Raw genomic sequence first — 144,179 nt, forward strand, 5'->3', positions numbered from 1 at the left:
TTCATTGGCTTCCTGTTAAATCTAGAATAGAATATATATAATAGACATAGGGACCCCGATTTCAACATTCTGCTTCATTCCATCTCTATTCTCCCACTCTGCAGAATCTGTTAGTTCAATCTCTAACGTTCTGCTCTCTCTGCTTTTTCTCATAGTAGCTTCATCTGGTCTGTTCCTGTTTGGCTGTGACTCCATCCTGGAGAGAAATATCAGCTGTGCTGCTTCCATCAACTCCTTTGTTTCTAGATGTTGGAGCTTGCCCTGTTTTTTTAGTGTAGTCCTGTTTCTCTGACTCTGACTAACTGGATGTGCTCTCTTCATCCTCTGACATGGGAGCTCAGCAGATGGCCGCTCACACTGCGCCTGGTTCTGCTGGAGGTTCCTTCCTGTTCAAAGGGAGTTTTTCCTCTCCACTGTCGCTACAAGCATGCTTAGTGTGAGGGATTGCTGAGAGTCAATGAGTCGATGCAAAAGTTTTCCTTAGAGAGATAACTGAATAATTTTGACTGTAGATGACATGTGTTGTGAATTGGCGCTATAGAAATAAACAGAATTGAATTTCCCACTTGTGTGGACAAACGATACAACCTTCTTCTTTTTCTGCTTTTACTGGATATTTCAAACTAGATATCAGAGTAATCGTTCTTCAGTGGAAATCATACGAACCTGTATTTACCAGCCTTATTAAGGAAATGCTATCTGTTCTTCAGTAAGAAGAAACAGTAGCAAGGGTCATCATGAGGAATTTAATTTGACCTGGTCTTAATTTTTTATTTCCTGAGGAGGACAAATGTGAGTTCGAGGTACCTAAACTCCACTGAATAGCAAAAAAACTGTCTTAACTTGGAACTGGCAACTCGTTTTTTAATGTGTTGTTTGAAGATGTTTTGACAACTATCCAGGACTCTTTACCCACTTATTATTGTTTTTCAAAAGATGAATGTTCCAGTGGGTGATGTGACTCAGATCATCCAGTGTTTTGTTATTGGGTTCTTTTATCAGAACTCAGAGTTACCAGGCTGACAGTATCCCTCCTCTTACAGAGGAGAAATGAAAACATTGCAAATATGTTAGGAAATTCTGGTGAAGACTCAAAGTCCTCCAGGTCGTAGTCATTCTAACAAAATAAAAAAAACACAATCACATTTTGAATTGTGAAAACTCCCTGGAAGGGAAGCCAAATGTTTTCAAACTTAGAAAACAAAGTCCAGAGGTTGTTTTTTTTTTTATATAACTTTTTTAACTTTATTGGTATGTTAGGAAATCGCTTCAAGCATGTGGTTGTCCAAATTAGGCCAAAAAAAGAGAGGAGCAGGCAGAACAACACTGTGTTTAACAAAGAGAAGAAAACAGAGAGAAGCAAAAATATTGTAATTCCATATTTGCTCATATATATTAAACACAACATGCCCAAAAAATTCAACACTCAGACAAAAAACACTAGCCTGCTTATGTTTCTACTGGAGGTTTTGCCTTGTTAAAATTGAGTTTTTCCTCTCCACTGTTGCAGCAGTCATGCTTGGTGTGAGGGATTGCTGAAGAGTTAATAACACAATGCAAACAAATGTCTACCTTTGCCACATGCTCATCCAGGAGAAGCCAATCCTATCATTTCAAAGACTGAATGCAATCACTTGTGGACGTGTTATGAAAAGCATGTCAAGCATATTGGGTGTGTTCAGTTTCAGAGGCTGCGTCTGCCAAGGACCTGGTCTACCTGGACCGGGTCCCTCAAGCTACATGAAATAAAGAGAACATAAGAAGTTGGCTATGGCAGGTCCAGCCCTCTCCGACTTTCACTGCCCGCACAATCTGTCGCCTAGCAACCAATACAGTTGACTCCTAAAGCAGGCAAAGAATGGATACTGAATTTATTACTGCTGTTCTAGGTGCTGATGACATTTTGGAGGAGCTTCAGCAGCAGTACCGTTGTCTCAGGTATCAGATTTATAGTCTGAGGAGATATTGGAATATTAGCTTGAATATCAGCCGAACCCATTTCCACAGGGACAGACAGCAGTTGTGTTTCCAGCCTCAGTCACTAGTCATCGTTCCTCAGTCTGCCTGCAGACTTCCTCATCTGTTTTACAGTTTATAAGGTTGTCAGTTTATGTCTCATAAGTTTGTTTCTTACCACTATTTTCATGTACAATTAAAGATTCCTCATCCTGTTACGTTTTACAGCCACTTTACATTTTGCTTGTATGTATTTGCCAGCTTCTTAAACACAGCCTGTTTAGTTATACTTCAATGGTATTACTGTCACTGTGATATTATGCAACTGGAGTTCAAAACAAAACAGTAAGATCAATGTTTTCATGTTTAAATGCTCCCATGTTTGACATGAAGTGACTTCTCTCTTAAAATCCTATTGTTGTCTCAGCAGACATGATTTTAAATCCACCCTATTCTTCTGTTTTAGGGGATTGGGATCAGTGGATTTCCTAATAAACTACAGAAATAAGGCAGATGATACTCATCCCGAGGGTTAAGAATGTGGTAAATTCATTGCTTTAAAAGTCTTACACTCTGGTAAATTGAAGGTGGTGTTTGAAAAGAGAATTTGCGTTTTTATTGTCTTAGTTTCTATTAGTTTTATCCTGTTTTATGCTACAAACTGTAGTTCTTCCAACAAAAACAAAAAAAAGGTGTATGTTTTGGGGATGGGGGGGCAGGGAAGACCCTCAGGGTTCAGTGTGTCTGGTTGCACCACTTTTCTATCAGACTGAAAAACACAGCGAGCTAAGAGTGCGAAACCACATTAACCCTCGGATATGAACACAATCTGTTGAATCTCTGACGGCCTGGGAACACGTCCCCTGTTGTTGGGGACAGTAGACCATCCGCATGTCTAACAGATGGTCAGATGGAGGGCTGCATATGTTCCTCACTCATTTCTTTCAATGAGGAGAACTAAAACAGACACCCCTACTTTAGGTTTACCTCACCTGTGGCCTAATGAAGTGGCAGCTGTTTGTTGTTGTTTTTTTTAAGAGATAAAGACAGAAAATAAAAGCCTAAGAGATGGCTGTGCATTTAGGTTCAGGACACATATCTGGGCAGAACCTTTGAATAAAATTTTTTATTAAAATATGTTATATTTTTTAGCTGAACTGCATGCGGTTTTAGTTCAATACTTATCTACAACTATTAGTTTGCGTCTCAGTCTGGTTTACCACAAAGGAAAACTAATTATAACGTATGACTAAGTATCTTAGTTGCCCATCTGGTGTCCCTCTAGGCAGTATTTTGGGATTGATATTATTTAGTATTTCTATAAATTACATTCTGGAATCTGTTAAAAAAAACATTCAAATTTGCACTAAATCCACAAGAAGCCTCCAAACTGCTGACACCAACAATGACCAACGTGCAGAAGGGGGTGAGGAGTTGCTGTTTAAAGCTAAATGCAAAAGATCTTTTTTCATGGTGTTTACCAAAACTTGAAATAATTCAATTATCTTGGGCAGAGGTGTCAAGTAACAAAGTACAATCTGTACTTAATTGAAGTAATTATTTTTTAGACAACTTTTAGAGTCATGATCATGCCTCTAAGGGCTGGTCTAATTGCTCATTTCATTCATCTGCCTTACTGCCTGGTTTCCAATTTTTACTCATCTAATCCACCTGCTCCTGCTTCTTTATATACGGCTCAGTCCCAGCTATCGGGGCCAGATATTTGATTTGAGGTTGTTATTCAGGCTGCTGTTCTAGTGCCCGTTCTCAGGGGCCAGTGGAGAGAGCTTCTGAGTCTGGTTCGGCTTCAGGTTCCTTCCTTTTCAAAGGAAGAAACCTCCTCTCTGTTGCTGTCGCTACAAGCATGCTTAGTCTAAGGGATTGCCTTTGAGTCAATGAGTCGATGCAATCAACTGGTTGTCATTAGTTAGAAAAGTTTTGAATCAATTTGACTGGATGATCAACATATTCTCATTATGAGTGCGTATGAAATCGTACGAAAAGTTATGCACAGTATTTCGTACGTTTTGGACGTTTTTCCTCAAAAAACCAGATCAGTGCGCATGCGCTGGCAGACAGAAAAAAAAAGCAGATCCGCGGACGGACGCAAAACTGGGAAAAACAGTGCAATCATCACTTATTCATGTCTCTAACTACGTTGCTTGCTGTTTTATATCTTAGGGTTAGGGTCAGGGTTAGGGCTAATTGTAATTTATATTCTATGTTCTTGAATGGTGCGTAAGATGCGCATACGACGAAAAAAACCTACAAAACGTACAAAATTACGGTGCATAACTTTTCGTACGATTTCATTCGCACTCATAATGAGAATAGGTTGGGATGATCTGGTTGAATTGTGAAGTGCCTTGAAATGACATGTGTTGTGAATTGTCACATTAAATAAGCTGAATTGAATTGGACACTACTGCATATTGATCAGGTCTGTTGTTGTGTGTTGATTCATCCAAGTTTCTGAGACACTCAAATAATTTGAAGACGAACTTAGAAGTTAACTTAACATGTTATGTTAATGGATGGATGGATGGATGGATGGATGGATGGATGGATGGATGGATGGATGGATGGATGGATGGATGGATTCATTTCAATATAAATTCAATTCAATTCAGTTTATTTCTATAGCGCCAATTCACATCATGTCATCTCAGGTCACTTTCCAGTTCACCAGATCATCCAGTCAAATTGATTCAAAGTTTTCTATCTAAGGAAAACCAGCTGATTGCATCGACTCATTGACTCAAATATGATCCCTCACACTAAGCATGCTTGTAGCGACAGTGGAGAGGAAAAACTCCCTTTGAACAGGAAGAAACCTCCAGCAGAACCAGGCTCAGTGTGAGCGGCCATCTGCTGAGGCCGACTGGGGTTCAAGGAGACAGAAGCAGACATAGAAAAAGCAGCTGTAAAAGGCGGCCCCGTCCAGGAAACACGCAGCCAGGCAGACAAGCTCCGAGCCAGCTCCCATGTCAGAGGATGAAGAGAGCACATCCAGTTAGTCACAGTCAGAGAAACAGGACTACACTGGAAAGTGTTTTCCCTCTGGTATTATTAAAGTATTTCTGATTCGGATTCTGAAAACAGGCCGATCTCCAGCATCTATAAACAAAGGTGTTGATGGCAGCAGCACAGCTGATATTTCTCTCCAGGATGGAGTCACAGCCAAACAGGAACAGACCAGATGAAGCTACTATGAGAAAAAGCAAAGAGAGCAGAACGTTAGAGATGATAAATGATTGTATCTGATTAGCTGAATAGGTCATCTGATTCTTGCTGGATTTAGAAAAAATATTTAGACACAATTGCTGAGTGTGATGTTAAAATTACTAAAACATTCATACAACAAGTCCTGATTTATTCCTATGTTAAATGCCTGAGAAACAATATATTGTTTATTAGACCAAACAATTTCTAGAAATAGTCAAAGTTCAGCAAAGCCCTTTGCAGTAAATTGCCCAATAAAAGATAAACTCTAAGGTTTTCAGTCCATGCTGGTTGGCAATTTTTGCCTTCCCTCTATTGGTTTCTTATCTGTTGGAAACAGTCTGATAACTCTGCAGGCCTTAAGTGGGACATGACCTTTTCTCCAGCTGTCTCAGAAACACACATTTGCAAACATCCACACACTTGAACAAACCCACAGATCTTATTAGAGAATATTAGAAACTCAACTGGAGCAATGTGGTGAAGCACTGATGGCCTCCAGTCTGTTTATTTTCTCAATTGCTTTTTGTTTGTTAGGGGTATTTTTTTAAACTACATTAGGGGGGTTACAAGTAGGTTTTCACACAAAACTTAAATCAACTAAGATAAACTTAGATCACACAGATGTCTGTCATGGTAACTCCTGAATTCAGGCCCCGTCTAATCAGGGCAAAACCAATAGTGAAGGGGGTCAGAGTGTGGACTGAGGGGGGCATGGAGAAACTTCAGAACTGTTCTGAATGCTCTGACTGAAACATGTTCAAAGCTGGTGCTACATTTCACAAAAAAATATAGATGAGTATTCCATGACTGTGTGCACCTACATCAACGAATGCATTAAAGGCATCAGCATCACAAACAACATCACCACCCGGGCCAACCAACGACCCTGGATGAATGGGGAGGTTCGGAAAACGCTAAAAGCACCGAACTCAGCTTTCAAGTCTGGTGATAGAGAGACACTGATCACGTGTCTACTTGAACTGAGCCATCAGATCAGAGAAGCAGAACCACAGCCGGAAGATCCAGGATCTCTTCCACAATGTCAGCAACATCAGAAGGATGTGGCAAGGCGATCACAGGCTACAACACCCCCCATCCTCCCCACCTTCTCCAGAAGCCCCATAGAGAGCGTTCTGAGCAGCTGTCTCACTGTGTGGTGTGGAGGCAGCAGCCCCTCAGACTGGAAGAAGGTGAGAACAGCAGAGAGGATCATGGGGGCTCCTCTTCCCTCCATTAAAGACTGAGGCTTCCCAGCCTTTCATGCAGGTCCAGCAGGTTCTGCAACAGCTTCTTCCCCACCGCCATCAGACTGATGAACTGTTGAGAAAAAACTCTAAATCATCTCACAGACTCTGCATCACAATGATAACACTAAACCAAAACACTGCATATTTGCACCATATCTATTTGTCTTGAAATGCTCTGAACTAACATATCGGTGTGTTTTTGCACCATGTTTCTCTCCCATACTGTTTATATTTGACTAATGCTGCATTTTATGGAATGGAAATGTTCATTTCACTGCTAAGCTTTCTCATTTACTGTCCGGAAGCTGTGCAAAACTAAATTTTGTTTTGTTTACACTCTGTTAGTTTTTAAGCAGGTGTGTAGTGTAAGGGTGTGTGATATGAAGTCAGTATTCTACCAAAAGGGCAAACATGTAATAAATTCTCATATGAGCAGAGTTATTAAAAACACACGCAGGTAATCTATTTTCCACATACATTTTTAACACATTATGCCTGTAGATTCATTAGAGGTTCCCAATGCATAACATGGATGACTGCATGCTCCCTCCCTGCCTCCATTGCTTGCTTTTAATGTACCTGTAGCCTCCTATTTATGTGTGGACCTGTTTCTGCACAAACATGTCAACTTTTGTCACTTTGAGGGCGGAACCTCTATTGCCAACTCTTTAGCAAGGTAAGTTGCTAATGGCTAAAGTTGCTACAAGTTGCACTTTGGGTTGCCTAAGGGCCAAGATGAAAAAAAAGCTAAATCTTTCCTGCATATGTAATAATTTATCTAATTTCTAATTCATATTCATAAACATGAATCTACTGTTTCTCATGCTTGTACATTTCCCAGAGGTGTAAATCCCAAATCCCCATCCCTCCTACATCCCAACAACCAGCCCCCCCTTGATCTGTTGTGTCCCTGTGGATTACAAAGCACCTTCAGGGTGATGGGGAGGTTGGTACGTGTTTTGGTGAGTGTTGTTGGGGTACTTTGGGACAAATCGTCTTCTGCCCTAGTTTCCGAATGCCAAATAAGATGCTGATTGAGAGAACTTCTATATTCCACCTTTTTCACCACTTCATCACTAAATCCCTTTAACATTCTCACTCACACCCCCCCTTCTGAACTCCTTTCCATTTCCTCTGCACCCTTGATATATAATTGGTGTCTCTTTCAAGCCGAGTAAAACGGCAAGCTGTAACAGGGTTTGACAGATTTTAGTCATCACCGCCGCTGTGATCCCAGCTTTTTTTCCTTGAAGTCACAGATAAACACATGGCGGCATGATGGGAAAAAGAAGGGATGAGTTGCAGATGAAGGGAAAACAGCAAGAGGTTAGAGGAGTAGAAGGGCGAATGATTGCAGGAATCTGAAAAGTTACAGAAATTGTGGCAGGTTAATCCTAAGGATGCAGAATTTCCATTAACATTTTTTGATTCAGTTCTGTCATTTTGTAATTTACTTGTGCATGTTGTAATAATTTTTTTTGTTGTTATTCCAGAATATTCCAATAGGTATTTGGCAGGTGTTATTGGTTATTGTCATAAAAAATATTACCATGCAATTATCGAACACTAATATTTTTAAAGAATTCTTCAGTAGAAGAAAAATATCAGAAAGGCTGCTAGCTGCAGGTAAGGTGTCACTTCCTGCTTTGCAGTTGAGCACAAAACAAATATTTGTTCTTGCTGACTGTCTCTACCTGATCTACACACCTTTCTGTGATATTTGTCAGTTTTGCTTACACCTTAGTACAGTGGTTAAGTTTTTCTTGGTGCCCGCGTTTTGATTTAAAATCACAAAAAGTTTTTGCACCCTCTTCCTTTCATCTTTTCCACAGTATAAAAAAGATAGTTAACTGCAGTAAACCATATGATAAAAATATAAACTACAATCCCCTTTTTTTAAAAGTACCTTCAATTGGTTTAACTGTTTATTTCATTGTTTAACACCATCAAGAACTAAAAACAGATTTTTTTATCATAAAAATATGTCTTAATATAGGAAAAACCAACCAACGCTTTCATCACAACTTCTTTACAGGGGAGCAGAAGACCTCACCTATTAAGCCAGGCCCACAATACCCTCCAACGACCCCCCCTTTCAGAGACATAGACAGGTATGGGGCATTGCAGGCTAACAAAAGAAGCCAAACGACCCCCATTCCAAAGGGTTGGACCCGTTCGTTCATTTCAATTTGCTCGATTTCTAATCTAAAACAAGGCTTTGTTTGACTACTGTATAAAACCTGGAACTCAAATCTATTTCTGACATTTTGAATTGAAAAAGCTTCCTGGATGGAAGAGAAACGTCTTCAAACTTGGAAACAAAGTCCAGTGGATTGTTTTTTAAACTTTTTTGAAATGACTTAATATTGGTCATTTTTCAGTTCAGTACTACCATACGCCCTTGCAATTACACCGATTTACCCCTAGGGGGAGACACCCCCCACTTTTGGAACAGCTGCCCTAGTATGTTAAAATGTGTTTGTGTTGCCATACTGTTGGCTAATGCTGAAGTACAAATACAGTGAAATTGTTAATAAACCAGATAGAAATAACAACCTACTCTTTGTCTGACTGTGACTAACTGGATGAGCTTTCTTCATCTTCTGACATGGGAACTGGCTCGGAGCTCGTCTGCCTGGCTGTGGGTTTTCTATCTTTTGTATATCTGCTTTTTGCATATCTGCGGCTATGACCCTGAACCCCAATTGGCTTATGGATGCAGCTGAAACTTCAAGTTGCCAAGCAGATCCCGAAAAGACAACTATGACTGATTTGTTAAGAGTAGGGGGAAACATTGCCCCAGGTCCTTTTAATTTCTTCTCCAAACCAGGGTAATAATTTATATTTACAGACTCTCTTAGCCTCTTTAGAGAGGGAACAAAATATCTTATTTTGTCCTTGAAGGCCTTATAAGTGGTGTCAGAAGAGCAGTTGGTAGGAACACTTGTTGTATTCACAGAAGGACCAAAGGACCAGACCCTGCACAACTGGACAGAGCTCTAAGCTGTGACCTGAATCTGCAGTGTAGATTTGATGTGGTTTGAAGCTGCACAGACGATTAGATGTGGCCAGAAGCTGCACCGTTTTCAGGGAAGCAGAACAACAGGAACAGGAAGAGTAACAAATGACTGGGAAACAACTCACGCAGGCAGAGTGAGTAGATGAGAAGTTCTGGCAGTGGAGAGTAAGGCAGGTATACAGAGGCAGGGGAACAGGATGAATGTCTTGGAGGTAATTAGTTGGAGAAGCTGGATTTAATTATGGTGCTGAATTGAGTCTGGGATGTGACTTAGAGAAATGCAACATGGATTAGGAATCAATTTTTCCAAAATAAAAACAAAGCAGAAACCAAAACATGAACTTCTTGCTGCTCCAATGATGCTATGTTCCATGTCCATTACTTTTATTACAGTGTTAATATTAAAACAAGAAAAACTGTCTTTATTTGTCTGTGTAAATCTTCAGTAAATGTCAAAATTCACAACTATGCCATCACTAGCACAATATTCAATCTATAAACATATTCCCTCACCTGCCCTGAATAATATGGGATCTTAAGTGACATCCCATCTTTTATCATCGTAACAGCTTCAACTCTTCTGGGAAGGCTGTCTACAAGGTTTATTAATGTGTTTCTGGGAATTTATGATGATTGTTCCTGAAGTGCATTTGTGAGTTCATACGTTTAGGTTTGACACACAGCCCTGGCTCTAAGGAATCGCTCTAATTCATCCCAAGGTGTTCGGTTAGATTAAGGTCAGCGCTCTGTGTAGGCCTATCAAGTTCATCCACATCCATGTCTTCATAGAGCTCTTTTCTGGCAAACCCAGACTGACCAATCAGATATCCCGATAGAGAAGAACGATTCATCACTCCAGAGATCAAGGAATCCACTGGTCTAGGGTCTAGTGGCAGAGTGCTTTACACCGCTGCATCTGAAGCTTTGCATTGCACTTTGTGATGTATGGCTTGGATGCAGCTGCTCCCCATGGAAACCCATTCCATAGAGCTCTTTGCACATCAGGTTTGGAGTTGTGTTAGTGATTCTCTCTGCAGAAAGTTGGCAACCCCTTCCCTCATTCTCCTCAGCATCCTCTGAACCCGCTCCCTCAGTTTAAGTGAACTAGTTGTGAGCTGCTGTTGTTCCCAAACAGTTGTTCCCATTTTCTAATAACACAGCTGACAGTTGACTGTGGAATATTTAGGAGTGGAGAAACTTCACAACTGGATTTGTTGCAAAGCTGAAATCAGTGGTGGCTGAGCAATAGAGGGCGCTACCGCGCCTCCCCGCTCACCCAATGATCTTGATCAAGACATTAAAAAAACAATCATTAGATTATAAAATTTCAATATTTCAAAATATATCAATATATTTTTAGATGTGCAAGATTAATATCTAATCTTTAATTATGAGTAAAGCTATTTCCTTTGTCATCAGATTGGTGACGCATTTCCAGACGGGAAAGCAATCTTCCCCCATAGACTCTGGTTAAAAGTTGTCCAGCGCGGTAGCTCCTCTTCAATGCTAAAGATAGGAACATCCTGGGGAGCAGCTCTCCTGCACCCAGAGCTGAGAGCAGCTTTATCTGCTCACCACCTTCCTCCACAGCGCTGACGTTACAGTCGTCTGTTAGAAAGTGTAGCTGATTGACGGGTTTATAGAGTTATTTATTTAGCAAAATTTCCCTTTTATCTCTTCTTTCTTTCATCTTTTCTCCTTTTTTTCTGTTTTTCCTTTCCTGTTCTACTTACATTGCAGTGTCCATATAATCTGTAAAACTCCCTGCATCATTATGATAAAGCAATTTAAATGCATAAATCAGGTGGAACACTATGGTGATAGCCGTACTGCTCCACTGTTGGGCTCTTTTTGGCATTAAGGCAATTATTCTTATTGCCACAATGCCAGACAGCACACTGTAAAAAAAATAAAAATAAATAAAAAATTATTTAGCAAAAAGGCTAACTTAATCTGACTCCGCCAGATGGATTTGCTCCGCATATCCATCTGGAAACCTTCCATTGAAGTAATTTTGGGAAGGGGCGAAAATACTGGTTAGCTGATTGGCCTATGTTGGTGATAGACGGGCCAAATAAACCAATCAGATCAATGAAGCATATGACGTACTAACAGCCAGGCTAATCTTGCCAAAACCAGTGGGGAGAAGAGCAAAAACATATTTTCCTCTGAGAAAAGCCTCCAGAGCAGTGTTTTGCTCTTCTTTCAGTGAAGAAATACTCTGTAATTCCAATAAAACTTGCTCGATAGCCACGCTAACGCTAATTTCATCGGCTGAAGCCGCCATGTTCTTTAGACTGAACTGTCGCGCTTCTCGTTGCGTCACACCTCAAACCGCCTCAAAGCCAGCGCTGATTGGACGTTCGTTTGGTGAACGGCTCCACATTTTCTTTAACGGAGAGTCTCCAGACTGATTAGCGAGTGAAACCTTGAAAGCTCGCGAGATCAGGATGGTCTCACCAGGCTAAGGCTAACTCTAAGACTAATGCTTTATCCTGCTTTCCCTGCCTGCTTTTTCAAATGTCAGGATCTGACCCAGCATGGATTATGACAGCTAGGACTGATTTAAAGCACTTTGCTAAAACTGTAAGAATGTTGTTTTTATTGTTGCCATTCATGTAAACATACTGGTTTGATACCTTAGTATACATTTGATTGGTTTCTGGCATACGTCTACTTTGAAGTTTTAGCCGCCCCTGGATAAAACTCCACCAGCCCCCTCTGCAGCCTACCACAGTTCCAAACTCAGAAAGCTCCTCATAGCGCCCCATTCTTTCACAAATGATTGTTAAATCAGATTTTATACACCTCCGGCTATGGAAGTGATTGGAACACCTGATCCCAATAAACTGCTTGGGGGAGAAAATATTTTCAGTTCTTCACATCAGTACTTCTTGGTTTTTTTTCTCTAAATATTATGGATTATTGCTTATTATTGCTTAGAATAAATAGCCTATATGGACTGACCATTTCTTTGTATTGCTTTTGTGTGTGTGTATATATATATATATATATATATATATATATATATATATATATATATATATATATATATATATATATTAGTGCTGTCAATCGATTAAATTTTTTTATCGCGATTAATCGCATCAATGCCTGAGTTAACTCGCGATTAATCGCATTTTAATCGCACATTTTTTTTCTGATTGAAAATCATTTAAATACTCTCGATGACATACAAAAAATACATACAGGGTAGGTTTGTGCCAATGTTCTTTTTTTAAAATGAAAACAGGTCACAGACACTGATTTATGCCATAGAAACATATGGCAAGAAGATGGGGAGGCATGTAGCAAAAAATAACAAATATGTAGCCAAAAAAAAGGCCCTGAAAACAGGCTGATGTAAAAGACAGTCTTTACAGTTGATACAGTCTTTTGAACAAAGACAAGCATTTTACCCTACTGCTATAAAATGTAGTACAGTTAACATTAGATGCTAATTAACCAAGATAATAATGAACAATTTTCAATCAATACATCAAAATCAATAGACCGACATCACTAGATGGAGGTAGTCTATGCTCTAGAAAGTTACTTTTCAGCCTCTTAACAAAAATGAGAACACACACACACCCACACACAGACACACCCACCCACACACACACACACACACACACGATACCGACCTGTGGCGTACACAGACAGCAACAGTGCCGTAGCAGATTCCATTTCACCTCAGTAATCTGTTTTCTCAGCGTATTTCAGGTTGCTACTAGTTACCAGACACTCAACTTGTTTGTTGGTGGTGGGGCTTAAAGAAAAGGCACTAGCGTCACCCAGTATATGAGCGTCTTTTTCCCTTGAGGAGCTCCGCTCTCGAAGCCTATGAGAAATGCATACACTGGGGGAAAATAGCCCCGCATTCCCACAGGCTGCAGCGGGATGTACTTGGAAAATTGTACCATAAAACCACATAGCGTTAATCTCACGTTAAAAAAATTATCGCCGTTAAAATGGCCTCGCGTTAACGCGTTAATAACGCAATAATTTTAACAGCACTAATATATATATATATATATATATATATGTATATATATATATATATATATATATATATATATATATATATATATATTTACTGTAAATGACAAATAATAAACTAGAGGATTTGAATAAAGATTTAAATATAAAAAACGATTTTATGTTTAGACATACAGACGCAACAAACATTCAGTGATTCAATTTAAGTGGAACTACAGCTATAAAGTTGGACCTTGGGTCTGTTTATAGTTAGATAAGCGTAATCTGGGTCCATGTAATCAGTTTCTGTTGGTTTCTAGCAGCTGCTGCTTGCTAACCACAGTCTGTCAGCCATGATTTGCTTGAAGTTTCTGCCTTTGGGAAACTGAGACGGCTTTGGTTTGGCATCAGTGTTCCTGATGGGCGAGGGATGGAGGGGAAAAGGCACAGGGACCCCAGGAGAAAGATGAAAAACATCATCGGGTTGATACCAAAGCTCAGAGAGAAAGGTAATGGAGACCTTTGAACAGAGCTACTGTGGGCCCTTGAAAGGTTTTCAGTCTCCTCTGACTGCTCAGTGACACTGATACATGGACACAAACACAGCAGCAGAACAGCAAACAGGCTTTCATGCACACATAAAAGGGCAGAGGGCTGAGAGCTAACAGAACAACCTTAAATGGGAATCAGTGGATAAAAGATGAACTCAGCCTGTGGAGTAAAGTGATTCAGCTGAATCACTCATTTACATTAAAGTGCAGGCAAACAATGCAAAGATCAGGGAAGGCCAATGAGCACAGCTCTACTGAGCAGCGTGTTTATATATATATACATAGATTCTGTATAAACATTGACCTTTTTACAGGAGATAAAAACATTTACTGAATGCTCACACATTCCAGACAAATGGGGCAGGTTTGTCTGTAGACCAACAAACCACACGTTAAATAATGCACTGGAAAAGATCCAAATCTAGATAACTCATTCTTTCTTAAAATAAGTGCAGTTGTTGTTGGATTGAGGAGATAAAAGAGACAAAAGTTAGATTTAAAATAAGAAAACACAATTGTATTGTCTCATTTCAAGTGCATATTATCTCATTGGACCAGAGTCTCTGAAAAAGAAGCTGATTAGCCAGTCACTTCATTTGGATGGGATTAAACTAATTTCAGATAATAAAGTAAAAAATCTTGGTTTTTTTGATCAGGACCTGTCATTTAAATCCAAGATCAAAGAGGTTTCTAGAATTTCCTTCTTTCATCTGAGGAACATTGCAAAAATTAGAAATATCCTGTCCAGGGGTGATGCTGAGAAACTAGTCGATGCATTTGTTACTTCAAGGCTGGACTATTGTAATTCTTTACTATCAGGAAGTCCACAAACTGTAGTTAAAAGCCTTCAGCTGATCCAAAATGCTGCAGCCAGAGTTCTAATGAAAATTAAAAAGAGAGATCATATCTCGCCTATCCTGGCTTCTCTTCATTGGCTTCCTGTTAAATCAAGAATAGAATTTAAAATCCTCCTTCTCACATATAAAGCCATAAATGGCCAAGCTCCATCTTATATCAGAGATCTGATTGTTCCTTATGTTCCTAACAGAGCACTTCGCTCTCAATCTGCAGGTTTACTAGTGGTTCCTAGAATTTCTAAAGTAGAATGGGAGGCAGATCTTTTAGTTATCAGGCTCCTCTCCTGTGGAACCAACTACCAGTTTTAGTCCGTGAGGCAGACACCCTGTCTACTTTTAAGGCTAGGCTTAAAACTTTCCTTTTTGATAACGCTTATAGTTAGAGTGGCTCAGGTTATCCTGAGCTATCTCTATAGTTATGCTGCTATAGGCTTAGACTGCTGGAGGACATAGGGACCCCCATTTCATCATTCTGCTTCATTCCCTCTCTGTTCTCCTATGCAGAATCTGTTAGTTCAATCTCTAACCTTCTGCTCTCTCTGCTTTTCCTCAGAGTAGCTTTGCCTCGTCTGTTCCTGTTTGGCTGTGACGTCATCCTGGAAAGAAACATCAGCTGTGCTGCTTCCATCAACACCCTTGTTTATAGATGTTGGAGATCGGCCTGTTTTCCAGTGTGGTCCTGTTTCTCTGACCGTGACTGAGTGGATGTGCTCTCTTCGTCCTCTGGCATGGGAGCTGCCTTGGAGCTCGTCTGCCTGGCTGTGTGTTTCCTGGACGGGGCCGCCTTTTACAGCTGCTTTTTGTATCTCTGCTTCTGTCTCCTTGAACCCCAGTCGGCCTCAGCAGATGGCCGCTCACACTGAGCCTGGTTCTGCTGGAGGTTTCTTCCTGTTAAAAGGGAGTTTTTCCTCTCCACTGTCGCTACAAGCATGCTTAGTGTGAGGGATTGTATTTGAGTCAATGAGTCGATGCAATCAACTGGTTTTCCTTAGATAGAAAACTTTGTATCAATTTGACTGTATGATCTGGTTGAACTGTAAAGGGCCTTGAGATGACATGTGTTGTGAATTTGGCGCTATATAAACAAACTGAATTGAATTGAATTGAATTATCTTATTTTAAGACTAAAACCACCAATTTGATTTGCAAACTGTCGCATTTACCTACTCAAATTAAGGGTAAAAACACTTAATATAAGAAAAGTTTACTTCTTTCTAGATTGTTTCAAATGTCATGACATTTGACATTTGAATTGAGAAAGCTTCCTGGAGAGGTGGCGAAACGTCTTCAAATCTTGCAAACCAAGTCCAGTGGATTTTTTGAACTTTTACGGAATGACTATGACCTGGATGACTGAGAATCTTCATCTATGTCAATGTAATAACAAGACACTCCAACCTGCCCAAATATATCAAGAAAAATAACAAAAGTGCTTGAGAGTACTGTAAAAGAAACACATTTTTTTGGTCCAACATAACCTTTGAGGCATTAATGCTGATATTGGCACTTACATTTTGTAGTTTATAAACCTAAATATAATTGTTTTCTAGGCTTATTTGCTTTTGAACTTTACTTTTGAACTTTTTGTCCTACTTTGCCCTATAATGGTTTAAGACCAAAAGGGAAAAGTTTTCCATGAGTGTAAAGATCACTCAGACCTTTGCCTGTGAGACTTACAAGATAGTGTCCTTGAGGTGCTGCTTATGTAGGCAAAACCTACAACGCTGAATAAGGAAATAATATCAAAGTGTTTTCCCTCTGAAGAACAGAGAAGATCAGACATCTGACTGTTTTGATGAAATATAACTGGACTCAACCTTCTTTGTTTTGGGATCAAAGACATGTTGGGTGGATTAAGGAAAATACACAGCATGACATTCTTACCTCGTTTACTTCAAGTTCAGATAGTCTTCATAACAGATCAGCAGGAAATAAGAGCTTCTGTTAATTATTCATCACGTTTCAAAGCATGAGTCTTTTGCATGAATGTGGATATATTATGAGTTGAGGGACAAAAAATGAGGGGAGGTGGGCTATTGGAACAATTGACCCAAATGCAATCCCTCACACTAAGCATGCTTGCAGCGACAGTGCAGAGGAAAAACTCCCTTTTAACAGGAAAAAACATCCAGTAGAACCAGTTTCAGTGTGAGCGGCCATCTGCTGAGGCCGACTGGGGTTCAAGGAGACAGAAGCAGACATAGAAAAAGAAGCATAGATACAAAAGGCAACTGTCAACCAGCTCCACAGGCGGCCCCGTCCAGGAAACACACAGCCAGGTGGACGAGCTCCGAGCCAGCTCCCATGTCAGAGGATGAAGAGAGCACATCCAGTTAGTCACAGTCAGAGAAACAGGACTACACTGAAAAATAGGCCAAACTCCAACATCTAGAAACAAAGGTGTTGATGGCAGCAGCACAGCTGATATTTCTCTCCAGGATGGAGTCACAGCCAAACAGGAACAGACCAGATGAAGCTACTATGAGAAAAAGCAGAGAGAGCAGAACGTTAGAGATTGAACTAACAGATTCTGCAGAGTGGGAGAATAGAGATAGAATGAAGCAGAATGATGAAAAAAGGGTCCCTATGTCCTCCAGCAGTCTAAGCCTATAGCAGCATAACTATAGAGATAGCTCAGGATAACCTGAACCACTCTAACTATAAGCTTTATCAAAAAGGAAAGTTTTAAGCCTAGCCTTAAAAGTAGACAGGGTGTCTGCCTCACGGACTAAAACTGGTAGTTGGTTCCACAGGAGAGGAGCCTGATAACTAAAAGATCTGCCTCCCATTCTACTTTTAGAAATTCTAGGAACGATTAGTAAACCTGCAGATTGAGAGCGAAGTGCTCTGTTAGGAACATAAGGAACAATCAGATCTCTGATCTCAGATGGAGCTTGGCCATTTAAGGCTTTATATGTGAGAAGGAGGATTTTAAATTCTATTCTGGATTTAACAGGAAGCCAATGAAGAGAAGCCAGGATAGGAGAGATATGATCTCTCTTTTTCATTTTCATCAGAACTCTGGCTGAAGCATTTCACTTCTGTTTTGTCTGCATTCAGAAGGAGAAAGTTAAGAGTCATCCAGGTTTGTATGTCTTCAGACATGCCTGTAATCTATGTAAGGGGTTAGCTTCATCTGGATTTATAGACAGATATAGCTGGGTATCATCAGCATAACAGTGAAAATTAATCCCATGCTTTCTACCAATATATGAGGACGATTTAAACTTGACGTGAACACCACAAAGATTTAAACCAGTCTAGTGCCTTTCTTTAATTTCTACAAAATATTCAAGTCTTTCTAAAATAACACTATGATCAACTTGTTAGGAATCCAGTTTGTGTGGCCATTTTGTGTGTCTCTATTTTCCACCACCAGTGCCCTGTCTTCGCTGTCTATCCCTGCGCACCTGCGGGTCGTTGATCATTATCTGGATGAGTATTTGAGCAGTGGACTGTCACTACCTTGATGCTAGAGTGTTTACCAGTTTTGGGTACTCTAGCCAAGCTGAGTTTAATCTAGCTTTGTTTCTCTGAGTCTAACGTGTTTTTTGTCTTTGCTCCTCAGCAGGAAGCTTTCCTGTGTTACTGGATACCTGGCCCTTCTCTCCCCTGGAAGGATAAACTGAGTTACACTGAGCAAGGGAAAACCTCCATATGGTAAATGGTAAATGGCATGTACTTATATAGCGCCTTTATTCAAGTTAGGAGACTTGACCAAAGCGCTTTACACTACATTCATTCACCCATTCACGCACACACTCACACACTGATGGTGGCAAGCTACATTGTAGCCACAGCTGCCCTGGGGCTCACTGACAGAAGTTCCATTCAAGTACCCATCGGAAGTCTTAGTGACAGTGCGCTCCTTTACTCCTCTGGGTCCAATGCTTGTCCACCCTCCAAGGTGTGCACTCTTCTCTGGATTTACCACACAGTCTGGATTCAAGGATTCAAGAAGATCCCCCTTAAACGTGAGTTCCCCATCTAGCAAGATCTCAGCGCTTCCAAGATTCCCACGGTTCCTGAAGTGACCACTGAACTTCCATTCTCACTTCCAGTTCCAGGTCACCAGCTCACTGAGTTCCAGATCCAACTCCTGTTTACACTTTCAATAAACCTGGTAAACTTTTGCCTTGTTCTCTGAGAGGTTATCTCTGCATGTGGGTCAGATTCGTAAACCAATCATGACACAACTGGGTCAAATGCAGCACTAAGATCTAACAGGACAAGTACAGATACAAGTCCATTATCTGAGGCTGTGATAATATCATTAGTGAGTTTCACCAGAGCTGTTTCAGTGCTATGAATTAGTCGAATTAATGGCATAGCCTTAAAGCTAGTGTCGTGCAATTATCATACTCATACTCATCATCTGCCCCTTCATGCAGGAAAGGCTTGTGGGAGCAGCAGCTCCAGCAGAATCTCCCAGACCTCCCTCTCAGCTCCTTCAGCTCTGCTGGGGGAAGCCCGAGGCGCTCCCAGACCAGCAAAGAGACATAGTTCCTTCAGCATGTCCAGGGTCATCACCTGGGGCTCCTCCAGTGAGACATACCTAAAACACCTCCAAAGGGAGGCGTCCAAGGGGCATAGAAAAAGATGCCAGAGCCACCTAACTGACTCCTTTCAATGTGGAGAAGCAGCTCTACTCCGAGCCCCTCCTGAATGACCAAGCTCCTCACCCTATCTCTAAGGGAGACCCCAGAAACCCTGTGAAAGAAGCTCATTTCAGCTGCTTGTATCTGAGATCTCGTTCTTTCCATCATGATCCAGATTTCATGACCATAGGTGAGGGTAGGAATGTAGACCGGCCAGTAGAGTTTTGCCTTTTCACTCAGCTCTCTCTTAACCACCAGAGTCTGCATTATAGCACCAGCCCCCCCGATCATCCATTGATCTACCGCTCCATTCTCCTCTTATACAGTATGTGAACAAAATCCCAAAATACTTAAACTCCTCCAATTTAGGCAGGAAATCACCTCCAAATTGAAGGGGACAGGCAACCTTTTTCATTTTGAGAACAATGGCCTCGGACTTAGAGTAGCTGATTTTTGTTATGGCCACTTCACACTCGGCCAGAAACCATCCCAATGCATGCCCTAGATCTTTGGGGGAGGGGGTCAGCAGAAACAAAGCAGAGACAAGATACACCAGTCCCAAAACCAGACCCTCTCTGCACCAAGAAACCCTGTTCCTAGAAGGTTATCAACAGGACTGGTGACAGAGGGCAGCCCTGCCAGAGCCCAACATGCACTGGGAACAAGTCTGATTTAACACCGGTAATGTGGACCAGACTCCTGCTTCGCTTATGCAAAGACCCTAGTAATGTGCTCCCAACGGCGTACACCTGCTCTGGATTCTGCCGCTGAACTCTTCTGGTCTTTTGCGTCTCCCGGCTTTCTTTCGTCAATCTGCTCTCCTTCATTCCTGGAACTCTGTGGGCGGCTCCTGCCACAAGCTGTGGAGAAATCATCTGACTGATTCCCATTCCCTCCTCTGGACACGGACAGAACTAAGAACCAGGTTAGTGACTCACGTGCTCTTTATTGTTCCTCATCTGAGTCAAGTGGTCACTGACCTGAGTATCTGTCTCTAGAGAGAATCCAGCAAGCCGTTCCCAGCTGACAACGCTTATCAAATAACCTTTTGTTCAGAATTTGGTGATCAAAATGTAAGGAGTATATCGGAAAACACATGAACGTTAACTTTATATAAGTGTTTAAACCTTTAGTGAAATAAGGTTTTTTATAGCTTTAAGATAGAAAACAAATACAAATAAACAACAGCTCAAACATGCCATCATAATGTACCATGCAGATTTACCTGGTAACTTTTCTTAGACCACAATAAACACATAAACATCAACAGAAAGTGAAACAATTTAACTGGAAAACTCTCTTTGACTTCTGTGCCAGACCTTTACCTTTGCTGGCCTCCATTTATGAAAGGGCTGTTTTCTGCAGACTTCAGCAGCTTGGCATGGTATGGCACAACAAAGGGCCTCATCCTCTTCCAGGCTTCTGAAAGTCCCTTAAACTCAGGAGAAAGGATGAAAAAGTTTGTTTTGCAGCAGGTGGTTCAGATGTAAGGCGCCAGGTCAACTAAGCCTTTAGTCAGTCTGACGTTTCTGGTTCTTGAGCCTGGGGCAATGATGGCAGCCTCGTCCAGCGTGATCTAATGCAACAAAGAGAGAACCCATTCTGGAAGTTACTTTTTATTTACTGTGTACAATAAATAAACACTACAGTTGTTTAAGGGAGTTCTCTTGGTTTATGAGACAAATTGGATCAAGCCGAAAGTTGACAATTAATTAGCCAACATCTTTAGCAGATTCTGTATTTTTAATTAACAGGCATACCTTTCTTTATTAGTACAGCATTTAGCAATTACAGTTACCCTCACTTGCACAGCACGATGAGCGGTATATGCGCCCAACACACTTTATTCTGAACTTATTATGAAAGTTATCCATGAAATTGGTCTCTTGAAAGAAGGTAATATCTGATTGCAATTATTTTAGTTGCATAACTTTGCATCTCTTTACTGGGTAATAATATCCCTGCATGCCTCAACTTGTGAATGTCAGTCCCTTCCTAACATTTTGTGTGATCATTCAACAAAAGTCACATTTTGAAAATAAAGTGCCCTACAAAAAAAGGTTAGTTGTGCTTTAAGTCTCTTTGATTATAAAAGAAAAATATGCTCTGGATTAACAAGAACAGAGATGGTAATGAAAAAATAAACAGTTGTCTAGATTGTCTCTGGCTAACACAAATGCAGCTACAGGAAGGACAAAACCTGAACCTGAAGAACAAGACGATGACTTTCCTGTCTGAATAACTTAGCTTGTAAAGACTTTTATCATTTTATCAGTAGCTCCTATGTCTAGTCTGGCTTTTCCAGCCTAGTAAGGCTACGTTCACACAGCAGCCTGAAATGACCCAAATATGATTTTTCTGACCATATGTGGCATGTATCTTATATTTACATGGCAGTTTGAACAGATACGATTTTCTCCAGTGCGACACAGGCCACTTGGCTCTGTGGTTCTAAACCCAATATGAATGTGATCTTTTCAAATCCCACTAGTGTCTGAACGGCCAGGTCACATTCATCCAGCTGACATTAATACCCGACAAAGGTCACTATTCTGCATCTTGCTATGCAGAAGTGGGAGGAAAAACAACAACCATGGCGGACGATAAGGTGGATAGCAGCCTTTAAATTTAACTATCTTGAAAAGATTGAGTTTTTAAGGTCTGGAACGACGGCTAGATGAGCTCCAGCGCTACCATCCATGTTTACTTCCGTAAACACAGAGCATGCTTGCTTGTGGCATCATTGTGTCCTCTACTGTGAATGCGGGACACTGCTTTGTATGACTGCAGTTCACACAGGAGATCACATACAAGTCGCACATATTTTGAAATGTGAACCGCAATGAAAAAAATCTGATTTAAAAAGAAATTGGAATCGAGCTTAATGTTCAATTCCACTCAAGGCATGCAGTGTGAACGTAGCCTTAGAGACAATTAGGGCTGGTATCCTCATAAATTAAAGCTTACCAAATCAAATTATCTTTCAGTGGGAAAATATTTTTACCAACTTTTTTTGTTCCCTGTAGTGAGACTTACAGAAAGGACCCTGTCCGGCTTGTAAAATGTTTAAATATTTGTGGTCAAACGCCGGCCGAATGGCAGCCTACTCCCCTGCGACTCCGAGCCAAATCCTCTTCAAATGCCAGCCGTTGGCCTTCTCCTGGGCCTGCATTTTTTCTCTCTAACTCCACCTTTTAACTGAATTACAGGGTTTGACCAGGAGATGACGCTTCTCTTTAGATCTTAATGTCCACAAATCAGAACAGAAAGAATATTTTAGTACAAAGATTGATGTTTGAATATGATTTTTAGAGGAGCAGCCAAGGACCCATCAAGGAAAGTGGGTACATTTTGAATGGCTACTACTCTAGAGGTATCTTTTCCAAGCTGGGGACACCTTTAGCATTTTGGCATGAAGTCCCTTAATTTTACCCTTTCTCTCCGCTATAATTTGATTTTAACTGTGAAAGGATTTCTCAGAATTGTTCGGAGGCTGATTCTAAGCTTTCACATGTTGGGGTCAGTTTGGTAACCTCACACTTCATCGCAGCAAAATCTTTCTCCAGTGAGGCAATGGTATCCTAATGGGTAGACCTCTCCAACTCTGACTGTGCTTATACTCCCTTTAGCGTTAGCTTCAACTTTAGCAGTAGCTGAATGAAGATCACGGCTTTATTTCCCCCCCTCTGCTTGTTCTAAGTGGGTTCAATGCAGGTGTCCAGGCTTTGGATGACCTTGTCCTTTTTCTTAGCAACTGTACTTTTGAGCTTCCAGCACTTTCCTGTTATGCCCTGGTTCTGCGCTGCAGCTAGCGGTCGCATCTGCTGAGGCCCCTTTGTGCCATCTCTGTTCAGGCAATTTTGGTGCTTGGTTGGGGCCAAGTACTTTGATTTTCTTCTACTTGAATTAGTCTGCTGTTATGTTGAGATGACTGCTCCAAAGCAGTTTTACTGTTTTCTTTTCTTTTTTAACAGAGAAGGCCCTTCTATAGGACAAAAATAAAGAGGCTTTAGGCTTTGAAAAGCACTTTTTTAAGGATTTGACTGTGGAGCCATATGAATATGAATCAAACCTTCATTACTTTTCTTTCTCCTGCATAATAATATTAAAATAGCCCCCATAGACCCATTACAATAGGTTATAAAGACCTAATGTTATAAAAATGATAATATAGTGAAACGTGTTCTCTATTTCTAAGAATCATGAAGATGCTAAATAAATGCTGCAAAAAGTAGAATATTATACATCTAACTAAGCTAAGGAAAAAAGTAGTTTCATTATTTAGCTAAAGGCAATGATAGCTTCTATGCCCTTTTACATATTAGACTGTGACCTAGTCCTTGTAAATGTTAAATAAAAATCCCAGAGTGTGAAAAATACTCTTTTATCAGTGCCACTCAGTGCCTCTCTTGGGGTCTGAGCTGTTCCACTCCAGCTAAACTACATCTGTGTGGAGCCAAACTGTTAATCTATGGCAAAGTCAGTGTAGTCAGTCATCAAATTTATGCAAAGCCACACGAGAAGGCTCCATTAGCCAACTGTCCAGTGTCCGCCGATCAACGCCACACACACCAACACACTAACTCTGCATACCCTGGCAATCATTGCTAAACTCATCTAATGTGTTTGCTTCCTGCTGAGAAAAACATTTAAATCTTAAGTACAAATACTTCGTTACTGTACTTAAGTACACTTTTTAGGTATCTATACTTTTATTTTCTTCCTACTTCTGACTTGTACTCATTACATTTTCACACAAGTATCTGTACTTTCTATTCATTTGTAAAACAAACGTTACTCGTTACTTTTGGCTTCGGTTTTAATGTTTCTAAATCTTTATTTTCCGTCATGTGCTCCATCCGATGCAGATCATTGGCTCCATCCACATCTAGTGAAAACTAGTGTGATTAACATTAGGTCATAGAACGCAAACACTCATTGGTTAGCTGAACGGAATCATCAGAAGCAAGCAGGTGTTCTTCAAACTGCTAACATGAATTGTCTATGCCATGCTAAATTGTCTATTCCGGGATTCAGAAAAAGATGTTGAAATGTCTGAAAGGTCGGACACAGGCCAGAGCCCCTCCCAGGTGCAGCCAGAGATGCTCCCTCCATGTCCAGACTGCTAATGAACACACATGCATGAAAGAGGCAGAGCAGCATGTTTATAGAAAAGTTCAATGTAGCTGTTGTCTCTTTTTGGTTCAATTCCTTTTTTATTGAGACTAAAGGTTATAAATGGGTAAATGTGAAAGGTTAGAGGATTAAAGCTCAAACCAGACTGAATAGAAGTTAACCTAAAAGGATTAATATAAATATTTAAAAAACTACAAATAAAAGACTATCCATGTATCCCAAAGTTGGATAAAGGAGATGGACTGGACATCAATCATTAAATAAAAATAATGATGTTGTAGCTGAGTGTAAAAGAATGTTTAAACCCAAGTTCTACTGTGTTCTGATTCAGTATTTTTATTTTATTCTTTATAGAAGGTTTAAGGTTTACGTAACTCAGTGTACCTGCTGTTGATAAACTTCTTCTCTGTTTCAGTAAAATCCCCTGATTAAACCTTTTCTAACATTCCACACTAAAAAATAAATAATATAAAAAACTGATGTCATATCCAGCAAATATCAGTGTTGCTTGATACTGCAACATCCATGTGCTAAATCAGGTAATGGCATTATTGATCTGAAAGTGATCTTTGGGAAAGCCAAAAGCTACTTTACATCCTGAAGATTTGGGAAAAAATTGGACTTTAAACAACACTTTATTCACACAATTTAAACCATAGAATCAGAAGATGGAGGTTTCAGTTAAAAATCACTATTAATGTAGAAACAAGTGCCAGCTAAAAATCAATAAATGAGGAGCTTGTTATATTGTAATTGTCCTTTATCTGACACAGTACATAAAATTGTTAAAACCTCACAACTGAATAAAATCCTCCTTGTTCTGTGTGGCTCTGTGGAAGTGAAACTCCAGCCTTATTCTGGCTTTAACCTTCCACAGGTGAGCTCCCTCATGCTGTCTGTCTCTACTGGACAATAAACAGCCATCTTTGTTTCACTGATTAAACATTGAAAGGGGACATAGAACACAAAATGGATCTTCCATTGTCAAAGATGACTAACGATAGTTCTGTGGGTGAAATGGACGTACAGAGAAGTTCAAACCCCATCAACACCTCCTCTCTCTGCAAATCTCACTATTATAAACTTCCACCATAAAACAGGTGAAGCCAAACGAAGCCCTGAGTTGATGTAAACTCAGGGATGTTGCCTTATTTGGTTGTGGCAGGTACTTTTGTCAGGCCTGAAATTGACATCCAGACCGGCCCATTGGTTCACGGCCCAAGAACATGAATAGAGGTAGATGGAAGACAGCAGTTTAGCTGTTTAGCCAGTTGAGTTTAATTTTTACAAGAATTACAAAGCAGGCAGTTTCTCTATTGAAAATGAGCCAGAACCACAGGTGTAAATGCAGCGTTCCAGGCTGACAGGAGAAAGGGGAACATTTTTCACAGTGTTCCCAAGGATCTGAAGACGAAGAAGGAGGAGGGGCGCTGTGGGCCGGTAAGGCAGGCGGGAAGCACAGGGCCGCCAGTGTCCAGACCACCGTCAAGGGCTCGGATTCGATCGCTCCGTCCCCTGCTGGCTCTCTGCCCCTGTCCACTGCGGTTCCCCGGCCAGCCCCACAGCTGACGTTTTGGTTCGAGTGCCGGTGTGTTTCTATGTGCTGCACTGTACTCGACCAAAATCCCTGAGGAAAAAGAGGATGTCTGGTCACCCTACCGTATCAACAATCTGATGTTTCAGTGAGTGAGTGCTTGTTGCTATGATGCGTCTTTGCTCAGCAGCTTGGCTCGTTGTAAACCAACCAATCAGAGCACAGCTCATCTAAATATTCATGAGCATACCATAAAAGGAAGAAAACCTGTCATTTAATTCTAGGGCTTTTAACCAGGCTGCATTAGAGCTCATAGAACAGCAAATATGCCATTTTCAGCCCAACCAATGTTACACACCCTAATCAGAGACCTTAAGGACCAGATACCCTATAGAATAGGGATGCACGATATTGGGATTTTGGCAGATATCCTATATGCCGATATTTTAAAACTCTTGTAGCCGATAACCGATATCGATACCGATGTTAAAGCTGGACAAAAATAAGTAGTCATTGAAAATAGCAGTTTGGTTATCCATTTCTGACACTTTGAAAAATAATATACTCAAATATATTTTCATATGCTGATATCAAATAGATTTTTAAAAACGCGGTATCGATCTATTTTACTTTCAAAATCTCGTGAAATTTCATCGTTCTGTTACAAACTATTATTTTGCAAATTCTTGTGAGATTTTGTTAGTAAAATAGATCGATACCGCGTCAATATATCAACATATAAAAATATGGCAAAAATGCGTGAATTTTCGGAGGATTTCGTAGCATAACGATGACATATAACAATATTTCATTAGTAAAAGAGATTGATATGGTGTTTTTAAATGGCAATATATCAGCATATGAAGATATTGGGATATTTTAATGTATCAATATTTTTTCCCTCGTCTTTAGAAGTTTTTAAGTCTGTAAAAAAGAAGTTTTTGAGGAAGAAGAAGAAGTAGTATATATATATATTTTTTTTAGACTTTAGAAACTCAGAAGCTGATCAAATATCAGGTTAAATATGGGTGGGGTGGCCGATGTCCGATATTCAGTTTTAAGGCCGATACCGATAGGGGGCCGATTATATCGTGCATCCCTACTATAGAATTATTCTATCACCCCTTTAAAATTTGGGCCTTTGACTTCCTAGTCTGGCAAACTCCTCCTATAAAAACCGTCCCAAAAAGACTAAAAACTCTAATTAAAAGGCTAAAAGTTGTCTTTAGTCTTGTGCATTCCATAAAAACTTGGAAAATATTTTCAGATAGACCGCAGAAAGGACGCTCGTTTAAAACAGCCCAATTAATTACCGATAAAAACGTGTTTGTGGCGATGTAAAAACCTTCATTGGAGATCACAAGTTGGTTTTTATTGGGGGGCTTGTTTAAAGTCATCCATTGGGGTGCTTTAATCTGAAATTTTCCTGTCCAGATGCAAACCAGCTGGTTCTGGAAAAACAGGAGGAAACATAAAATTCACACAGAGAGGCACATTTGGAATAAAAAAACATTTAATCATATCTAGTGATTACTACAAAAACATTGTCGTTACAAACACGCCTTCGTAATGTGCACTGCTTAAGTGTTATTCTGTCAAACTGCAACTGTAATTTTGTGAGAAGCTCAACCCAAAGGCACTTTTTACCCTGTTTACCACAAAGGAATAACAAAATATTTCTATGAGCATGTTTATGGTGTAAATAAAACTAAAGTGTTCTTTTATTCCATGGTTAGTAGGGAAAACTGAACTTAAATTTTGTCATATTTTTTTCTCATTCCACCTTTATCAACTTAAATCTTAAACATCGAAGTTCTTTCTTCCGCCTTTAGACTTTTTCTGAACTTTGAAAAGAGCATCCAAACGTCCCTCCTGGGGGCTACCAGCCTCCTACATCACACACGCTGCGGAACGGCGGTACACATTCCCCCAGCTGTACTACCTTCTAACACCAGATGAAAGAGGAAAACATTCAAAACAGACTGCAGAGATCGTCCTCAGAACCTGAGGTGCTGCCAGATTTTCAAACTTAACTTCTAACTTTCTGAAGGTGTAATCTTTGAGATAATTTTGTCTCTTCTGCCCCCTGATTCAGTCCACTCATCTATAATATGTTGTGTTTTAGAAAATGATCAAACGGAAATGGGAAATCCTTCTGGTTAGTCAAGGATCATGAAACCTCAACATTTGATAAAAAGCCATAAACAGATCGTGCCCTATAATTACACCATAATGATTAGGTAATATAGCCAATAAATATCTTCCACCCAACTATAATAAATATGCTATCGCAATCTGTTCCTGTCACTTTTTCCTCTAATCTAAAACTTAGTAATTAATTTAATTTGTTACTATAAATAATACATAAATCTTTTTCAAGTGATGAACAAGAAGTATAACATTAATATAAAAAACATAATAAAAAAGGAGTATTTATAAACCCAGTATTTTTTTAAATAATAAACTAAGAAATAAACGCAGTCAATCAAACTAAATGTCAGAACTCAGAACATTGGATGAATAATTCAGGCACACAGACTGAAATGATTTATAAAAACATTTATTGAATGCTTGGAAAGTTGGAAATCTAGGACTAAATGTCCAGAACCTCTGTAGAGAGGAAAACACTGGTTAGTGACCACGTAAATCTGAGCGAGGATGATAACGAGCGTTTGAGTCACTAACCTGGTTATAAAGTTCAGTCCGAGCCTCAGGGAAGGAGTGGAATCCTGCCGGATGACTTTCCACAGCATGTGGCCGACGCCACCCAGAGAGTTCCAGGAGCAGAAGCCAAGAAGGCTGCTGAGCAGAAGCCAGCAGATGAGGGAGAGCCGGAGTTTCCAGAAGGCGAAGCCAAAGCCGGTGTTGATGAGAGAAACAGAAGTCCAGGCCAGAACATCTGAGATCCAAAGAAGGGAAGTAGGGAGGAAGCAGATCCAAGGTTGTAAGCAGGCAGAATCTAGCAGGAGTCCAAAGATGGGTCAGGCAAACAGATTAGAACAGGGACAGGCCGGCTCAGAGGACCAAAGGCAGAAACTAGTCAGGATCAGGTTATCAGAAACACACGGGGTAAACTAGTGAACCCTCGCCTACGGCTTGAATAATCTGGTACTAATGGCTGGGACCAATCAGTCGAAGTACAATCTGGAACAGGTGGATCCAATGAAAGATAATGAAAACTGGGCGGAGCTTAGCTAACCAACCACTTGCCCAGGAGATTTGATGTCCCTGTCATGATGGGTTCATTGGTGTGACCCAATTATGCAGAACACCACTGAGACGGAAGCAGGAGTAAAAGGTTTAACAGAGTTTATTTTCACAAGCACAGAGTTAGTGACTGGTTCTGGTTCTGGCCTGGGAAACTGGTTCACCGGAGTCTGCGTGAGAAACAGTTCAGTTAGCGTTGCGCATAGGAGTTTGATTCTTGATAGTTTCTGATTTGTACCTTGAGGGTTCTTGAAGAAAACCTTGAGAGGGAAACTGTTGGATCTGGAGAGGATTTGATCAGCAGAGTCCGTAAGCTGCTTCAGCGTCATACTTCTTAGGAATAAGCCGACCTTGGCTTTGAGTTTCCAGCTCTTGGTCCTGAGCTGCATGGAAGTTCAAAGAGAGGCTTCAGGTTTGACTCAGAGGGCAGGCTCGGCAGGTTAAGCTCTTCCTGAGCTTCACGAGGGAAAAACAGGTTTCCTGGAAGATAGAGACAAAGGTTAGAACCCAGACTGGATTCAGAAGTCGACAAAGGTTCACAGAGATACTAGGCTTAGGTGCTAACCAACTGGATCAACACTGCGGCGTTGAGGCAAGGTCTGAAGACAGCTTAAGTACTGTGGATCCTCTGATGATGGAATGGGCTGCAGCTGTGCAGGAGGCTCAACTCAGGAGGATCCACGGCGGACTCTGCTGGAGAAAGGTGGTACTTCTCCAGCTCCCAACAGTACCCCCCCCTCAACGACCGCCCCTTGGCGGCCCGGAAGAGGTCGATGGACAGGAACGCTCGTACTCCTCAATCAGGGATGGATCGAGGATGTAAGAGCCGGGAACCCACTGACGATCCTCCAGGCCGTAGCCCTCCCAGTCGACGAGGTACTGCCAGCCGCGACCTCGCCGACGGGAGTCCACGATTCGACGGACGGTGAAGGCAGGATGACCATTGACTTCCAGGGCGGGTGGTGGGGAGTCGGAAGGTGGGCACAGAGGACTTGAGACAACAGGCTTGACTTGGGAGACGTGGAAGGTAGGGTGAATACGGAGAGACTGAGGTAGTTGAAGACGGACAGCTGATGGGTTGATCACCTGGGAAATCTTATACGGACCAATGAATTTGGGGGAGAGTTTACGAGACATTCCCTTGAGGGGGATGTCTCGAGTTGATAGCCATACCTCTTGGCCCACGGAGTACTCGGGGGCGGGGCGTCTCTTGGAGTCGGCGAAGCGCTTGGTAGACTCAGAAGATCGATTGAGGGTAGTGATGGTTTCTCTCCATATGCGTTGGCAGCGTCTGATGTGCTGGTTGACTGACTGGACCGAAATCTCTCTCTCGTCTGCGGGAAAAAGTGGAGGTTGGTAACCGAGACTGACCTGAAATGGTGATAGGCCGGTGGAAGCAGATTTGAGGGAATTATGAGCATATTCTATCCAGGTGAGATATTGGCTCCAGTCGGTGGGATTGTTAGATGTAAGACAACGGAGGGTCGATTCCAGCTGTTGATTCATCCTCTCTGTTTGCCCGTTGGACTGTGGATGATAACCGGATGTTAAAGAGGACTTACAGTCGAGAGCAGAACAGAATGCCTTCCAAACTTGGGATATGAACTGGGGGCCACGGTCAGAGAGGATCTCCTGGGGAATGCCATGAAGACGGAAAACGTGTTTCACCAGAAGCTGAGCGGTTTGGAAAGCCGTGGGAAGTTTCCTGAGAGGGATGAGATGACAGGATTTCGAGAAACGATCAACGATGGTGAGTATAGTGGACATACCTCGGGAAACAGGGAGGCCGGTGACAAAGTCGATAGCTATATGGGACCAAGGACGCGAGGGAACCGGAAGAGGCTGTAGCAGGCCTGAAGGTGGCTGATGTGAGGCTTTATTTCTTGCACACGTGGGACAGGCCAACACATACTCCTTGACATCTCTGTGAAGGGTTGGCCACCAGAAGCGTCTCGAAATTAAGGCGACGGTTCTACTGACCCCCGGATGGGCGGAAAACTTGGCTGCATGCATCCATTGAATTAGGCGAGACCTGACAGAAGATGGCACATAAGTTCGGTGATCTGTGATCTCCCAGGTAACCACTCCAACTGTACAGGATGCGGGAAGGACAGGTTCAGGCGTCTCAGGTTGATCGACGGAGTATAGACGAGAGAGAGAATCGGGTTTGACATTCTTGGATCCGGGTCTGTAGGAGATAATGAGATTGAATCGTGAGAAGAAAATGGACCACCTGGATTGACGGGGATTGGCTTGTTTGGCTGACTGGATGTAAGCAAGGTTCTTGTGATCCGTCCAAACTAGAACCGGGTGCTCAGCTCCCTCCAGCCAGTGTCTCCATTCCTCTAGCGCCAACTTGATGGCCAACAGCTCACGGTCTCCAAATCGTAGTTCTGCTCTGCGGAAGAAAGTCTACGAGAGAAAAAGGCGCACGGATGGATCTTTTGATCAGTGTCGAGTCTCTGAGATAGGACAGCTCCTACACCTGAATCTGAAGCGTCCACTTCGAGGATGAATTGTTTGGATGGGTCAGGCTGAATTAACACGGGTGCTCTGGAAAACAAAGATTTCAGTTTCTCAAATGCAGTTTGTGCCTCAGGAGTCCATTGAAAAGTTCATTTGACTGAGGTTAGCGAGGTTAAGGGAAGAGCTGTCTGGCTATAGTTCCTGATAAATCGGCGATAAAAATTGGCGAAACCCAGGAATCTCTGTAGCTGCTTGCGGTTTTCAGGAACTGGCCATTCCAAAACAGCCTTTATTTTGTCCTCAGAAGGCTTAACCTGCCGGCCCTCGAGCACAAACCCCAAAAAGGTGACTGACGGCTGATGAAACTCACATTTTTCAGCTTTGACGAACAGTTTGTTCTCCAGTAATCTTTGCAACACAAGGCGGACATGTTTCTTATGTTCAGAAAGGTTCTTCGAATAAATGAGTATGTCGTCAATGTAGACAAACACGAACACATTTAAAAAGTCTCTGAGAACATCATTCACAAGGGCTTGAAAACAGGCAGGGGCGTTTGCTAAACCAAAGGGCATGACCAAGTATTCGAATTGACCCAAGGGGGTCTTGAAGGCTGTTTTCCACTCATCTCCATCTCGGATTCTAAGAAGATGATAAGCATTCCTCAAATCTAGTTTGGTGAAAACAGTTGCCCCTTGTACAGGTTCAAACGCTGAGGCGAGTAGAGGAAGAGGGTACTTATTTTTAATTGTTATTTGGTTCAAACTTCTGTAATCGATACATGGTCTTAAGGAACCGTCCTTCTTGCCAACGAAAAAAAAGAACCCAGCACCCAACGGCGAAGATGATGGGCGAATTATCCCAGCAGCTAAAGACTCGTTAATGTACTTTTCCATGGTTTCTCGTTCTGGTTTGGAAATATTGTATAATCTGCTGCTGGGTAAAGGTGCTCCAGGTAATAGCTCAATCGCACAGTCATATGGTCTGTGTGGTGGAAGGGACGTAGCACTGACCTTAAGACAGGGGCCAAATCGTGGTACTCAGAAGGGACAGAAGAAAGGTCAGGAGAGTCCATCTCCCCCCCACCTCTAGGAGGCCCCACCACGGGGGCAGCCGAACTGAGGCATGTTTCATGGCATAACGTAGACCATGACTCCACGTGACGATCAGTCCAGTTAATATGTGGATTATGTTTCTCCAACCATTCAAATCCAAGCACCAGGGGAGAGCATGCGGAAGGAAAAACAAAAAATGTTATGGTCTCACGGTGGTTACCTGAAAGTAGTAGCTCGAGAGGTTGAGTTTGATTGGTAACTTGGTGGAGTCTTTTCCCATCAATGGCAGAAACACAAAGAGGTTGGGTAAGGGGAATAGTTTCAATCTGAAGTTGTTGGACGAGGTTAGAATCAATTAAGTTTCGTTCACAGCCTGAATCGATGAATGCAGAGAAAGAGAGGCTTTGATTAGCACAAAACAAAGTGGCAGGAAGCATCAGTCGAGGAGATTTCTTAGAGTTATCATGGCCCGTCAGACTCCTCGGAACCTCTGACGGGCCCTGTCTTTTGATTTAGCTGGGCAAGAAGCGATGAAGTGACCACTCTCACCACAGTAGATGCATAGTTTACTCATAAAACGTCTTTGTCTTTCCTCTGGGGTGAGCCTGGTGTGTCCCACCTGCATGGGTTTGGCATCCATTTCTCCGGAATGAGAGGTCTGAACAGGCAGAGGGAGAGACTGGGCCTTAGATCTCGGTTTGGGCAACTGTTCTGTGGGAGAAGAAAAAACAGTCACATTATTTGACGCAGGGGCAGAGGAAAATGATCCCAGACTTCTTGACTTGGAGCTGTTTCTAGCTCGGATTCTATTGTCCAATCTTATCGTCAGACGGATTAATTCTTTGAGTGTGGCTGGTTCGTCGAGGGTTGCAAGTTCATCCTTAATATTTTCGTTCAAAGCCATGAAAAAAGCCCCCTTTAAAGCACTTTGATTCCAACCGGAAGCAGCAGCTTTTACCCGGAAGTTAATGGAAAATTCTGCCACAGAAGAACTTCCCTGTTTAAGGTCAAAAAGAGCACGAGAGTCAATCGTTTGATCTGTTTCTTGGTTGAACACCTGAGAAAATTCAGAGATAAAATCGGTGTATTGACATTTGAGGCTTTCGTCAGAGGCAAACCTTGCCTGAGCCCAATCCAGGGCTCTTCCAGTCAAAAGAGACAAAATAAAGGTTACTTTATCATGATCTGAGGGAAAACTGCCAGGAGAATTTAGAAAAATTAAACGGCATTGAAACAAAAATCCCTTGCAGTCCTTCATGTTACCAGAAAACTTATCGGGGAGTCTTGGGCGGAACTCTGGCGATGACGTCACTACCGGTGACCTCGGAGGCGGAAATGGACCCGGAAATGGTTGTTCAACTGGCGTGGTGTTAGCTCTGTTCAAACGGTTAGCATAGTTTTGGACAACATGGTTTTGTAACTCAATGTGGGTGTTTAACTCACTGAGAGCTTGAACATGTCCATGGATTTGGGCCTCCCGCTCCTCCAATAGGCGACGGAGGTGTTCTGCTGGGCCTTGAGTTTGGCCGCAGTGTTCTGTCAGGATGGGTTCACTGGTGTGACCCAATTATGCAGAATACCACTGAGACGGAAGCAGGAGTAAAAGGTTTAACAGAGTTTATTTTCACAAGCACAGAGTTAGTGACTGGTTCTGGTTCTGGCCTGGGAAACTGGTTCACCGGAGTCTGCGTCAGAAACAGTTCAGTTAGCGTTGCGCATAGGAGTTTGATTCTTGATAGTTTCTGATTTGTACCTTGAGGGTTCTTGAAGAAAACCTTGAGAGGGAAACTGTTGGATCTGGAGAGGATTTGATCAGCAGAGTCCGTAAGCTGCTTCAGCGTCTTACTTCTTAGGAATAAGCTGACCTTGGCTCTGAGTTTCCAGCTCTTGGTCCTGAGCTGCATGGAAGTTCAAAGAGAGGCTTCAGGTTTGGCTCAGAGGGCAGGCTCGGCAGGTTAAGCTCTTCCTGAGCTTCACGAGGGAAAAACAGGTTTCCTGGAAGATAGAGACAAAGGTTAGAACCCAGACTGGATTCAGAAGTCGACAAAGGTTCACAGAGATACTAGGCTTAGGTGCTAACCAACTGGATCAACACTGCGGCGTTGAGGCAAGGTCTGAAGACAGCTTAAGTACTGTGGATCCTCTGATGATGGAATGGGCTGCAGCTGTGCAGGAGGCTCAACTCAGGAGGATCCACGGCGGACTCTGCTGGAGAAAGGTGGTACTTCTCCAGCTCCCAACAGTCCCAAGGTAAATTTAATTCATAATCTCTGGAAAAAAGCAGTTCCCTTGTAAACCATGGGGTGGCAGCACTGATACTTTGATATTTTAAATTTGGTATATTAAAAAACGCTTTCTACAAAAATACAGAAATAGTTTTTTTCAACAATATCCTATAATTAAACTATGATTTAAATCATTTTAAGGATTATCTTTTATGTTTTAGGGTATAAGTTTGTATCTGTACTCATCTAAGAGTCCTGTCTGCAATTAAAGATAAATAACTTCTCAACCTATTCAATATATAATGTAGAACCAGTTAATTAAAAAAACACAGATGCATAATTATGTGTGTAGCTTAGTAATGGCCTCATAAAAATCTGCTTTGTCTTCAGTAAATTATTTGAAAAATGTAGATGCACTTTGTCCGTTCTGTCGATGTCCAGTGAAGCATGCCTGGCAGACAGACGGAAGGTGGGAATTGGAGAAAGCAGCAGCTGGTCGGTGTCTGTGCTGGAGGTAGGACGAAAAAACAGTCCTTCTACGGCTAAATTTAAAAGGACTTTTTTAAAGCCACTCACCAACCTTTTAAGAGCATTTCCTACTTCATCAATTGTCAACATTATTTTCTTTATCTTTTATTGTGATCAAACAAAAGCTTGTTTCCACTGTATTCTTCACTAAAACAGTGGTTACTTTATGATTCTTATCCAACTCCTAAATTTTGCACCTAATAATACAATGTTAATGTACATGAGAGTTCAGTATTTAGGGATTTATGTATTTGAAGCTTGAAGGCTCATTATGATCAGTGTCTCATTGACCCTAAACTGGTTTGAGCACATATCAGTTAATGGCCATCCTGGTCACTGGTCCCTGCCTCTGCCTGGACACCGAAATGAAAATTTTCTGTAATCGACTTACACTGAGTCAGTGTGCTTGTCCAGGCCGAATTTTCATGGGAATTTTATTATATTGCATGAAATGAACGCAGAAGGAGAAAATCAAATCTGCCTTTCATGATGTGGAATGTATATGATGCATAAACTAAAGAGGATAGAATGTTTAATTTTAAAGGAAAAGTCCGGGCATATTCAGAATTCAAATTTCTGAAAGTACTTTAAATATGAAATTATTACATGATGTTCAATAAATGATCAGTGTTTTTAATTCAGAGTAATTTTCATGTAGATGTTCTTTACTGGAGGCATCCATGTTTGTCAAAGAACACTACTGCCACCTACTGGCTTGTGACGTCACGGTGCGGTATCAGCTGTTGATCAAGTCTCACTGCTGTATCTGGTGTTTGTCACAACGCGCTATTATCCAAGTCATCTTGAAAACATTCTTCTTCCAAATGTTGGCTACATATTACGTGTTTTTTTCTCTGGCCAGAAGTTCGATGGTAAATCCTCCCTCTTCAAGTTGGCGATCCAACGATAAACCCGTCTGTGGAGGATCAGGAATAAGAAAGGTGGAATAACTCTTTTTTTTCCACTTTTACCCCATGTATTCCAACGTCATGGTCAGTTTCACTATAGCTCTGGTGAATTTCAATGGTGAAGTCCTCTGGAAATCTTCAATAATTGTTGTTGATTGCAGATGTGTCTAGTAGTTCCCATTGATTTAGCTTGTAAAGCGGAGAGAATGGCGCTAGGCTTACCGCACCGTGACGTCACTGCTGGAAGATGGCAGGAGGGAGGGGCTACTATATTTGGGCAAAAATGGCCGCTCCCAGATCGCGACGAAAATTATTTTAACTTTTTTACTGATTAACAATAAATTTATTAAATCACTGCAAACGTATTAGTTTTAGGTATAAATAATGACCCATTGATTATTCATTGCTGACCGGACTTTTCCTTTAACCTTTTTTTTCCTGTGTTTTCTTTGTGTTCATAAGCTCATCACGCTGTTATGGATGCAGAATGAAACAGCAAAGTAAATTCATGAGTCTTCCAGCTTTATGGAAAATGGAGCTTGGCTGAACATGAACCTCTAATTGATTTAGCATATAAAGGGATATAAATAGGAAGTACACTTGGTCTCTGGTTTTTAAAGGTTTTATAATTCACATTATTTAATAATTGCTAGATATTGAATTATTTACATGTACACTAAATTCATCAAGCCAGACTTTATGGCCTCTTAAAGCTTAGTGCAGGTATAATGCTATTGTACCAGACTGTGTGTTTAGGATAGTCTCCTAGATGCATCCAGTAATATGCAAGTTTAATCTGACTTCCACAACTGTGTGCCCCCATGTGTCTGTGGTTATTTTTCATCAGAGTCCCCCCCGCCCCCGCTGCCTGCTCCCCTGTGATGCAGCTGATAATAAAGATGGAGGTCACTAGGGTTACCGCTGCGTCTGCCATCATGCCACACAAAATAAGGCAGCTCTGGCCCTGCACACGCTTGCTGTGTTTGTGTAAACATGCAGATGGTGTCCCTCACTGGACATGGCTTAATTTGCTTGCATGGATTCCTTGTCAGGTCTGTTGTGTGTTCTTGTAGCTGGGTCCCAGCAGACTGCACCGATGGTGAGGTAGAAGGTATGTACACAGATACAAAACACCAGGACAAGACAAAGAGTTAGTCACAAACACAACTCATCCCACGGTTTCCCTCTAAAGCAAACCCAGAGAATAGTTTTTCATCCTGGTTCCCGTCTCAGTTTGTCTCTTTCTCAGGTGTTTTATGATGTTTGGGTTCCTGGGAACCCAAACATGTGATTCCTTCAGTACCACTTATTTTCATGTTTTCATTGAATATTTTTCGGCAGCGTGAATTACAAGGAACATATACTGTAAACATTTATACACATACATATAAATACATATGCACGTCCCTGCCAAATATAAAAATGGATTTCTTTCTCAAACACACGCTTACATAATGAGGTACGACTGATGTAATGTTTTCCTTATCTGGGCCTATCCTCTTGCACTTAACTCATCCCAAATAATACATCTATTTAACAAACTAAAATCGTACACGTTTTCTCAAAGACTCACACCAAATAAAACCATCCCATTAAATGTTCATTATTTTAAAGCTAGGGTGTAATAATTAAAGGGATTTACTAGCAAAATAGGATGTATTATTAAATAATTTATCATCTTCTATGAACTAAAAGTCTTAATGATTCTGTTTTTGCTAAATTGCTGTTTATAATTTCATAGGAGTGGGTGGCACATTTAAAGTAGCCTTGTGAGACCATCCTGATCTCTCGAGCTTTCAAGGTTTCACTCGCAGATCAGTCTGGAGACTCTCCGTTGAAGAAAATGTGGAGCCGTTCACCAAACGAACGTCCAATCAGCGTTGGCTTTGAAACGGGTTGAGGTGTGACGCAACGAGAAGCGCGACAGTTCAGTCTAAAGAACATGGCGGCTTCAGCCGATGAAACTAGCGTTAGCGTGGCTATCGAGCAAGTTTTATTGGAATTACAGAGTATTTCTTCACTGAAAGAAGAGCAAAACACTGCTCTGGAGTAGAGACTGACACGGGAGTGGATTTTCACTCCTGTCCCGTCCCACTCCCACAGAAAAAAATGGTGTCCCGTCCCGATCCCGGGCCAGAGTAGAAATCTAAATCCTGTCCCGTCCCACTCCTGGTGAAATTACTCCCACTCCCATCCCGCTCCCATTCAGAATTACTCCCGCTCCTGCACCACTCCCATTCTTGTTGTTTTTGTGCGTGGGTGAAAAACTCAGAGCGGAAGTTACTATTGGTTTGCTCCCGCTCCCGTCTGCTCCCGTTAATGTTTAATCCTGTACCGTCCCAATCCCGTGATCATTACTAATACTGACTCCCATCCCCAAAAAATGTCAGTCTCTACTCTGGAGGCTTTTCTCAGAGGAAAATATGTTTTTGCTCTTCTCCCGACTGGTTTCAGCAAGAGTTTGATCTATCAATTGGCTCCTCTTCGTCGTCGCTCTGTTACGTCATATGCTTCCTTGATCTGCGGAGCAAATCCATCTGGCGGAGTCAGGTTATATTTATAGAGCCAGACATCTTTCTTCTACAGCAGCTCAGAGCTGACAAACTAGTCACTGTAGAGATCGCCATTACGCTCAAATCCCAAATGCAGAGTATAAGAGGCAGTGATGATCACTTTCAAAATTGAATAAAGTAAAGTTACAGAATCCATAGTCGAGAAGAGATGGACAAGAAATCTCAAGAACTAAAAAACTAGGAGACACTAGGGAGGAGTCAAGTGTTGGACAAACCAATTTAACATTTCAAATAATTACAGCCACAAAACTAATTTTATTTAAAAATATGTTTTTTTTTAGTATGCAGAAGTATTCATTAAAAATGTCTCCACTCTCCCTGGCTGGTCCCCTACAATTCCTTTATAAACATTAATATTTGTACTAAAATATTCATTCTGTCCTGATTTGCGGACATTAAGATCTAAAGAGAAGCTTTATCTCCTGGTCAGACCCTGTAATTCAGTGAAAGGGTGGAGTCAGAGTTAAAATAAATGCGCGCCCAGGAGAAGGCCAATGGCTGGAAGTTGGAAGGAAGTAGGCCGCCATACGGCTGGCGTTTGACTGGGAGGGGCCATTTTGAATGGCTGCTACTGTAGACAGCTTTAAAAAAATTATGTCTGTGTTGTAACACCGTTATAACAGATACACAGTTTAAAATATTACAGCGGCCACCTGTTGTTTACACAGAAGAACAGCATCAGGTGTAACCAGCTCAGTAAACTTCGACATATTGTTGGAATGAAGTGGCAGAGCCTCCTTCATCGTCCGCTGACTGCTCAGGGTTTGAGAAGGAAGGTTTAATACATTTGATACTCAAGCTGCACGTTTTCTAAACTGACATCTGCACTTTAGTATTGTTAGGAGTTAGATTACAATTTCTATCAAAGGCTGTTGTCATGTCTCCTGGTTATTTAATACATATATATTATGAAGTGCTATTTGAAGAGTTTGTCCCGATGAACTCTTCTGGGGAAAAGAACCAGAGAGAGAATGCTTCCCAGAGCTTTCTTTTCCAGTGTGAACAGTGTTACTGGAAATATATCAAGCCTTTGAGTCTGCTCCAGAGGTGCCTCAGATGGATCAAATATCCAGACGGTAGATAGGAGTTTATATTGTGAAGCAACGGCTGGTAGATCCTAAAAGTAGAAATTATAATAGATGTTCCCCCATTCTATCTGCAGGGTGTCATAAATGGGAGCAAACTGTGCATTCAGACATTGATGTTAGCCTTTCTACCACACCAGTTTTTGTTCAAACATGGATGAATCTTAAAGAAACCACCTACCGTCCTCTCATAAATTAAATAAAAATTACTGAAATCAAATTTAAAAGTACTCTATCAATCACAAACGAAAAAAATGTTACAGTGACTAATGGAAGGTGTTCATAGCTGTAGGCAGGAAGGTCTTCTGTGGTAGTCTTGCTCCTGATCTGGGAAGGCCTCTTACCAAAGACATGCTCCGGCCTGCTTGGCTTCACAATACCTTCTTCAGCTTTACAGCCACCCTTCCTGCTGGGGTCAACCACCAGGTACGGGGATTGCTGCTGTAAACCTTTAAGTTACACATGTTCTTGTTTCTTCATTACCACAGTGAGGAACAGATGGGCTACAGATAGAATATCTTTTTTATTTGATGAATGCAGAATACATCTTTTCTCTAATCGCAACTCTCCCAACTGAACAAATATAGGAACAAATACAAATATATAGAAAAGAAATACCAATAAAATAGTTGTGTAAAATATTCTGTTACACAGCCATGACAGACCCTGTAGACCACACAGCCACAGATACAGGCAGCTGCATTGACAGTGGAGGCAGAGAGCATGGTCTCCAGCCTCCCACGGAATCTGGGAGAAGCTCTCCTGGAGGTGGAAGTTGAATACATCTCTGACTGAGGGTTCCAGCAGATGTTCCCAGCTGATCCTCATTACTCTCTTGGGCCTGTCGAGTCTGTCTGGCTTCCTCGTCTTCCAGCGTATCCAACTCACCACCAGGTAGTGATCGGTGCACAGCTCCGCCACTCTTTTCACCCAGGTTATGCAGCCCAAGGTCCAAAGATACGACTTCAAAGTCAAAGTTGGGGAGTCTCTGCTGAGACCGGCTGAAGCAGAAGATGATGAGAAGACTTTTGGAAGAATTATTTGTTAAATCATCTCTATAGCTTCTAGATGACTTCCTAGAACGGAGCTGGCCTTCTTCATCAACTTGCTGAAGTTTTTTAAGTCATGTCGGAGCAGATGACTCATTAAATGGTCATGTATACATATATGTATAGAGTAGGGTGACCATATTTTCATTTTGGGAAACCAGGACACCTTGGAGCGGGGGGGTGGGGGCGTGGTGGGGGGTGGGGGGGGGTATGGGGTTGTTGATTGAAAGAACAAATGTCTCATCATCGGGATTTGCTCCGTGATCAGAGGAAATCTGAAATGAATGAAAATAGTTGTTTTAATGGTTATAGAGTCAGATATGTGGAGGTAATGTTTGGTTTATCTAAAGGTTTTTATCTGTTACTGATTAAATGAGTTTGGCTGTAATTTAAGGACAGATTCTAATAGATCTGCAGAGTGGGGACTATAAATCTGATAGGAGTTTAATTTTTTTATTGTTGTTTTGCACAATATGCTTAACTAAGTATTTTTTGTTGTTGAATATTAGAGATTTGGAGATATATTTTGTAGATACATTGTTTAGATTTACTTATGTATTTCTAACCCTTTTATAGAATAGAAAATCCCTTTATTGTCCCACAATGGGCAAAGTTACAGCAGCAGAAAGATTATTGAAAATGGTCACACAAATGAGGACCTTAGAAAAATGTATAAGAATAACATAATAGGGAAGAGTTAAAATATAAAAAATAAAATTCTGTAAAGGGTTTTAACAATATAAAACTGGAGAATTAATAACCAATATGCAGCTATGGACATTTTTACAGTAATGGATATTTGAAAATAGCAGCAACATCAGAGATGTGCAGAATGACAGCAGCAGGTTATTTAACTGACTAAGGTTTCTATCATTACATTTGATTTGATCTGTTCCTGCTCCCGGTGGTTGGAACCTTTATTCCACTCTGGATTCTTGTGAGTGTAGTCTTTGTTCACTTTAACTTTAAAAAAAATAAATAAATAAACAAACAGTTTTGAAAACCTCGGTATTCATTCTTTTCCTGCTTTGTGTGTCAACTTTCATGGTTGCTAAGCAACAGAGCATACGGCGGTAAAACCCGACAGAAGGGTGGACCTGTTCGAATTTACAGACAAAACTCTTCCGGTCTCCTTATTTTCAAGGACTTCGAAGGATCCAGTCTAGGTAGACCGCGTCCTTGGAGGATGCAGCCTAGGTTTTCGAACAGAGCCTCTGGTTAAGAACAGGGCTGCCCGCACTGACGCGGCTCAGGCATTACGTCACACGGAGCGTCGTGCGCAGTGAAATCAGGACATTTCCTCACTTTCTAAAAAAAACCCGGGACGCCCGGGACAGGACGTGAAATACGGATATGTCCCGGGAAATACGGACGTTTGGTCACCCTAGTATAGAGTAGATTCGAACCATATATATGTATATATATATATATATATATATATATATATATATATATATATATATATATATATATATATATATATATATATATATATATATATATATATATATGAATCTAAATAAGTCTTTTTTTTAAATAAGTGCATTCGTTCTTGAATTGAGGAGGGAAGCGAGACACTTTGCCAATGGAACCAGATCATTTACATTTAGAATAAGAAAAAACAACTGCATTCTCTCATTTAAAGTGCATATCATCTAATTTTATTGTTTTAAAAGTAAAAAAGCTAATTCCATTGGCTGATCATCATATTTACCTGCTAAAATTGAGGCTAAATACACTTAATTTAACTCGTTTTTGCAGTATACGTGACCAAGACAATGGGGATTTACTGAGAAAAATTGTTTTGTAGTTGTTAGAGATTAGAGACTTGGCTTTAAAATTTGGCTGAATGACTAAAAACTTGGGTTTTCCTCTCAAAGACTTCATACTAAATATTGATTTTATGTGTGTATTTCCTGTATGACTGCATCCATCCAGCCTGTCTTTACAGAAGGAAATGGGAATGGTAGCTGTTTTCTTTATTCAAGTCAGAATAGCAGGTCTACAGCAAGTCTTTTGTTGTGACAATTTCCTGAAACAGTTCTGCACTAGTTGATTGTTGTTTGTAATAAACTTGCCCTAACAAATATGATCCTTTTCAGAAAACCTTCGTCAGGCAACCTCCAACTTTTTAATGGTGCTGCCAGAAAAGGCATAAAGAGAATGTGGGTAAAGGAAATCTTAAGAGCACTCCTGAAAATGTCATTTTTATCTCTTTTGTTTTGAATGCAGAAGGAATGGTGCTTTTATCCGCCAAGGAAAGCAGGACATCTGTGTTTAGCCTCGGGTAAGCAAAGCTACAATGATGTGTTTTCTTTTCATGGTTCAGGCTCATCAGCTCTCTTACTGCCTTATGGGAACCTGAGTTCAAACAAAAAGTTTGCATGATGTTTGGGCTGCACGGCTGTGTGTCAGAGCCGTGTGTGTGGGATCTCATCTATACTGCGCATACAGTCTGCTGCAAGTCATTATTTAGAAAAAAAGAGATGGTTGTAATGTGCATTCAGACCATTACAAAGGCTCCCATTATTCATAAATGGCAGAATTTGTGATAGTGGATCTAATGAACAGTGGGTGTTTGAGTCCCTTAAAATAAAATTGAGCCTGATGATCTTTCATAAATTAGCAAAGAAAAACAGCAAAGAACCCCATCAGCACCTTTGTGGATTTCTAAAAGAAAAAACCCAGGATCAGAAGCAATGTTCCCCCAACATTCACCTCATCCCATTTGCTCTGTCTACTTTGATTTTGGAAGATATTAAACTAAAATGAGAGCTTGCTTTGCTCAGCTGCTTTCAGTGGAGAAAATGACAGATGTTATTGGCTGCATATTGAAATCAGTGGATTGCATCAAAATGTCATAATGTGGCTGATGTTTCAAAGGGAATCCAATCACCTAAATGAAACAAGTCTGGTCTGTGTGTCACAATCTGTGCACAACTGTTCAACAAGCAGCAGGCCGCAGAGTGAAAGTCATATCTGCTAAAAAAAAGAAAAGTTCTCATATCATTCATTGTTGCGCCACAAAATCCCCAAGCAATACTGTGAATGAAAGGCAGGACAGATTCCCTCCTGCCAGCTTTGACAATTGCCTCATATTTCCCCCTGCTATTGTCATGGCAACATAAATTGACAATATCAGAAAGATACCAGATTCATTGTTGGATTATTTCTGCAGGCTTTATGTGTTTTGGTGGGAGATATCAAAGCCTTCTGCTACTCAAACTAAAAGCTTTTCAATATATTTTGTTCTTGAGATTTTATTTCTCCAGCTAAGCTTGAAGGCGGGGCCGATGCTTTGCTTTGATAAAGCACAATGTTGCTGTGCGCCTTCTAAATGTAAAGCCAATAACAGCAAGGGAATATATTTCTCAGGATGCTGTGTTGGTAAAAAATTGAACCTGGAAATGCTCACACAGTGAAAAGCTGTTATTAGATCCATCTAAGAAAAACCAGATGATTGCGAGAACTCACCGACTCTCTGCAATCCGTCACGCTGAGCATGCATGCAGCGAAAGTAGAGAGTAAAACTCTGTCCATAGCGTTCCTTGACAGCGTCGTTTCTAAGTCACCAATTTAGTGCTACTTGGTCCCAATGGAATTTCCCATTGGAAACCTACTAGCACTAAGTTGCTAACTGGTTACAAAGATGCTCCCGACAAACCGGCCAAAATCAAATTATTTGCAAACCTTCAACCACAGCAATGCTACCCCCTTTATAATCGACCAATCACTATATTCACAAGTGTAAAGTCGTGCACCAGAAATGCAACAGCTGGAACAGCCGCTTCCCTTCGACTTTAAGGCTAGGCTTAAAACTTTCCTTTTTGATAAAGCTTATAGTTAGAGTGACTCAGGTTATCCTGAGCTATCTCTATAGTTATGCTGCTATAGGCTTTGTGGACTTCCTGAGAGTAAAGAATTACAATAGTCCAGCCTTGAAGTAACAAATGCATGGACTAGTTTCTCAGTTTCTCACCCCTGGAAAGGAGATTTCTAATTTTTGCAATATTCCTCAGATGAAAGAAGGAAATTCTAGAAACCTCTTTGATATGGGATTTAAATGACAGGTCCTGATCAAAAACAACACCAAGATTTTTTACTTTATTATCTGAAATCAGCTTAATCCCATCAAAATGAAGTGACCGACTAATCAGCTTCTTTTTCAGAGACTCTGGTCCAAAGACTATAACTTCTGTTTTGTCTGCATTCAGAAGCAGAAAGTTAAGAGTCATCCAGGTTTTTATGTCTTCAAGACATGCCTGTAATCTATGTAATGGGTTAGCTTCATCTGGATTTATAGACAGATATAGCTGGGTATCATCAGCATAACAGTGGAAATTAATCCCATGCTGTCTAATAATTCTACCAATTGGGAGCATGTATAAAGTAAAGAGAATTGGTCCTAGCACTGATCCCTGTGGTACTCCACAGGTAACCTTTGAGCGTGTTGAAGATCTATCATTAACATGAACAAACTGAATTCGATCAGATAGATAAGATTTAAACCAGTCTAGTGCTGTTCCTTTAATTCCAACAAAATATTCAAGTCTTTCTAAAAGAATATTATGATCAACTGTATCAAATGCAGCACTGAGATCCAACAGGACGAGCACAGATACAAGTCCATTATCTGAGGCCATGAGAATATCATTAGTGACTTTCACCAGAGCTGTTTCAGTGCTATGATGAGCTCTAAAGCCAGACTGAAACTCTTCAAAAAGTTCATTATGGTGGAAGTGATCGCACACTTGTTTGACAACGACTTTCTCAAGGATTTTAGATAAGAAAGGAAGATTGGATATAGGTCTATAATTGACCAAGTCATCTGGGTCAAGAGACGGTTTCTTAAGCAGAGGTTTAATTACAGCAATCTTAAAAGCTTTAGGTACATATCCCTGTAACAGAGATAGATTAATCACATCTAAAATGGAGGAGGAGATCAAAGGGAATACCTCCTTAAATAACCAGGTTGGAACTGGATCTAACATACAAGTTGAAGGCTTAGATGAAGACAATCATTTTGCGAACTCTGAAAGTTCAACTGGATCAAAGCAGTCTAAACCCGGTTCAGATTCCATGACTACCTCAGGTGCTGCCCCACCTACCAGAGACAAACCAATCATAGATAGAGGAGTGTTAATGATCCTAGTTTTAATAAGATCAATCTTATTTATAAAGAATGCCATAAAATCATTGCTGCTAAGAGCAGGTGGAATGGACGGTTCAACAGAGCTATGGCTCTGGGTGAGTTTGGTAACTGTATTAAAAAGAAATCTAGGATTATTCTTATTCCATATTACTCCGAATTCAAACAAAAAGTTTGTGTGCAGAGATTAAGTACAAGATCTCAAGCAAATGACCCCGTCAGACTTTATGGAACAACACGGTGATCATGATGGGAAAACTCTTTTTCTTTTTTAAGCATTTATCAGAAGGCCTGTCTGTTAATTCTTGCTCATCTTCTCTGTCCCTTGCATCCCCTCATCTGCGTGAGAGGAAAAGAAACTCTATGGCAACAGAGGGTCCCTTCATGGGACTAGTGCAGCCAATGGAGAGCATGGTCAGACAGTCCTTGTACTAAAAAAACAAATTTTTGCCAGGCAACAGGCGGCTTCACAAAGCCCTCAGCGCACTCACTTCTAAATCCCTAAAAAAGAAGTGGACTTATTAGTATTTTTCACAGTGGATATTTGTGTGGACACTATTTATTATATGTGCATTTTATTGTGACTTTTATGTCCTGTTCTCATTTGATTTTCTGTCGTGGCATTTGATATTTTAAAAGCTATGATTTTATCGCATGGTTTAATTGCTTTAGGCGTGGATAATTGGCTACCAAACAGTCAGGCTTTAAAGCTGTTGGAGCAGTTTAAATACACAGCAAAGGCTTTTCCACTGGGTGAGACAAACAGAGAGAGGAAGTGGAAGAGAAGAAAACATGTAAGAGGATCAGAAGGAGGGTCTGGAAGCCCAGCCATAGCTGGACGTTCCAGTGCTGGGCTTTATGTGGAGGCAGACTGACTGACTGACAAGACGCGGTGTTCATCCCAGAGGCTAGATGTGAAAAAAGTGCAGAGTACTACATTTTGACCAGAGCAGGGGTGAAACTTGAACTTTCCACAGAATGCAGCCTTAACAAAGCAGATTAAAGCTGCTTTATAAGCAGAGATGCTGACCTGTGTCTGTTTTCCACAGGAGCAGCAGATCCTGGTCATTCTCACAAACAACACAGTCCTTCTGTCAATTTTATCCTCTAAATGTGTTTAGTGAGAATAACATTTTCCATTGTATGACCTGCATTTTAGCCTCTGCATTGGGTTCTAGGTCACCTGCTCCTGATTGCTTTAGGGACCTTGTGCACGCTGAAACCATGGCAGAGGTTTATTTGGTTTTGGAACCAAGAGAATAGAGCAGTTTCCTGACTGAGCGAAGGCAGCAACGGATGAACCAATAACACCAGAGCCCCCCAGGGACATTCTCTCTCCCCTCCTCTGATCCCTGCACACAAATGACTGCCCCTTAGCAGACCAGAGAAGCTCCTCAGGTCTGCAGATGAAACCACCATCCTTGGTTTATTAAGGAATACAAACAAATCTTCATACAATGAAAAGTTTGGACCAAACCCTTTAAAGATCTTTGGAAACAAAAGGATTTAAGGGTATTTGAAGATTGTCAGGTTCTTGGTTCTAAACTGAGTGGTTCAGAAAATGCTAAACTGCTAAACAACCTTCTTCTTTAATGTTTGCAGGGAATGGTCTGAAAAAGTCTAAATGTGTAAAGAGCAGCAGTTGTGTGGCTAAAATGTGGTTAAAAAAAGGTCTGATTAAGTATGAAATTATTCCATCCTGTTCAATAAATGATCAGTGTTTTTAATTCAGAGTCATTTTCATGTGAATGTGCTTTACTGGAGGCATCTATGTTTGTCAAAGAACACTACTGCCACCTACTGGTTAGTGACGTCACGGTGCGGTATCGGCTGTTGATCAAGTCCCAGTGCTGTATCTGGTGTTTGTCACAACGCGCTATTATCCAAGTCATCTTGAAAACATTCTTCTTCCAAATGTTGGCTACATATTACGGGTTTTTTCTCTGGCCAGAAGTTCGATGGCAAATCCTCCCTCTTCAAGTTGGCGATCCAACGACCAACCCGTCCGTGGAGGATCAGGAATCTGTTACTACTTACTAGTAACTAGTAACGTTCAAAGTAACATGCCCAACACTACTGATGAGTAATGACAAAGCTAACAGGATGGACTGCATGGTACCCTATGCTATAAAGAAACATGTGTTGAGCTGTTGTTGAAGCTTGGACAAGCTTTATTCACTAAGGATTTAAACACTGATATAACATTAGTGTTCATGTGTTCCTCAAATGCTCATTACATTTCCATTACCAAGTATGACCAAGAGTCATTTAGTGGAATCCTGATTTCAAAGAGGGTAAAGAATCCTTTGACTAAAGCTTATTGTTAAATCATTTAATAGGACATTATTTGGCCAAATAATGTTTTATTCACCTCATGGATTTGCATTGTGAATTGGTCTGAAAACATTCCAGTTTCTCTAAATTAATGAAAAGCGAATTTGATCAGATCCCAAATTCGTCCAGATAAACTTTGGTTTCAAACCATGGGCGTAGGTTTGCATAGGGACCATAGGGACATGTCCCTACCAAAATTTTGAACCGACCTAATTGTCCCTACCAATAATTGGATGTGAGCAACATGTTTATCATTTACAGCAGTAGTTGTTGCAGCAGTGGCTTCTTTTCCTCTCGCAGCTCCTCTGCCTGCTCTCTCCTGTCCCTTTCACGCAGCAGCGCATGGAATTGTGCTGGGCTGTTTAACTCCACTCTCATTGGTTGTTCTGCCTTAAGTCCCGCCTTCTCTCTCCTTGATAGGCTGTTTTCTAGTCCGTCCGTGCTTGGAGCACAAAATTGAAAATTTATTCACACTAGAATGCCGCGGTTACTGAAATTAATATTAGGCTGCAAAACTAGTCCCCAAAAAAAAAAAAAAAAATATCATGTGAATATCATGTGCACTAAAAAAGAAAAATCTTTTTTTTTTCTTTTTTAAAACGAAATATTCTGAGTCTGTTCTGAAGACTGCTGGAAAAATGGGCAAATAAAGGCTGTAAGCCATCAACATTTCTGATTCTTAGCCACAGCCAATTAAGAAAGAAAATGTGAGGGTTTCCTTTTTACCGATATTTAGTTGCTATTACTGTTTTAATTTTTTGATGACTCTTTCAGGTATAATTATTAGCAGGTGTTATTTCTTTTATAGAGTAGCCTACAACAACAAGAAATGGGGCCTAAACATCTGCTGTTTTTCGTTTAAAAAGCATAATTAGGGTTCCACATAATAATAGTTCTATTTTATTGACTATTTATACTTCTAGAAATAGGATAAAGACAAGAACAAACAGAGGAAGAATATTAACATTGATTTGATCTTACATAGATTTCCACACAAGTAAATTAGTACAAACATTAATGTCTGGTAAAAATGCTTGAATCTGACTGTTTATTTTGGATATTATTAAATTACAGATAAGATAGTGTTATATTTTCTTTTATAATTGTTAAAAGGGATTTTATAATTCTATAAACTTACGCTCATGCTTAGTTTTGTGTTTGTAGATGATGCCACTAAAAAAGAAAATAGACATAAGGAGCTATTTAAACAGTCAGACAGTAAGCAATATAGGACGATGATAAAAGGTTGTGTTACATTTAATCATTTACTATTAAAAATGCACTTATACATTAAATGATTATAGGAAACACAGATATCCAGTAATAATGATGCAGGGCAGCTTGTAGGTGAAGCAGCTGGCCCTTCAGTGATTCTGATGATGTCTAAATAAAACAGGTGATACTAAAATATTTCCTCTTGATGAGTTCTGGATGGAGAATATTGACAGACAAAACATTTTTTTAATCTTATATATTGTATATATATGTTGTATTTTAAAATTTTTGGTATAATTACTGATCTAAGTGGGTTGCTCTGTCGGAGAAAGGCATATTTTACATTTTTATTATGTTTTAGAGTCTCTATTCTATAGTAAATGATGAATCACTCACAAAATTAGTTGACGATTATTGAAATAATCAATTAATACGATTCATTTTTTCAGTCCCAGATAAAATACATGAAATGGGCTACACAGAGTAACTACAGCCCAGATGTTCCACTTTTATAGTGAACTTAATATTTTAATGAATGTATTATTTCGCTTGATACAGAGAGAGCATAGTAGGTAAAAATATAAGAGTGGGGTTTAACTCTGCACAATTCTATATCTTCAGAAGAAAATACTGTATTTACCTTCTCTCTTAGTTGTTCAAATGAAACCATTTTCAAAGTGGAAAACAGTCCTAATTCCACATTGATCAGAGCCGGTGATACTTCAAACATTCATAAACAGCATCTAATGAGTGTAGTGCTTATACAATTTTTATTAATGTAGCAAAATGCTGCTTTTCTCTTTTAACAATGAATTCCTCTTATCAGTACGGATGCTCACACCGTGCATAAAAAAGGACATGCATATTGCATAGCACCAATGACAACCGACTGATAGTGTCCCTACCAAAGTTCAAATCACACCTACGCCCTTGTTTCAAACACAAAATCCATCTTAAACTGTGATATGATTTTCAACTGTGTTTCCCTTCCTCTTTGTACATAGTAGTTAGTTTAGTTTAGTTTAGTTGAGTTTAGTTGAGTTTTACTAGTCTTAGTTGAGAGTGTTAAACCGAAATATGTTTGACTTGGAGCTGAATGATTTTTGTTAATAAACTCTTATATTTTGAACAGAAGTTGTGGTGAATTTATTCCATGTATGTGCAGAATTAACTGGTTGACCATGATTAGTGCTCGAATCACTCTTTCATTATTTGTTCTAACACACAGTTAGCAGGGCATGCTGTTCATAACAATATATAACAGCTGAAATAATATCTGATTAAATAAGATATTTACCACCCCTACTGGGGAGGGCAATAAACATCTTAAAGTATCAGAAATATAAACTCCCAGCTGGCTGGGAATTGAATAGAACATAAAATCATAACTATATTGGCGTCCTACCTGGATGTGCATTGAACTTAATATCCCAACAGTGTGATGGTGTGTGTGTGTGTGTTAGGTTTAGCGTTGTTGTCAGGGTTAGGGAATAGAAAGGGTTGGAAATGACTGTAAATCAATGGGAGTCACAGTATGGTCGTCACATTGTGGCTTTAGTCAGATGTAAAGGTGTGTGAGTGTGTGTGTTGGAGGGTGTGTTTGTGTGTTTGTGAACGCACACCCATCAGTCAGCCTCCCTGGCTGCGGCAGCCTCAGGCCTCCTCTGCAGTCCATTTCCATGTAGAGCATTTAAAGCTCATCAGACTTGCACGCGCTCAGAGCCGCCGCTTCAAAGCAGGAAACAACAAGCAGGCCGACGTGCTCCTGTCAGCTCCATTTAGGACAGAACCAGCCTGTGGTCAGAGCCGTCTTACCTGGAGGAAGCCGTCCACTTCTCGTCGGTTACTGGAACGACCGTCCATCTTTAGGGTCCAACACACTCACACACGGATGCCCACATGCCCCATTAGTCACTGTTTGCTGCAGGAAACCCCCAGCCCACCCTCACCCCCTCCACCCTTTCCCCCTCAGTTGAGTCACAGTCCCACTATAACAAATGCAAAAACGTGCCTATGGTTACAGGGTTAACTGTGTTTGTACGGGCTTATTGTTTATCCACTGAGTTATTCATATAAACCAAGTCATTAATGATGATAGAGTCTTGCTCAGATGAGAATAAATAGCTCCAGTACAGGATGATTGTTTGAAGTAGGAATTATGAAGACAGGTATTAGATGTGCTGAACTATGTAAACACGTTCTGCTTCAGGATTGATGAGGTGCAGAAATGGTTCTTTCAGCACTGACCTGTTTATTGGGTGGAAACAGTTGCTCTTCTCTCCTCCTCTCTCTGAGGTGCTGATATCTTCCTCCCCTCTAACACAAGATGTTTTAATGATTAGACCACCTTCATTTCCTTTTCTTCTTTTTCTGCTGCTTTTTTGTTTAATTTACCTTCAGAATAAGAGATTGCTGAAAAGAAAGGCGGTCTAATACTTTCCCCATTAATGTATATTTCTGGTTTGAAAAGTTTTATGATATCAAGCAACTCTTGAAAACAAATCAAATCTCAAAGTGAGAGAGTGAGTCCAGTTCTGCTCTAAATGAACATTCTTACTGATATCTTCATCATAGTATGATTGTATATCATCCAGATCTCGCAAAGATTCATCATCTGGTTTTAAAGAGGGACTCGGGCCACAGTGGCAGCAGCACACAGACGATCCCAAACAAAACATGCACACATGCAGACACATTGAAGATGCCATTTAGTAAAGAAGAAACAACCTCAGTTGATTTGGAATGAGCCAAAAATATGATTACAAACTGGTTTAGAAATGCCTTAAATACAAAGACAGAGACCAAAAGCTCCAGATTTGAATCCTGTAGCTGATTTCAGTCTGAAGGGAGCCATCATCAGTGCCAACCTTTGGAACATAGTCAGAATATCTACAATATTTTCTAACAACACGTGAGAAGAGATCAGGGGAAAGTAAACTCATAATGGCTCAGTCCAGTGGTAGACAAAGTACTCAACAGTAGTAATTGAGCAAAAGTACTGATACTCAAATCTTACTCAACTACAAGTAAAAGTTTTCTTTGGCAAATATTTATTCAAATAAGAGTATTAAAGTACTCACTTTGGACAATTCTTATTAAAGTTTATTAAAAAGTAAAAATGTTATTTGTCTAATTTTCAGAGTAACTTTAAAGAAGCTGTTACTTTCAGAAACCACCTGATGTATTGATGCGTAGAACTACATGCTATAGATTTTACACCACCTGGAAAGAATTTCAGCATTAAAATGCCACAAAAAATAAGGGCAACTATTCTGCTTATTATTTCTTCTTTAAAAACAAACCAAAGAATAAACAGGAGAGTTTTTATTCCACTCACACGCTCAGTATGGAAAAGAGGTTCAAGGTTTAATCTATTACCCCCAAAAACCACACCTCTAAGCAGGGGCGGATTTAGGAAATGTGGGGCCCTAGGCAGATACAGGCAGGGGGCCCTCTGAATGGAGAAGACAACAAATAGATCAGACCCATTCTCCAAATAGAGAAATGTTAATAGAATAGACATCCATCATCTGTTCTAGGTTGTGTCCCTCTCTTCTTGTCCCTTTTCTTCTTGTTTTCCTCTCTATGTTTTGTACTCAGCTGACTTTTCATGCTGTCTCTAAAGGAATGAAAGATTTTTTCCAAGCACTAAGCTCACTTAGCTGATTGCTCCTTCCTGTGTTTCCAAAAAGGCCAAAGTAAATAACCCAGTCCTTCTTTTCACTGTAGACAAGCCATGATCTGCTTCTCTGTTCTCCATTTTTCATTTGGATGAAATAATAGCTGCATGAATCATGACAGCAGACAAGATAGAGGAGAGCAGGAGGCGGGGTTACCAATCTACTCGCTCTGGAGAGCAGAGTTCGCTGCTTTTAGATGTTGTCTCCAAAGTCTCCAGTAGCAGAAAAAAGTCTCTAGATTTGGCGCTAGGAGCTTTTTAGAAATCAAAGCGCTAGAGGGGTCTGATGGGATTTCAGCCAAAGGATGTTCACAAATAAGGAATAGTTGTGTTAATCATGCATGTAACCAGAGTTTTATGGGGCCCCCAGGAACTTGGGGCCCCTAGGCAGCTGCCTAGTATTGCCTAGTGCCCCCCCTCCTCTAAGACGCACTGGTCCCTTTGACTTTATTCCTGGTGCCACATGCAGAAGGAGGCTATTCGTTTAGAATGTTCCGTTCATTTCTCAACTGTTGGTATTTCTCAGAAAGTGAAAAAGACCTTTAAAATGTAGTCTAACTCTCAGAAGAGGATTTATTATTATATGACAGCTTTTGACCTGCAGAATGAATTGATTACTCAGAGTTTTCCGGCCTGAGAAGATAACCAGTGATGGCAGCAGCCAGACGTTAATGGCCTTTAATAGGGTTCAGTCGGCTTCAGAGTCTTTCTGACAGCAGGTAATCAGGAGGTGAGAAAATGCAATCGTCTTCCATTGTTCTCCCTCCCATGTCATGGATATAAGAAGAATCCTTTGTTTTCTCAGTCGGCTGGAAACATGAAAGCAGCAGCAACTTGTGACAGGTTAAAAGCTGGCTCTGCTGAATCTGGAAATTACTGGCCTGTTGTCAGGTGGAGTAGAGCTTCCTGCCAGCTCTGACACATATTTCCAAAGTGTTACGAGTCACTAGTTTTCAGCCAGGCAACCTCTCATTGTGAGATGTGTTTTTCATCATTTCTACCTCCTCATTGATCAATGCAATAAAAGCCGTCTTCAGATTCTCCCCTTTTCTCTCTTCAAATCATTTAGTGTAACTCAATAATGCTTCTGCTTTGTGTGCTCATCCATGCATTATTGTAGTGTTTCTGCCACTTTCATTGTTTCTAAGCCGCCTGGGCTAAGGCCGTCATCTGAGGAGGAGAAGGTACCCAATGGTTTGGAAGCTCTGCAGCATCCCCATGTGTCTGAACAGGGAACTGCATGTGGATTTAACAAAAAACCCAGGCTGATTGTGTTTGAGTGTCGCTGCTTCCCATAACAGAGGGAAAGGTCAGGAAGGCGAGGGGAATTATAAAGCCGCCTAATCTGTCAGATTAAATTAATAAACTCACAGTAATCTAGGAGGCTTGTTTAACCTTTTGATTCTTCTATTATCTCTGGACACAGCTTGGATTTATACTATATTTAATCCATGGAAAATATAATAAACAATAATAAAATCCTAAATCCTCCTTCAGTTTGTTGGTCAGTCAGGAAGTATTTCTATTCATTGGAAAAGAAGAGAAGAAAATTGGTCAAAAAGTTCAGACTATCTAATTCCTTTGCAGCTCAGCCTTTAAAAAGCAGAATAACACAGTTTTTCTCTGATGAACAGCATCTCCCATCGGGTCTTTACACCTTTTACATTCTAGTGGTGATCCTCTCAGGGGATCAGCAGTTTCTTGTCTGAGATACAGCAGGATGGATTCCTCTCTGCCACCAAAGAACCACCCGAGCCCCACGGTTGTGTCCTCTCTCCACTCCTCTTCTCTGCACATAAATGACTGCACCTTGCACGGCGTTTGAGAAACTCCTGAAGTTTGCAAATGACATCATCATCATCGCTCTGATGTGAAACCAAATCTGCAGACAGACAGGAAGTGGACCAGCTGGGCCATCGTGCACTGAGACCCACTTCAAGCAAAATGCAGTAAAAATGGTGGAAAACATGCAGTTTCTTTCCCCAGGATGAGTCTCACCTCACAGTTAGCTGAACAGATACAACAAGCAGGTTTCTGCATGAATGCCACCTCATTTAATAAAGGAAAAGATCTGTAGTTTAAATACGAAATTATTCCATCCTGTTCAATAAATAAGTGTTTTTAATTCAGAGTAATTTTCATGTGAATGTGCTTTACTGGAGGCATCCATGTTTGTCAAAGAACACTACTGCCACCTACTGGTTAGTGACGTCACGGTGCGGTATCGGCTGTTGATCAAGTCCCAGTGCTGTATCTGGTGTTTGTCACAACGCGCTATTATCCAAGTCATCTTGAAAACATTCTTCTTCCAAATGTTGGCTACATATTACGTGTTTTTTCTCTGGCCAGAAGTTCGATGGCAAATCCTCCCTCTTCAAGTTGGCGATCCAACGACCAACCCGTCCGTGGAGGATCAGGAATCAGAAAGGTGAAATAACTAATTTGTTTTTCTCTTTTACTCGATGTATTCCAGCATCCAGCTGCCATGCACGTGGGCATTGTATGTTTCACTATAGCTCTGGTGAATTTCAATGGTGAAGTCCTCTGGAAATCTTCAATAATTGTTGTTGATTGCAGATGTGTCTAGTAGTTCCCATTGATTTAGCTTGTAAAGCGGAGAGAATGGCGCTAGGCTTACCGCACCGTGACGTCACTGCTGGAAGATGGCAGGAGGGAGGGGTTACAATGTTTGGGCAAAAATGGCCGCTCGCAGACTCAGTAATCGCCACTAAAATTCTTTTTTAAATTTTTTTGCTAATTAACGCTAAATACATTAAATCACTGCGCACGTATTAGTTTAAGGTATAAAAATGACCAATTGATTATTGCTGGCTGACCAGACTTTTCCTTTAAAGCCAAAAGAGGCAGACTGATAAATACTGTCCTTTTGCCTTATTAAGGATATTGTGTTTGTCGTTAGTCCTGTTAATTATAAAGTTATTGATGGAAAAAACAAGTTTATTGTCTGTTCACACGAACTTGGCCATTAAAGTTAACTCTCATTTGTTTTCTGGTTGCTTCACTTCAGTTAACGAGCACTGAGTTCTAGTAACACATGCTTTATAACATCATCCTGAACAAAACTTTTTTTTTATTTCCTTTATTCTGTCATCCATCACTGTCAATGAGAGCCAATATATACAGAAGGAAAAAAGTAGAATATGTTACTCAGAAAAATGAAGACATTGTTGAGCATCTGACTCCCACCCAGCCAAGCTGTTTGCTGATGATGACAGATGTTTGTCTGTTCTTTGTCGTTCTTTACATACATACATTATATATATATATATATATATATATATGTTTATATATATATATATATATATATATATATATATATATATATATATATATATATATATGTTTATATATATATCATTAGTTGCAGGTGAATTTTCAATAAAGATCTATGGAATAAATTCCTGATGAATATGAAGTTGAAATATGAATTTGATCATTTTTAATTAAATATTTTTTTATTTAATTAACATAAAAATGTTCTATTAATTTGATACATGCTTCATCAGCAACGTTCAAATTTCAGTATTTTTCTATGTTGTAATCTCTAATAATAATAATAATAATAATAATCATAATAATAGTATATAAAGTTATAATGTGGTAATTATTTTCATACCTGCTCCAGTCGTAGCTGGTCCTACTTATAGACCTTTGGTTGTGTGAAATTTAATGATCATGTTCCATTTCTTTAGTGACTGAGGTTATGCGATAGGATGGTCTATTGATCCTTCATGTGTTCCTGTCTATCAAGGCAAGATGAGTTTATTTGTATAACACATTTCAGTAAAAGTGCTTTATAATTAGAGAATAAAACCGAAGAAAAATAAAATCAAATAAAGATGAAACTAACTGTAGTGCAGCACAGCACTGTTTATGGTCTGTCTGTTGCTTAAAGACATTAACTTAGGGAATAAATTTGTTTATATGACACCATGTCGGATTCACCAAAAATTGCCACTTAAACCAAATCTCAGTGGATAAAGGAAAGCAAAAAATATGGAGGGTTTGAATGTAGAAAGACCAGGTCTCCCTGTAGCCAGTTTTACTTCTGCTTCTTCCCACAAAGGGCTTGATTTGACTGGTTACTCTGAATTACCATTAAATATGAGTGTGTGAGCATACAGTGGGTGTTCCGCCTGTGCTTCTTTGTGTTGTCATTTTTTAATTTTATTTATTTATCTTTTCATACAGTATATACTCTAATAATCCCAGAGGGAAATTACTTCTCTGCATTTAACCCAAGACCCATCCTGTCCTGTGTCCTGGTGACCTGTCCACAGCGTACCCTGCATTTTGCGCGGCGACAGATGGAAATAGGCACCAGTCACCTTTTGACCCTTTATTGCAACATATTAGGGCAGAGGTCTTTATTTGGCTCTATAAAATGAAGTCAAGGAGAAGTCCCAAAATCTCATGCAAACAAAGGCTCTGTGTGGGTGTGTGTGTACCTGTCTAGGAGTCTGAGTGAGGACCATTTTTCCAATTTCAGCATCACAATGAGGACTGGTTGTTGTAAAGGGAGGACATTTTGCTGGTCCTCGTAAGCTATTCTGCTAGTGGTTGGGTTTAGGGCTAATGTGTCAATTGGGTTAGGGTGAGGTATGCACTGGTATTGGTTAGGTTTAGGGTTAGTTTTAGGGTTAGGGTGAGGTATGCACTGGTATTGGTTAGGTTTAGGGTTAGTTTTAGGGTTAGGGTGAGGTATGCACTGGTATTGGTTAGGTTTAGGGTTAGGGCAGAGAAAGGTTGAAAATGACTGAAAATCAATGGACCGATGGGAGTCAACACATGGTCCTCACTACATATAGCAAAAGTATGGGTGTGTGTGTGTGCGATGGGGGCGTGTCTGGGTGAACCGTACCTGTTGGTACTAAGCCAACTCCTGGCATTTCCTCTGTTTATTATGTCTGCAGTTGTTTGGCTGTTATCTTTCAGCCACAAACACACTGTTTGATTTTTTTCTTCTCTCTAAGCTCTTAATTATTTCTTGATATTACGGCATCAGCTGACAGCTACTCAGACACACAGCAAACAATAAGGTAATGTACTTCCAGTAGTCTGGTCTTTCCTTTCAGGCTAAGTTAACTAATGCAAATGCAGAGATGGGAAGTAACGAAGTACAAATACTTCGTTACTGTACTCAAGTAGATTTTTCTGATATTTTTACTTTACTTTACTACTTATTTTTATGGCGACTTTTTACTTCTACTCCTTACATTTTTACACAAATATCTGTACTTTCTACTCCTTACATTTTAAAAAATTGGCTCGTTACTTTAGCTTTGAATCATTTCAATGGAGTTACCGTTATTATTTTTCACGTCACTGTGAAAACGGAGCCGTTTTCCCCCTGTTCCCAAAGTGTATCCGCTGTCTATCACGCACAGCGTCACATCCTTCACTACATTTCCCAGCATGCACCACAAACCGGCCATCATGGCGGCGGCAGTTCCAAACAATTCACCAGGTAATTTACACTAGTTCCAAAATTACAACGTCACCTTTCATTCAACACTTTACTTACTCACCAGCGTAGCAAACTCTGAAGGTACCCACTGCGACAGCTTTAATATACATTCCGTAGTCGGTAATAAAACTTCCCAGTCAAATTACACATTCTCTTCCCTTAGTCCGTCAGCATACTGGTCCGTGTGGAAACACGTACCGCATCGATGCCAGTCTCTTATCCATTGTCCCAGGGCATTGAAAAAGACTATTAGGGGGCAGGGGTGTTAAGTGGGATTTCAATGAATGTAATAATTGTTTGCATGGTAATAAGTAGGTGAAATGGTAATGTTAGCATGGTTAAATTATTTCATTAATATGTATGTTTTTGTATGAATGATGCTATTGTCTGTATTTATTTTTCTACAATGTTTTTTTTTTTAAATGAACTTTATTTAAACAAGGTGGGTACAAAAAAGTTGGGCAATAAGAACATTAGAATTCTAATTCTATAGAAGGCATAGTAGAGGCAGATTTCAGAATGAAAATACAAAGTAACTTTGATGAGGAAAATAAAAAATGCGTGAGTAATGCTAATAATACAATAAAATAACATAAAGACAAGGGGATTCATATGTTAGGATTAATGTACATCAGTGGGCAGTTCCATTAGTATTTCAGTCAGGTATTTGTAAGATTCGATACATTCAAGAGATGTCAAATATAAATTAAATTCAGATAAAAAAATACTAAAGATAGGGGAGGATCTCAAGACTCTCTGTTTATGAATAAAGAATTTTGCTAAACAAAAAATTAGGTTACAACAGAGTTCTTTGTTTTGTCTTTAAATAGTATTCCAAAAACTACCATATCTCTAGAAATAGAATTAGGGAGTGCAATTTTTGATTTGATCCATCTTCCTAAACAATTCCAAAATGTTTTAGTCTGACTGCATTCATAGAAGACATGGTCTATAGTTTCTACATCACTTTCACAGAATGAGCATTTATTGTCATCAATATTAAAACGGATTCTTAGTAGTTCTTTTGATGGGTAGATGGCAGTTTCTTTAGCTTTTGGTTGTATAGGAAGTTAAAAAAAAAGTTCTTGGTATTTCAATAGATTTTTGTTCAAATTTGCAAAGAATGTTATTTTTATTTATTTTCCCAGGGAACAAAGTTTCATTTAGATAGTTTCTAATTGTGTGGTTATTGAATTTTTGATCAGTGATTGATATTCCATTAATAGATAAATCGGGTAGTTTGGGGATAATTGGATGATATATTATTATATTTTGAATCTGATTAATAAATTGTTCTGGCAAGACGTTAAGTAATCTTGTAAATTAATCTTTTGGAGGAAGGAACTGATATTTTGTACAGAATTGTTCGTAATTTAATATGTAACCATTAGTGTCCATTAAGTGTATAATAGACCAAATATTCTTCTCCATTCAATTTTTGTAGAATAATGACTTATTGCGATGTAGAATAAATCTATTATTCCATATGATAGAGGAGTGTGGCGAGTAGTTATGAACATATATCATTTTCCATTTTTTCTACAATGTTAACTGTGCTTTATTGGGGATTTCCCTTCCTGTTTAGTGGGGCTGTCCCAATTGGCTGATTATTGGTGGGTCTATTTAAGGGGCACACTCCCAATGGCTTAGGGGTCTGCTTGGAGAGACTGGTTGGAGAAACTGCTCTTGAAGGTCTGCTTAGAGAGACTATATTTAAAGTCAGCTTGCTGCGAGGCTGTCAGTGTTTTGTATTGCCTGCAATGGCCGGTTTTGTTTTCTTTATTTGAAAGTATTTTGTTTGTTTTGTTTTTTTTTGTCTTCACCGTTGCACCAGTAAACAGCTACACGCTTTTGAACTGGAATTTTGTTGTCCGCTGGTTCTTACCACCTTTTTGCAAGTCATCTGCTTACTCCTCCTCTGACGTGAGACGGGAGCTGGTGAGCCGTTTTCTCACAAATACCAAATTCAGTCTAATTGGATGGGAATCTACGTTGCATTTGACGCACCACTACAAGATGACTCGACAGATTCGGCGGTATTAATTCGCGGCAAATCATTGCAGCTTGGTGGCGGTGGCGTTAGCATAGTAGTATCGACGACGAGATGATTGAAAATGAACACAACGGAGATCTAGTCCTATTGGCAGACATCCATTTAAAATGTAGGCAACGGCATGAAAAAAGTGGTTTCTACTTTTACTTTTATACTTTAAGTATATTTACAAGCCTGTACTTTGTTACTTTTACTTGAGTAAAGAAGTTTAATCAGTACTTCCACTTTTACCAGAGTATTTTATAACACAAGTATCTGCACTTTTACTTAAGTACGGAAAGTGAGTACTTTTGCCATCTCTGTGCAAATGTTTTTCATCATGTATAAGAATTGATTTAAAGCTCAGTTATTACAGTGTTTGCCTAGAAGACATTGCTTTGGTGGTTTTAAGCAGCTTGATCATTTAAAAATGTTTTGATGGTATACTGTTTTGTCTTTAATCTGCTGGAATGAAGAAAGGTATTTGTATTAACAAAATGTAGTTTTAAATAAAATTCACTGCTATCGCTACAACTACAGAACTATACCTCCTGACAATATTAAGCCCTGTTTAAAATACCAAGCTTGTAATAGCATTCTGTACATGTAGAGTCCAGTAACAGATGTAGAATGGCCCTATTTGCAATAAGGCAACACATCTTAAACCAGATTAGATTGAAACTCACCTTACAAGTTCTCAAAGAGCGACCCAAGTATGCAGAACACCCCTTGATGGACACAAGGATAAAAGTTCAATAAGTTTATTTAAGTGCAAACACACAGAATGTACTGGTTCTGGCTCGGGCCTGGACACATGTTCACCGGAGTCTGCGTGGGAGACAGTTCAGTTAGCGTTGCAAGCTGAAGCTTGATTTTCTTGAAGATAACAGATAGTACCTTGAGGGTTCATGTGGTTAGCTTTGGGAGAGTCACTGTTGGATCTGGAGAGGAGTTCATCAGCAGAGTCCGCTTGCTGCTTCAGCGTCTCACGTCTTGTAATGAACAGACCTTGGCTTAGGGGTTTCCAGCTCTTAGTCCTGAGCTGCATGGAGGTTCTCAATGATTCTTCAGGTTTGGCTCAGAGGGTCGGCTCGGCAGGTTAGCTCTTCCAGAGCTTCACGAAGGAGACACAGGTTTCCTGGAAGACAGAGACAATGATTAGAATCCTGGCTGGATTCAAAGTCACGAAGTTTCTCAGAGAATCTAGGCTTAGGCGCTGACCAACTAGATCAACACTGCGGCGTTGAGGCAAGGTCTGAAGACAGCTTATATAGTGGATCCTCTGATGATCTTGATGGGCTGCAGCTGTGCAGGAGGCTCCCTCAGAGGATCCACGGCGGACTCTGCTGGAGAAAGGTGGAACTTCTCCAGCTCCCAACAACAAGTGGTTTGAAAGTGTTTGATGAAGATGATAATGATTAAAGGGGAGAAACGGACTCATGAGATAGAAAGTCCCTGCAGTTACCTGGCACAGCAATAGCAGTGTTCTTTGACAAACATGGATGCCTCTAGTAAAGCACATTCACATTATTTTATTGAACAGTATGTAATAATTTCATATTAAAATTACTTTCAGAAGTTGGAATTCTGAATATGACTCCTTTAAAATGGAGATATGAGAGAATTTAGTTGAGTGCTCTTATTCCGATTGACATTCTGCTTGACTGAAGATGTGGTGCAGTTTTTGATTGTAAATAATTGGTCAGTTGCCTTTCTATACAAATGGAAAAGAAGGCAGCAGGGTTCTTTAACCTGGGTATAACTAATTCTGAGGAGCTATTTTTGTTGTCTCAAGTTGGCTGTCAAAATGCATCCCAGTCTGTAATCCTAAAAAAACCTTTAACGGTGTCTTCAGTTTCCTCTGACAACTTCGTCACACTTTCCTTTATTGCAGCGGTCCACTGATAAAGGGACGTAAGCTATAGGTCTATACTGAGTAGAGGAAAACAAGCTGATGATGTGAATCACCAAGGGGTCTTGCTTAAGACATGACAAGTTTGCATAAAACATGTCTAAATGATGTTTTCTTTGACAGAACATGATCAAAGTAAACATTTATTGCCAAAAATGCATCGGGGTGTTATACCTTTAGCTTAGCCACAACTGAGTTGATGACATCACATGCTGAACTCTAATAGTGAATAATATGGATGAAAACTTACTGATAACCAGCTGATCAAGTGGTGATTCAGATCATAAATCATAAAACAAATCATACAAAATAAAAACTAAAAACAAATGGTTTACAGGTTATGCATCATAACAAGAATCCAACATTAGAAGAGAAAAAAAACTTCCTAAAAAAAAAGCTGCATTCCAACAAGAAGGGGAGCTGCAGTTCTTTTTAAAGGATATATCAAAATCAAACTAGTGATGTTACATCAGCATACAGCCACCTTAAAAACTCAAAACTATACAGAAATCTATTATGGAAGTGCACCAGAACAGTGGCCTGCACAGACTTTTTAAAGGCAAAGGGTGGAAAGTAAAAAAAAAGAAAAAAATGGCACCTATACATCGCAACCTCATCGCTGTAGGCGGCACTTGAGCTCCAAGGAGGGAAACTTTAACGCACATTCTGGCTGCCGATAGGGCACTTTAGCAAGCCATTTTCAGCAATTCAAGACACATATCCCCCTTTCCCAAAGACCATAAATCCTGTTTAAATGTGCGAACAATCCTCTTTTAGTGGCAATGGGAAAAGCTCACTGACGCGTGTCTACCTGGGTCAAACGACTCAGCAAGAATTAAATTCTCCTCAGCTCTGATCCGCATGCTGTTGGAACACCAGAGCACTAAATTACGTGATACCTTTGAAAGCAACATACAGACGTCGACACACCGCATCCATTGTTTCTGACCTAACAAGCAGAAACAATTCTATTTCCATTTGATAAACATGGAGCAGCTCTGGTGAGAGGGATTCAGACAGATGACAGAGAGAAACAGTAAAGCACACCGACTACACCCTGGCTTCCTTCCATGTTGCTCTCCATTGTTTACTTTCCTGATTTCTGTCACATTGGTGACATCATCAACTATAACCAGCTGTGAGTGAGGGGTAGACCAGCATTTTCTTGCCAGTGGGAAGGGAGTCAGATGCTTATTGTTAGCTGGTTGACCCGTGTTTACACACACATTAATTATTAATTAATGTGTGTGTAAAAACGGGTTTACACACACATTAACCGACTATTTTCAGTAGAAAAGAGGCTCAAGTGTGCAGAATCCATCTTGCATTTTTTGGGGGTGTTTTTAATTAACTGACTCTCTCTTTAGAGTGAATGCTTCTTAAAATAAGAAGTTACTTTTCTGATGTTCGCAGATGTTCAAGAAAGCGACTGATAACTCTGAAGTTTAGTTTTAAGAAGTGTGAATAGCACCTAACACGTTAACATCTAGGATGTGTGGTTTGTCTCTGAAGCTTTCGGTATGCAGATGACTATCAGGTTTAATTACAGTAACATCAAAATCCTGCCAATGTGGAACCTGCTGTACTGTCTGTTCTCCTACCATGGACAAAATTAATTCAATCCCCTTTAACCATCTAAGCTATAATGTTTAATGTGCTTTAAGAACAACCAAAAGTATTCTAAAGTGTACACAGTTTAAAATCTTATGTAGAATGGCAGTTATATCAATAGAAAATAATGTTAACTCAAATAAAGACATGGTGAAATTAAGTATTTAATGATTATACTGCAAATAAGGTATTTTGGGGTTATAACATTGGAAAGTATTAATCCATTTAGGACCAGTTAACACAATTTGAGGCCTTTTTTAGGTTTCCTGTTGAGGTGACATTCTCATTGATGCTGTAGAGAATTTTTACCGTAATATATGTTTTAATTGACATTTTCTTCTTTTATTTTGCCCTTTTTCATCAAATAGTCAGGTCAATCATTTGAAGCTACAAAAAGTGAAACGTGGCCAAGCAGAAAATTGCAAATATTTAACCTTTGATCTTTTGCCAATAGAAATACTCACTGTTATTCATCCATTTTCTTTCCCGACCCTGAGGAAAATAGTATTTCCCTGGCAACTGGAAAGTTGTTTTTGTCCTTGCCTCTGGCACCACAAGTGTCCTTTAGCAACAAACCGAACCTCACATTGCATTGAAATATGGATGGGTATGAATTGATGAATGTGAAAGTAATTTTACTGATGGAGACCAGAAAAATGACATTTACCAAGACATTAGGTTTGACCGATGAAGTAGAAATATTGATGCCAGGATTCTTAAACGAGCTAAAGTGTCAGCTTAGTTGGACAGTTCCAAGCATCTGAATGTGAAAAGGCTTTAGAATATTCCTGATTTAGACTTGCCCTTCATTACAGAAACAGATTCGACTGACTTTTTCGAAAATGTTACTTTGCCATTTAAATCTCTGTGGCTGGCAGCACATGAAGCATCCACCCGCCTGCAGCTCGTCCAGCTAACTGCTTACATCTCACCCAAAGCCTGATGCTGCTTGGATTTTGGCCAAACTCCCAGTGCCTCAGTGTTAAAGTAAAAGCTCCCTGGCATTCTGTCTCCAGCCTGCCATCCTGTCATTAACAGTTAAAGCTCTCCATTTACAGACGGAGCAGAGAGGGAATTCCAGGTGCCAGGGGGCAGCAGTTACACAGATAGATTACCTGTAAATTCCACCCAGGGGGGGACTAAGAGCAGAGACATCAACAGACTTCACACACACACACATTCTGGTCTTACTCTACGTAGTGAGGACCATATGTTGATTCTCACTGATTTTCAGGCGACTTCAACTCTATCTATGCCCTAACCCTGACATGAACCATCAAATACAGCAGTAGCCATTCAAAATTTCACCACTTTCCTTGGCTGGTCCCCTATGATTCAAGTTTTAAACATCAATCTTTGTACCAAAATATTCTGTCACGATTTGTGGACATTAAGATCTAAAAAAAAAGTGTCATCTCCTGGTCAGATCCTGTAATTCAGTGAAAGGATGGAGTGAGAGTTAAAAAAATATGCACACCTATGAGAAGGCCAGTGGCTGGAAGGGATTTTGCTGCCATTCAGCTTGCTTTTGACTGGGAAGGGCCATTTGGAATGGCTGCTACTGAAGGTAATCACCTGTGAATACTCAACCCTAGCCTCAATCAAATTCACACCTTAGTGCCAAATGTAAGCACTAAAAAGAAAGAGAGGACCAGCAAAAAATGTCCTCACTTTGGTACAAACATTTCTCAACTTGATACTGAAATCAGAAAAATGATCCTCACTCTGATACGCAAACAAGAGCATGCACACACACAGAAGAAGTTCTCTCAAGTTAGTGTATGGCCCACAGCAGGACGCGTCGGGCCAGAGCACTTCATTCAGGATGCAGGAAGAGGATGGTGGTGCTGCTGCAATCTGACTGGCAAATGTGAAATGTGATGGGAGTTGGGAACATAAGGTCAGGCCGGTGATGGAAAGTCATGATAATGATTGAGTTAAATGGCAAAGGTCATAATGGTGCGGCTGGGCCATCTGCATGCTAACACTGATGGAGAACAGACTGACGTAGCACCTTCCATACGCAAGCTGAACCTGGAAACTTTTCCAACCACGGGGAAGGTAATGAGCTCCAGGCAACCTCGTTCCAAAATGATCCCTTTGCAAAACAAGGGGAGAGAAATCATTAAGTATTAGAATTCTAGAATGAATATAAAAAGGCACCACAGCTATATCTGGCAATCTGACATCAGAAATGGCTTCTTCTGATCCCTAACCTGTTGATAAAGTTTAGATAAACTACATCCTTCCTGTTTGTTTATTGGGAGTTATTACTAAATGCTGGGAGAAATGTTTAACAGTTAATAGATTTTAAACTCATATTGCTATCTATCGGGGTGAATCATGTATTGAACCACTCAGACTTGTTTGTATTGTGTTCTTTCAGTACATGTGATGGTCCACAAAGGCAACACAAACTATCATGTTAATAATTCTTCACAGTAAATTATCATGTTAATAAAACTTCACAGTAAACATCTCTAAAAAGATTTTTGCTTGGTGGCTTTTGGAATTAGTTTCATCCTTCCTCAGTGAAACGGAAAACTGTGCAGCAGACTCCATCACTGATCAGCAGGAACCACCTCCAGGATGATCTGCACTGTTCTGTTGAAGGAGTCTGTGGGGGGAGAAAAGAAAGGCTTCATTCCACATGGAGCTGCTTTCAGCTCATTACTACAGATTCAGACCTGCATCAGCATCTACTGAGACATACGAGGTAAAAATCAACCGTTTTCTCAGAAAAGCTGAGACAAAGGACAAGGAGACCCTGATGGACACAATATGAAAATAGTTTAATCCATCCATCATCCATCATTCATCCATTTAATATTCATCCATCCATCCATCATCCATCCATCCATCATCCATCCATCATCCATCCATCCATTATCATCCATCATTCATCCATTATTCATCCATTATCCATCCATCCATCCATCCATCATCATCCATCTAACCATCCTCCATCCATCCATCCATCCATCATCATCATCCATCATCAATCTATCCATCGTCCATCCATCCATCCATCCATCCATCCATCATCATCCATCTAACCATCATCCATCCTCCATCCATCCATCCATCCATCCATCATCATCCATCTAACCATCATCCATCCATCCATCTAACCATCATCCATCCATCCATCCATCCATCCATCCATCATCATCCATCTAACCATCATCCATCCTCCATCCATCCATCCATCCATCATCATCCATCTAACCATCATCCATCCTCCATCCATCCATCCATCCATCCATCATCATCATCCATCATCAATCTATCCATCGTCCATCCATCCATCCATGTATCATCATCCATCTATCCATCATCCATCCATCATCCATCCATCCATTATCCATCCTCCATCCATCCATCCATCCATCATCATCATCCATCATCAATCTATCCATCGTCCATCCATCCATCCATCCATCCATGCATCGTCATCCATCTATCCATCATCCATCCATCCATCATCTTCATCCATCGTCCATCCATCCATCCATCATCATCCATCATCCATCCATCATTCATCCATCATCCATCCATCCATCCATCATCATCCATCATCCATCCATCATCATCATAATCCATCATCAATCGTCCATCCATCCATCCATCATCTTCATCCATCATCTTCATCCATCATCCATCCATCATCATCATAATCCATCATCAATCGTCCATCCATCCATCCATCCATCATCTTCATCCATCATCTTCATCCATCATCCATCCATCATCATCATAATCCATCATCAATCGTCCATCCATCCATCCATCATCATCATCCATCATCTTCATCCATCATCCATCCATCCATCATCCATCATCAATCGTCCATCCATCCATCCATCCATGCATCATCTTCATCCATCATCCATCCATCCATCATCATCCATCATCAATCGTCCATCCATCCATCCATCCATGCATCATCATCCATCATCTTCATCCATCATCCATCCATCCATCATCCATCCATCCATTATCATCCATCATCCATCGTCCATCCATCCATCATCCATCATCTTCATCCATCATCCATCATCATCCATCCATCCATCATCCATCCATCCTCATCCATCATCCATCCATCCATCATCATCCATCATCCATCATCCATCCATCCATCATCTTCATCCATCATCCATCCATCCATCATCCATCCATCATCATCCATCATCCATCCATCATCCATCCATCCATCCATCATCCATCTATCCATCATCCATCCATCCATCATTCACCCATCCATCATCCATCCACCCATCATCCATCCATCATCATCTTCATCCATCATCCATCCATCATCCATCCATCATCCATCTATCCATCATCCATCCATCCATCATCATCCATCCATCATTCATCCATCCATCATTATCATCATCCATCATCATCCATCTATCCATCCTCCATCCATCCATCATCATCATCCATCATCCATCCATCCATCCATCCATCCATCATCATCCATCCATCATTCATCCATCCATCATCCATCCACCCATCATTATCATCATCCATCATCATCCATCTATCCATCCTCCATCCATCCATCATCATCCATCATCATCCATCATCCATCCATCCATCCATCATTATCCATCATCCATCCATCCATCATCATCCATCTAACCATCATCCATCCATTTATCCATCCATCTAACCATCATCCATCCATCTAACCATCATCCATCCATCCATGCATCATCATCCACCATCCATCCATCCATCCATCCATCCATCCATCATCATCCATCTAACCATCATCCATCCATCATCATACAGCCATCCATCCATCCATCCATCCATCCTTCCACCCATCATCCATCCATCCATCCACCCATCATCCATCCATCCATCCATCCTTCCACCCATCATCATCCATCCATCCACCCATCATCCATCCATCCATCCATCCATCATCCATCCACCCATCATCCATCCATCCATCATCCATCCACCCATCATCCATCCATCATCCATCCATCCATCCATCATCCATCCACCCATCATCCATCCATCCATCCATCATCCATCCACCCATCATCCATCCATCCATACATCATCCATCCATCCATCATCCATCCATCCATCCATCCATCATCCATCCATCATCCATCTAACCATCATCCATCCATCATCATACAGCCATCCATCCATCCATCCATCCATCCATCCATCCATCAACCATTTTATTCACTGCTCCACAGGCAGACAGAATGTTCCTCCTGGAAGGTTTGGTCTTTCTAATAAAGTTCTTTCAAATGAACATTATGGTTGCTTCCTTCAGGAATATGCAACAAGCTTTACTCTAATCTAAATCTTCATATTTTCCAAACTATACCTTAGTCTTTATCTAAATCATCTCCCTAGATTATTATAAACAGAATAAAGTAGAGGAAAGTGTTTCCAACAGGCAGTGGTGTCAAAAGTTCACACATTTGTTACTTAAGTAGAAGTATAGATACTGCAGTTTAAAAATACTCTGGTAAAAGTTGAAGTATCAACTTGACCTCTTTACTCAAGTAAAATGGAAAAAGTATGAGCTCCAAAAACTACTTAAAGTATAAAAGTATAAAGGAACCTTTAAAAACCTTTAAAAACAGACAGAGACTAGCAATAAGCAACAATATTCTTTTTTAAACACATTTAAGAAGATATTTAGTATATCTCCTTTAACAAAGTGTACCAGGCTGTGGACAATGAAAAGTGCTTGGAGAGACTTTATAAAGGCACTTAAAATTGAAATGTAATCCTTCTTGGGGCTTTGTATTTGTAGTGGAATAAAACCTCAAACTGTAGAGATAATAATCTAAGTTTATAGGCAATATTAGTAAGAGTATCATTGATACCTTCCTTCAAAGACGTTGATTGAAGCTTAATGATATGGATATCATTTTGGTGCAAAAAGAAAAAACAGAAATAAATAGAAAATTATTTTACAAAAAAGTTACCTAAAGCTTTTTGAAGCCACTTTGGTCTGCTAAAGTAGATAAAAATGTAGTAAGCAGGGATGCCAGTGAGGGACATGACGAATCCAATTCCAGTGTTGAAAGGGTCGGAGTACAGTGAGAGGAAGACCATGAAGAAACATGTCAGACAAAACACCACAGGGATGAAGAGTGGCACCTGCGGATGAGACGAGAGGACTGATGTCATTCAATATGGCAAAAAGAGAACACCATCACACTTATTTGATATAAAACCAAGTGAATACCAAATGTATTATTTCTGAAGGAACCTTTTTTTTGTGTGAATAAAATGTATTTTATCCACTGGTGTTTAAAATATTTTTTATGATGCCAATGCAAAACAATAGCAAGGTTGTTGTTGTTTTTTTAACAACTGGGAGAGGCTGATAAAAAGCTGTCAAAATATTTTAACTACATCCCTGAATCTCAGATGAGCTGAAGAGGAGGCTGGCAGGATGCTGATAGAGAGGGAGGATATTTAAGTTATCACTTCCATCAATAATAACGGCATATTGAAGTTAGCAAACATGTTGGATCAACCTTAAGCCCTAACAAGGTAGCAGTCAAGATATCAAATACAGTATAATGTTTCACTGATTAAATCGCCACCTCCAGTCTCTCTCTCAACCATACCTTCTAAATCCCAATCAGTTCACAAGAAGGACGGGAATAGACCGTACTTCCAAACCATTCAGGAAACCCCTATAACAAAAGCTACAACATTTAATTTATCTTTGGTATCGATAATGTATTTTAAAATTAAATTAAATTCTTGGAGCTAGTCAACCACAGAGTAGGAACTAGGGGTTTAACGATACTTGGGTCACGATAGTATCACAATATTGAAATATCACTATATATTACATTAGTTTTCCCAGCTATCAAAATGAAAAGAATAAAAAATAAATTGATGTAAATGTTCATTAGAATCCATGTTGACTACAGTAATGGTGCTGCCGCACACAGCAAAAGGCCTCCACAGCAATACAGGTGCTGGTCATAAAATTAGAATATCATGAAAAAGTAGATTGATTTCAGTAATTCCATTTAAAAAGTGAAACTTGTATATTATATTCATACATTACATACAAACTCATATATTTCAGATGTTTATTTTGTTTAATTTTGATGATTACAAATGACAACAAATGAAAATCTCAAATTCATCATATCAGAAAATTAGAATATTGTGAAAAGGTTCAAAATTGATGGCCCCTGGTGCCACACTCTAATCAGCTAATTAACTCAAACCACCTGCAAAAGCCTTTAAATGGTCTTTCAGTCTAGTTCTATAGGCTACACAATCATGGGGAAGACTGCTGACTTGACAGTTGTCCAAAAGACGACCATCGACACCTTGCACAAGGAGGGCAAGACACAAAAGGTCATCGCTAAAGAGGCTGGCTGTTCACAGAGCTCAGTGTCCAAGCACATTAATAGAGAGGCGAAGGGAAGGAAAAGATGTGGTCGAAAAAAGTGTACAAGCAAGAGAATTAACCGCACCCTGGAGAGGATTGTGAAACAAAACCCATTCAAAAATGTGGGGGAGATTCACAAAGAGTGGACTGCAGCTGGAGTGAGTGCTTCAAGAACCACCACACACAGACGTATGAAAGACATGGGTTTCTGCTGTCGCATTCCTTGTGTCAAGCCACTCTTGAACCACAGACAGCGTCAGAAGCGTCTTGCCTGGGCTAAAGAGAAACAGGACTGGACTGCTGGTGAGTGGTCCAAAGTCATGTTCTCTGATGAAAGTAAATTTTGCATTTCCTTTGGAAATCAAGGTCCCAGAGTCTGGAGGAAAAGAAGAGAGGCACTTCATCCACGTTGCTTGAAGTCCAGTGTAAAGTTTCCACAGTCAGTGATGGTTTGGGGTGCCATGTCATCTGCTGGTGTTGGTCCATTGTGTTTTCTGAGGTCCAGGGTCAACGCAGCCACATACCAGGAAGTTTTAGAGCACTTCATGCTTCCTGCAGCTGACCAACTTTTTGGAGATGCAGATTTCATTTTCCAACAGGACTTGGCACCTGCACACAGTGCCAAAGCTACCAGTACCTGGTTGAAGGACCATGGTATCCCTGTTCTTAATTGGCCAGCAAACTCTCCTGACCTTAACCCCATAGAAAATCTATGGGGTATTGTGAAGAAGAAGATGCAATACACCAGACCCAACAATTCAGAAGAGCTAAAAGCCACTATTAGAGCAACCTGGGCTATCATAACACCTGAGCAGTGCCACAGACTGATCGACTCCATGCCACGCCGCATTGCTGCAGTAATACAGGCCAAAGGAGGCCCAACTAAATACTGAGTGCTGTACATGCTCATACTTTTCATGTTCATACTTTTCAGTTGGCCAACATTTCTATAAATCCTTTGTTTTTATTGGTCTTCAGTAATATTCTAATTTTCTGATATGATGAATTTGAGATTTTCATTTGTTGTCATTTGTAATCATCAAAATTAAACAAAATAAACATCTGAAATATATGAGTTTGTATGTAATGTATGAATATAATATACAAGTTTCACTTTTTAAATGGAATTACTGAAATCAATCTACTTTTTCATGATATTCTAATTTTATGACCAGCACCTGTATCTACCATAGTGGTGGTACATTTTCCCTCATTGTTTTAGATTAAAAAAAAAAAAAATTGAAGTTGATACTAAGATCTGAAAGTTCGATATTATATTAGGCAGGTGAAAATCCTGATATATCACCAAAAACACGTCGGCATACGGCGAGAATTACAGTGTGTGCACATACATTGGCCCAGGGGCGGCTTTAGGAAATTTGGGGCCCTAGGCAAAGACAGGCAGGGGGCCCTCTGAATGGAGAAGACAGAAAACATTCCCATTCTACAGAAATAGAAATGTTAATAGAAATGACATCCATTCTCTGTTCTAGGTTGTGTCCCTCTCTTGTTTCTTTTCTTCTTGTTTTCTTCTCTATGTTTTGTACTCAGCTGACTTTTCATGCTGTCTCTAAAGGAATGAAAGATTTTTTCCAAGCACTAAGCTCACTTAGCTGATTGCTCCTTCCTGTGTTTCCAAAAAGGCCAAAGTAAATAACCCAGTCCTTCTTTTCACTGTAGACAAGCCATGATCTGCTTCTCTGTTCTCCATTTTTCATTTGGATGAAATAATAGCTGCATGAATCATGACAGCAGACAAGATAGAGGAGAGCAGGAGGCGGGGTTACCAATCTACTCGCTCTGGAGAGCAGAGTTCGCTGCTTTTAGATGCTGTCTCCAAAGTCTCCAGTAGCAGAAAAAAGTCTCTAGATTTGGCGCTAGGAGCTTTTTAGAAATCAAAGTGCTAGAGGGGTCTGAAAAGTGGCTAAATATAGCGACTAAAGCGCTAAGTTGGCATCACTGCTCTTTGCATGGTTTGTTTTCAAATGGTTTGCTGCTGTCTGTTTGGAACTTTCTGAACATGTGCAGCAAATGGACTGATCCAATATGGTGGACACTGAAGGGGGGGGCTGAGACACACTTAATATTATCAGCGTTCTGATGGCATTTTAGCCAAAGGATTTTTATCAAAAAAATTATTAATGTGCACAAATAAGGAATAGTTGTATTAACCATACATGGAAACAGAGTTTTATGGGGCCCCCAGGAACTCAAGAAGTTCTCTCCAACGCATATCAACGTATCTGAGATGTTTCTAACTTCCAGCTACTGTATAATGGCGTATTGGCAGCGTTTTAGTATAAAGGGGTTCACAGGAGGAAACCGTCAGTTTTACTCCAGACTTCATCCCCATCATAGGGTGAGCCAGAAGGTGAGTGATGGATCCTCCCTGCGTTCACGCCCACCACCAACAAACTTCCTAGCAGACATGAATGAAGCTGAATCTGCCGACACCAAAAACCTTCTTTCTTTCTTTTTCTTTTTTCTTTTTATTTATTCTTTTTTTTTTTGGGCGGGCGGTAAACGGCAGCTAGATTAATACCCCGATCACAGAAATGTTTTTATGGAGAGCGGGTGCCTACGTGCCCATTGCTGCCCCCCTCAGGTCACTGGCTTGTGCATCATTTCATGAGCATTATGCTGCCGTGCGTTATGCAGAAGTTAGGCTGACGTTGGACAGAAGTTCTGGACTCATTATAAATACTCTATGTATACGCCCAAAAATGAAAAAAATACATACAAAGTTCAGTGTATGCAAGTGTTTAGGAGATTCTGGGATGTCAGACATACACTGGGTAAATCAGGAAGGTGTGACAGGGCCCTAAGGCTAGAGACTTAAAGATATATACTTCTCTAGAAGTTTGCAAAACTAGTGAATGTCGAAAATGCAACTATAACAACGGTTTGATGAAATAGTTTGAAGCATGTATGAAAGATTAGTGTAAAGTATTTTGAATGAAGGCTTTTGGTCTGCATTCAAACCAAATATAGTAACACAAAATGTTGCTATATTTGGTTGAAGATGCCCAGACACTTACCTTAAAGGGGCGGGGCAGATCAGGCTTGGTAAATCGGAGGTAGATTAAACCCAGAACCACCACTCCAATAAACAGCCACCGCAGAAAACTCATGAAGTTCAGCAGGCTGTAAATGTCCCCGACGAAGAGCTGGAGAAGGGTCATTGGATACTGCAAAGACATAAACTCACTTCACTATATTTTATAAACTGGAGATGACATATGGTTACATGATAATATTGTCTGTTGAATAAAAAGAACCCTGGAAGCAGACGGACCAGTATGAGGACAGCAGCCAGTGGAGTGTGTCTGCGGACATGGATCATAGACAGGACCTCAGGGAGATGGCCCTCACGTGACGCTACATAGAACATTCTGGAGGATGCATGGAACACAGATAAACATGAGATAATGGAAACTACTGGACAATATAATAACAGTGCAGAAAAAGCAATAGTACAGCAACCAGGAGATAATACATATGGCTGTGCATCCTAGCCCAGGATGCCCAGTGTCTTACATTTTAAAATTTCTTCTCTGCTTGAACACACTTGACTTACATGCAGTATTAACAGGCTCCTGCATAAAGGCCTAGTAGATCATTTAATTATTATTTCTATCAGGTATTAGAAGAAGGATTCCATCCTACAGGGAACCAGCCCTTGATTATGTCAGTCTGGTAGATCCATGGTTTGTCAGCAAAAAACCCTGATTGTCAGCTAAATACTCTTCTACAGTAAAGGCCATTAAAAATATCCCCTGTTTCCTTGATGGGTCCTTGGCTGGTCCCCTTTAATTCCTTTTAAAACATCAATCTTTGTATGTTGATGAAGGTTCTCAGTCATCCAGGTCATAGTCATTCCGTAAAAATTAAAAAAATATCCATTGGACTTGGTTTCCAAGATTTGAAGACATTTCACCACCTCTCCAGGAAGCATTTGAATTGAGAAAGCTTCCTGGAGAGGTGGCGAAACGTCTTCAAATCTTGGAAACCAAGTCCAGTGGATATTTTTTGAATATATCTTTTTTATTTTTACAAAATCAATCTTTGTACTAAAATATTCTTTCTGTCATGATTTGTGGACACTAAGATAAAGAGAAGCCTCATCTCCTAGACAGACCCTGAGTCAGAGTGCAAAATATATGCAAGGGGGGGGCCCCTCTAGGGGGTGGCCCTTTCCAGTCAAACGCCAGCCTTTTTGACTGGAAAGGGCCATTTTGAATGGCTGATACTGTATGATTGAGTAGTATTTTCAAGACTTGGACTTATATGTTGGGCAGGCTACATTCAGGATGGGTTGTCGGTCAACCACAGGGCAGCATAGAGACCCACAGGACAAACAACCATGATCACCTACATATCCAAGGGTGACCCAGAGAGACCATTAAATCTAATAGTCATATTTTTAAGACTGCGTTAGGAAGCTAGAGGACCTGGATGTAGCATGATGACTCCATTCAGAGAGGAATCAAATCCAAGACCTGCATGGAACAAAGCAACAATGCTACAAACTGCCAATCCCTGCAGTCCTTCTCTTAAACATCTTAAATTAAATTATTTAGTTATGTTCTAAATCTTGAGGCTAGATTGAAAAATAAACGTCCACTTTATGTTATTTAAATTCATTTTTAAAAAAATGTTTTCATCACAGCAAAAAGCATATTTTGATATAAACAAAATCCACTTCTTAGATTACTTTCACCATTGGGAGAATATCTGGTCTGCAATGTTAACACCACTAAAGGAAAAACTTGACCTACGTTCAGTAATCATATGAATGAGGTTACGGCCAGACTGATGGGTAGTGAACTTCATAAGTTGTGCTCATGCCATTTGCTTATCATGTCTTTTTTAGCACGTATTGAAATTGTCTTCACGAATGAGGGGAAGATGGAGCGGGAGATTGACAGGCTGATTGGTGCGACGTCTGCTGTGAAGCGTGCCCTGTCCTCTGTGGTGGTGAAGAGAGACCGGAGCCAAAAGGCAAAGCTCTCAATTTACCGGTCAATCTATGTTCCTACCCTCATCTATGGTCATGAGCTTTGGGTCATGACCGAAAGAAGGAGATCCCGGATACAAATGAGTTTTCTCCGTAGTGTGTCTGGGCTCTCCCTTAGAGATAGGGGGAGGAGCTCAGTCATTAGGGGAGGACTCAGAGTAGAGCCGCTGCTCCTCCACATCGAGAGGAGCCAGTTGAGGTGGCGCGGGCATCTTATTAGGATTCCTCGTGCACGTCTCCCTGGTGAGGTGTTCCAGACACGTCCCACCAGGAGGGGACCCAGGGGGAGACCCAGGACACACTGGAGGGACTATGTTTCTCGGCTGGCCTGGGAGCGCCTTGGGGTTCTCCCGAAGGAACTGGCACAAGTGGCTGGAGAGAGGGATGGATGGATGGATGGATGGATGGATGGATGGATGGATGGATGGATGGATGGATGGATGGATGGATGGATGGATGGATGATGGATGGATGGATGGAAATTGGGATCTTTGTTGTTAAAAGAACATGGGCATTGCTGCTCTTTAAAACAAAACTAGCCTTCTGGAATCAGATGGGGGTGAATCCACAGCTGCCAGAATAACTAAAACATTAACATTGATTGTATAATAACTTGAACCCAGTTCTGAATTTGGCTTCAAGCAGAGAAGAAGAATCTTTACCTTGACAAGGCAAAGTGACCGCCGTTCATTGAACCAAAACAGGACAAGGCTACAAACACCGGGACTGCAATGGAGAAGTTCCCTAATAGCCTCTCTGCAAATGTCTGAAGAAAGATAAACAACACAAAAGGGAAGTAAGAAGAAAATGTACACTTTAATATCAAGAGTAGAACATTGGGTCAATAATTGGTGTGTGTGTGTTTGTAATGGTTGATTATTTCTTTATATAAAGACCCCAATATTGCTCTGGAGCTATGAAACGGGTAGTTTCCCTATGCATATTTTATAGAATGTAGTTTTCACACAATACTTTGTCATTAATGGGAAACTAGTGCTTATATTTTTACATTTAAGCCACTTTGTATTCATGAAACACATGACTTTATATTACTAAAATATGTACTGCAGTGAAGACAATGTCAATGCTACAATATAACATGAATCAGATTTATTGAAGCAGTAATTCACTCGGTTCTTACATGAGTTAATATGAGCAGTTATCTCACTAGATTTCTTGCAGTTTCACATATAAACCAAAATATGGTCTGTTTAACTAATTCTGACAACATAATTTACATTTAAACTATTTTCCATGCAACAAAAACACAGACTGATATATTCTATTAAAACTGATATTCATTCATTTTAAGATATGCATGGAAAACCAGCTGTGTGGAGAAGCATGGACGAAATGTTGGTACAACTCGTTCAAAGAAAGAAAAACTCACAATGGGCACTCAAAGACTTACGCATGACTAAAGTAATAATACATGAAAATTCTATGAAAATGACAAAATGAAAGTCAGACATTGGCTTTTCAATCATGCTTCAAAAGGATTATTAAGAGAATAAAGTCATGAAACAGGCCTAGACTAAAATGATGGTAGCCCTTGAAAAGATTGAAAAGACGTGTTATCAGGGTGTTTACACTAAATAGCATCTCAGGTGTCTACAATCTAATAATCACTCAGTGGGCATATATACTGAACTCCTTCTAAATCCAGAATAGAATTTAAAATCCTCCTTCTCACATATAAAGCCTTAAATGGCCAAGCTCCATCTGATATCAGAGATCTGATTGTTCCTTATGTTCCTAACAGAGCACTTCGTTCTCAATCTGCAGGTTTACTAGTGGTTCCTAGAACTTCTAAAAGTAGAATGGGAGGCAGATCTTTTAGTTCTCAGGCTCCTCTCCTGTGGAACCAACTACCAGTTTTAGTCCGTGAGGCAGACACCCTGTCTACTTTTAAGGCTAGGCTTAAAACTTTCCTTTTTGATAAAGCTTATAGTTAGAGTGGCTCATGTTATCCTGAGCTATCTCTATAGTTATGCTGCTATAGGCTTAGACTGCTGGAGGACATAGGGACCCCTATTTCATCATTCTGCTTAGTTATGCTGATATTGAAAGTCAATGAGGCAAAGCAATCAGCTGGGCTTCCATAAATGAAAAGCTTTGAACTGATCTGACTGAATTTCTCTCTAAAGTGCCTTGAAATAAAATGTGATGTGAAATGGTAGCAAATGAATAAACTTAAATGTATTGAAATACCAACTGTAACCCTAGTTTTTTTTTTATATTCCTGTTCTAAAGGTATTTTACAATGAACCTGAAAAAACAGGGATGGTCTATTTTGTTTACATAATATTCTATATATCTTTCAAATAAGTCTTATAATTAATATGCAAGTTTTTGTGTTGCTGCTAGTTCTGTTAGCTTCCTTCTGACCTGCTTCTGTCCCAATAGAAAAACCGCCACAGTCCAAAGGCTCTTCAAACCAAGACAAAGACGTTCAGGTACACAAACTTTTGTCTCCGTGGGTCTTTAGTCAATTTTATCTTATTCATAATTCATGCCTAAAATAAACCAAGAAACAATTCAAATGTTTAATGAGTTTTAATGGCTTTATTAGCAATATATCAGATATATGTGAATTTATGGTCATGAGCGAAAACTGTTCCATTTTTAGTCTTTTATTATTAACTGTGGATAATCAGGCTGAATTCAGAGGACTGAAAGGACGGCTGGCAGTAATTGTCATAAATGGGTCATGCAGAAGTGGGAGACAAGGCTGATTATTATTCATGAAGCTATTAAATTCTTAGCAACCACGGGCATTGCTGGCATGGATAAATATAGCCAGTAAAGAGGGAAAGCTGGATTAATTAAATACATGTAAAAATGCCACTTTACACTAAAATAATGATAAGGTTTAAATAAAAAATGCTAAATGATTTAGGGGGAAATGAAGCTGTCGTATGCCGGCCATATCTTTAAAAATGTAATTATGCCAACTTAAAGACTTTGTTGATCTATTTAGCAAGAGCTCAGGGCCTTTTACAGACTTGAATTAAGAAAACGTGACTAGAGACCAATCTAGCAACTTAATCTGGTGCAGTTAGACTCTCTCTATTCTCCTACTCTGCAGAATCTGTTAGTTCAATCTCTAACGTTCTGCTCTCTCTGCTTTTTCTCATAGTAGCTTCATCTGGTCTGTTCCTGTTTGGCTGTGACTCCATCCTGGAGAGAAATATCAGCTGTGCTGCTGCCATCAACACCTTTGTTTCTAGATGCTGGAGATCAGCCTGTTTTCCAGTGTAGTCCTGTTTCTTTGAACGTGACTAATTGGATGTGCTCTCTTCATCCTCTGACATGGGAGCTGGCTCGGAGCTCGTCTGCCTGGCTGTGTGTTTCCTGGACGGGGCCGCCTGTAGAGCTAGTTGACAGTTGCCTTTTTTATCTATGCTTCTTTTTCTATCTCTGCTTCTGTCTCCTTGAACCCCAGTCGGTCTCAGCAGATGGCCGCTCACACTGAGCCTGGTTCTACTGGAGGTTTCTTCCTGTTCAAAGGGAGTTTTTCCTCTCCACTGTCGCTACAAGCATGCTTAGTGTGAGGGATTGCTGAAGAGTCAATGAGTCGATGCAATCAGCTGGTTTTCCTTAGATAGAAAACTTTGAATCAATCTTACTGGGTAATCTAGTGACCTGTAGCGTACCTTGAGATGACATGTGTTGTGAATTGGCGCTAAAGAAAATAAACTGAATTGAATTGAATTAAGGTGATTAGTGACGTATGGTTCAACCTGTCCTTCCTATTGAGAAAACATTGGTTGAAAAGACATTAAAAAGATTATATGATTTAGGAATAACGTCAACATTTGGTTGAAAATTGTGAAAAACTGCAATTTTGAGATCATTGAAAGGATGTTTGCAGCGACTTTTCTCTTTCTATTTCTATTTATGCACTAAAGTGGGACAAAATCAGAGTGACCAAAAACAGCCCAATTTTCAACAACTATTTCTTGACTTAATCCAGAATATGACGGATCAAACAGATTTGGCCTAAAAGCTAACATCTAAATGCCGTTGGTTTCCATGGGCTCCTCCTATGTTACAGCAGTCACAGTTAAAAGCTGTTGTAATAATTGGACAGATTTAAGGTAAATTATTTTTTCCACTTCCTGTGTCTTACACTGCTACATTAGAGTTTGTTCACACTGAACATGAACAAGGCCATTTTTTTTTGCATGGTTCGCCTGTCGTGGCCAGTTTGACATGTCGCGTGTCTCTCGCCAACAATCGGCACAAACTCCAAAGGTTAAAAAAAGCTGGAAGAATGGATTGTTATGTAGGAGGAACAGAGAGCAGCTCTGATCATTATTGATGCACTAAAACATTTTTATGAACAAAAGGGATACATGCCCGTTGAGGTACATTAAAGTGTATGGTTCGTACAAAACTAAAGGGATAAACTAGATTAGATTAGATTCAACTTCACTGTCATTACACAGGTATAGGTACAAGGCAACGCAATGCAGTTTAGGTCTAACCAGAAGTGCAATATCAACAAGTGCAGGATATACAATATTATTACTATAAAATGAATAAATAAAACTAAAACTTGGACAAAAGCTTTCAAAATTAAAGTGCAGTGGAAGGTAATTGCATATTACAGTTAAAGTACGGTATTGCAAATTTAGATGTAAACAACTGGTGCTGTGAATAAACAGTCTGCAGTGCAAATCAATATTCCAGTCAAGGTAAGAAGTGCAAGATGCAATTAAACAGCTGTTACTATAGTAACAGTCAGCAGTGCAAGTGAACATTATAGTATTGAAATATATAAATAATAATAATAATAAATGGAGGCAGACTTGAGGAGGGAGAGGAGAGTCTGTCACTACAGTATATGAGCGGAGTGTGATCAGTGAGGATTAGAGTTCAATAAAGAGACAGCTCTGGGGAAAATGTTCTTTAGTTCAAAGTTCTTTACTTCCTTTAAACTCAAAGTATAAACGGTATTGACTATGGGTATGCTGGTCTGACGGGGTATGCTGGTCTGACGGGGTATGCTGGTCTGACGGGGTATGCTGGTCTGACGGGGTATGCTCATCTGCCAGAACACTGGCGGTATGCCGGAGGTCTGGCGCAATGGTTTAACAACACAACAATAGGCCTGTCAGCTACATTATCTGGGTGGGCCCAGATATGGGCTCATATGAAGTAAAACATGTGATAAAGGCTCAGGATACAGTGACAGTTCCATAAATCTGCCAATAAGTTACAATTATGCAATTCTCAGTAGTATATGATCACAAAAATAATGACTGCGCACCTTGAATGGAACCAGTGGTGACAGCGCACCACCAAGCTGGATATACTTTAGTATATTAGCACAACAATCCATGGGGCTACCCTCAGCTTCACAGCCCCCCTCCTCACCCACGCTCTCTCCATTCATCTCCTGGTCTCAATCTTTACTCACTGTAGCAGCAACGTCCACCTTTGTCTCTTCGGTTCTTTGAAAGAACATGTTTATTTTGAGAATTTTTTTTCGTCACTTAAGTGCCTCTTTTTGGTTTCCATCGTTGCTAACACATTTTACATAACGGTCGTGGTTTTAATCTACGCTCTAAGTTAACAATAATTGCAAGTGGTTTCTTTTAAGGTCTTTATTGTTTGAAACATATTATATGAGCGTATTTTTATCAACCATCTAATGAACTGTACACAGTTATTAACATAGTAATTAAAAGTCCCACTGCCTGCTTTGCTATTAGGGTCGTGTTTAAACAGTCCACCATCACGTTAAAATCTGCCATGTGTTGCGGTATAAATGTGGTTCGGTGAGGTCAGTCTCTTCAGTGTTCAGTGGGTTTAAGAAGAATCTTTTGCACCATTACATCTGCAAAGAGAGGTCCTAGTCTACAATTGCGTGGGGGACCTGGGTGTCAGGGATGGGGCCCCTAAGTAGCCGTGGGCCCGTAAGCTTAGCGATATTTATGCCATTGGTCTGGTGATGCCAACAAGAACTGCAGATTTTAGTGGGATTATAATCCTGAAGAACTGATGAACAGATGATGTTTATAGATGGACTTTCTCACTTAAAAAATGGGTTAAAACTATTTTTCCAGCCCATATAGTAAACAAAGCAATGCTGCTCTCTAGCTTGAAGCTACAGAACAGAGGAGATAAACAGTCAAAGCAGCTGGACCACAGTTTGATCCAGCATCAAAGTTTCTCCGTAACACCTTTGTTGCATTAGAGCTCCATTTATTAACATTCACACAGATGAGCCAATGTGCCAGTGGCGGCCGGCCCATAGGGGGCGCTGGGGCACCGCCCTCCCTGATAAGAAGAGAGAAACGTAAAATATATTTTTAGAAATTAACTCATAAATGTCAGTTTTACTCTCTAGACTGTGTAACTATAAGCAAAACAAATTATATAAACTACATTTCCCTATCTACTGTCATTAATTTGTGGATTTCCACAGACAGACTCCTACCGTCTCTGTTCTGGGGGCTGTGATCAGACTGACCCACATTTGCAGAGAATCTGTCAATCATGTACTATTGCTAGATGAATTTAATGGCCAATCAGCGTCTCGGAACTTTATGGTATTGGGGCGCTGAAAATACTGCGCTTTAACAGGCTTCTGGACCCAAGCGCAGGTGCAGACAAGTAGAGGGAAGATGGCGAATGTAACGAGCGAGATGCAGCTTCCACCAAATTCGGTGAGATCCTTATTTATCTACCCGTTTGCCAGAAGAACATCCCTGTTGTATGATATGAACATTTCATTTCATGGTTATTGTGACTGTGACGAATCCACCTCGTCGCTTAAAACAACCTCTCTAACTTTGCGCGCCACACACACATTCCTGTTATACTGTGTTTGTGAGGACCAATTCACTCGCGCTGAGATCAGTAGCTCCATGAACTTAAAACACACAAGCTGTCCTGGTTACCTGCTGGCGTATTGAGGGTGCACACTTAATATTTCAGTGGGGTTAGCCGTGTGTGTGTGTGTGTGTGTGTGTGTGTGGGTATGTGGGGGGTGTGGGTGTGTACGTGTTTATGCTATGGGGACTTGTCATCTTCAGTCTGGCTGCGTCTTTGCTGGGTTCAAACCCAGTTTGGTGTAATTGAATAAGTCAATGAATCTGTGTAAAAGAATTAAGTTGTAAAAATTATTTGTTTTTGTACATCAATTGTTTGTGGAGGTAATATATGGACAAAACTGATTAATGAGAAGAAATCAGAAATAAGAGAGCCTGAGGTGAGGGGCTTAAACTATTGAATGAGGGCTGTGGGAAGAAAAGCGGCAATTTTTGTTTTCTGTTTCTTTGTTACATTGCTGGTAACTGGAGGGAGGCTGAGGCCCAGAGTATCTTGTATATGTTTAGTTTCTTTTGCACCCTGTTTTGAGTTTTTGAGCTCAATAAATCACCAACACCGGTAACCCGACTGAGACTGGATTCTTGGAGGCCAAAGAACCCCGTCACAGTGACCCAAATCATCACTGTTACTGTTATTATATAGTAAATTAAATCATTACTGTTAAATTGTATGTATTGTCCAATTGTTTATTTGAATTCTTATTCCGGGTTAGTTGGAGACATACACTAGGCTATATCAGCCCCACCAAAAATATTTTTCACCAGCCGCCACTGCAATGTGCATGTTACCTAACATGACAAAGTAGATTCCTGTAGTTTCCTACTGATCAAACCTACACACTGATCAGCTCTAAAAGAGCAGAAAACATTTTACAATAAAAATCTCTGATTTTGTTTCCATTGTTAAGATGTAGTCTTTATATTGTTTCACATCATCCAAGGAAAAATTTATTTTGTTCCAATGTTATTCAATTCAGTGTAATATTTTAATTAGCATTATGCACATTAAGCTGTAAATGTCGGACTACTTTAACCCTGATGGGTACTTACTGCTTTGAGCAAGATGCAAATGAAAAAGACCTTTAAATAATCCAGATCTATTCTATTTCTCTTAGCATCATATAATAGGAGCACGTCTCCTTTTTAGGTCGTCTAACATTACTGATTAGGAAATGCTGTGAGCTTAAGTCCGAGACATGAGTTAGATCTTAAATAAAGTTTTCAACATTAACTTCTGTCCACTGTCTGATGGAGGAAGAAAAGAGTGTAATCCTTTTATCATATCGACCTTCTAAAAAAACAGAAATGCTCTTAACATCTTTCTTAAGGCGCTCTTAACACTCGTTGTGCACAGGGCAATAAAGCTAACTGTATTACACAGGAGCAGGGATCCCTCAGTGATTGAGTCTTCCTCAACTAAAGGCGTGCAGATGCACTGATAGTGGTCTGCAGGCTAATAAGGAAAGGTGGCTGTTATTACCGAATGTCTGGGATGTGATTAACATTAACAGGATTGGGCCGGGGCAATTGCATTAGCGGGGAAGCAAAGTTGTCATAAATGCTTCTCTGGTAATGAGATGTTAAGTGCAGGAAGGTGGTGGGGGGGGGGGGGGGGGGGGGGGGTGAATCACTGTAGTATAAAAGGTGAAGCTGTCAAGGTGTGAAGGCAACTTTGTGGCGCAGAAGAACAAAGCCCAACTCTGTTCTGTTGTTTCCCAACATGGAGATCATATTAATGGCTCCTATTGTTTTTTTATCTTAGTTTAGGTCATTGATCACTTTCTTCATATTCAGCCAAAGATTCAGACCACTGCATTACTGCATTACTGACCCCAAATCAAACCTTTAGCAGGTTTATAAATCAGCTGTTTACTTTTAGGACACATGTGGGATCTTCTCTGTGATCTCCAGCAGGTAACGCTGTCTGGGTTTAATTAGCTGTTATTTCATTAATCAAGCCAAGGAGGGACAGGAGAACAAAGTCCTATAGATCCTTTGGTTAGTGCAACCTGCTTTTAATCACTAAGTCATTTATTTGATTACTCTTCAGAAAGCATGAAACGATTTCAATCTTCCCTTATGAAGCAATAGAAAATATTTCAACATATTTTTATTTAATTTAGGTAGGCTAAATATTCATGCTTTGATGAAATAATTTTAAGTGCATTTTTCTTGTTACTAAATATGTTATCTTCTAGTTTAAAATTTTCAAAGCAAGTTTAAAGACTTTATGGATTTGTTATAGCCGACTGATTTATGAGAAGACTGTATCTTAAACTGAAATCCAAAAGAACTGAAAGCTACAACCTTTGACTGCTTGGCAAATTATATCTGTTTACCTTTTGTACCTTTATTTGTTTCTCACAGACGGATAAATTCATCCATGGCGGAAACAGCAAAAGTATCCATATCTGAAAAACCTTTACTCTTCAAAGATAATCTGTTGTTTTGTTTTTCTTGTCCTCGTATAAAGATTTGATTCTTTCAGAAAACAAAAAGGGAGGCAGAACTGGTCATGTCTCAGCTCCTGATTCCTTCTTTTTACCACAGATTGGTAAAAAGAAGGAATCAGAAGAAAATAGGCCATTTATTTTATCAAGGAAGGAAGGAAGGAAGGAAGGAAGGAAGGAAGGAAGGAAGGAAGGAAGGAAGGAAGGAAGGAAGGAAGGAAGGAAGGAAGGAAGGAAGGAAGGAAGGAAGGAAGTTCTTACCACAGCGACAGCATCTGAGGCCAGGAGTTCTTCTGCTGACATCACAGTGTAGTAGGCCACATTGGTCAACACATAGCAGAAGGTCACTATAGCCATTGAGATACAGATGGCTAATGGGACCGTCCTGGAAGCAGAAAGATGGTTTAGAAAGAGGTAGGCTGCTCCTAACCTCCTTCTCCTCTTTTTCTTTTAGGTACTTCCAATTTATGGAAAGGTTTGTTACATTTCTAGTAAGAAATAATGTATCATCGAACATCGTCAACATCAGTGTTGTTCAATAGTCTGCAGCCTTCCATGTTTGTTTTTTATAAAGTGCTTAAGGCAACCTACTCTGGGGACTTCAGGGATGCAACCTTTTACTATGATATGATGTTATATCGACTTGTCTGGATGATGATGGGATGTTTGCCAAAGTCTGTCATGATACAATTTACATTTAGTTCAATTGGCTAATCTTGATGTTTTTAATTTGCATGAATGCAATTGGACCTTTAATCATTTAATGGATCAGTCAGTGTGGCTTCTCATTTTTATCCAATCCTTTGTCCTATAGGATTTTTACGCCCTATTACGTGTAGTTGGTCACATTGCTGTAATTAAATACAATTTTTATACATTCATATTTTTAAGTAGTTTACAAAGGTTGAACTTTTACTTTAATTCAATTTCAATTCAGTTTATTTATATAGCGCCAAATTCACAACACATGTCATCTCAAGGCACTTTACAGTTCAACCAGATCATCCAGTGAAATTGATACAAAGTTTTCTATCTAAGGAAAACCAGTTGATTGCATTGACTCATTGACTCAAATACAATCCCCCACACTAAGCATGCTTGTAGCGACAGTGGAGAGGAAAAACTCCCTTTTAACAGGAAGAAACCTCCAGCAGAACCAGGCTCAGTGTGAGCGGCCATCTGCCGAGGCCGACTGGGGTTCAAGGAGACAGAAGCAGAGACACAGAAAGCAGCTGTAAAAGGCGGCCCCGTCCAGGAAACACGCAGCCAGGCAGACGAGCTCCAAGGCAGCTCCCATGCCAGAGGACGAAGAGAGCACATCCACTCAGTCACAGTCAGAGAAACAGGACCACACTGGAAAACCGGCCGATCTCCAACATCTATTAACAAGGGTGTTGATAGAAGCAGCACAGCTGATGTTTTTTCCAGGATGACGTCACAGCCAAACAGGAACAGACGAGGCAAAGCTACTCTGAGGAAAAGCAGAGAGAGCAGAAGGTTAGAGATTGAACTAACAGATTCTGCAGAATAGGAGAACAGAGAGAGAATGAAGCAGAATGATGAAATGGGGGTCCCTATGTCCTCCAAAAGTCTAAGCCTATAGCAGCATAACTATAGAGATAGCTCAGGATAACCTGAGCCACCCTAACTATAAGCTTTATCAAAAAGGAAAGTTTTAAGCCTAGCCTTAAAAGTAGACAGGGTGTCTGCCTCACGGACTAAAACTGGTAGTTGGTTCCACAGGAGAGGAGCCTGATAACTAAAAGATCTGCATCCCATTCTACTTTTAGAAATTCTAGGAACCACTAGTAAACTTGCAGATTGAGAGCGAAGTGCTCTGTTAGGAACATAAGGAACAATCAGATCTCTGATATAAGATGGAGCTTGGCCATTTAAGGCTTTATATGTGAGAAGGAGGATTTTAAATTCTATTCTGGATTTAACAGGAAGCCAATGAAGAGAAGCCAGGATAGGAGAGATATGATCTCTCTTTTTCATTTTCATCAGAACTCTGGCTGCAGCATTTTGGATCAGCTGAAGGCTTTTAACTACAGTTTGTGGACTTCCTGATAGTAAAGAATTACAATAGTCCAGCCTTGAAGTAACAAATGCATGGACTAGTTTCTCAGCAACACCCCTGGACAGGAGATTTCTAATTTTTGCAATGTTCCTCAGATGAAAGAAGGAAATTCTAGAAACCTCTTTGATATGGGATTTAAAGGGATAGTTCGGTATTTTTGACATGAATCTGTATGGCATCCCGATCACAAGCGGCATGCAATCACACTGACTTACCCCTGGCAGCGTCCTGTGAGCAGAGTTATCGTCCAGTTTTGGTCAAGCCGAAAGTAGTCCTGCAGGTTTTTAGGAACAGCGAAATAAAACTTTTCTCTTCCCAAAACATTATGTGTCCAAAAGAGTGATATTTTCGCATCCCAAAAACATTGTAGTGGAAAAAGTCACACGTCGTTATCAATTGGTCCTATTTTCTCTCTGTTCGTATCAGTATCATACCGAACTATCCCTTTAAATGACAGTTCCTGATCAAAAATAACACCAAGATTTTTTACTTTATTATCTGAAATCAGTTTAATCCCATCCAAATGAAGTGACTGGCTAATCAGTTTCTTTTTTAGAGACTCTAAAAAAGCCACTCTAAAAAAAACACTTTACAATCTTTTAAGGTAAGTATGGTTGATCCAACAGTTTGGCAGCTGCTTTACCAGAGAAAACAAAACTTTGGAGTGGTTTTATGCTAATGTAAGATACTCAATCTTGTTTTGATCACAGTATAAGCCCCTTTAGAAGAGTTGCATTAAAATGAACTGTGAGAAGATGGTCACAGGAAGCTGAAGAAGCCCTGCAAGGTTATTTTGAGGCTACAGACTGGGATGCTCTGTGTCAGTCACATTGAGAGGACATCAATCCAATGAGTGAGTGTTTGACTGACTACATAAAATTCTGTGTAGATAACACCATCACTACCAGAACAATGAAATGCTCCCATTAATAGACCTTGGATGACCAGTTACCCAAAGGAATTGCTAAACAAGAAAAGGGTCTTCAGGAAGACAGACAGGGGATTAATGAGTATACAGAAGCTACTTAAAGCGAAGGTTGGTAATGGTGGAGATTTAGCAAGATTTGAAAGCAGCACAGCCCTCACCCCTCCGTTGTGCAGAATAGAGAGCATCCCCTTGATGAGGCTGTTAAAAAGTATCTTTAGTCAAAGGCTTTTCCAGATCTCTACAGAGGATCCTCCCAGGCTAAAACTATAAACAACCATAATGACTTGTAAAAAGGCCTATATATATATATATATATATATATATATATATATATATATATATATATATATATATATAACAACTATTTTTTCTCACCCCTCGTGGGGTGGTATGTGTCATCCTCAAGCTCGAGTCCTCTCGGGTCCTCAGAGTAGGGGTTTCCTGGGAGTTTGAGGGTTCTGCACAGTATCTTTGTTGTTCCTAGGACTGTACTCTTATGGACCGAGATGTCTGATGTTTTTCCAGGGATCTGCTGTAACCTCTCTTCAAGTTTGGGGGCCCTAATGACCATGGGTACCACTGATGCCTTGACCTTCTAGGTTTTCTCCAGCTCTTCTCAGAGCCCCTGGCATTTCTCTAGTTTTTCTATGTAACCACAAAGGCTTTCCTCTGCTTTTTGTCCACCAGCACAATGTCTGGTTGGTTTGCCATTACCATTCAGTCCATCTGTATCTGGAAGTCCCACAGGATCTTGGCTCGGTCATTCTCTACCATCTTTGGAGGAGTTTCCCACTTTGACCTGTTTCCAACCCCTACTCTGCACAGATGTTCCTGTGCACTATTCCAGCGACTTGCTTATGGCGCTCCATGTAAGCTTTCCCTGCCAGCATTTTACACCCTGTGGTTATGTGCTGGATTGTCTCAGGGGCCTCTTTGCACAGTCTGCACCTGGGGTCTTGTCTGGTGTGGTAGATCTGGGTCTCTATTGCTCTGGTGCTTAGGGTCTGCTCCTGTGCCGCCATGATGAGTGTCTCTGTCCAGTCCTTTAGTCCGGCTTTGTCTAGTCATTGGTAGGATTTCCTGATATCTGCCACTTCAGTTATGTTTTGTGGTACATCCTGTGTACGGGCTTATCCTCCCATGTCGGAACCTCCAACACCTCATCTTCTGTTCCCCATTGTCTGCGACATTCACTGAGCATGTCGTCTGTTGGAGCCTTGCCCTTGATGTACTTATGGATCTTGGATGTTTCATCTTGGATAGTGTCTCTTATGCTCCCTAGCTCTTGGCCTCCTTCCTTACGGCTGGCGTACAGTCTCAGGGTACTGGATTTGGGGTGGTACCCTCCATGCATGGTTAGGAGTTTTCTTGTCTTAACATTTGTAGCTTGTACCTCCTCCTTTGGCTAGCTTATTATTCCTGCAGGATACATGATTATTGGTAGAGCATAGCTATTTATTGCCCGAGACTTATTCTTGCCATTGAGCTGGCTCCTTAGAACCCGCCTTACTCCTTGGAGGTATTTGGCCGTAGCCACTTTCCTTGTCACCTCTTTGAGGTTGCCATTAACTTGTGGGATTCCAAGGTACTTTGAGCTGTCCTCAATGTCTGTTATTGTTCCTTCTTGGATTGAGACCGCCTCTGTGTGGACTACCTCCCCTCTCTTAGTCACCATCCAACCACACTTCTCTAATACGAATGACTATATATATCCTATAAAGCGGACCTATTTGACAAAGGATGGATGAAAATTACTAGGTTCTAAGGCGGAGGAGGAGAGAAGCTTCATAGATGTAGGGAAAGATGCTGAGATGGGGAAATTATTAGCTTCAGAGAACGGCTGATGAAAGAACATTGGACATTTACAACCATCTCATTTAAAACACTCATAAGATTTATACTGAAACACTAGGGGCCATTATTTACACTGGTCATATACCGTTATTATTGGTGGCTCCTTAAGTGAAAAAAGAAGACCCCATTTTGACTCGTCCCCTTAACATTTTAGGATCTGTTCTGTTTTTTTCTTTGATGTATTTGCTTTGAAATTACATAACAGCCTCTAGGCTTTCTTCAAAACCTAGCCTATGAATCACAGAACTATCAAACAGACACTGTATTCATTTGAAGGAATGTTTTTACATCAACTATTACTTGAATATATAAAAGACCTTTTTTTGACAGTATACACCAGGGGTTTGCAACATCCTGCTCCGGAGCCACGAGTGGCTCTTTGTAACCTCAATAAAGGCTCTTAACAGCGGCCTAAAATGATTTTTTTTTTTAAACATCTGATGTAGTAATAGTCTGAGAAGCTTTTCTTGGTTCTTTTAATACATTTTTATTGGACTTTCACCATAGAATGACAGTAAAAGAACCAGAAATATGATTAAAAATCTACTTTCCTTGTCATTAGCTTGAGAATTATGTGGGTTATGTTTTATTGTGTTATTTTTACATCAAATAATAACCTGTGGATAAAAATCCAAGATTCTTTGTAGAATATTTGATGTTTTTGTTATTTTAAAACCTAAAAATGCAACAAAAAAGGTTAGTTGTTTAAAAAGCAACAAAAAGGTTAGTTGTTTAAAAAAGCAACAGATTTTCTATATCAGATATTTAACAAAAAATAATTAGCCATGTCTTGTTATAATTTTTATACAATATTTGCACAATTAGGAACGACAGGGGACATTTGGTCTTTTAATTTTAAACTTTTCTGCCCTCTGGTAAAAACAGGCTGAGCTACATTTGATTATGGTTTAAATGTTATCCATCTATCATCTATCTAACTGGTCAGCAGTCCATCCATGTACATAGGTACAATTTAGAGACACCAAATACCAGTGTTGGGCACGTTACTTTGAAAAGTAATTAGTTAAGACAAGACAAGAACCTGCAGAGAGTTTTGCATTTATTGTAACTCAACGTCAATGACATCAGGGGGGGAACGGTATCTGATGGGCCTCTAAACCCCATCAGAGAGCGTTCCCCTTGCTTAACATGGGGTTTAGGTATCTGATGCGGTGTCATCAGGCAATATCATCAGGCTGCATTACCTCTACTCATTGGGTGTGAAGTTTTTTAACAGGGCATTCAGATCTGGTGATTGTATGAAATTAATAACTGGGGATGTCTAATTCTGAAAACCTGTGTGTTTGGGTTGTTATAGATACTGCAACATCTATCTAGTATCTATCTATCCATCCATCCATCCATCCAGTTCGCCTGTGGCGTGAGCACAGGGCGGCTGTTGCCCGCCTTTAGCTTGCGCGGTGAATCGTGCCGCCTGCGCTGTGCAGAGATGCAGGGGAAACCGTATCTGATGGGGAAACGCAGCTCAACGTAACACCGGTATTTCCATCTGGAAAACGACATTTTGCTGCTGGAGTCCTCCTCACTCTCCATCTCTCTGTGTGTGCTGTACGTTAACACCCGTAACAGCCAATCTCATCCTTCCCTCTCTCATGACAAGGCGCGCACGGGTCCTATTATGGAAAAAAAGTTCATTGTGCGACCTGAGTAACGCGCAGTAACGGGGTGTCTGAAATGGTAACTGCGTTATAGTTACAGTCAAAGTAATTAGTTAGATTACTCGTTACTAAAAAAAGGTAACGGCGTTAGTAACGCCGTTACTTTCAACGCCGTTACTCCCATCACTGCCAAATACCCTGACACTCATGTATTCTGATTGTGGAAGGAAGCTGGAGTTCCTAAAGAGTAGTGTTGCTCCTTGGTCTTTTCTAAATTAATTAATAATTGCCCAGTGTGTGTTTGTTTTCCTGTAATGTCCGGGGTTTTTAGCCCAATGTAAACTGGCTATCAGCACCCCATGAGCCTGCAATGATAGGTGGATACAGATAATGGTTTTGTTTTAATTTGACCAAAATTTGTTTTATCTGCCTCCTACCAGAGCAGCTTCTAACTGAAAGGAATCAAAGGGACATATAAATGAACAGTATGAAATGACTAACACGCTTTAATAGTTCATCCTTATTTTTTACTAAACAAAAGTGTCTTCATGTCAGCTTAGCTGGTTATATAACTATAGATTTTTCTCTGAAAGAGAACAGAGGACAGAATGAGAGCAGTGTGAGATGATGATGTGCAGCAATAAGAAGTTGTTCTATTGGACCAGTCTTTGTTTATCAGGCTGATAAGCTGAGTTTGATGAGAGAAATATGCTCCGAATGAAAAACAAACTGCAATCAGTGGTTTTATCTATAGTTTCTTCTATCTTATGTTCATCCATGCTCCTTTGTTGTGTGTTTGATCCATAACTCTCATATCTTTATTTTGTTTTTGCAAACTAATTAAGTTGAAGCTGATATGTTTTGTTTGTTGTTGTTACAGAATGTATATCTTTCTCTATCAGTAGATAGTGTTAGTGACATTTCATGGTATGTATTTGAGCATCTTAACTCCATCCTAACATTAGTGATAAATAAGATGAGAAAATTCAAATGTGCACCAAAATTAGAAGAAGAAATGCAGAGAGCGTTATTTCCCAGGTTGTTTGTGTCATTCATATTGAGGGTTTATTTCATGAAAACGTTTTAGCCGGGGCTTTCTAGTTTATCACCGATCAAGCAGCACATGGTGGAACTTACTTCTCTGGGTTGTCGACCTCCTCCGTTACAAAGTTTAGATAAAACCTGAAAAAAAAACAGCAAAAAAGAAAATTAAATGTAAATAAACAGCAACAGATGCAAAGTCCATCTCCTTGGACTGAATATTTCATCACATAACGAGATGTAACCAATTACACTGTTTTCTTTCAATACATCAATGATATATCTGTATTTTAATGGTTTCTATGAAATGTTACTAGTTATTATGATGTTTAGGCCATGTTTATACCTCAGAATGACTTGAACTGGTAAACTGAGAGTTATGTTACACTAGACTTAATAAAAGTTACATATCATACAGTCCGTGAGGCAGACACCCTGTCTACTTTTAAGGCTAGGCTTAAAACTTTCCTTTTTGATAAAGCTTCTAGTTAGAGTGGCTCAGGTTATCCTGAGCTATCTCTATAGTTCTGCTGCTATAGGCTTAGTATGCTGGAGGACATAGTTTAGTGGTGTAACCTCTAACTTTATGCTCTCTCTGCTTCTTCTTATAGTACAGTAGTAGCCATTTAAAATTTCCCCACTTTCCTTGATGGGTCCCTTGCGGGTCCTTGGCTGGTCCCCTACAACTGCTTTTTGAACATCAATTTTTGTAGTAAAAAATATTCTTTCTTTCATGATTTGTGGACATTAAGGTCTAAAGAGAAGAATCTCCTGCTCAGACCCTGTAATTCATTGAAAGGTTGGAGTTAGGGTGAAAAAATATGCAAGAGGGGGGCACTGCAGGGGCTTGAAGTTGGAGGGGATTTCGCTGGGAGGGGAGTGGGCAGCCATTGGACTGGATGGAGAAGGGTCATTTTGAATGGTTGCTACTGTAGCTCCATCTATTCCTGTTCTTTTTTGACTGTGACTGGGGGGGGGTAGTGTTGGCCTAGTGGTTAGAATAGTGTACTTCTGCTCTGAGAAGGTTGCAAGTACCCTGTTCTATTCCCACAGTCTCCACTCTGGGTTCCTGAGCAAGACCTTTAACCCCACACTGCTCTCCGGGTGCCGCACAAGGACAGCCCACTGTTCCCCAAGGGGATGGGTTAAATGCAGAGGTACATTTCTCCATAGGGAGATCAACACATTTCTATTATTATTATCCTGGAGAGAAATATCATCTGGCCCACTACTGTCAACACGTTTAGTTCTAGATGAGTTGATCCTGTTTTTTAGTCTCTAGTCCTATTTCTCTCCACATAGCCAGAGGTTCTCCCCTTCATTCTTTTCAGTGTTGATCTTCTTAACAGTTTTCTTACCTTCTCTAACATAGAAAATATTTATTGATAGGAACACCGGGTAAACTTAGTGTGCTTTCCCATTTCTCTGAACACCACACGATTATCAGCTTGAGAGAGACGGCACCTTCAGTCCAGCATATAAGAAGTTTCCCCTCTAACTCCAACTTTAGGTTAATCCCTAAGCTTAAAACATTTGACATTCAATCTGTTAACTACCCTGCATCTGATCACAGTTTTTAACTATATCATTAATTTAAAATAAACACTAAAAACTAATTTACACATTTATTTACTTTTTTATAATAATCAGGTAAACCTTGGGTTTCTACCGCATAAAAAGAAACATTTTAAGTCAAATGGTATTTAAAGTCCATATCCACACAAGCATATATTCATAGCAAGACAGACTGGATGATAGGAGACTCCCCACAAACCAAAAAACAGCATCCAAGACGTAAAAAGGTGTATTTATTCATGTATATAAATAGTTAACTCATTTAGGTTTATATGAAAAGTAATCTAAGCATAATGTATATTTCTTATTTTTACAAGTAAAAGTCAAAGAAGCAATAAAGCAAAGACGACGATCCAGCAAAGACAAACTGCAGAGGAGGGTTTTATATTTATATATACACACTGAGGAGACGACTAACAGGACAGATAGTGGAGTAATGATCTAAGTGGGAGCAGGTGTGCAGAAAAAACTAGAAGAAGGCTGTGTGAACATCCACCCTCACGCCTAAATCCCTCCATCTCTTTTTTTCTTTTTAACTGTAGGCTGAGAGTAGGTATGAGTCTCACTACCCGATCCGTCCCGGAAGCAGGATCCGTCCTGAGCATGCACAAACAGTATAATAATAATGATGTAATATTGGTAATGAAAATATTCATTACTTAAAATGTTAAACAATGCAGGTTGCTCAGAGGTGCACTGGGTAGCACTGCTGCTGTGCAGCAAGAAGGTTCTGGGTTTGATTCTCAGCCTGGGGTCTTTCTGCATGGAGTTTGCATGTTCTCCCTGAGCATGTATGGGTTTTCTGCGGGTTCTCTGGCTTCCCACAGTCCAAAAACATGACTGTTAGGTTATTTGGCTTCTCTACTGGAATCGCCCACCCTGCTCTAGACTGGTGAATCTGATCCAGCCTGGATCTGGTAAAGTTCTCGAGCTTAATGCTACAAGCTTGATCCAATGCCTTACCGTTGGAGCTATGCATTCCCTTGTGGGATGTTTACTATATAAAGCCCTGCTTATTATTTCTTGCAATTGCATCTGGGTGATTATGAATCTTAAACGGAAAACCTTTGAAGTTCTGAGTTGGCTGAATACTTTTAAACGAGCAGTCAGCTGAAGCAACTGTAAAAGAAACTGACCTGGATTGATAAGGGCCAACTCTGACTGCTCCAAGTGCTAAATATGTCAGCACCCTATCTGGCTGTGATAAGTAATGAGACGTTAGCAGATTATCTGAAATAACAGACAATCTGTGGGGATCAAGGTTAACCTGAGGGACATTAAATAAATGTTTGTTTTTGGGAAGAAGTTCATCCCCCATCTAGTCCCTCCATCCTGGACACGTCTGACCAGGGAACGGTCTCCTGTCATTGGAAGAGAAGAGTTTTTGATTTGCTATTTCTACCGTAACTCCTCTAATATACTGTAGGCCAGGGCCTTTATTTCACTCAGGTACATCTTGGTCCAGGCCATTATTGGAAGGAGGTCAGGAGGCCTCTATTTCTATTTGATCAAAACAGACGACCAGTCGAATGAATAAAAAACAGATTTGGTGTCTCTTTGAACCTATAAAATACTAGGTTCATTTACTGAAAAAGTCGAGTTACCATAACGGTATACAAAACTTATTCAGACATCTTCCAGCAGCTGCAATTTTCTGCATGGTAATACGAAAAAAAACAAAAACCGAATGGAATATTGAAAAAAAAGTAATGCAAACTGTTCTGCCATCAACAGTGAAATTTTATTTGAGGCAGGCTAAGTGGAAGTAGGCCACCAGTATCATATATTTCAAGAGAAATTCAGAACAACGAAGGCCAACGAAATTCTGTCATTTTAACGCCGCCTGGTTACAAACAGACCTACCGGTGATCACATGTGTCTTTCAGATCAGAACGATTGTGTGGCTGCTCATACTCCTGCAGCAGTGCATCGCAGTGAGGTTTACACAGACATTTTTGATTTATGCTCAACATTGAAGCGTGGTCTGTGCTACCCACTGTTGGTCTAGATACGGCCGAGGTGATAAGGAAGAGGGGGTGAGTTTAGTCCGACAACGGAGGGACATGAGGGCCAAAAAGAGCGGAGATCCAGGTGGAAAAAGAGTCCCAGCGTTCTCGCGCACCTCACTCTTCTAGAGGATCAAATTTCAGGAGTTTTTTTCCGCAATTTCAGTCATGAAAACAAAACTATTTAACTTTAGGCAATACTAGGCAGTTCCGCAGGGCCCCATAAAACTCTGTTTACATGTATAGTGAATAGAACTATTCCTTATTTGTTCACATTAATTATGATTTTGATCAAAATCCTTTTGCTAAAATGTCATCAGAACGCTGATAATATTAAGTGTGTCTCAGCCCCCCCCCCCCCCCCCCCCCCCTTCAGTGTCCACCATATTGGATCAGTCCATTTGCTGCACATGTTCAGAACGGTCCACACAGACAGCAGCAAACCATTTGAAAACAAACCATGCAAAGAGCAGTGTTGCTAACTTAGCGCTTTAGTCGCTATATTTAGCCACTTTTCAGACCCCTCTAGCACTTTGATTTCTAAAAAGCTCCTAGCGCCAAATCTAGAGACTTTTTTCTGCTACTGGAGACTTTGGAGACAACATCTAAAAGCAGCGAACTCTGCTCTCCAGAGCGAGTAGATTGGTAACCCCGCCTCCTGCTCTCCTCTATCTTGTCTGCTGTCATGATTCATGCAGCTATTATTTCATCCAAATGAAAAATGGAGAACAGATAAGCAGATCATGGCTTGTCTACAGTGAAAAGAAGGACTGGTTTATTTACTTTGGCCTTTTTGGAAACACAGGAAGGAGCAATCAGCTAAGTGAGCTTAGTGCTTGGAAAAAATCTTTCATTCCTTTAGAGACAGCATGAAAAGTCAGCTGAGTACAAAACATAGAGAGGAAAACAAGAAGAAAAGGGACAAGAAGAGAGGGACACAACCTAGAACAGATAATGGATGTCTATTCTATTCACATTTCTCTATCTGGATAATGGGTCTGTTCTATATGTTGTCTTCTCCATTCAGAGGGCCCCCTGCCTGTCTTTGCCTAGGGCCCCACATTTCCTAAATCCACCCCTACATAGGCATTTACCTGTGCTTTATCCCATCAGGTGTGGCAGTAACTAATGATATAAAAAATGTGTAAAAGTAGTTGATCATACTGTAAGTTTGTCACTAAATACATTTCAAGATGCCTTTATGCAAGAAAGATCACCTCAGTGCTTCATCTATAAAATCAATTGTCAAGAATTAGCCTATGTCTGTGTTGAAGTGGCAGAGCTCTGGCGTTGGCTGCTTATTTAGCAGGACAAAAACTGGAACAAACAAATTCAGCTGTGTAGTCAGTTGATCAAGATTCTGATTTTACTTTTGAATACGTTGATAAGAGTGGCGCTGTCCCTTTGAAAGACCAACTTGAAAGTTAGGCTAGCTAAGCTAACCAGGCGGCAGTAGCAGTGGGAATCCCAAGAGAGGGAAGTATAGTTCTAAATAACATGGCGGTTGGTCAATAGACATAAAAAATAAATGAAATTTAGATTATTACATTTTTATATTTTCAAATATATAATATATTTTTTAGATGTGAAATATAAATATTTAATCGTTAATGATGAGCTGTTTCATTTGTCATCAGATGATGTGATGAGGTGACATATTTCCACCCTGGGGAAAGCGCACCCCCTCCCTCCACAGCGCTGACGTCACAGTCGTCTGTTAGGAAGTGCGGCTGATTGACGGATTTATAGAATTATTTAGCTACAAGGCTAGGCTAACTGCATGCAGTTAACTGCATACATTCTCTTTTGAATTTGGAATTTATAGACATGTATATTTCATGAAACTGAAGTGATAGGACTGCAAGAGAGATCACGAGTTGGATGTTGTTTTTTGGCTTGTAGGGATCCTTATATTGTAGAATCTACTGTCTAGAGCTTCTACTTCATATAAATCTATGCTTATGTGCACATGGAATTTAATAAATAACAATTTGACCAAAAGATATTTGATATTTACCTGGTTGATGAGGAAAAACTTGACATATTAGTTTTTAGAGGTTATGACTCATAGAGTTAAAAGGCATACAGGTAGAAATAAGTTAATTTCCAATAAACTTTTATGATTAAGGATCTACTTATAGCTTGTTGGCCCTGAAGGTTAAAGGAGAACCAGATCCCGAGGTTTAGAATCCAGTGGTTTTCCTGGGAAATTTGTCCACCTGTGTCCTTGTGCATCATACCTACCAGCCGGCGTAAGCGTACATCCCAGAGTAGAAAGCCAGGGGCATTCCAGAAAGCTGGACGTTGCTCAACTCAAAGGCATTCTCAAAGTTTTTGGTATTTCCTGGACACACAAACAGACAAACATATGTTAATTTAGAGGCTCAACTGCCATGAAAATACACATGCACGATACACTGCTGAGCAAAAATTCAAGGCCAGTTGAAAACGTGAAGAATCAATGTTTTGTACTCTTGGATCTTAAGAAGGTTCAAATCTTCTAAAAGCAAAAGAAGAGGAAATGGGAGTGAGACAAAGAAAGCTGAACAAGCATGTTTTTGTGTGCAAATAACAATAAAACCCAAAACTTAAAATCAAACCACATTTTGAAAATAGTGCTCAGTAATGAGTAGATGCAACAATCTGGATGTTGAGGATGCTTCATGGATGGCACTCTCTGGACCGGTGTCTGTTTGGAAACTTTCTTTGCCATCCAACCCCAAGAGGTTCTCCATTAAATTCATGTCAGTGGAACATTCAGCGTTGTCCAAATGAGGGATGATGTTTCTCTGGAAAAAGTCCTTTTCAGGCAAACTTTTTCAACTGCAGTCTTGTCCTGTTAAAGAACCCAGTTTTTATCACACAGATGACCCTCATGGCCTTCAGTCATCAGCGATGCCCAGTATTCTCCAAATACTGCAGCCAGCTGCTGTTAGACGCCTCAGGAGGAAAAGGCTAAAGGTCAGAGCCACAACATTTTCATAAATAATTCATTTAATATGTATTACATCCACAGAATATTTAAGGTAGTGCAGAACAAAGTAATAACTGTTCTTAGGTTCTTTAGCAAGTTAAAAAAGGAGTGTCTATGCTACGTTCAGACCGTAAGCAGCAGAAGCAGCAAAAACGCGCCTGCTGCTTCATTTAAAAGTTTAGTTCTGACGCGCGGGTGAAGCATCGTTTGTGCTCCAGCTGCGCAGTGGTAAAGCGGGTCTGATGTGCGATGGGCAGAGCTACTCTATCCTGTTTTTGCCTGGAACAATGGCAGCTATATTAGCTGTGATCAGTGGGTAAAAACGTAGTTTGAATCTATGTTGAAGTGAGGAAGTCCTCCTGAAAACATGGTCTGTAGTCAGTTCATCCAGATTACCATCCTGCCATCAAAGATTATTTCTCTGTGGGAGCCGCTCAGACCCCCACATAGTGGCGGGGCGCTGTCACTGGGAATCCCCAGCAGCAGCTGCCTCAGGCCAATAGGCTCTTCGCTCTTATCCGCCACTGTTCTCAGCGGCTGGAAGGCATTTTTCATGAACGTAATCCAAACTGCAGGCAGCAGGATAATAAAAGCCAACATATTCTGCAGGCAGGTTTCTACATTTTAAGTTAATTTATGCGTTAATAAACTGTTTCAGAGGAGTGATCATAGCGCTCTGCATCAGCAGTGCTGTGTCTGACTCCCTGCCAGCTCCCAGATCAGCTTCTCTGATTGGTCGATGTGATGCGTCCAGCAGCTAAAGTTACATTTTTCCAACTCCAGCAGCTGCGGCTTTTAAAGCTCCCCAGATGCTCAGGCGCTCGTGAGGCGCTGCTCCTGCTGCTCAAAATGTGCGTTAACCATTAATCTTTGACTAGTATGTCTGATTCTGACTTTGCATGTAAACTAGCTGCTTCTGCTGCCTCTGCTGCCTGCGGTCTGATCTTGAATCTCCATTGTTGTGTAAATTTTAGTTTCCTGGTCTTAAACTTTTGATCAGCTGATGAACAGCCTATTTCAGTGGTTTATTCCATTAAATCCCTTTTTCAACTTTGTTCTGTCTCACTCCCAGTTCTTCTCTCTGTCTTTAACAAACAGACCAAACATCAGAATACTACTGGATGTTTGATTGGCCTTAATGTTTGGATCAGACGGTTTACGGTGCTCCAAGCAGAGGCCTTCTGAGGGGCATTATTAGACTGGAGAGAGATTTCCAATAGGTTTATCCAGTTCAAGCTGAGAATGAATCTATATCATTAATGAATACATAATAGAAATAAACTGTTATTGGTGAATCAATTAACCCTGAGCAATGTTCTCTATATAAAATATAAAAAACACAAAAAAATAAACTCTGAGGTCAGGTTTCAGAGCAGCTGTATTTAGTACATGTTACTGATTGACAATAGATCAAACACAACATATGTTGTGTTTATGACCCGGGAATTAAAAACATGAGGAAATATTGAGCCGACATGGTTTAATTAAGCTGTGTTCACTTCAGGCTGAAATCTGATTAACAGCAGCAACTTTAACAGACACACTGTGGTGTTTAATAGCTTATATTAATTAATTTCTGCTGATTAATAACTTGTTCACAGATGGATAGCATGCTGTGACAAATGACTAAAACTCAGGGGGGGCTGCTACTCTAATTAATTAGAAGGCGAGGGAGTTTTAGTTAACGAGGAGCAAATAGGATGGTTTTGTTCTTACAATCAGATAATCCAGGCAGATTCTTTCTAAGGAAAATCATCTCATTGCATCCAGTCTCTGACTTTGCAGGATTCTCTCAGCATGTGGAGGGAATCCTCTAAAAAGCGTGCATTAGGAGGAATATGAAGGGTCCGGCATCATGGGGAGGAGGTGGAAACAGACTCCTCCTGGTTCCAGGGTCTAAATATCGGTTGGGCTTTTTCAACCTCACTGAAGAAGCAGCTTAAAACGGTGCTTTCATAAAACTGGCTCGGTTTTAGACACAAGGAGCCAACTGGAAGCCAACATCGCCACGTCGCTGTGTCAGAAAAAAAGCTGGATTGCATAAAGCAGAGCCGTGTTACCGGCTTGCGTAAGAGTGAAATACACAGCTGAGGCTGGATCAATGCGTGCGGTTCGAAGGTGAATACTAACAACGCTCTGATATTTTTGATTGCTTGGACGGGATTTAGTTTTATTACAATGCCTAAGGCCAGAAAAACGAAACAAAAACAGCTCAGAAAAGGCACTGGGGCTTATTTTAGCTTGAAAAGCAGCAGTTTCACAATTTTCTGTGTATTTATATAGTTATTTATGGTTTATAGATGTTACATTTTGTTATATACACTGATTCTGAAAAAAGTGGAAAATACTTGCTTGATAAATGTTTTTTGGTCATCAAAATGCTTCAGTGTTATTCTATGGGTCAAACAGAAAGCTAAGCATAGAAAAGCATTTGACTTTGGCACATTTAGAAAGGTTTGGAGAGGCTGATGACACCAAAAGTTCAAAGCCCCACAGCTCTGGAACTGTTGTAACTAGAGGTCTAAAATCTCCTGCATTAGTGGTTGACATGATGTAGAACAAATATAATACAATGAGACCTGCCTATTCTTAAGCATGTCTTTATTACTGCTGTGAAAAGCCATGTTTGGACTGGTGCAGCTTAGGCTGTGTTTTACTCACTATTTTCATTTATATACTCAGAAACTAGAAGGTGTAAGCATTCCAATGATGTATCACACATGTAATTTTGTCTTACAGTTCCTCAGTTATTTGCTTTTCCATTTAGGTATGAGCTGGAAGTCCAAAGCAACCAAGATGGACGATGTTCTTGCACCACAGATGTTCCTCCTAATGCCACACTCAGTACTCCAGTTGAGGGGGGATGAGGGTGGGTGGTATCCCCCTTCTTAAAACAATCTTAAAAATCCTCCCCCTTCTTAAATGACCATCCCTGTAACATTTTATCACTGAATGTGTAAATTTCTATTATATAATATATTAACAATAATAATATTGCTCTTTCAACATTTGGCAGGTTACAGTTACGAGTAGCGCACAGCCTGCGCTGTTCTGAACAGCATCATGCCAAAGACAACGCAATTTGAGGGAAGGTGAAAATCAGGAGGGAAGGGAATCTTCCGCAGGTTCTAGGTTTAGCAAATAAAGTGTCAGAAATGATCTAGAATGGTGCTGATAGCAAAACGGGGAATGCCCTCCACTGAGCAGAGAATTTATTCATCGTACTCTGACTGTAGCACATCGACTGAAACGTGTCTCCATACAAGTAAAATCCTATTAATTGGAATTTATCTGTCCACCAAAGCTGTCAATTTTAAGGCCTTCATGTATAAGAAAATAAGAAATATGAAAACATTAAGAATATGTTTAAAATGTCCCTTTTCATTCATATTTCAATCTGTTTTCTAATCAGGGATAGCCATGCCAGTCCAAGGACTGACTGCAGTTCTACTGGAAGGCGCCTTGGTCAAGGTCAATGACTGACGTACCTGACATGGAACAACCAGACCATGCATAGTGCTTTAGTTTAATAGACTATATTCATTAGGCTATGTATATGTAACCCAGTGCATAAATGTTCCAAAGGATGTTGCTTTTGTTTTTTGTAATTGCTGGCGTTACTACAGTTCTAACATGTTTGTCCTGTTGGGGACACCGTAGTTCAGGGGATTTTTGTGCAGGAACTGCTGTATTTCTTACAGTGTGTTTTACTGCCTGTAAGGTAAGCAGCAGCTCTGCTAGCCGGTGTAAAATATACATTACCCTAATATACTGTGCTATTTCTGTTTGTTTAGTTTGCCAGTTAAGTACATATTACATTTTGTACTGGTGATGTTTGATTATTTTGTAAAAAAAAGAAAGAAAGAAAAACAGTTGCTGACAGTGTGTTTTACTGCCTGTAAGGTGGACAGAATAAACGCGCCAAGGTCTCCCCACAACTAAGAGCCCTGTGTCTGCACGGAACAAATCCCACCTTCACCCAAAAGAAAACACAACCAGAGTCCATAGGGTGTCTTCCACCAGGTGCAGGTTAAAAGAGGGAAAGCCTGGGTTACTTATACTTTCAACAAAACTACTGGCCACACTTTTCAAATTCTTTGGTGATTCCATCCACTTGATAAATTCTCAAATAGTTGATTTAAAATTCAATTATAACCATTTTGGTTGGAGTCTTTAACCCTTTATAAGGCACTCAGTGTAATACTTGAAAATCCACATTTCTAGCCAATAGTGTTTTTGGAATCCAGTACAAGACCTTATTACCTTTGAAACATTAAAAAAAATGGATATTCTGATGGCAAAAAAGGAATGTCAATGTAATAACAAGAAACGCAAACCTGCCCACATATATTATGAAAAATAACAAAAGTTCTTCTTAAGAAATTCATGAAAACACATTGAAACGCATTTTTTTTTGGTCCAGCATAACCTTAGAGGCATTAATGCTGACATTGGCACTTGTAGTTTTTTAGTTTATAAACCTAAATATAGTTGTTAACTAGGCTTATTAAGTTTTTAACTTTACTCTTGAACTTTTCAACTAGCTTTTTACCTTTTTTTTTCTTGACTTGTTAACTTTTTGGTTCCAACTTAATTTCCAGTAGGTAATATACACTATATTGCCAAAAGTATTTGCTCACCTGCCTTGACTCACATATGAGCTTAAGTGACATCCCGTTCCTAATCCATAGGGTTCAATATGACGTCGGTCCACCCTTTGCAGCTAGAACAGCTTCAACTCTTCTGGGAAGGCTGTCCACAAGGTTTAGGAGTGTGTTTATGGGAATTTTTGACCATTCTTCCAGAAGCGCATTTGTGAGGTCGCACACTGATGTTGGACGAGAAGGCCTGGCTCTCAGTCTCCGCTCTAATTCATCCCAAAGGTGTTCTATCGGGTTGAGGTCAGGACTCTGTGCAGGCCAGTCAAGTTCATCCACACCAGACTCTGTCATCCATGTCTTTATGGACCTTGCTTTGTGCACTGGTGCACAGTCATGTTGGAAGAGGAAGGGGCCAGCTCCAAACTGTTCCCACAAAGTTGGGAGCATGGAATTGTCCAAAATGTCTTGGTATGCTGAAGCATTCAGAGTTCCTTTCACTGGAACTAAGGGGCCAAGCCCAGCTCCTGAAAAACAACCCCACACCATAATCCCCCCTCCACCAAACTTTACACTTGGCACAATGCAGTCAGACAAGTACCGTTCTCCTGGCAACCGCCAAACCCAGACCCGTCCATCAGATTGCCAGATGGAGAAGCGCGATTCGTCACTCCAGAGAACGCGTCTCCACTGCTCTAGAGTCCAGTGGCGGCGTGCTTTACACCACCGCATCCGACGCTTTGCATTGCACTTGGTGATGTATGGCTTGGATGCAGCTGCTCGACCATGGAAACCCATTCCATGAAGCTCTCTGCGCACTGTTCTTGAGCTAATCTGAAGGCCACATGAAGTTTGGAGGTCTGTAGTGATTGACTCTGCAGAAAGTTGGCGACCTCTTCGCACTATGCGCGTCAGCATCCGCTGACCCCGCTCCGTCAGTTTACGTGGCCTACCACTTCGTGGCTGAGTTGCTGTCGTTCCCAAACACTTCCATTTTCTTATAATACAGCTGACAGTTGACTGTGGAATATTTAGGAGCGAGGAAATTTCACGACTGGATTTGTTGCACAGGTGGCATCCTATCACAGTTCCACGCTGGAATTCACTGAGCTCCTGAGAGCGACCCATTCTTTCACAAATGTTTGTAAAAACAGTCTGCATGCCTAGGTGCTTGAATTTATACACCTGTGGCCATGGAAGTGATTGGAACACCTGATTCCAATAATTTGGATGGGTGAGCAAATACTTTTGGCAATATAGTGTATCATTCAAGGGCTCATCTAATTGGTCAAATGCCAAAATAAGATGTACAGTCATGTAGCAGGATCTTGGCTGAGCGGCTGGATATAGATCTTGTGCTTCTAGACCTCACTGAGGGACGGGGGAGACTCCATTTGTAAGGTGTATGCAAGTGATCACTAAAGGTTATGACACTGAAATGATAAAAAGTGAAGAATAAAACGGGCTGAATGGTCCCTGAAGGGGCCCCTGTGATGCATCACTCACTTGATATGCTGAAGTCAGTTAGCTCAGAGCGAGTCAGAATATATGTTTAAAGGCTCTTCTCTTCTGCTCTGTTTAAAAAACCAATTAGTTTTTTCATTTAAAGGAAGATAGCTTTAGGTTATTTCCAGTAAAGGACCCAATAAAAGCATCTATTTCAGAATAAACAGCCTGAAAGAGAATCAGAGAAAGCAGCGGCTCCTCCTCCAAACACCTGCTGCTGCTGCTGCTTGGACATAGTGAAATTTAGGACATGATTCTTGCTGCGTGCAGCTGCTCCTCACAGCCTGCCCGTCTCCAAGGTCATATTTACTCTGCAGGCCTCAACAAGACTGAGAACGCTATGATGATTGAGGCCCTGAAGTGCTCTTGAGCAACACTCAGTGACTAGGAAAGGTCTTACCTTTGAAGAGCTGGTACATCCCAGGTATGATGATGGTGGCGATGGCCACCAACTTGCTGATGGTGAGGATGATCTGGATCCTGGCCGTCCAGGTGACGCTCATACTGTTCAAGTAAACAACAGAAGCTGCAGAGAGGGACGAATCCGTCAGTGTTCCTCCACAGACCAACAGCTGACCATCATTTCTGACCGGATTTACAAACGTATCATCAGAAACGCATCATTCTAGCTAAAACTGCCACTGTTTCTGTGTCTTCACCTGGACTGAAGAAAAGACTTAAAGAATACGTTCAGTTTTAGAATAATATTGATGAGAACAGTTTTAAAAACATTAAAACGTTCTCACAGTCACGGTAAAAACAGAGGAGACTCTTTATCAGTCCCTGTTAGCGTCTCTGTCTCACCTCAAGGTAACAAAGTCAGGCAAAGATGATTATTTAACAAACAGCATCAGCACAGAAACACACTGTTGCTGTTTCCATGGCAGCCAGCTGATTGCATTTTTTTATCAGTACATTCCCAGAAATTAAGGAACGAATTCAGGGTTAGTGGTTTTGGGTGCGGCAGTTTTCACAACACCAAGGGAACGGTTTATTTCTAAAGGGGGACAAAAGTGATGAAAACCAAACATCCAATCAGCAGACAGCACCTGAACCAGGTGACATGCAGGTAGGTGGAAGGGCTCATTTCTTCCCTCCACCACCCGGTGTGATCATCACTCCTGTATATTAGAATATTCTGAAGGGAAATCTGAGACATTTGTCTCGGAGAGAAAACTGAACCTTACAACACAAACATGATCCCAAACAGCAGAATCACTGCAGGGTTTTACAGTGGCCTAATCCAACAACAGACCTCTGAATAATTTAGATGCTTAGACTCTCAGCAATTTGTTACTTCTATTGTAATTCTTTACTATCAGGAAGTCCACAAACTCTCGCATCCTGGAGAGAAATATCAGCTGTGCTGCTGCCATCAACACCTTTGTTTCTAGATGTTGGAGCTTGGCCTGTTTTCCAGTGTAGTCCTGTTTCTCTGACTGTGACTAACTGGATGTGCTCTCTTCATCCTCTGACATGGGAGCTGGCTCGGAGCTCGTCTGCCTGGCTGTGTGTTTCCTGGACGGGGCCGCCTGTGGAGCTGGTTGAAAGTTGCCTTTTGTATCTATGCTTCTTTTTCTATGTCTGCTTCTGTCTCCTTGAACCCCAGTCGGCCTCAGCAGATGGCCGCTCACACTGAGCCTGGTTCTGCTGGAGGTTTCTTCCTATTCAAAGGGAGTTTTTCCTCTCCACTGTCGCTACAAGCATGCTTAGTGTGAGGGATTGCTGAAGAGTCAATGCATTCGACTGGTTTTCCTTAGATAGAAAACTTTGAATCAATCTGACTGGATGATCTGGTGAACTGGAAAGTGCCTTGAGATGACGTGTTGTGAATTGGTGCTATATAGATAAACTGAATGGAATTCAATTTAATTATGTTTGGCCTCATTCTAAAAGATCTGCTGCCTGTGGGACTTTCTATACTTTCAGCCATCCTTGGCATATAACCCAGAACCAGCAGGTGGAGAAAACATTAGCAGGGTCTCCACAAAACTGAGTAAATAAATGGCAAACCGACTTTTCTTAAAATGTTTCCACTCCCATCCAGGACACTTTGTCATTCTCTGAATCGCCTTATAGAGATCTGTAGTTGGAGCGCTGATGTTCATGGAGGTCCATTACCCCCCCGTCTGTCCTCTCCGTCCAATATCTGAACATTTTGGTTGTCAAAGGTGTCCTTTATTGGTGAGGTGCAAGCGCAGGTGCACAGCAGGATCATGGCACAATGAGGAATTACAAGGTTCCTCCAACTCCCAGCAACTGGAATGACCCACTCTTGCATAGTTTTTTACTCTGACTCCACCCTTTCACTGAGTTACAGGGTCTAACCACGAAATAATGCTTCTCTTTAGATCTTAATGTCCACAAATCACAACAGAAATAATATTTTAGTACAAAGATTGATGTTTAAAAAGGAATTGTAGGACCAGCCAAGAACCCATCAAGGAAAGTGGGTAAATGTTGAATGGCTCCTACTATATATCAGTAGATTTCAAATCCAACATCAAACTCAGACAAACAATGGTTCCTCCTAGACCAGAGCAGAGCAGCTTTTTGTATGCAGTGAGGAGGGATGGACTCCTTTGTTAGGGAAACCACACAACAAATGCATGACACAGTAAGGAGAGCCAGTAGCTCTGGGTAAGATTCAGCAGGACAGCAAAGAACGATCAGAGCCAAGCTGTTTCCAGGATAAACCATCAATGATCGATAATGATTTCACACCAAGGCATGATAATGAGTAATAAAGCAAGAATAAAATGTCATACTTACTGATGCCGATGGCTGTGGCCAGCTTGACGGCCATGGGGGGGATACTGCAGGGCATGAAGAGCGGCTCCAGGATGTACTGCCCAAAGGCCAGAGAAATGACGGCCATGGCTGCAGGCCTGCAGGATCCAACACATTCAAGTCACTTCAAGCTATGACTGGTGTCCTTGGCAACAGTGATCCTGATTTCATCTTTTCACTGACGTCTGACATTAACCTAGTCTTTCAGCTCAGTTGGCTGTTTTGTTGCTGCGACGATTCAAACTTCTTCAAATATTAGTTAGTTCAAACATTTAAAGTCAGTATTTCAACTTTATATCAGAACAAAATAAAAGTCTAAGGAGGTCATTTCTTAGTACAGATGTTTCAAACCTAATAGCAAAACATTTCTCTAATGCAATTTTGGAAAACCTATACATCAGTGGCAACAATTTGATTTGGACCAAATGTTGTTTTTCAAATAAATACAAACGGGACGCCGTTACATTTCTTGAATATTTATAAACATGGGAAATGAAAACATGTGAGTAAATATAGTTGAAGATAAGTGTTTGCTAACCAGAGCGTTTGTAAAAATATAAACTGGATTCCCACTCAAGGGACCTATGGAGGAAGAAAAGTTCATTTCCTTTGAATGTAATTTGAAAACATTAAATGCGGGCATAAACTGAACGATTTTTTCTATCGTTACGCGCAGCTACAGCTCACTCTGTACGACGAAACCCTGCCTTGACTCTGCCGTTATTTGTCGCCGCTCTTACAACAAATCCCATGATGTTTGGGAGGAGAGCTCTTGCAAAGCATTCTGGGATATAACTGCTTTCAGTAACTGTAGCATTTATGGCATTTCTATGTATTTTGGGTGCTAGCATCATCTGTGTCTTTGCATTACTTTTTGTGTTTGCTACAATTTTTTTAAATCTATTTTCAGCTTGTTTCACCCCACATTCCCCCTGTGGAAGACTTCCAGATGTAACTGCAGTTAAAGCGGTTCTACCAACCTTTCCTTAATGGCACTGATTACAGAGGAGTCATAGTTCCTAAAACTTCACATCATTTTATTTCTAATGAACTCCAATACATCACAATAAAGTTAATTCTTGTATTGTGAAAAAAAAACAACAAAACAAAAACTGTGGATTCTATTGCATAGTGCTGTATGGTACTTTCCCCATGATCAACGCAGTGTGAGAAAAAATGTTATCGGAGCATTTGATGTAAATCATATTAAAGGTTTTTTCTTCTATAAAAGTAGCAGATTGGATGTTTAACCTGATTTAATATGCTGGTGAAGATTCTCAGTCATCCAGGTCATAGTCATTCAAAAACGTAAAAGTTTCCAAGTTTAAAGATATTTTGCTTCCCATCCAGGAAGCTTTCTCAATTAAAAATATCAGAAATAGCGTTGAGTTCCAGGCTTTATACATTAGCCCAACAAAGCCTTGTTTTTGTTTAGAAAACATGCAGTTTGAATAGAAAGGTATAGGGTATTACAAAAGAAGCCAAACGACCCCCATTACAAAGGGGTGGACCCGTTCGTCCGTTTCCATTTGAATTTTTTTTTACAAAAACAAGGCATTGTTGGGCTCCCTGGACGTCTTCAAACTTGGAACGTGTTTTTTTTTAATAGACTGATTTAATCTTTTCTACACCTGTTTCTAAATGGACGGGGCTGATCATGCATCTCTAACTGGACCTAGAAAGCCACTTTTAAACGCTCCTAAGCTTTGATGTATGGAGGACCAACTGTGACATAATAGAAAATATTTTAATTAATAAATGTTTAATAAATAAAAATGCCTGCAATTAAACAAAGAAATGATTAAACATGGAATAAATGTATTTTAATTTGCCTTTTTATTCACCTCTACAATAGCTTCCTTTTTAAATATAATTATCATATTCAGCTGTATTATTTGGTTACTTTTTTTTTCTCAGTCTCTGTCCGTACTGTTAAATCAGGCTCAGTGTGAATCTGTCTCTGCACAAACCGTTTCCATAGCAACATGAGCTTCACTTAGCTACGCTGCGGGATGTTGCTCTTGACCGTCGCTGCTTCCACGGTCCGATCTTACGGATGAACAGGGCATCCCTGGTCACTTCCAACTGCAGCCACTGAGGCACTGCAGCTGAGAAAACTCCTCTTTGTTTTCCCCGTTCCTGTTTTCACTCTCTGTTCCTTTCCCATGGCTTTTATGCAAACCGGCCTGCCAGGGGCCAGCATTTAACTGCTCAGGCCAGGATAAGCCCAGACTGTTTGTACAGCTTTGGCTAGGCAGTGTACACATATAGAGCTTTTCTCTCCTCTCTGGTCTTATCTGAGGCTGGGCCTCAATGTTCCCCCCATGATACACTGGGTTTAAGCTGTGCATCATTTGATGGTCACTGCTTTGGATGAAATAACAAATATCACCAGTGGCTTCAGCTCCAGCAAACCTCAGCCTGCTGTCACTGAGAAGAAACTCTCCTTTGTGGAGCATCAGGAAGAAAGAAAAGGTTCCAAAATGGCTTCTTTGTTTCTCATGAGGCTGTGGCCTTACTGGGATTTTACTTTCTACTGGGCAGACTGGTGTTCAGGCTGACATGCTGTATGAGAGAAGTAACATTGGAAGACTGTGGAGTGAAGATGCTCTGTGGTTTAGAGTCTTTCACATCAATGTTGGATCATTTTAAAGGAAAAGTCTGATCATATTCAGAAACCAAGCTTCTGAAAGTTCTTTAAGTATTAAATGATTAGATGCAGTTCAATAAATGATAAGAAGAGGTGTCAAGTAACGAAGTACAAATACTTCATTACTGTACTTAAGTACACCTTTTAGGTATCTATACTTTACTCATTTAGGTATTTTTCTTCCTACTTCTGCTTATTACATTTTCACACAGTATCTGTACTTTCTATTCTTTACATTTTTAAAACAAACGTTACTCGTTACTCTAGGCTTTGATTTAATGTTTGTAAATATTTATTTCATGTCATGTGCTCCATCCAATGCAGATCATTGGCTCCATCCACATCTAGTGAAAACTAGGGTCATTGGATGAGTCATATAACGCAAACACTCATTGGTTAGCTAAAGGAAATCATCAGAAGCAAGCAGGTGTTCTTCAAACTGCTAACATGAATTGTCTATGCCATGCTACAATGTGGGATTCAGAAAAAGATGTTGAAATGTCTGAAAGGTCGAACACAGGTGAGAGCGTATCGGGAGATGGAGACCAACAAGACCTCCCTCATCCTTGGACCTATCTCAAAGACTTTATAGAAATAGTCGGAAAATTGAGCTTTCAGTTCATATAGTTGCATCTGGCTGTTTTTATTAAAAGGTTACTTTATACTTTTATACTTTATGTAGTTTTTGGAGCACATACTTTTTCACTTTTACTTGAGTAAAGAGGTCAAGTTGATACTTCAACTTTTACCAGAGTGTTTTTAAACTGCAGTATCTATACTTCTACTTAAGTAACAAATGTGGGAACTTTTGACTCCACTAATTATAAGTGTTTTCAATTAAGCGTAATGTTCATTTGATTTACTGGAGGCATCCATGTTTGTCAAAGAACACTACTGCCACCTAGTGGTTTGTGACGGTGCGGTATCGGCTGTTGATCAAGTCCCAGTGCTGTATCTGGTGTTTGTCACAACGCGCTATTATCCAAGTCATCTTGAAAACATTCTTCTTCCAAATGTTGGCTACATATTACGGGTTTTTTCTCTGGCCAGAAGTTCGATGGCAAATTGAAAACGACTAACCCGTCCTTGGAGGATCAGGAATCAGAAAGGTGGAATAACTCTTTTTTTTTCACTTTTACCCAATGTATTCCAGCATCCAGCTGCCATGCACGTGGGCATTGTCAGTTTCACTATAGCTCTGGTGAATTTCAATGGTGAAGTCCTCTGGAAATCTTCAATAATTGTTGTTGATTGCAGATGTGTCTACCATGTTAGAGGATGAAGAGAGCACATCCAGCCAGTCACAGTCAGAGAAACAGGACTACACTGAAAAACAGGCCGAAGTCCAACACTGAAGCCTGCATAGGAATAAAGACCCAAGAGTCCAGCTGAGCCAGAAGAGCTGTAATCAAAAATGATCAGTTATGGTCTCTACAAATACAGCCATTATGGAATAGAGGCAAGAAGATGTTGATGAAAGTCCAGCAGGCTGTGCAGAAGCAACAGGCAAATATTTAAGAACATGGACAAAAGTATTACTTTGTTTGGAGCTATTAGAAACTTCTATGAAAACTTGTGGTTTTAATGTGTAAAAAGTAAAATTTCTGGACTTTAAAAACTTTATTCTCGCCTCCATGACTGAATCCTATTGTAAGATAGCTTCTAAATTTTTTACTCTTGATTTAAAGTCATGCTTTTGAAGGTGGTGTGCTGCATTCCAAAGACCAAGGAACATTAAGAAACACCAAAAGATGAACCCTGACTCAAAATGTCATATTTGACTTTATTAAAAATGAAAACATGCATGTGGCAAAAAATTATTAAAACTAAAAAGGCCTTATAAAATGTCATGGCTAAATTGAAATGCTCAAGGAGGGCTGAATGTAATTACATTCCAACACTTGCCTTTAAAGTGAACAGAATGACATTTTAATCCATGTCCTGAGCAGAAATTGCTGGCTTTCTTTTGACCATAGGTGCATTAATTAGTTTGTGTTGTAGAAGTATACAAATGAAATTAAATTTGTATTTTAGGGCTGATTTAGTATCGACAGTTGAGCTGAATCCTGTTTCCCTGTGTCTCATCTACACCCATCCCGCTAATTGGACACGTTTAATCTGTTGCTGTTTAAAGCTCCTGTCACACCTTGATGATTTAGACCAGCGTATGCCTGACGTACGGAAAACCCGGCAAAAACGCTGGCATACGTTGGATTAGTTATCAGCACGCTGGCACACATAGACATACGTAATGCGAATACGTATGAAATGATGCTTGTGCATCATTTCATGGCCATTACGCTACCGTACGTTATGCATAAGTTCATTTGTCATTAGTCATAAGTTCTGGACTCATTATGAATACTGTATGTATTCGCCCAAAATTAAAAAATACATAAAAAGTTCAGCATATGCCAGCATTTTAGGAGATTCTGGGACGTCAGGCAGATGCTGGATAAATCCAAAAGCTGTGACGGGGCTCTAAGAACAAGAGCAAACCCTGATGGGTTCTCCAACCAGTCTGTGTTTGATGGGAGATGGATTTAACTTATTTATCGTCTGTAAGAAGGACGAACTGACATTAAACAAAGACTTTGCAACAGATGTGTGTATGACCGAGGCTCTGATGCGATCTAACTGCTCACACTGTATGTCCAAAAACCACACGTCACACACAGTGCCAAGAGATGGCGCTGGTCAAACTCATCATTCTGGAAGGAGAACTCCCATGTTTGCACATGCGCAGTGCCTGAGGTTCTGATAAATCAATTTGTAGCTCTGCTTTAACAACAGGATTTACTCACCATCTCACGACGGCCGACTGAATTTAAAATATTTTTGATTTTCTCCCAACCTTACGATTCCTGATTGGGAGTTGGTCATCAGCGGCTAATCCCCCCTCGTTACCTCCTGTATACTTCACGATGAGGCTGAAACTTGACCCCATCCAAAAATTATCTCATTACTGAAGAACTGGCCTGAAAAGGGCAAAAACTGATACAATGTATGCCCAGCTTAAGACCATCATGGGTGTGCAGATTCCCAGTCATCTGGGTGATGGCAACCACCAAACAGACTTAAATTAGATGAAACCAGACCTTATCCCAGTTTTTAAAATATATGCAGAGGAATGGACGAAGAAAGGAACAAATACAAAAATGTTGGTAACACAAAGAAAAACATGGAAGGAGAGGTAGCAAATACAAGAGCAAGTTAGCACAAGTTCCAAAATGGCTCCCATAACAGAAGTGCTCTAGACCAATAGGAGGAGACTATCAGCAACTCATATAGGAGCAGAAGATTAGAAGATTCTCTGATAAAGGATGTCAGCCCAGGGGATTGTGGAATCCCCAACAGAAAGAAAAGAGAAGTTTTCCTTTGACTCTTTCCCAAACACATTGGGCCTGAAGGTTAGCATGTCTTCAAACGGGTGTAAACATGTTTGTCCGCTCAGAGCAGATCTTCAGAGAAGGTGTTAGTCATTTGCGTTTCCTGTTCAGCAGACAGGACCTGCAGGCCTATTTTGTGTGTGTGCCTTTATCAATATGCAGATAATATTCTAATGACCAAACCAGGAAATATAACCGGTGGAGGATATAGAATGCTAACCTTTACCACATGCAAATTAATCTGCAACGTAACTGTGGCTGCACAGTGGCGCAGTTAGTAAAACTAATTTGCATGTGCAATTTAGCCGGTTATTATCATTATCATAGCCCCGGTAGCTGATCTAATTACACACTTCATTCACCTGTTGTTCCCTCCCTGCTGTCTAATTATCATTGTTCATATTCACCCGTTCATTCTCTGTTTATTGTTGTATTCTTAGGTAATTGGTGTTATGTTTTTGTGTCATTTATGTTGTGAGTTTTTGTTATGTTCCTGGTTCATGTCCTGAGTCTTTGAGGCCATCATATTCAGAGGGTTTGGCGTTTGTCTCCTGTATCCTGGTCGTTTCCCGACTCTTTTTTGAGGAGCCCTCAGGGTTTTGGTGTGGAACGTGGTGGAGGTCAGTTTTATCTTCTGTAAGTCTGGCTTCATGGTGGAGACCAGTTTAAAGCTCTGCATTTATCCTGGAACCATGTCTTATCTATGTCCCCCTGTAACAGATCAAGGTTATAACCCCATCTATCGACACACTGATCACCGCCCCCTGGTGGAACGGACTATTTGTGTTAGTCTGCAGCGCTTCTTCACCTGTCTTTGTTTTAGCCACTCACAGCTCTTTGTGTCTTTGTGTCTTGGTAATATTGTTTGTTTACAGCTTTTTTTTGCAGTATGTTTGTAATATCCTGCTCTATATCTTCTGTAACTGCAGAAGTTGTGTTTTGCATGCGTTTGTATGTACAGTACTTTCTGTTTCTATTTGTGGTATTGAAAATGTTTTAATGAATGCTTGTTCAATGAAAATTTAGGCCAACAAAAGTGGAGTACATGCAACATTACATCACCTTATTGCAATGAGATCGGCCCAAAGCCGAATAAAAGCCACCTGAGGTCCAAATGCTTCCATTATATATGTGTAATGTCCTCCAGACTTCTTAATGCAGGTTCCCAGCTCAGCGTAGGAAAGAGCTCCTGCAGGGACAAAGGCAACAAATTAGTTCAGCCTATAAATGAAGAAGACTGGTAGAGAAAACGTCACATTTACAGAAACGTAGCCTATAGACTCAATAATCACATCAGGAAATGATTGTTGGAGGCTTTCCAGAACCAAGTTGGCTTTAGAGAAGGATTTCTACCGGCTTGAATCTTAATTAGACTTTGGAGCAACAGGAATAAAGAGAGTAAAGAAAGGGATGAAGAGAAGTATTCAGGGATAAAGTGCTTGGAGTTTTCATTACACCACGGAGACTAAAGGATTTATGGATTCAAAAACACAATATAACACATCAACAGTCCACTGATGTGCAGAGATCTGCTTTAGCTAGAAGAACCAGCACCCTGCTCTGGCTTTATGCTAGATCAGTTATTAGTTGCTGATTAATAATTGGTTGTAGGCTTAAATCCTCAAGGTAAGAAGCAAAGTTTAAACACAAAGTTTAAAGCAAACTTTGTGTTTCTCTACAACTAATGAGGCTCGAATGTTTTCACTTGTGGCGCCTGATGTTTGGGTCGTCTGTTTCTCTTCTACATGCATTTGCTTTGGGTTTTTTTTTGTCACATTTACAGTTTTTATATAATTTAACACATTTTTATCTCACACAAAGAAGAACTAAAGTAGTACAATAAAGCAGATGTGTGAACTGGACAAAGCTTTATTGGCCCCATTAAAGCTACAGTGTGTAATAATTACAGGGATATACAGTCAGAAATGTAATATATTATACATAACTATGTTATTTATCATCATCTACGAGCTCAGCCTCTTAACCTTAATATTTGCGTTGCCTTAGAATTCGTTATTTATAATTACATAGGAGCGGGTCTCGCAGCCATGGAGGCAGACATCTTTGCACTACGGCAGCGCAGAGCCAACAAACTAGCGATTGCGAGATCGCCCATTACGCTCGAAAGTAACTACGGCAAGTTGAGAGAGATGAACTGAGACGGTACTGAACAATATACCCTACACAGACTAATGAAATACTATCTGTAAAATTATCTATGTAAACAAACCTCATCACTTGAGAAGGTAGGTGATGCGGAAGTCGTGGAAGACATTTTGTCCCGTAACGCTCGCCGTACTGTTGGGGGGGAGGAGATGTTCATGTTGCTGCGTCTGCAGTCTGGACGTTAGATGTCGCTAAAAATTACACACTGTAGCTTTAAGACAAATAAATGAATAAACCCAATAGCTAAAATATGAACTTAACTCTGACTGAAACTCATTTAGGACATTTCACCTGCCTCCATTCAGCCATCCCTACATCATGGTAAATGCTCTGTACTCATATAGCGCTTTTTCAATTCAGGGGTTTCAAAGTGCTTTAAACCATTCACGCACACACTGATGGTGGCAAGCTACATTGCAGCCACAGTTGCCATGGGGCTCACTGACAGAAGCCAGGTTGCCGTACACTGGCGCCACAGGGCCCTCTGACCACCATCTGTAGGCATTGCAGATGACGTGTCTTGCCCAAGGACACAACAACACTAAATGCCTTAGCTTGAACGGTCAACCGTTCGATTTCAGGTTTCAGATTTTCCATCCATCCTCCGTCATGCATCCATCCATCCATCCTCCATCCCTCCATCTCTCCCACTCATCTAACTTTAACAGTCATTAATGGAAAAGTGTAAAAAGCCGGGTGAGTGGTGGGTAGGGGGAGGGAGTAGCCACTGATTGGGAAAGGCCCTTGGTCAGCTCTGAACCTGGTGCTGACCAGGTTAAGTTCAGTAGGTCAATCACCATGGTAACACATAGTAAGACTTAGAGTGAGTCAGCTTTTTAAAACCCCAAACAAACCAGACTTGGTCAATTAAGCTTGGCTTAAAACCTTAGCCAGTTTTATCACATCAGACAAAGCTAGCCTGAGGGTTTCAGTTTAGCTTTGTCTGATATGATAATTCAACTTTTCCTTTTTCGGTGACAACTACCTGACAGAGTACTTCTGTGACCCTTTCAGACCTGTGGTGGGTTTGCTCCAGGCTAGTGACCTTTCACATGAGGAGTAGAGCTTCGTTAACAGTTTTAACTGAGAAAGATTTTACTCACATGTATTGTCTGTTTTAAACTGCAGCTCAGCCTGCAGATCAAACAGTGGCTTCTTTTGTGGTCAAAATAATTGATTTAAGTGTGAAAAGGCTGATTAGCGGTATAATAAGTTGCTAATGTTATCAAGGATCAGTTATCTCAGTGGAGGAAAACAGACAATCAGAAATAGGTCACATAGAACCGCCCTGTGATACAAAACAAACTAAAGCTCTTCTGCTTTTAGGATTTATTTTATGACTCACTTCGTCTTCACATAAAATATCACCTGTGAAAAAAGTAAAGTTTATATTGATTTGGGTCAAAGAATAATCATGACACGATGCATCGATCATCAGGTTTTATCAGAGCTGTTACCTTTGGAGCTGGAAACAGCTCAGCTCGTCATTATCTGAGCTAAATGCTTGGATTAGAGTTTCTATTGAATCATTCAAGCTGCTGCAGGTCAAACAGACACTGTGAACATTTGCAACCGACATTACAACCCTGTGGAACCAGATTTGCAGACAACATTACTAAGAGAAGGGATTTAGGGAACATGCGTGTTCCAGCTTCAGGCTAAAACATGACAGCAGCGTGAGTCTGGACCTGTTGCATCACACATTGGGATGAGTAAAAGCAACAGGGAGCATTTTCAGCATTGATGGCCCATTTTTAAAACCCATTCATCTAAACAGCCCCCCCAGGAATCAGCAGTGAAACTCACCAAAAAGTGATAGGACACCACAGGCAATCCAGACTACCAGGGACATTCCTACGCTGCCGGAGTGTTTCAGGATCCCCTTTGGTGAGATGAATATCCCAGCTCCAATAATGGTCCCAACAATGATGGAGATTCCTCGGAGTAGCGTCACCTTCTTCCCCAGTTCCACCTTCTTGTTACTCCCTTCCTGGAGTTTCCCTTCAGGAGAAAACTTTTGGCACTTCAGAGCCCCATTGCCATCTTCGTTGGTGGCAGAAGATCTGTTCATCTTCTCAAAGACCGTCTGACCTGAAAAAAATCTTTGACTTTCTGGACTGGATGACAGTGAGGGTAAAACCACAGTCCAGGGAGAAGAAATGTCACTGGTACAGGTCACTTTAAATCCTCTTTCATGGCTGTTCCTGAACTCTGCCTCAGCTCTCTGACATCACCCAGCTCCTTTATGTCCCTGTTCATCTGGGTCCCTGTCTGGCCCATGCTTTGCCTGCTTGTCTTCCCTCCCCCTTTCCTGAGTCATTCCTCCTCCCTAAAACCAGGTGTGGCTCATGGGGTGGAGGTGTTCCCAGTAATCATGAGAGGACAAGTTTTCTTGATGGATTCCAAAGCAGTTTCTTCCACAGCCCCCCACCCCCCCTAAATGATCCCCACCTGCTGGTACATTGCAGAACTTTTTTGCAATTGTTTTTTATTTTTATTTTTATTTTCCATTTAAGTTCCTTTGAATTTGCTCATGATTGGTGTGTGTGGAGTAAAATCTTTTCTAAGTTTTTTTTTTTTTTGTGTGCGGAAAATGTTTTAAAAGAGAACAGTCTTTTAAGGTTCACTGTTTTTCTGTCATTTTAGACTTAGAGAGGTTTATCTCTCATTTTGTTTAACAACTGTAAAACAAAAAGAAACTTAGTTTGGAAACAGCCCTCTGGACAATTTAATCTTTTTTTTAAAGTGCAGCCTTGAAAAATATTAAATATATATATATATATATATATATATATATATATATATATATAAAATCAGTAATATGAACATATGACTGTAAATTAACAGTTCCAACATTTGTTTTTTTTTTTATAATTATGAAATATAATAAAATACAATAAAATAACCCATTTTACAAAACATTCATCAGTCTGATGGCGGTGGGGATGAAGCTGTTGCAGAACCTGCTGGTCCTGCATTGAATGCTGTGAAGCCTCTTCCCAGAGGGCAGCAGGGAGAACAGTCCATGGTGGGGGGGTGAGGGGTCATTGATGATGTCACGGGCTCGGGACACGCAGCGCTGGGATGAAATGTCTTTAATGGAGGGAAGAGGAGCCCCCATGATCCTCTCTGCTCTGTTCTCACCTTCTTCCAGTCTGAGGCGCTGCAGCCTCCACACCACACAGTGAGACAGCTGCTCAGAACGCTCTCTATGGTGCTTCTGGAGAAGGTGGGGAGGATGGGGGGGGGGGGGGGGGGGGGGGGGGGGGGCAGGTGGGCTCTCCTCATCCTCTGCAGGAAGTCCAAGCGCTTCCTGCGGAGGTCGTGTTTACATACACCTAGAGGTGGTCAACACTGGTCATCAACAGCTTGCAACCAGTGGAGCGTGGTTAGGCCAGGTCTTCCTGAAGTCCAAGATGATCTCCTTCATCTTCTCCACGGGCTGCTCTAAATGCATCTTTGATGTTAGAGTAAACCAAATCTAAAATGTTTTCACCCCAAGTTGCAAAGTCTACATGTTGGTAGAAATGAGGGAGAACATTCTTGATGTCAGCCTGGTTAAAATCCCCAGCAATGATGAAAACAGCCTCTGTGTGCAGATTGGAGCTCAGAGATAGCCTGGTATAGAGTCTTTATGGCCTCTTTAATGATAGCGCTGGGGGGCACATAAACAGCAGTGATGCTAACCACACTGAACTCTCTGGACAGATAGAACGGCCTGCAGTTAACAGTCAGAAACTCCATGTCTGGAGAGCAGAAGCTGGCGACTGGTCTAAAATTTTACCACCAGCTGTTGTTAATGTAAACACAGAGCCCGCCACCCCGAGTCTTACCTTCTTTGTTCCTATCGGCGAGGTATAGCTTTAGCCCCTCCAGGCTAATAGCATTGTCCGGTATTGCTGTAAGCTGGGCCCTTGATTTTACGTTATTACATCATGTTCTACTATCCCATATGAGTTTTGTGTCATTTGGAGCCGTTCTGAAGATATTCCGTTAGATTATATCCAAGTAACGTCTTCCTATGGGCAACGACTTAAAGGCACAAACTAAACTGTTCATAATTTATTTTTCATGGTACGCCAGCATTCATAACATGTAGGCCAATCACTGTCCCCCAGACATCCGTGGTTATATATTTTATATTTATATCTTTTAGACTCATTGACTCTTCAGCAATCCCTCACACTAAGAATGCTTGTAGCGACAGTGGAGAGGAAAAACTCCCTTTTAACAGGAAGAAACCTCCAGCAGAACCAGGCTCAGTGTGAGCGGCCATCTGCTGAGGCCCACTGGGGTTCAAGGAGACAGAAGCAGAGATAGAAAAAGAAGCATAGATACAAAAGGCAACTGTCAACCAGCTCCACAGGCGGCCCCGTCCAGGAAACACACAGCCAGGCAGACGAGCTCCGAGCCAGCTCCCATGTCAGAGGATGAAGAGAGCACATCCAGTTAGTCAGGGTCAGAGAAACTTCACTAAAAGAATTATGTTAACTAGCAGTACAAGCTTCACAATATTTCAAAATGAGTCAATTTTATATTGCTTTTCAGCAAGCAATGCCTTTCCAATACCACCCTGCTCAGATAGTTTCATTTTCTTTTACACATTTGTGAAGATATTCAGTGGGTAGTAATCCAGACAATTCCCTATCATTGTTGTGTGTGTGTGTGTGAGGTTGGGGGTCGTGTTAAGAAAGATCCCGCAGTGCATTGTGCCACCATCAATGGGAGCAACTTATAAGGTCAAGTGTAAAAGCTTTTTTATTAAATACCGTTGCTTTAACACAAAAATTACTTTAAGATGTTTTAAGCGAGAAAGCAGATGTCAAAACTTCATCGCTGCAATCAATTTACCAAAAACTGGCCTATTTTTTATTCGTTTATAGAAAAAGAAAATGATCAGCATACGTTGAAACGTCCTTTCAGAGATTTGAGAGCAGCAGAGCTCCCTGTTGACAGGTCAGTCTGTCTTGCTACATTTGCTCCTTTCTAGTGCTTGATGCAGCAAGAACTTAAAAAAAGTTTGTTTAACCTAAAAAAATATGAACTCCACCAGAAGATCAGCTGCCAAAGCGCACCCCTTCACAACGTCATTGAAGATTAATTGGAAGCTGGAGGGGGAGATGGAGGAAGCCGGGCAGGTGGCTGTGGGAGCAACGAGAAATGGCTGATCTTTAGCTTTATTTCTCCCTACAGCCTCATTTCAACAAATTTCATGACAAATTCTAAATGTATTTGTAGCGTCTCAAAGGGAGACATAAAGCGTTTTTTTTGTGTGGTGTATAACTGTATAAAATGTTTTCTTTTTTGTTTATCTTTGGCATTTTAAGTTACTGTAGGTATTTCATTTTCTATGTCACAACTCAAATTTTCTACACTACAAATTTGTTTAAGCCTCCCCTGAAAATATTTGCATTGTCTACTGATGGTGGTCAGAGGGCCCGGTGGCGCCAGTGTACGGCAGCCCCGCTTCTGTCAGTGAGCCCCAGGGCAGCTGTGGCTACAATGTAGCTTGCCACCATCAGTGCGTGAGTGAATGACTGAATGTAGTGTAAAGAGCTTTGAAGTCTCCTGACTTGAAAAAGCACCATATAAGTACAGGCCATTTATCATTTACCGTATTTTAACAGAGCACCCCTTAATGATTAAAAAGTGCACTTTCACTTTTATTAGATTATTTTAAAAATACAAATCTCTCTAAGAATAGCTCATGCATGCAAACTTAATGAACCTTCTTTTATCTTTTATGTCATTTTATGTAGATAAATCTGCAAGGAAAGAAAGCAGGTTAAGGTTTGGATTTTACTTTCTCACATCCTTCAGTGATTGAGCTTTCTCCACTGCCTGTTCTTTTTTTAAACTTATTTAAATGTTTTCACATAAGATGGCCGAGGTCTCAGTTCTCTTAAAACAGAAGTCCGATCAGCAAGGAATAATAAATGGATCATTATTTATACCTAAAACGAATACATCAGCAGTGATTTAATAAATTAAGCATTAATCAGTAAAAAAAATAAAAAACACCAAAAAACAAACACAAAAAAATTATATTAAAGCACAAACAAAATCACTGAGTCTGGGAGCAGCGATTTTTTAGAAACCCCTCCCTCCTGCCATCTTCCAGCAGTGACGTCACGGTGCGGTAAGCCTAGCGCCATTCTCCCCGCTTTTCAAGCTAAATCAATGGGAACTACTAGACACATCTGCAATCAACAACAATTATTGAAGATTTCCAGAGGACTTCACTATTGAAATTTACCAGAGCTATAGTGAAACTGACAATGCCCACGTGCATGGCAGCTGGATGCTGGAATACATCGGGTAAAAGGGAAAAAAAAGAGTTATTCCACCTTTCTGATTCCTGATCCTCCACGGACGGGTTGGTCGTTGGATCGCCAACTTGAAGAGGGAGGATTTACCATCGAACTTCTGGCCAGAGAAAAAACCCGTAATATGTAGCCAACATTTGGAAGAAGAATGTTTTCAAGATGACTTGGATAATAGCGCGTTGTGACAAACACCAGATACAGCACTGGGACTTGATCAACAGCCGATACCGCACCGTGACTAGGGATGGGGATCGTTAATATTTATTGACATCGATACCTTTATCGATACTGCTTATCGATCCGAGTCTTTATTGATACCACTATCGATACTTTTCTGTTATTTGGTGGAAAGACGATGCAACAACATTTTTTTAACAGAACTGGTATTGCTTTTATTGCTTAACAAGTGAGCATAACAAAAACGTTTCTAGCCTTCAATAAACATGGCTAATGTAATAGGCCACTTCGAAATGACATAAAACTAACTAGAATATATTTTCACAATTGTTGGTTAATGTATTGTTTACTGTCACTTTTCATCATGTTTTTAGTGATTAGGAAAATATTTAACAAATAAATAATTGTATTTTAAATTAAATGTAATTTTTAATAAATGTTGGCATCAGTAGTTTCATTATATATTCTAAAATAATTAGAGCAATATACAACTGTATTACTCATGTTTCTCGCCAAAAACTCAATTTCCCGTTTTCTTTACGTTACACTTGAACGCATCATGATAACCTAATTGTCGTATTACTGAGCCAATCTGAACACATCATCACGCAGCACGTCTGAAACTATTTACTTTTCAAGCTAACTAGCTTGTATGCTGCCGATTACAACACGGATTTCACAATTACTATTTTTAACTGACCGGACAAGCTACAAAGTCTGTGTGCGCTTACCAGCGGTACTCTGAGGGGATGATTAAGACGGGCCCGACTGTGGCAGCCGCAGGAGGAGGAGTCTTTTCCGTTCAGCCATTCTCGAGTCGTGAGCAAAGTTAAGTGCCAGACTTCACTTGTTTTACTTTTAATATCTGTTTGCTTACAATTTCATTCCAAAACATTGGTGGTCGTGCTGCAGTGATTGGATTGATTAGATTTAAATGCTGTGACGCGACTCGAGACACACACAATTATGTTACAGGACCTCCGGGAAAAAAACCAAAAAACGACCAGACTCGATAGTGGTATTGATAAGCCCAAACGTTATTGATTTTCGGGTTTTGAAAAAAGTGGAACCGGGTCCTTGATGGAACCGGGTTTCGATCCCCATCCCTAACCGTGACGTCACAAACCAGTAGGTGGCAGTAGTGTTCTTTGACAAACATGGATGCCTCCAGTAAAGCAGGCCCCGTCGTCCAATCAGCGATGTCTCATCTTTCCCACTGGTACCTACCTTTTCCGGTACGTTAATGTAATTGTATTTTCCTTAATGTAGTTGCGCTTTGCTTTATGTAGTTGCGATTTCCTTAATGTAATTGCGCTTTTAGATTTGTAGTTGCAGTTTGCACTTCAGGGCCACCGTACTAACTTCTACAAAAGTGTTTTTAAATAGTAGGATTTATACTTTTTATGGAATAATAAACATTAATACTGTTGACACCTCTGGTACTGAGTCTGTTCAAAATGTCTGACTAAAATGTCTTTTTAGTCAGGAAAACCTTCTAATTTGGGCTGTCTATGGTTAATTCTGCTACTGATCAGGGATGGCAGGATCAGTAGTACTCTCACTGCTAATTAAATACATCCACTTAGTTTCGCCAATAACTTCAATCATTTACATTGACAGTCATTAGTGGCGTATAAAAACAGCAGACCCCCAATGTAGCTCCAGCAGCTGACTCTAGTTATTCAGGCAGAAAGAGGTATCTTTCTGCTTGATTTTCATTAGCTTCCATAATTTTTCTGCTGCTCATATTCCATCTAATCTCTTCATAGCACAAATGCAAACGGCCTCTATGGAAGCTAAAGCACAGACATTTGTCAAACAAATTGCATTTGGTTGAATCTAATAATGGGGCCCATTTGGCCCAAGTTTTATCATGGCCTGCAACACCGCAGCGTTGATCGACATTTTGTTTCTGTGGGTTATGAGGAAAGCACTCAGCAGCTCATTCATCTCTGACAGCGTTCCACTGATTCAGTTTGCTACAGAATACTTACGTTCTCAAATTAGTTTCACAGTGAAGTCGCTCTGACAGGTTTTCCTCTACTGTCGTACACATACTGTGGGAAAGGTGCCTTTCATGATATGTGAAGAACTACATGTACTGTCGCTATGAAGTCCTTTTAGTAGACGGCTTCACAGTTGTGTCTGCAGTTTGTTATCCAGGGGTGAACACCGAGGTATTTCTACTTCTCCACCACCTCCACTTCTCCAATGATGTTAACAGAGCTTCTTTCCCACTGATATTAGACTTAGACAGATTTTATTTTGTCATTTTGTAAACACAAGTGTAAACAAAAAAAATTTGGTTAAGAACAGTTCTCTAGACCAGAGGTCTTCAACAGGGGGTCCGTGACCCCTAGGGGGTCCACGGGGGTACTGCATGGGGGTCATGAAAGTTTTGGTTAAATAGACTTCTTTTTATATTCACCCCTGCAATTTTTCCACTAATTGAAATGTCTTTAAATCCACATTAACATGAATTCAACAGACTGTAGTAAACAGATAAATGGAGGCAGAAGATGTCTTTCAGTCATCAATGCTCACATTCAGCGACACACAGGAGCTCTTTCAAGCTGGGCACCGTTTCATTCACAACACCAGGAATCAGAATCAGAAATACTTTAATAATCCCAGGACTAAATAACTTTAATTACATGACTCCATATTATGTAATAGAGTGACTATAGGACCACCCTGGACAGCTCTCCAGTCCATCGCAGGACAACACAGAGACACACAGGACAAACATCCATTCACACACACCTAAGGAGGATTTTAGAGAAGCCAATTAACCTAACAGTCATGTTTTTGGACTGTGGGAGGAAGCCGGAACATGTTTTGATTATTATTTCATTTTTAAAAGCAAACCTAACGCCTTAATAAAATTATAAACTATTAATAATATCTGCTCTGAGTTTCGCACATTAGTGGAACATCATTAAAACTCTAAATCAGCTGCGTCCAGATTCAGTCCTGAGGGATTGTATCCGCTATGATGGAATGAAAAACAGCAACAGAGGATTAAAAAGCTAAGCTGAGCTAAAAAGGAAGAAGGAACTAACAGCTTCCTGGAAATGGAGTGAATGGAAAGTTATAAGTGCCCCCATAAAAAAGGACTCAATAGAGTAACAATACTCAAAAAAAGTACTCAAGTAAATTTACTTTGTTATTTTCCACATCTGGATATATATGTACTCTATAGTCCAACCAAATAACAAATATTAACAGACTTTTAAAGTGATTTTGCTATGTAAAATCCTTGTTTTTTTCGGTGAGAAGCTCTTTCATACCTTCACAGAAGGTGAAAGAATCACTGTTGTGATGACTGATGATCACACAGCCCTACAAACACATTTCTAATATCAAACCTGAAGCAGCGACCCCTTCAGCGTACGGCTCCATCTTCTACCCCTAATGCCCAATGACAGGGTTAGGGTTATTTCTCTTGCTGAAGTCTTGCTGGAGAATAAACTTTTCTTTTTTCTCCTGTGATAAAGACGAGATTTGTTACAAAGCCACCCTGGTTACGGTTTTACTGCACTGTACTAATGATAAAATTCTTTTTTAAAAATCCATCCTATAAATCACAGTCACCCGACAGCAGCTTCTGCTTCCCACAGTGGATTTCTCTCCCGCCCAGCAGTGGCTCCGTGAGTCACTGAAGCAAACGATTTCAATAAACCAAAACGAGCTTCTTTGAAAATATCAAGATAATGAGAAATTCAAATAAACACAGTGAAGAAAAAGTCAATACTCTGAGGGTGTGAGGGAGTGGGAGAGAGTCACACATGCATTAACACCGGGGTCATTTATTAGGCCCTCGGCTGTGCAACAGCATTCAGAAGGAAACTGCAAATCTAATTTTCTATGCGTCTCATAAGTGGCGGAACAGCCACGCTCGCTTATCACTCTCTGTTGGGCTTTCTCTCTGTTTTCATTCTTTCTCAACTTGTTTCAGTAATTGCCTCAACCTCTAGCTAAGAGCATATTGAGAAGTCATCTTCAGCTCTAGAGGTTGGTGTTCTTAACATTGACTGCAAGTTGCAAGTTAATGCAAAGATAGTAATGTTGTCGGGGTCATTTATTCTTCATCATAGACTTTTAGTCAGTAGCCAACCATCCATCCTTTATCATAACAGGGGGTGGGGGGGTTGGGGGGTGTACTGCATTCCAATAGTCAACGGGTGAGAGGAGGGGTACAACCAGGATGGTCCGCCAGGGCCACACAGAGACTGTCAGGGTTCTGCCCTCTGCTTGGGTTTATTTTTAATTTCCTTTGTGTTCTGTGTCTTTGTAGTTTATTTCTACCAATGCTGATTTCTTAAATTATCCTCTGTTGCCCCCTTGTGCTTGTTTTCCTTTCTCCTTGGCTCCCTGCTACTTGCTGCTCAAACCTGCTCCATATCTGCTGATTAGCTTGTCTTGGTTCAGTCTCCCTATATATGCACCACCTCTACAGTCACTCCGTGCTGGTTTGTTGTGTTTGTCCCATTAACATTAACAGGCAGGTTTTTGGACTGTGGGAAAAAGGTGCAGAACCCGGAGAAAACCCACGCAGACACAGGGAGAACATTCAAACTGGGGTCTCCCAGAACCCTCTTGCTGTTAGGCGATGGTGCTAACCACCACACCACCCTGCCGCCATACCCTACAGTTTATAGTTTCAGTAAAATGCATCCATACATGATCTAGATTGTCTGTTAACTAGTAATTAAGATTCGCAGCTAGCTTTAAATCACCTGTTAGGTTTTTGCCTCTGCCTTTGGTCCAGTTAAGTGATACTAATATGACAGTGTAGTTGTCGCTATGCCTCAGACAGATATGCCTCGGCTGCTTGGCCAAGGCGATGTCGCTTTGGTTAACTGGTCCAAAGCGACATCACCTGGGAATCTCTGGGACAGAATTCCTCCCGGGCCCTCAGCTGAATACCCCACCATAATAAGACAACATTGGATCTGATAAGTTGTTACTGAGCTTATCTTCAGGAAAATTTTTGCTTACTGAACAGAAAAGGTTTGATTTGTTATTTTTTCCTTGGAAAATTTTAACATTACGGTTTTCCATTGACGTTAGCATTAAGCTAGATATAATTTTGTTTCATTCATTTAATGTACAGTGATATACAGTGATGAGACTAACGTTACTAACGCCGTTACCTTGTTTTAGTAACGAGTAACCTAACTAATTACTTTGACTGTAACTATAACGCAGTTACCATTGCCGACACCCCGTTACTGAACGTTACTCAGGTCGCACCTTTTTTTCATGATAGGACTCGTGTGCGCCTTGTCCTTTGAGAAGGGAGGATGAGATTGACTGTTACGGGTGTTAGTACAGCACACATAGAGAGATGGAGAGTGAGGAGGACTCCAGCAGCAAAACAGTGTTTTGCAAATGGAAATACCGGTGTTATGTCGAGCTGCGTTTCGCCATCACATATGGTTTCCCCTGCATCTCCACACAGCGCAGGCGGCACGATTCACCGCGCAAGCGACAGGAAACGCGCATGCTCGCTAAAGACGCGCAAAAGTCGCCCTGTGCTCGTGCCACAGGGGAACTGGATGGATGGATGGATGGATGGATGGATGGATGGATGGATGGATGGATGGATGGATGGATGGATGGATGGATGGATGATGGATGGATGGATGGATGGATGGATGGATGGATGGATGGATGGATGGATGGATGGATGGATGGATGGATGGATGGATGGATGGATGGATGGATGGATGGATGGATGGATGGATGGATGATGGATGGATGATGGATGGATGGATGGATGGATGATGGATGGATGATGGATGGATGGATGGATGGATGGATGGATGGATGGATGATGGATGGATGGATGGATGGATGGATGGATGGATGATGGATGGATGATGGATGGATGGATGGATGGATGGATGGATGGATGGATGGATGGATGGATGGATGGATGGATGATGATGGATGGATGGATGGATGGATGGATGGATGGATGGATGGATGATGGATGGATGATGGATGGATGGATGGATGGATGGATGGATGGATGGATGGATGGATGGATGGATGGATGGATGGATGGATGGATGGATGGATGGATGGATGGATGGATGGAAACTGAATATCTGTTGGATGATGATGGGGATTTTTTTTTATATGTCATATTAAATTAAACCTTCACAGGGTTTATATAGGAATAAGGAACTCTAATTTAATGCTAATAGAAATAATTTTAATGCCATCAACAAGTATCATGTACACAAGTTATTAGTTTACATGAAATAAGGAGCTGTAAGCACAGTTCCATGACTCAAGTTTGTAGATAGATGATAGATAGATAGATAGATAGATAGATAGATAGATAGATAGATAGATAGATAGATAGATAGATAGATAGATAGATAGATAGATAGATAGATAGATAGATAGATAGATAGATAGATGTTGCAGTATCTATAACAACCCAAACACACAGGGTTTCAGAATTAGACATCCCCAGTTATTAATTTCATAAACTCACCAGATCTGAATGCCCTGTTAAAAAACTTCACACCCATGAGTAGAGGTAATGCAACCTGATGATATTTACACGCATCAAATATCGTTCGCCCCATGTTAAGCAGGTGGAACGCTCTCTGATGGGGTTTAAAAGCCCATCAGATAGCGTTCCCCCCCTGATGTCATTTACGTTGAGTTGCAATAAATGCTAAACTCTCTGCAGGTTCTTGTCTTTGTCGTCCGCTCTATTCAGTTGGCTTTGAAACACACGGCGAGAAGGTGGGGGCTGGGTGGTGGGGGTTACGGGGGCGAGAAACGCAAAAGTAACGCAATAGTTACTTTTACTAGTAACTAGTTACTTTTATTGTGGAGTAACTCAGTTACTAACTCAGTTACTTTTTGGAAGAAGTAACAAGTAACTATAACTAATTACTTTTTCAAAGTAACGTGCCCAACACTGGTGATATATGATATATTCTGGATAACTGAGACGTGCTGGCTTGATGGATTGTTAACATCCAGGCAGACAGTGGCAGGTGGAGCGTGTAGGGATCCCTGTTTTTGTGTTTGTCTGTTTGTCTTGTCTTTTGTGTTTCTCCCTTCCACCACCAGGAGGCGCCTGGCTCCGGTTCGCCTCCTCACACACCTACATACTAAATCATCTCAGCTTAAAATGTATCTATTTTTGATAGGTGCTTAAATTATATCATGTGATTTATGCTTCTCTAATAAATTAGCGGTAGTTCATGAAATCCTCATTACCCTTTCCAGTTCTTCACACTAAGCATGCTTGTAGCAACAGTGGAGAGGAAAAACTCCCTTTGAACAGGAAGCTCCCGTGTCAGAGGATGAAGAGAGCACATCCAGTTAGTCACAGTCAGAGAAACAGGACTACACTGAAAAACAGGCCAAGCTCCAACATCTAAAAACAAAGGTGTTGATGGCACACTGATAAAAATGACTTTTTGGTGTAGTAAACTCTATTAGAGTATTTGTAATAATTTCTAATTAGAATTTTTAAGCTTCTGTAAGAACTAGAGTTTCTGAAGTAAAATTAATCCTTTTTTTATGTAATACATGAATTTTGGAAGAAGAGTAAATTTTACTTAGATTTTCTTAAACTATTTAAATATTTACCAGTTGTATGAAGATAAACCAAAAATACTGGATAAACGTTACTCAAAAAATTGTGCATTTTGAAGCGGTAGCACGGCGCATGCGCACTGTAGTGTCTCAGCAGTCCAGACGTCAGAGACGGAGCAATAGGTAGTCCCGACAACAGTTTGAGGTAAGTTATTATTGCTCTGCTTTAAATTTGTCATTATAACTAAGTCTTCATGTACATTGACGCGAGAAATGTCACTGTTCGTGTTTCTGTTCCTTGCAAAACTTTTGGTCGCAACATGGATGTAGCTAGCGTTAGCTTAACTTGAGGTATTTAAGATAAACGAACAACGCTTAGCAGGAAGGGGGCTGGGGGGGTGGGGCGATAGCTCTGTCATGCTTGCTTAAAATAAGTGTTTGTGCTGCTTTAGTTTAGTTTCGGCCGGGGGGGTGTTGAACTCCGGATAGCGCTTTATTTTGAAGCGGCGGGCTGTGATGACGTCACCGGCCGAAATTAAAATTGATAATATCTCAGAAACCAAAACAGCACAAATGCTCATTTTTAACAGTAGATGTTACACAATGTCCCTTTAAATGTTCAAGTTAAGAAGAAAGTAGTCAAACAAACAGAGGTATTCTGGTGTTCATTCTTCCATGGTAAATAAGTCACTTTGATTCATGCAGCTCTTTTATTTGTTTCTCAAATAAAAGAATAAACATTATTTTCTGTTGTGCATTACATGCAGGAGGACAACTGTTGTGACTTCAACAAACATATCCTCAAGGTTGTTGCTCTCCATGGTGCTGATGAGGATCACGTTAATGTCTCCATCCTTGTTGAAGGCCAGGAGATTTTCCCACCATGCCACAGTACTGCAAAAGCCTGCTCGCTGCTCATGGGACTGATATATGCGCTGAACTTGGCAGACCCTCTCCCTTTGCACTACACTTTTGAAGTGTTCCAGAAACTTTTCCTGGAGTTGGATGGATTCAAACTATCAGCAAAAGTAAACAACTTGAAGTTAAAGTTGCTTTCATCTTAGAGGAGGCAAATGTGGCATCAAATGCCAAGAATTAGAAGTAGGTTTCAGTTTATGTTATTGCAAGGTTGCATTGTCATAAATGTTTAATTTTTTTTTCCAAATAAGGTATGTTATTTGGAAAAAAATAATATGTTCAAATATTTAGTAGAGATTTTTATGTTGATTGAGAATGGTTAGAATGATTTTGGTTCATTGTCGAAATTGCATTCTTCAAAATCCACTTGTCCGGATGCCTGGTTCAAATGTTGAAATTGCATTTTTTGTATGTAGGTTTGTAAGATTTTTATTGCTGATTTGAGTGGCGACTATATTAACTGTTGCTTTCACAACAGTTTCGAGTAACTATAAAAAGTAATTGAGTTCAGATGAGAAATAGCTGAAATATTTGTCTAGTATTTGTCTTAACTGTGTAACGAATCAAAATGTGTTTGAGACAGAGAAACCCTGAACCTCAGAACAGCATCCTGAGGGATGTCGTACAAACTGATTTTTCCTAAATGCAGAGCAAGTTACGTAAACTGCCCACATCTCCAAATGCATCACAGAGAGCAGATTTGCAGTTAAATTAAAATGCATCCCTGTCTGTGGAGAACTTCTCAATTAATAAAACCCTCCTTTTAAATGCATGTCATATGCTTTTTCAAAATCAAACGATGTAGATAAGGGAATTTTTTCATTTACCTGAGCCTTTCTTATTTCATTTTCTAAACAGACAATTGGATCTACATGTGTCTGTCCAATCCTAAAACCACTCTGATAAGGAGATATTTATTCTATGTCATACATTCATCTCTTTGTTATCATTCTCTCCATCAATTTACATAAATTAGATGTATGAGCTATAGGTCTATAACTTTTTACTTCTACTTTATCTTTACTTTATTTTAATATATTATGGTGCAACAACTGAAAGCGTCCAACTGGAATTCACCTTCTTCCCAGACTTGATTGTATAACGAATGCAACAACCAACCAGAGCAACAGTTTTAATTAGGCGGATGTGGGATATCTTCTTTTTATTTGAATCATATTTATCTTCTTATTGCCAAAGGGAGCAGATAAAATATAAAAAAATTTAACAAAGATAAAGCTTTAATAAGTGATACATAATCTGTTGTTTTCCTCCAATAAATGTACTTTATTTTCACCCCAGAAAGGAAAGCAAATTGTTTTAATGAGTTAAATTAAGTTTATTATTTGTGGATTTGAAGTCATAACCCTTTAATTTTTCCTTGCGTCTCTGATGTGTTTAGCAGAATTGATTAATATTTTCAAGGTGCTTTCATCTTTTTCAGATATAAATAATTAGCTGTTGCTCTCAGAAGGCTCTGCTTAATAACTTTCATAATGTTTTACTTTGTCTAATCAGCTTGTTAGACTTGTTTTTTTTTGCTATCAATATTATTCTGATGGATGAATTTCAGTCCAGGTTGGTTGATTTGTGCAGCAGCTTTTCTATTACGGATGTTGCATTAAAAGCTCCCCCTAAAATCAAAATGTTGAGAATTGCAACTAATTAATAGGGTCCTGTCACCTCCAGATCTATTCACATAGAAGCAGCTCAGTATTATTAGCTTCATTTTACTCTTATGAAACCTCCAGGAAAACGGAGCTACGGGGAACACATCTTATAGATCAATCACAGGCATGATAACAATCTCTAATTGTGTTATGAAAAAACAAACGTCCCAGTGTAAATATGCTTATGAATGGGTGATTAAACATGTCACACAGATAAGCCAAATGAAATTCTATAGAAGTACAAACAAAATGATCATTTTACTATAAACTATTGATGGTTATTGCCTAAATGTTTTTGTTTTTTCTCCTCTAGCTTATTGCAACTGTTGCAATAAACAGTTTTATTGGGTTGATTAGGCATTTAGCTACTAATTAAAACCTTTTAGATGCAGACATTTAGCCTTTATGTAAAAGATGTTCATTGCTAAAAAAAAATTACTTTTAATCAAATTAACAAGCCTTTAGAATATAAACTATGTGGATGTAGATCTAAGCAGCTATCAGCGAGATCTTTGAAGAAATGCAGACAGAAGAAAAGAAGCATTGAGCCAGAAATACTTTCTATGTCATTAAAAAGGGTTAAGGCAACAGCTAACTCAAACTGATATTAATCTTTAAATACTTCATACATTAATCTCTTAGTTATCATTCTCTCCGTCAATTTACATAAATTGCATCTAAGCGCTATAGAACCATAACTTTTTACTTCTATTTTATCCATTTATCCCTATTTATACCTTAAATACTATGCTTCTATGGTGATTATTTTTTAGACAACTTTTTACTTCTACTCCTTACATTTTATAAACAGACTGGTTAGTTTGAGTTGCATGGGGACCTTAGGCAGTTAAAGCTCCCAGAACACATTGAGAGGTCGTCACTGAAGCCAGATCTGGGCTCAGTTTCATGAAGCAGGTTTACAGAAAACTCTAAGTTTTCTATACCTGGAAACCGGGAAACTTTGACTTTTCCGTTTCACAAAGACAGTTTATTCAACATCAGTTTCAGTTACCATAGCAACATTCTCCCAGAGCTAACCTGGCCAGCAGCAGGTTTTCTTCAGTAAACTCAGTGTCCTCTGTCTCCGCTCTCCTTACAGCCAATCACACTGTTTTATTTTCTGATTTAGTCTGATTTTTGTCATAGTTTTGTACATAAAAAAAAAAAAAAAAAAAAAAATATATATATATATATATATATATATATATATATATATATATATATATATATATATATATATATATATATATATATATATATATCGGGTATACTGTATATATATCATTCACTAGGTCTGTTAGACACATTAAGTTTTAAAAACAATCATTGCATGTCCGTTTGACTCTTATTAAACAATGATCAGAACTTTTTCTCAGAGAATTAACTATTTATAGGGAGAGGATCCTACAACTCAGTGACAAGATATGAGATTAGTTGTGTTTTAAATTAATTTAATACTGAGTCCACTGACCCAATCTGAAGCCATTCTGTGGGACTGATAGATGCTAATAACGACCATTTATTGGGATGATTACATCAAAAGAATAGCTGCAAACAGACACTTTACTGTGTAACAGAAGACTGAATCAACATAAGGAGGAACCTATCCATAGGTTCTATCTATTAGAGCGTTTTGTTTTTATTATAATCCTATAATATTTTTACAGTAAAAACCATTTTGACATCTACTAGTTTTACTGAATATGTATTCCCAATATCTAGAAAAAGCATTTTTCCTTTGCCCAAATGACCATTTCAAACAAAATGACAATCTCCACATCTTGAATAAAGATTCTGGAAGTCTATAAATTAATTTCAGATCTCCATATTGCTAATATTATTTGCATCATTTTAACTATGAAAGCATGTTTTTCAGATATCATAAATACATTTTCAGTCAAGCTGATAAATGTCAGAACGACTACTTAACATGTGCAAACATTTCTGGATATATAAAACTTTTTTCTCACTAGTATAATTTTATTTATTTTTTACTTTCTAAAATTTAATTAATGCTATAAAAATGTAATTTAGAAAATGTATTATTTTCTGTTCATTCTAGGAGTGTGATTTGGATCAGGAAGAATTTTAATTTAGTGATCTACAAATGGAACAACAGGGAGTGCTTTTAGTAAATGTAAAAAGGCCTGCCTTAGCCCACTTTATATAAACTTATGCATTAACTCGAGCAACAATCTTCTCCTTTGCCATCTTCCTCTACTTTGTTCTTTGTTTTAAATATATTCTCCTTTTTTTATTTCTCCATTAAAATCTCTAATTCTAAAGGTACTCCCTGTTGCCTGTTGTCATGGTGACTCGTCGACTCGGTGCTCCATTGATCATGGCTTTTCATACTTGCTTCACTCTTTACTCTGAGTGGACCCATTTAAAATTGATCAAATTAAGTTATAGCAGCCCGTTGTGAAACTGAAAACTCAGAATTCCTGACTTTAGGCTGGATCAATTTAGAGTTGTGGATTTGAATCTGAGTTTGTTAAACCTGCTTCATGAAACCGACCACAGGGGGACTTTGAATGTCATGTTAACAGAAGATTTGAGAATTTGCTAAAATTTTCTTGATGTGTTTTCTCATTTTTGTCGTGATTTTTAACTTTTGTTTGGTTACTTTTTAAATTTTGGACCTTTGTGTTTTTATCTTGCCTTAGCCCAGGATTCCCAACCAGTGGCTCTGGAGCCATAATGGGCTCCCTGTCCTCTCTACCTTTGCTTTTAATAGTGGCCAAAATAATGAGCCAACTGATGGTTTTGAATATAGTATAATAAAATACCAGTGTTAGAAGCTTTAAAATGTTTCTTAAAGAAAATTTGAATTTCATTTTCAGAACACAATGACATAAAAATGACATTTTGTTCTTTTTGTTCGGTATTTTTTCATAATTTTTTTTTAAGATCAAATAAAATCTTAAAAAGGAAAATACAAGATTCCTCTTCAGGAAATATTTTATACTTAAAACAGCCTCAGATGCCTTACAGGAGACAGAAATAATATGTTGTGTTTTATTTAAAGGTCATGTAATATTTAGCTGGACTCAGGGCATCATGGTTCCTTAGATGTTAGAGATGCAGAACTCTGCCTCAGCCTGTTACTATTGCTGTTATATTGCAGTATTAGTTAATAATACTGTGATATAAATAATAATAAAGATAATAATTGAACTTTATTGATCTCAAACTTATCTCTGCTTTTAACCCCTCCCCTTGGGGAGCAGGGGGCTGCCATTGTGCGGCGCCCCGGGAGCAGTGTGGGGTTAAGGGTCTTGCTCAGGGACCCAGAGTGGCAGCCTGTGGGAATCAAACCGCCTACCTGGAACCTTCTCAGAGCACCAGCGCACTGCTCTAACCACTAGCCCAACACTCCCCATATTAATCAAGATTTAATCATTACTCTAATTTTGATCTTTTCTTTTTATCTACTTTATGTTAATTAGTTTTATCTCAGTTTTCATTTGTTAGATCATTCTAGTGGTTCAGAGATATTTAATTTATAGTTTTGTTATTTTCTGTTATGTGTAATCGGTCTGATCAGGTTTATATCTTCCTTCGCCATCTAATTATGCAGCTCAATAACAGCCCTTGTTTCTCTCATCTTCCTGCTCCACGCCTTCTATCTCTGATTGCTACCATGTCTAGTTTACAGCACCCGATATCTGGATGTAAGCTTTTTTTCTTTAAAACTTAATAAATCCTTCTCTCTGCCTGTCTGCACATGGATCCGTCTATTTTCGGGTCCGTCTGTTTTCATAAAATAAGGTGACCAGATGTCTGAAATCCAGTCTGGGGACATTTTCAGCTCGCAGATAAAAATCAATACATATCATAAAAATTAACATAAGAAACGGGGACAGTGATGCTTTCATCCATTTTTACATATTTATTAATATCTAAACAACAAAAATCAAGTATAAAATACAGGAACGTGCCTCTCCTATTTCCTAAGAATAATAAAATCAGTCAATTAAATCCCATAATTAAAAGGTCTGAACAGGAACATGATTGCAACTTGTTTATCATTATTTTGTTGTGTTTCATAACTCTTCCTAAGGTGGTAAAAATAAGAGCACACTGTCACTGTTGGGAGCTGGAGAAATTCCACCTTTCTCCAGCAGAGTCCGCCGTGGATCCTCTGAGGGAGCCTTCTGCACAGCTGCAGCTCATCTAGATCATCAGAGGATCCACTACTTAAGCTGTCTTCAGACCTTGCCTCAACGCCGCAGTGTTGTTCCAGTTGGTCAGCGCTTAAGCCTAGATCCTCAGAGTAAATCTATGACTTTTGAATCCAGCTTGGATTCTAACCCCTGTGTCTGTTTTCCAGGAAACCTGTGCCTCCTCTGTGAAAGCTCTGGAAGAGCTAACCTGCCGAGCCGACCCTCTGAGCCAAACCTGAAGATTCACAGAGAACCTCCAAGCAGCTCTGGACTTGAGCTGGGTAACCCAAAGCCAAGGTCTGTTCTAAGTAGACGTGAGACGCTGAAGCAGCTATGGACTCTGCTGATGAACTCTTCTCCAGAACCAACAGTGACTCTCCCAAAGCTAACCTCAAGAACCCTCAAGGTACAATCAGTAGACTTCTGGAAATCAAACCTCTGTTGGCAACGCTAATTGAACTGTCCCTCACGCAGACTCCGGTGAACCAGAATCCAGGCCCCGAACCAGAACCCATATATTCAGTGTGTTTGTGCTAAACAAAACTGTTAAACTTTCATCCTTGTGTCCGTCAGTGGTGTTCTGCATTCTTGGGTCGCTTTCAGTGAACCCATCATGACAGAACACTGCGGCCAAACTCAAGGCCCAGCAGATCACTACATCCGTCGTCTAGAGGAACAGGCTGCCCAAATTCATGGACACGGCCTGGCTCTACGTGAGTTAAACACCCACATTGAAAGACAGAATCAAGCCATTCAAGGCTATGCTAACTACGTGAACAGCGCTAATGCTGCGTCGGTACAACACCCATTTCCGGGTCCAGTCCCTCCTCCGAGGTCACCAGCAGTGACGTCATCAGAGTTCCGTCCTAGTCTCCCAGAAAGATTTTCTGGTAACATGAAAGATTGCAAGGGATTTTTATTTCAATGTCGGTTGATTTTTCAGAACTCCCCTGGCTGTTTTTCCACGGATCACAAGAAGATAACTTTCATTCTCTCTCAGTTAACAGGAAGAGCCTTAATGGAAACGGAAATGGAATGGGCTCAGGCAAGATTTGCCGCTGACGATAGCTTAAATTGCTGCTACTCTGATTTCATTTCTGAATTTACTCAGGTATTCAACCAAGAAACTGACCAAACTATTGATTCTAGGGCTCTTTTCAATCTCAAACAGGGAAACTCTTCGGTGGCTGAGTTTTCTATTAACTTCCGGGTTAAAGCGGCAGCTTCCGGATGGAACCAAAGCGCCTTGAAAGGAGCCTTTTTCATGGCATTAAACGAGCACATTAAAGATGAACTCGCAACCCTCGACGAACCAGCTACCCTCGAAGAGTTAATTCGCCTCTCCATCAGATTAGATAATAGAATTCGAGCCAGAAACAGTTTTAAGAAGCAGGGAACACCTTCTTCTGCCTCTCATAACGTGACTGTTTGTTCTCCCTCTACAGAGCAGTTGCCCATTCAGAGGTCTAAGCCCCTGTTCAGGCCTCTCATTCGGGCGAAAGGGATGTCGAACCCATGCAGGTGGGACACACCAGGCTCACTCCAGAGGAGAGACAAAGGCGTCTTCTAAGCAAACTATGTATCTATTGTGGTGAGAGTGGACACTTCATTGCTTCCTGCCCGGCTAAATCAAAAGCCTGGGCCCGCCAGAGGATCTGAGGAGTCTGGCGGGCCAAATAAACACTAAGAAATCTCTTGATTGTTGCTGCCTGCTACACTTTTCTGTGCTAACCAGAGCCTCTCTTTCTCTGCATTCATCGACTCAGGCTGTGAATGCAACCTAATCGATTCTAACCTCGTCCAGCAACTCCAAATTGAAACTATTCCTCTGACTCAGCCTCTTAGAGTATCCGCTATTGACGGAAGAAGACTCCATCAAGTTACCCATCAAACTCAGCCCCTCGAGCTACTTCTGTCAGGTAACCACCGAGAGACGATAACATTTTTTGTTTTTCCCTCTGCATGTTCCCCGCTGGTGCTCGGTTTCGAATGGTTGGAGAAGCATAATCCTCACATTAACTGGGCTAAACGTCACCTGGAATCATGGTCCAGCTCATGCCACGAAAAATGCCTTCGTTCTGCTGCCCCCTTGGTGGGGTCTCCTAGAGGTGGGGGGGAGATGGACTCTCCTGACCTTTCTTCAGTTCTCTCTGAGTACCATGATCTTGCCCCTGTCTTCAGTAAGGTCAGTGCTACGTCCCTACCTCCACACAGACCATACGACTGTGCCATTGAACTTCTACCTGGTGCTCCTTTACCTAGCAGTAGATTGTATAACATTTCTAAGCCCGAGAGAGAAACAATGGAAAAGTACATCAACGAATCACTAGCTGCTGGAATAATTCGCCCTTCATCTTCCCCATTGGGCGCCGGGTTCTTCTTCGTGGGAAAAAAGGATGGTTCCCTGAGACCTTGTATTGACTATCGAGGTTTGAACCAGATCACTATTAAAAATAAATACCCACTGCCTCTTCTCGCCTCTGCTTTCGAGCCCGTACAGGGGGCTACTGTATTTTCTAAACTGGATTTAAGAAACGCTTATCATCTCCTTAGGATCCGTGAAGGCGACGAGTGGAAAACTGCCTTCAAAACACCCTTGGGCCAATTCGAATACCTGGTTATGCCCTTTGGTCTAACCAACGCTCCAGCCTGCTTCCAGGCCCTCGTTAACGATGTTCTAAGAGACTTTCTCAACGTATTTGTCTTTGTGTACATTGATGACATTCTCATTTACTCCAAGGACCTCGAAGAACATAAAAGACATGTCCGTCTTGTTTTACAGAGACTGCTGGAGAATAAACTGTTCGTGAAAGCCGAGAAATGCGAATTTCATCAACCATCAGTCACCTTTTTTGGGTTTGTGCTCAAGGGCGGCCAGGTTAAACCATCTGAGGACAAGATCAAGGCAGTTTTAGACTGGCCAGTTCCAGAGAACCGCAAACAACTACAAAGGTTTTTGGGTTTTGCTAACTTCTATCGTCGGTTTATCAAAAACTACAGCCAGACCGCCCTTTCTTTAACTTCTCTGACCTCTGTCAAACGCAGCTTTCAGTGGACTCCAGAGGCTCAAGCAGCATTTGGAAGATTAAAGTCATTGTTTTCCAGAGCACCAGTCCTCATGCAACCTGATCCAACTAAGCAATTCATCCTAGAGGTGAATGCTTCAGATTCCGGTGTTGGAGCAGTCCTTTCCCAGAGACTAGACTCTGATCAGAAGATACATCCCTGTGCTTTCTTCTCCCGTAGACTTTCTTCGCCTGAGCAGAATTATGATGGTGGGTGACCGAGAAACTCCTGGCCATTAAACTGGCACTGGAGGAATGGAGGCATTGGTTGGAGGGAGATGTGCACCCGGTTCTTGTTTGGACAGACCACAAGACACCTGCTCTAATCAGTAAACAAGAAACAAGCTAATCCTCGCCAATCAGGTGGTCTATATTCTTTTTCAGGTTTCAATCTAATCATCTCTACAGATCCGGAGTCCAAGAACGTGAAGCCGGATTCTCTCTCTAGTCTCTACTCCGTCGATCACCCCGGGACACCTGAACCTGTCCTTCCGGCTTCATGCTTGTACTGGGGAATGGTCAATTGGGAGGAGATAAACTGACCTCATACTCAGCCCTGGCCACTGAACCCGATCCAGGTCAACGGTCCATCTAATCGTTACATTAAGTTCAATCTTCTGTCAGGTCACCGTCTTATCCGAGTGGATCATGCATGCCGCCAAATTCTCTGCTCATCCTGGAGTGAGTAGGTAGAACAGTTGCTTCTCTATCTCCAGACGTTTCTGGGTGGCCCACTTCTCCACGGGAGCGTAAAGGAGTATTGGTTGGCTGTCCACATGTGCCCGTCAACAAAAGCCTCACACCAACCTCCTTCTGGCATGCTTCAACACTCCTGTTCCCTCGCGTCCCTAGGTCCCATATCGCCATTGATTTCGTCACCGGTCTCCCTGTATCTCTCGTAGGTATGTTCCACCATATTCACTACTTGTTGACCGCTTATAGAAGGTCCTGCCATACTTAATCCCCTCAAGAAAATACTTCCCACAGGCACTTACTAGACTGCCCAGGCTTCTCATCAAGCATGTTTTTCCGGTTACACGGCATTCCCCCAAGAGATCCTCTCGGACAGAGGCAGGACCGCAGTTCATCTTCACAGGGTCTGGTTAGGCTTCTGTTCGCTCTCGGCTGCAAACCTCTCTCACCTCTGGTTACCACCCCCATCGAATGGTCAGATGAACGCATGAATCAGCAAAATTGGAATCCTCCCTTCGCTGCCTCACGTTCCAACAACCACAAGTGGTATTGGAGCCAATTTCTGCCATGGATCGAATCGCCCATAACTCCCACAGATCCTGCATCCACTGGACAACCCCCATTTCATGTCAGTCTAGGCAATCAACCACCTCTTTTTCCCGCAGACGAGAGAGAGATTTCGGTTTGCGAGTCCTGTCAACCATCATATCCGCCGTTGCCATAGGATTGGAGGGAAACATCGCCACTCTCAAACCGTCTTCAGAAGGACTAAGCGCTTCGCCGACGCCCGGAGACGTCCAGCCCCGAGTACACCGAAGGCTAGTGAGCGTATGGCTGTCCACTCAGGGGATGTTCTCGAAAACTCTCCCTAGATTAATAGGAGCTCTACAGATCACTCGAGTCCTCAACCCCTCAGCGTCCGTTCCAATTTCCTCAGTCCTCCGAATCCAACCCACCTTCCAGTGTCCCAAATCAAAGCCATGTCTCCTCCGAGCAATCTGTGCCTGGTCCGTCCCCACCGACTCCCACCACCCGCCCTGGAGGTCGATGGAATCCGGCCTTAACGGTTCGCCGCATCGTGGGACTCCCGTCGACGAGGACGCGGATGGCTAGTACTCGTCGACTGGAGTGGGCTAAGGACCGGAAGGATTGCCAGTGGGTTCCAGCTGTACATCCTCGATCCGAGCCCTTATCGAAGGAGTTCGAAGCGCTCCTAGCCCATCAACCTCTTCCGGGACGCCAAAGGGGCGGTCGTTGAGGGGGGTACTGTTGGGAGCTGGAGAAATTCCACCTTTCTCCAGCAGAGTGCGTGGATCCTCTGAGGGAGACCTCATGCACAGTGCAGCTTCATCTAGATCATCAGAGGATCCACTACTTAAGCTGTCTTCAGACCTTGCCTCAACGCCGAGTGTTGTTCCAGTTTGGTCAGCGCTTAAGCCTAGATCCTCAGAGTAAATCTATGACTTTTGAATCTGCTTGGATTCTAACCCTGTGTCTGTTTTCCAGGAAAAACCTGTGCCTCCTCTGTGATAAGCTCTGGAAGAGCTAAACCTGCCGAGGCCGCACCCTCGAGCCAAACCTGAAGATTCACAGAGAACCTCAAGCAGCTACTTGGAATTGAGCTATGTGGGTAACAAAGCCAAGGTTGTTCTAAGTAGAGTGAGACGCTGAAGCAGGCTACGGATCTCTGCTGATGAACTCTTTCCAGAGAACCAACAGTGACTCTCCCAAAAGCTAACCTATGAACCCTCAAGGTCAATCAGTAGACTTCTGCGAAATCAAACCTCTGTGGCAACGCTAACTGAACTGTCTCTCACGCAGACTCCGGTGGTGAACAAGAATCCAGCCTCCGAACCTGAACCAGATTACCTTCAGTGTGTTTGTGCTAAATAAAACTGTTTTAAACTTTCATCCTTGTGTCGTTCAGTGGTGTTCTGCATTCTTGGGTCGCTTTTCAGTGAACCCATTTCATTGGACAGTCACACGCTTAAATACAAACTAGCAAATAAGAAAAATGTCTTAAATTAAGTGTACTTACTTCTTAATGTTGTGGTAGGTAGATAAAATGTTTTGCCAATGGAATGA

At 40.5% G+C, this 144,179-nt stretch overlaps 1 protein-coding gene across 1 annotated transcript; it reads right to left on the reverse strand.

Annotated features, from left to right (window-relative positions):
- Window positions 1–67,092: 67,092 nt before the first annotated feature.
- slc7a11 (solute carrier family 7 member 11) lies at window positions 67,093–119,808 on the reverse strand. The gene is made up of 12 exons (XM_038298301.1): window positions 119,317–119,808; window positions 116,407–116,533; window positions 109,288–109,403; window positions 106,916–107,041; window positions 99,682–99,781; window positions 93,953–93,997; window positions 86,596–86,719; window positions 77,705–77,808; window positions 75,321–75,417; window positions 75,064–75,213; window positions 70,590–70,764; window positions 67,093–67,234 (listed from the first exon to the last, which is right to left on the reverse strand). The coding sequence occupies exons 1-12, from the start codon at window positions 119,579–119,581 to the stop codon at window positions 67,179–67,181; spliced, it is 1,485 nt and encodes a 494-aa protein (XP_038154229.1). The 5' UTR covers window positions 119,582–119,808; the 3' UTR covers window positions 67,093–67,178.
- Between the last annotated feature and the right edge of the window lie 24,371 nt (window positions 119,809–144,179).

This window comes from Cyprinodon tularosa, unplaced genomic scaffold (assembly GCF_016077235.1).
Source record: "Cyprinodon tularosa strain WSP-4 unplaced genomic scaffold, ASM1607723v1 ctg405, whole genome shotgun sequence".
Classification (NCBI taxonomy): Eukaryota; Metazoa; Chordata; class Actinopteri; order Cyprinodontiformes; family Cyprinodontidae; genus Cyprinodon; species Cyprinodon tularosa.

What these genes read in the sequence shown, in the direction of transcription:
- slc7a11 (XM_038298301.1), bottom strand. Translation starts at nt 119,581, where the DNA reads ATGAACAGATCTTCTGCCACCAACGAAGATGGCAATGGGGCTCTGAAG. An exon ending in TGGCTGCTGTCCTCATACTG is followed by an intron (nt 75,214 to 75,320) that starts GTCCGTCTGCTT and finishes ATGTCTTTGCAG; the next exon opens with TATCCAATGACCCTTCTCCA. An exon ending in ATCTGCCCCGCCCCTTTAAG is followed by an intron (nt 70,765 to 75,063) that starts GTAAGTGTCTGG and finishes TCTCATCCGCAG; the next exon opens with GTGCCACTCTTCATCCCTGT.